The sequence below is a fragment of the Anopheles marshallii genome, chromosome 3 (genome assembly GCF_943734725.1).
Source record: "Anopheles marshallii chromosome 3, idAnoMarsDA_429_01, whole genome shotgun sequence".
In the NCBI taxonomy this organism is placed as follows: Eukaryota; Metazoa; Arthropoda; class Insecta; order Diptera; family Culicidae; genus Anopheles; species Anopheles marshallii.
In genome coordinates this window covers 62,503,243-62,637,514 of record NC_071327.1, presented here as the reverse complement: position 1 = coordinate 62,637,514, position 134,272 = coordinate 62,503,243, and the positions used below count along the sequence as shown (strand labels likewise).

The 134,272-nt window shown below is 44.7% G+C and overlaps 12 protein-coding genes across 13 annotated transcripts; 6 read left to right on the top strand and 6 right to left on the bottom strand.

Moving 5' to 3' along the window:
* Positions 1-15,973: 15,973 nt before the first annotated feature.
* Positions 15,974-16,987, top strand: LOC128715056 (RNA-binding protein squid-like). The gene has a single exon (XM_053809938.1). It carries the CDS (start codon positions 15,974-15,976, stop codon positions 16,985-16,987), a length of 1,014 nt encoding a protein of 337 aa, XP_053665913.1.
* A 5,372-nt stretch (positions 16,988-22,359) lies between these two features.
* LOC128712028 (protein phosphatase 1 regulatory subunit 12A) lies at positions 22,360-86,986 on the bottom strand. 2 transcript variants are annotated; one of them, XM_053806922.1, is made up of 18 exons: positions 86,732-86,986; positions 45,969-46,081; positions 45,336-45,887; positions 45,118-45,209; positions 44,057-44,575; positions 42,388-42,696; positions 41,609-41,687; positions 40,448-40,693; positions 39,950-40,186; positions 39,066-39,716; positions 38,338-38,503; positions 36,296-37,351; positions 35,122-35,637; positions 34,996-35,046; positions 24,566-24,699; positions 24,386-24,476; positions 24,230-24,319; positions 22,360-22,479 (listed from the first exon to the last, which is right to left on the bottom strand). In XM_053806922.1, exons 1-18 carry the CDS (start codon positions 86,984-86,986, stop codon positions 22,360-22,362), a joined length of 5,277 nt encoding a protein of 1,758 aa, XP_053662897.1. The 2 variants fall into 2 exon arrangements, with proteins under 2 accessions (XP_053662897.1, XP_053662898.1); XM_053806923.1 differs by lacking the exon at positions 39,066-39,716 and having other exon boundaries at positions 41,609-41,684.
* Positions 86,987-92,262: 5,276 nt separating this feature from the next.
* On the top strand, positions 92,263-94,165 carry LOC128714130 (differentially expressed in FDCP 8 homolog). Its single transcript, XM_053809005.1, has 5 exons — positions 92,263-92,980; positions 93,050-93,214; positions 93,277-93,321; positions 93,405-93,871; positions 93,950-94,165. The coding sequence occupies exons 1-5, from the start codon at positions 92,263-92,265 to the stop codon at positions 94,163-94,165; spliced, it is 1,611 nt and encodes a 536-aa protein (XP_053664980.1).
* Positions 94,166-94,338: 173 nt separating this feature from the next.
* LOC128712975 (uncharacterized) lies at positions 94,339-95,633 on the bottom strand. The gene is made up of 2 exons (XM_053807839.1): positions 95,615-95,633; positions 94,339-95,090 (listed from the first exon to the last, which is right to left on the bottom strand). The coding sequence occupies exons 1-2, from the start codon at positions 95,631-95,633 to the stop codon at positions 94,339-94,341; spliced, it is 771 nt and encodes a 256-aa protein (XP_053663814.1).
* Positions 95,634-95,647: 14 nt separating this feature from the next.
* LOC128713686 (NF-kappa-B essential modulator) lies at positions 95,648-97,453 on the bottom strand. Its single transcript, XM_053808550.1, has 3 exons — positions 96,338-97,453; positions 95,947-96,272; positions 95,648-95,867 (listed from the first exon to the last, which is right to left on the bottom strand). The coding sequence occupies exons 1-3, from the start codon at positions 97,451-97,453 to the stop codon at positions 95,648-95,650; spliced, it is 1,662 nt and encodes a 553-aa protein (XP_053664525.1).
* A 659-nt stretch (positions 97,454-98,112) lies between these two features.
* LOC128711908 (tumor susceptibility gene 101 protein) lies at positions 98,113-99,736 on the top strand. The gene is made up of 7 exons (XM_053806799.1): positions 98,113-98,157; positions 98,235-98,319; positions 98,388-98,617; positions 98,682-98,784; positions 98,854-99,065; positions 99,138-99,472; positions 99,550-99,736. The coding sequence occupies exons 1-7, from the start codon at positions 98,113-98,115 to the stop codon at positions 99,734-99,736; spliced, it is 1,197 nt and encodes a 398-aa protein (XP_053662774.1).
* Positions 99,737-100,371: 635 nt separating this feature from the next.
* LOC128714326 (transmembrane protein 258) lies at positions 100,372-100,614 on the top strand. Its single transcript, XM_053809202.1, has one exon. It carries the CDS (start codon positions 100,372-100,374, stop codon positions 100,612-100,614), a length of 243 nt encoding a protein of 80 aa, XP_053665177.1.
* Positions 100,615-101,914: 1,300 nt separating this feature from the next.
* Positions 101,915-102,789, bottom strand: LOC128714208 (partner of Y14 and mago). The gene is made up of 2 exons (XM_053809084.1): positions 102,762-102,789; positions 101,915-102,690 (listed from the first exon to the last, which is right to left on the bottom strand). The coding sequence occupies exons 1-2, from the start codon at positions 102,787-102,789 to the stop codon at positions 101,915-101,917; spliced, it is 804 nt and encodes a 267-aa protein (XP_053665059.1).
* Positions 102,790-103,915: 1,126 nt separating this feature from the next.
* Positions 103,916-106,773, top strand: LOC128711576 (translation initiation factor eIF-2B subunit delta). Its single transcript, XM_053806458.1, has 4 exons — positions 103,916-103,957; positions 104,166-106,054; positions 106,119-106,477; positions 106,550-106,773. Exons 1-4 carry the CDS (start codon positions 103,916-103,918, stop codon positions 106,771-106,773), a joined length of 2,514 nt encoding a protein of 837 aa, XP_053662433.1.
* A 228-nt stretch (positions 106,774-107,001) lies between these two features.
* Positions 107,002-108,758, bottom strand: LOC128712973 (zinc finger protein 729-like). The gene is made up of 3 exons (XM_053807838.1): positions 108,642-108,758; positions 107,223-108,578; positions 107,002-107,157 (listed from the first exon to the last, which is right to left on the bottom strand). The coding sequence occupies exons 1-3, from the start codon at positions 108,756-108,758 to the stop codon at positions 107,002-107,004; spliced, it is 1,629 nt and encodes a 542-aa protein (XP_053663813.1).
* Positions 108,759-109,106: 348 nt separating this feature from the next.
* LOC128715589 (DNA repair protein Rev1) lies at positions 109,107-112,705 on the bottom strand. The gene is given in 2 exon segments (XM_053810497.1): positions 109,107-112,595; positions 112,658-112,705. Coding segments are annotated over 2 exon segments (3,537 nt in total).
* Positions 112,706-113,734: 1,029 nt separating this feature from the next.
* On the top strand, positions 113,735-116,445 carry LOC128715590 (YTH domain-containing protein 1). The gene has a single exon (XM_053810499.1). It carries the CDS (start codon positions 113,785-113,787, stop codon positions 116,443-116,445), a length of 2,661 nt encoding a protein of 886 aa, XP_053666474.1. The 5' UTR covers positions 113,735-113,784.
* The last annotated feature ends 17,827 nt before the right edge of the window (positions 116,446-134,272 follow it).

Below are 134,272 nucleotides of genomic sequence, written 5' to 3'. Positions count from 1 at the left end.
CTCAGCCACCGATCGGACGGTTTGATGAATTCATTCCGCTTCCCTTTTTTGATAATGTCATAACTATTCATAACGGAAAGTACACAAACACACAGCCGCTGACGCACGAAACGTCATCAGTGTCAAATCGAAGCAGCACGTCTCGCGCATTCTCTCAATGTCAAAGTCGCGGGGGGAGGAGGGGATGGGGACGTCATCAATGGTGTGTGCAGGCATGAACCGGGACACATTGCTGCTGCTGCTGCCGTTGCTTCTGCTTTGTGCTTGTTCGTTTTTGTTTCCCATTTTCTTGCCATGTTTTGTGTCTTTCCCACACATGCGAAACGTCGGAACAAAAGGGAACGATCGAAAAGATTTCTCTCGCAACAGGGGTGTATTATAAAAGCAAGAAAAACATGATCCCAGGTAAAAGATAAAAAGCGAACCCGAAAGCGAACAGCGCTTAAGAGGCAAGAGCTCGTGAACACACAAAGGGAGAAGGGAGAAACGAAAATCTGCCTTCACACACGGGTGTGGAAGATTTATTTCGGGCGAAAAGTGTGCGGCGGCTGAGGGAGGGGCGGGTTTGGTGTGTCGGCAAGGGAGGAAACTATAAATTGCATATCAATTATCCCAACTCGACGAGCATCCGTTGTAAAACAACGAAAAATGGCGGACGGTTGTCATCGCAAAGTTGATGCCCACATGTTTCGTGAGGTGGTTTTGAAGAGGAGAACCAGAGGACAAAAGAGGTTCACGAAGGACGGGAACCAGACTCCCTCCCAAGCGCTTCTGCGCGACAGAGAACGTGCAGAAAAGAAGAGATTACAGCAAAACGAATTAAAACTTGGATCGACTCCATCCAGTTCGCGATATTGCGTGGGGACACTGCGGGCCACCCCACCCCCCAACATAAACTCAATGTAGGCGAAAAACGTGAACGTGAGCTTTGTCACGCTGCATTCAACCACACAACACCGCTGCTGCACACACGCAAAAGTGAGGCATCCACACGATAAAGGGGGCAGATAGTTTACTGTTTACTGCGAAGAAGTTCCCGCCGTTCATCACCCAATTTTAATAAATTGGGAATGAATGTGTCGCCGGCCAACAGCACGGGGTGAGAGGTGAGTGAGTGAGTGATGGCGGTTGCGATTGACGATGTCGATGAAATTGCGCTCGTAAACGAGTTGGAGAACTAAACCAAAAAAAAAAAGTGACGTCATTTCCAGCAGCAAAGTGAACAAAAGTGGGCTGCTGGTAATCTTAGCATAAGTTTGTGTGCTGCTCGGTATGAGACCGTGCCGTGAACGAGTGGGAGAGTGAGAGTGAGATGAAGGTTTGCTAATGCTCACCGTAACGAGAGCAATGTTTGCCACCCGATGACAGAGCGAAGCAGTGAGAAATTAACATTTCTAGAGGGGTTGGGGGAGGTGGGAGGGGGGGGGGGGGGGGGGTATCATCTTCCATGAGCATAGGAAAAAAAAAGTCGCACTTAAATCTAACTGCGATGAAGTTTATTGAATGTTTAACCCATGGCCGTAACACACACCGAACGGTAGATGGGGACACGGAGTTTAACTAACGATTTTACACGCTTCCACAGAAACCGTCCCCCGGTGGAGGGTTCCCAACGCTGATGGGACGATGTGCGCACACACAAAAATACACCACCAACACACACGCACACCCGCACGCATACACGCACGCGCGCGTATCCAAACACAAAACCCCAACCGGCGGGGCAGACACCACCACAGCCTTTAAAACACAGCATGGGGGCATACCCCCCCCCCCCCTTGTGTTCGCGCGCTGACAAAATGTCCGTCCCGAGGTTTACTCTTCCCATCTCTGTTACACACAGCATACCAGCACACACCAGGGAAGGGGGGGGGAGGGGGTTGGTTCGCTCTCTCACGCAGCATGAAGCGCGCATTTCAATACACGGGGGGCACGACAAACGATGCTCGAGGAAGAACGACGACGACGACGACGGCCATCCAAATCAAATTATGGATTAAATAACATATTAGCACGAACATAAAAGCGCGCTCTCCGCACCATTGGGAGTCCGGGACCGATGATGGCAAAACGGAAGAAGAGAGGGATGAGAATGAATGTTATGCACACACACACACACACACATGCACACCCTCTCTTAGTCACGCATACACACTCCCAAAAAGGGCCATCGGAATCGGTGTGGTTCCGCTCCATCATTTGAACAAGCGATTCAATCGACCGACGAAAAGCGCGCTAAAGCAGCAAATAATGCAGCAAAAGCAGCGCTCGGTGTGCGTGTGTGTGTGTGTGTAGGAAGGTCCATCATTTCTCAAAAGCGGTCCGGAGCGGACCCTAAATGGGGGAGAGATAACAAAGGCAGCAACAACAACAAAAAAAAAACCACCACCGCCCGAGAGGAATGGAATGATTGGAAGAACGCGCAAAAAAGGGGAATTTACGGCAAGAAAGCGTAAGAAAAGAAGGGAAAAAAAACATTACGTGAATCGACAACCAGGAGTGGGAAGGGGATGAGGGGGCGGGGAGTGGAAGAGTAGTTCGTAATGCGGCGGCGCGGTAGCATCGAATAACATTAACAGCACATATACAACACACCAGCGGAGATAAAACAACAACGACAACAGAAAAATCCTACCCACAACCCGATTGACATTGCTTCTGCCCGCGCCTTGGGCCGCGATGATGATGGGTGATGATGAAGTGAGATGAGCACAAGCGAGACCCAGAACGTGGAACGTATGCCGCCATCATCCGAAAGTGAGTGATAATCGTTTAATTTTCTCACCAGCAGTATCCCTTCGTTTGTTCCGCCTGCTCAGTTATAATCATCTTAGCTTTGCGCTTCCCTTTCTTTTCCTCTTCCCTGGGGGTCCTTCTTCCACACGGGGATTTGGGCGACTAGATTAGATTTGAAATTAAACATTACTGCCGATTTTCCAGCTCACGCGTACTGGCAGCTTCATCAATCAATTATCGCCTTGAATTCGCCTTGAATTCGCCTTGAACTTGACAGGAATTCGCTTTTAGCAAAAGTATTTCACTTTGCCGATCAAAAAAAAAAAAAAACAACAACTGAAAGTAGCATTTGAAACACATTTTTAATTAGCGTCAATGGAAGGGTGCCGCCACCGGCAGACAAAACATTGTTACTTTCTGTAGCAAATTTGTCAAGATGGAAAACCTATCACGGCGATACGGGGTACCGCATTTTCGTTCGCTGAGGGGGGGGGGGGGGGGGGGGGGAGGACTAGTGAAGCCATCAGAAAAAAAGCAATCGGTTCACGGTGAAAGAAAGAACAAAAAACCACCAATTGGTCTGCCCTCCGCTGGTGAGCGATATCAGGGCCGTTTGTCGGCCCAATTTTATCAGATAATTTGTGTGTTTTCACTAACCCCGCTTCGCCCACTTTGTATCCCCCCTCCCCAGCACCACTTTTCTTTTGCCCCCAAAACCTGATCATGCTTCGAGAGAATAGGCGCCCCGCCACCACCATCGGGTCTTGGGTTTGATGTAAAACAAAAATCATTACACCGAACAAAACGCGTGTTGAACTGGGGGAGAGGGGGGGGGGGGGGGGGGGGAGGGGGAACGCGCGCGCGCACGCGGAATGTGTATTGCACTATAACAACATCAGATAAAATGGCTACAATTGCTACAACAGCAACAACAACAACAACAGTAACCTTGCTTACACACACACATGCACATTGAGTGCATTACAAAAATGAATGGGGTTTAAACTTCCTTTTGGAGTTTCGGCATGACAATATTGCTATATCTAAAAAAACGACTCAAAGAAACAGCTTGTGTTCTCATCCTTCCCAGGTGTTAATTAAATCTGTTTAAGCATAATTTCTAACCAAAACTATTACAGGACCGACGTATGATGCGCAAACTTCAACACCAACCTAGTGTTGAGCTTAATGAATCTTTTGAGAAGCTACATTCGTATGATCGGGGAGTCATTCATATGAATCTTTGGCCGGGAGTCATTCATATAACTCTTTCGCGAGGAGTCATTCGCATGAATTTTTAAGCGAGGAGTCATTCATATGAATGTTTTTAGAAGAATCATATAAATGAATCTTTAGCAGGGAGTCATTCATATGAATCTTTTGAAAAGAGTCATTCATATGAATCTCCAGAAGAGAGTTATTCTTATGAATCTTTAACAAGGAGTCATTCATATTAGGAATCAACTCGCAAGATTCATGCATCCTCAAAGCAGTAGCGAATCAAGCACATTGGAGGCCCTTAGCGATATCGTAATTTGGGTTAGTTATGATTCACGAATCTTTGGAATAGAAATTCAGATTGATTCATTCCAGTTCAAAATTGCTTTCACATTGGTGAATCTGAATCAAATTCACCCACCACTATACAAAGCTTGACAATCTAAACGATTTCGGCGCTAATTCTTACAGCTTTCGATCATTGCGCTCGTGCGCGGGTCCCTTCAAATCTTTTATTAACACATTTGAAAGGAATGTGATAATTAACATTGATAATTAAATGCAATAAATATAAACTAAAAACCCAATTGCCTTATCAGAAATGTACAAATGCAAAGATAGAAATGTTAGCATATCTACCAATCCTAATTTTTATGCCATTTACCTACGCTTTTACATACAAATTTCACATAAAAATCATGCGTTGCACGGTGAAACAACAAAATATTCACTCCCCCTTTTCAAGTATTTGCTCCCAATTAAGCGATTAGAATCGAATAAAGCGCCGACTACTTCAGATGGGAATGTTTCGCCCTCCGTGCCACTCCTCCCCCACATCACTTTATGACACCCCTCTCTGCGCTTTTATCGACCATTTTCCCTACATTTAGTTTCCCCGCAACGAGAAGCGCAACCACTCAAATGGAAAAGCGAAACCCGTCATCATCATCATCATCATCATTTATCTAACACACAACGCTACACAACCGAATGGGGAAGAAAATGATGGCATATGGTCACGGAATACTATTCCCAAACCTTCCCCGGAAGGTGGAAATCAAAATACTCCCCCGAAAAGGGGGAAAAAAAACCACCCCCAACAGCAGGGAAAATGGACAGTGGAGAGATAGGCGCACGCACTCGACCCACAACGGACGGCGGGGGTGTGAGAGTGGTGGCGTGGAAACATATTCCTGGAAGAGGGATCATTTTCCGGAAGTTTATTTTCCGTGATTGAGTTCCTGTGTGCGTACAGGACTGGGGGGGTAGGAAAGGAGGGAAATATGAGCAGTAGCAGAGGCGGGCTGTGCGAGGTTGTGATACGAAATAAAAGCGCCCACAAAACGACGTGTAATGATGGAAGCAAAATGGCTGAAATGGTAATGGAAGCTCAAGCTGTGATTTCCTTCGGAAGACACTTTTGGGAAGGATTTACATGGTTCGCTTCGTAATAGTTTAATCGAACGAATGGCACGGGCATCGATAAAAGGAAAATTATTCACCGCTCCAAGAGGACATCGCCAATTGGAATGTCTTCATGTGAAGCCACTCACAATTATTATTTGTTTGATTGCACTTGATGTATTGAAAGAGCATAGAACATGTGAATGGCGCTTTTCCAAAATTATAGTTAATATTATTAAAATTAGTTTCAATAGCTTATCGTAGGTCGTGACACGAGGCACTCGTATTAAAGACATTCCTTCGTATATAAATCTTGTTGCGATCGTTCCATTTCAAAAATGATTCGATCTGGCAATTCGCTTTAGGTTCCTGTCATATAACATCCGACCCCAAGTCTGGGGGCTCAAATCTTAACGCTGGTGTGCTCCAGCCATACAATGGGCTCAATTACCTAGGAACGGATTAAGCAATTCTTCCCTGATGAGTGGTCACAATATTTCCGATCATAAAAAACGAATATCATAAATAAGAGAACGGTAAGAGAAATTACCCGTGATCCAGCTTTTCATTTGTCATCAGCATCGATCAATGGTGTAGCATAATGGAATAATGCTGAGGACTGCAAAAAAAACACCCCGTCCCCCCCCTTAAACCAAACAATAACCTAACAAGACACTACCACATTTTGCCGAAGATGAGCCATCCTATAAACCGGTCGTTGGAAAAGGTTCAAGTCTTTTCACAACCTCCGCATGACACACTCACACACACACGACGACCACGATGGTTTCCAATTCGGGTCAGGCCAATTAGTTTCATTAAGATAATTGACTCTGGAGCCAATAGATATCGAATGCCGAGCCGCATACATATTTGCCACATTCAAGTGGGGATCGATTCTCGGACCGACCCCCCCCCGCCGTTTGTCGGTTTGAAGTCCTTTTCTCTTGCTGCATTGAAAAGTTTCAAGTGGAGGTTCTCGTTGTGAAGCAATTGTTATGCATATCGCACGATGCTGTTCTTCAATGTTTCAAGCAAATAAAGCCCATAAATATGAGCAAAAACCAGAAATAGCAAAAGTATATAACAACATCAAATAAATGGCTAAAACTCCATTACCATCTTGTCAAACCTACCAAAATCATGGTACAGGGACAGTGGAAAGTACTGAACGTCTTGAGACATGCGGCGCCACTGGCTTCACTCCCGCGCTAGCTGATCGTCGTCATCATCATCATCAAGCCACTTATACATGAATGAATTACCACTTGTTTCGAAGGCCCTTTCCATAAATCATTCCCACGAGGCTCCACCACACACATCGGTTGCCAGCTCGTATTGGCGCAGCAATTAACTATTTATAATACATCCCCATTACATGAACCCCAAGCCCTCAAGACACCTCTCTCTTTCTTTTTCGTTCCATCGCACTGACACACACACACGAAGACGACGACGTTAGAACAAGAGAAAAGCGAGATTGAAGGCCCTTTTTTGCAGCTGTTTTTTTCGTTGTTGTAACTACAAAAGCTTTATGAGCCACAAATGCACACAAAGCAAACGCGACGAACTTCGACGAACTGATTGACACTAATGCTAGATCAATTATGAATCGTTGTCGTTGGCAATCAATTAATTGATTTACTTACAACAGCAACAACAACAACAAGACACAATGATAAGCTTGCAAAACATACCACCCATGTACCTCGGGAGGGGGGGGGGGATCGAGAGGGAAACAATTAAAATGTTTGCGTTTATGATGGGAAGCGCGGCGCTTACGATTAAATTGCCACCACGCGCGTCTCGCAAAAAGGCGTTCGAGCTACTTTACGTACGTCCTGGGGGGGGGGGGGAGGGGGAGAGGATGGATGGAACTAACTGCATACATTAACGGTACGGGCACAACCATGGCGAGAAGCTTTTCCGTATATTTTAGCATAACTTACACACTCAAACATTCATGAATGTAGAGCAATGGCACCACGCCACGCTACATTAATCCTCCAACTCCAACACTCACAGTTCCCTCCTCGCACACCGGCGATTGATTCTTCTTCCCCGCACGAGAGGGAGGGGGGTGACACGACAGAAAAACCGTACTTTATTCCCCGCCCTGCTCGACACGCTGTTGACCTGTGGTCATTCAAATATTAATGACCACTTATTATTGGCTCACCGGCCAACGCCGTGCTGGACACCATTTCCCTTCCCCGCACGTCACTTATGGATTCTCCATTTTACTTCCACCCTTACGGCCGGAAGAAGAAACCCGAGAAATGTAATGTATATACATATGTACATCCGAACCAGGGGATGAAAGGAGGATACACGATCGTTGTGAAATAATAATGATTATTATCAACATAAAAGCACCCGCCATGGTATGGTATGGTGTGCCGCCTTGTATTCGGTGGTGGGGGGGCGTGGGGTGGAGGCTCCCCAGCAAAACATGACGAACGATACACACTAATAATAGTAATATGATTGGCAACCGTCGTGGGATACAGTGATTTTCGTTTTTAAATCAAAACCATACGCTACTCTCGCGATCATTCGCTCCATAAGGGGGGGAGAGAGAGAGAGTGATAAAAAGGGTTAACGAGAAAAATAGAAGGAAGCTATAAAAAAAACAACAACAACAACGAAGGAAATCGATCCCCTTGGAAACGAAATCAAACCTAATTTCCCCCCATTTGTCCCACACACACACGCGAACAGAACGACGGTAAATCGGTGTGCATGACTGTCGAGCATAAAACCCATGACCCATTGTGTGTACTCCGGTCCGGGGTTGGTTACGAGACAAGCATAATATTTGTAATCAATCCGGTTCGGTGACGACGACGACGACCCACGATAGATTCCGCATGTTCGAATTCCGTCCCCCAAACCCCCTTCGCCCCACAGTCATCAATTGATTGATTGATACTAATGACACGCTCACTTTCGCTTCCACGTATAATGCTCTGCTTCGGAGTGGTCGGTTACCGGTGGCATTTGTGCGCTCTTGTCCCATCCTAACCCCCATTTACATTGCTGCTCACGGCGCTTCATTGCCTGTCGGGCAAATAGCACAAAAAAAACTGAACGGGGTAATATATATGTTGGTGGATTATGGTTGTGTTCTTTAGGTAAAAGCAGAGGAATTTCTATCTCGAGAGAGCTCCGAACACTCTCTGGGCTTTGATAAGTCGATTATCAATCTGAATGGATGACATACATCTTAGTGGAGAGTGAGTTCATTCCGAGCTCCACGACGAGTTGTTAGAGCTCTTTTGTGATTTGTGAGTTCGTAATTCCTAAGCATGTTGATGCTGGTGTCTGGCAATGGGATTCAGATCGGAATCTAATATTCGAACCATGATCGGATCAGATTGCATTTTACACCAAGGATGATCTGGAGTTCGAGGTCGGATTCGAGGAATAAGGATCCAAATCAACAGAAATCGGGATTACGATCCAGCACAAGAATTAAAATGCGTATTCCTCCATCCGGGATTGGCATGCAAAATAAGAATCCCAATGCGAATTCTTCGGCATCCCGATCTGGTGCGTTTGGAGTTCGGCATTAAGATCCAAGACCTACATCCTGATTCGAATCCTTCGAAATGCTTATCTGGCACGATTCTAATCCAGAATTAGGATAAAGATCTCTTTATCGGCACAAAAACCTGTTGGCCTGTTCTGCGTACGAGGGTTTTGTCCGAACGGGATTTTGGGCCGGTACGAATACGGCACCCCTCCGGGGGGTTTATCTTGATCTTTGACTAGTCGAAGGCATTTTCAATATCTGCTTGCGATTTTAATCATTGATAAGTTTATCAACTAGTAAGTGAATTGCATTGGAGTTTAATTCATCGGTAGCGACGTGAATTGGAAAAACGTCTCTACTTCTTCTTTATCGGTACATAAACCTCAAGAGGACCAGGCCTGCCATTTCTGGCTTTCTTTGACTTTAGTTACCCGTACCCGGATAGTCGGGGGATTGCTCCAGGTGGGATTTTGGACCAATCCTGTCGTTTGAAGACCGGTGCCGCTACCAATTATCTCAACGGGCCACCCCTGTCCCCATCGCTAGATATAGAATATAATCGCTGACGGTGCAAGATCATATCCACCATACACAAAAGGATCGATAATTCAGGTAATGGTAAATAAAACGTCACTTACCGTTGAAAAGGAAGCCGATCAATCGTTTTCTTAATGTGCGCAGCAGAAAATGTTCAAAATCCGCCTCGGTTTGCTGTACACATTGGACCAAATTTGTCTCTAATTAGCATTTGTTTTCACACTGACTCGCTTCACAACGTTCTTTTACAACAACAACAAAAAAACTGTATTTGTTTTTTCTTGAACTTTTTGCAACAACACCACGAAGGTTTTTTATTTTTGTAATCTTTCTTTTTTGACAATCACAACTCACATTGAACAATACTTAAACGCACAAACACACACGCCCGCACTGTAGTAACGTTCACTAATCACTTTTGCCCTTTTTCGGAGGTTTTGTAGTTAATATATCCTTTTTGGTGTTTTCACAAGAATCACTACAGAAGCCGACGGGACACTTTCATCACATACTGCGGTCTGGATAATCGGGATAAGATATGATTATCTCCGGCAAAAACATCTGCACACACACACACTCATACACTACACTATAAAGGTGATACGCTCAAATCCGCACACCGATTCCGTTTGATTTGCTGTCGGGCGATAATAGAAAGGATGATTATGGGTGGGGTTATTTCGCTGAAAGGTGTAATTAAATCATAACAATTCACTCTTCCTCTTGGCACACAAACACGCGAGCGCACACAATACACGGGAATGTGATAGGAGCAGATACACACACAACCACACAGACGATAATCACTGCGCTACTAGCAGGACATTCGCGATTAGTGCTTTGTGGTGTATCAAGGGTAGGATTACACTCGTTGTTTTATGCTTCGAACCTGTCAACACATACACCAAAATGATCATCCTTCGCCCGATCCACAACTACAACGGAATGGGCACGGAAATTACACGCACTCAAACTATGAGAACGCCTCCCCCGTATGTAATTTGCCGAGATTTCAAGGATTAATCAAAGCAGGCTACGCTTTTCACGGACAATCTGACAAATTGCACGTTTTTGCGCACATCAATGCTTGCCGTTTATAATCGTTACTTCACTGCTTTCTTTTGCTGCATCGAAGCACACACACACACACAGTAAAACGCACTCGTTTTTGGCTCATCTTTGGAACGGGGTCGTCTAAGCCGGGTTGTGCTTTCTCTACTGACCGTTCGGTCTGGTCACACATCACAGAACCTCACCTACACATATACACACATTCGCGCGCACAGACACACACACTTACGATCAGATTATCGGTTCGAAAGACCGCGTTCCGAACCACTGCACCAACCGTCTATTGCTGCCTGTGACCCCGCGCTGCAGTGAAAAGAAACATGTTGAACAGAGTAAGGCATGACAGCTGAGGCCGGAATGTTGTAATGCAATTTGAAACGATTTGTTGTGGATTTTGCAGGAAATTTTACACCCGTGTCGGGACTCTCACGCGGCCATGCTGTTTTGGTGAACCTTTTGTTTTTTTTTTTTGCACTCGGTCCGTTCGTTTCGCCGTTTGATTGTGTTGTGTTGTTATGCCGACGGTGTTGGCTAGATTTGACGAGCAGCGCTTGAGAAGGACACGCCGATTCTTTCCCAGCACTTGTTCGACAGAATAATCACTGGCACATTTCTGGCGCCCACAACACAAGCTTTCGGTCATTCTGTACCCTTTCGGTTGGCTCCCAAAGAATTGTGGCCGAAATTGGAATTGGAAAAGCACGGAAAGCAAGAGAACAGCGCATTATTTTGCTCGAAACACGACGAAGGATGATCGATTTTTTTACGATCATCCGCGCTGGATGTGTTGGAATCGCACTTTTTTTCAAGGAGGAACGATATTTACGATTGCAAAAGTGGCTAGTTTTAATAACCTCAGTTTACCGTCGCCATGGGGATGCATCCCGGACGTGTATCCTCAGGCGCAAAGCATCTTTTTCGTTGCTGCGCAATTGTTTAAATTGGGTTTTGGGGCGTTTTTCGGGACTAAGACTCGTCTTTAACATTCGCTAAGTTTTATGACGCTTAGCCCCGTCGTAAATCTTAAAGGTTTTCGATTTTTGAAACCTCAAACGTCTTCAACAACTGACACCCGTGCGGGGGATTTTCGTTACGAGACGGGTGTTGCTTTGGAAGGAGAACAGAAGGGGAGTTTTAGTTATTCATCTCATCTTTACAGGTTAGCATCATGTACAAGTGCAGCAAAACCACACTCAGTTTAATTGCAACAACACTTAGCAAAATATATTCCTACATTCCTCAAATGCTGAGAAAACGCAATCAGTCTACCGTTTTGCCGACGGCTTTCTTGCTTCCTTGTTGGGGGCAGATATTTTGGTGTCCTTTCGCACTGAGCGCACAGTGAGAAAGATGGCCGGCCCACGGGATAGCGAGCGCAATGTGCACAAAAAGGACAGCACGATGCGAAAGGGACGGTACGAGCATGTTGTGTAGTGGAAACATAAATGATGTTTCTACAACGATCGGATTAATCAAAGCAACACCAGATGAAATGAAAAGAAGAGAAAATCGACAAGCGAGAGAGAGAGAAAGTGCAAGCTAACTGTGTGAACAGGGGAGCAAATGAAAGAGAGAGCGAGAGAGAGATAGCGGTATGGCTTTTTAAACATTCCCGCAATGTTTTCCAATAATCTACAGCTTCCGGGCTTAAGCGGTTGGGAACGGCTGAACGACAACGACAACCTTTTCCACTCTTTGGCCTTCCTCGCGACCGTTGCAACGTCGCACTTTTCCACCACACACACCACCTCGTGCACACGCACACATACAAACCCACACAGTGCATTGCATTCCCGACCGGGCGTGCGGTAAAAGGCCGAGTGAAGTTATGAAAAATGGAGTGTGTGCGCAATCAATTGAAATTAATTTACGAGACAAACTGCGAACATGATTGTTTATGCTAATTTAATGATCTCCGTACCGTTACCATCCGTCACCCTTGCACCTTCCCCTTTGCTTCCCCTCTGGGTCGGACATTGCACTACCTCCCCGCCTTGACATACCCACCCCTCCCTCGCTCCCTTCCTGCCTTCCACCATCTATTCACGCTTTCACGAAGGATGGAAAGTGCGCGTGACGATGACGACTACTCCCTCCTTGGTGCATGACACTGTGCGTCTGTGTGTGCGTGTGTATAAGGGAGAAAAAATAGCCTGCGTACCAGTCGCCATGTGCGTTTGTGTGCGTTTCGTTTTCCATGACTTTTCCACAACGTACAGAGCGCGCGCAAGGACGCAAAAAAAAACGTTCATGTGGTGATGGTGTTGGTGAGCAGCCACAACAGTTTATGTTTTCGCGCTTTGCAGGTGTGCGTGTGTGAGTGTTTGCATGCATTTGCAAGGATCATTAGGTGCATATATCCTTGGGCATAAATGTACGGCAATCAACAATGAATTATGCTGTTTTAAATAATCCAAACACAGACACAGCGGTATGCATGCGTGTGTGTGTCGAATAAAATATTAGTTCAATTCATTTAACGCCGGAATCAATGTCTGCTGTGTGGGAAAAAGGTAGCAATGTTTAAAAATCACATTTACACACAATTTTTCACCGGAAAGCGCATACAACCGTATGATAATTTCCCCACACACAACCCAATAAATTATGCACGTGCAACTCTATATGCAAACAAAGTAAAGTAAAATGTAATAAACGGATTGAACATTCCTATTTTACAAACTGTTTCTTTTTTAAAACAAAGCCACGACGTACATCAAACGTTCGGCACCCATTGAAAGAAAATCTACAGAAAAATGATGCCTTTTATCCAACCACACACTTTTCCAACGCACTTATTAGAACATATTAGGCCGACGACGAACGAAACGAAAACAAAATATTCCTTTCAGGTTGTTTCTTCTGCTAAACTAAATAAACAAAACCATTTTCCATTCGCCGTTTGATGTTCGGAAGCAATCAATACAAACATTTTCCACCGAAAGAAGCACATCCGGAGTATCTATTTTTCCCCCTTTTAAATTCATTCCAACATCGAATGCGGCGATAGTTGTTCACTGCAAATGCAAAAAAGAATTAACAGCATCATCACGAAGAAGTGCCTTCCGATTGTTCTTCCATTCGACGGACAACAAATTAAACACACATACACACAAACAAAACCACACTTTAGAATATATCCGATTAGGTTGGCAGTTTACTTTGTATTATGCACAAAACAATAATGCAAAGCATTTATGTCACACATCAAAAGGATACACCGTATTTCCGGCTAGACAACACACACACACCCAGACACAAACACAAACAATAGCAAATATGAAGCACGGAAGGAAGGAAATGCACACATTTCATTGCTATTTTCGTTTCTTTGATTTCTTCACATTCGCACTTCACACAAGAATTGAACAAAAAAGGATATCAATCAAGAAAATAGGGGGTTTTTTTCGCGTTAAAACACAGCCAAGACACTGCCTTTGACGGTACACAGCCCCTGTACTGTACGCACCGCGCTGATGATGGTGGTGGTGGTGGTAACGGCACGAGACAGTGTCGATGTAGTGGTGGCGGTGGTAGCGAGGTGCGTAGGCAAAAAAGAAACAAGAACAACCAGAAGAAGCCCGCGGCAAAAGAGTAGCCATGGCGTTGTTTCCTTCCCGCTTTAGCTGGTTTCTTTTACGTTTTCACTCCCTGCTTATTCTTCTTTCGCAGTTTTCCTCCGAAAACCAATGAACAATTAATGATCGGGAATAAGTAACCATCGCACTACATCCGATTACCATTGGTTGTGTCTTCTTCGTGTCACAAAATAAAACATGTCTTCCATTTTTTTAATTTTCACCAATGAATCCCTACACACACACACACATATATATACACGGGAAAACTAATGATGCTTACGCTCTCGCACTAATTGCTGGAATATGTGTTTTTTGGCGATTAAAATCACGATTACGAAGATTAGTGGCCGAGCGAGCAGCAGTAATAAAACAAAAAAAATGCACATTCACGAATACACAACCACCCCTTCATCACATCCCCTCCGGATACCAATCCCCTTCCACTTCCGGTAATCATTACTTTGTTCCGATATGCGGGAGAAGATTATGTTTGAAGCTCTTCGCACTCCTTCCACTGCTTCTTCTTCTTCTTCTTCTTTAATCAAACACACACACACACATTCACGCGCGCGCACACACGCACGGTTCGGTGGCGAACGTTACCAACGTTTAGCACCACTTGACGCGTTCCGTTCCAGTCGAACAGCGAGCTTTATTCACATTTTCACACACCGTGTCACAGCTACGCACACCATCTACGACGCAAGAAAATACACCCAAGAGAGCAACGATTCCCGCTTGACCCATGGATCAATTACAGGAAAACACAAAGAAACTATGCCAGGCCACACCGAAATCTTGCACCGTGTTTTTTTCTCTTTGCGCGTAATTCGTGCACCAAACTTCCTGCCACAAAACCTCCAACACCACCGTGTACGGTACCGTTTCCCCAGCAAACTGCACACAAAATAATACCTTCAGCACCAACTGCACTGCTACTACGACGACACTTCTTCGCGCAACGAAACGACGGCGGGTCCGCAAAAGTTAGCCATTTTGAAAAACGCAACCGCTCGGTGCCTGTGTGTTCGACGAGACGACGGACTCTCTTCTGCGGCAAACGCATGCTGAGCGAAAAAATTGGTGCTATGGTGGTGTTGGTGTTGCCCGTGCGCGAGACATTTTGTGTGCGTGCGGTCTTGGCATACCGGAGAGACGCCGCTCCGGAATGAAACACACACAGGCGCAACATTTCGCTCGGATGCGTTTGTTTACAGGATCGGGTTGGAGGGTTATTGCCGGTTGGCGATTTATCGTACGTGAGAATGATTTATTTCGTATAATTTCTGCTAATTTGTTGATTCAATCTATAGCACAAAAGGCCTTTCAATTTCATTTCCATTGTTTCATTGGAAAACAATCACCACGCGTGGTGTGAATTACTTTCAAATGAACATAAATTTTGTTTGCTTGTTCCATGTTTTTCACGTAGTGTTATCCGCATGCTATTTAGCCGCAAAATTAGCAACAATTTTGCTGAAAGACTACAAATACGAACCCAACAACTGCCTGTGCACTGAAAATGTTGAGAATTTTCAACTTCCCACCGAAATATCCCGTGCTCCGATTGGGCTTCGTCAAATCCGGTACCGCTTTTGATACCTTCGTTAAATTGTCGACTCATTTGACGTTTAGCTTCGTTGTTCCAGAAGCGAACTCGGAGGAAGAAGCCAAGCCGTGTAGTGCGTGAAAGCGAACAATAAAACGTAAAAAATAGCAAAAACTACAACTGCAAACAAATCCCACGCGAGGGAAACGGAAGTAATTGCGCCTTTTCCGTGCCGAACAGTAGCGAAGCAGTAGAAGCGCGGCGCTTTTTTACTGCGAAAAAGTACCCGTAACGAAACACCACGCACGGTGCGCGACAACGGCAGAGCAAGCGAAAACAAACATGGCCGATGTACAGGACGCGGAAATGAATGGAAGCAGTCAAGACGTGCCGGAAAACGGACAAAATCAGATGGACAGTGAGGACAACCTGGGCGGCAATAATGGTGGTGGCGGTGGTGGCGGCGGCGGCGACAGTCAGAGCGGTCGCGACGACGAGCGGAAGCTGTTTGTTGGCGGTCTGAGCTGGGAAACGACCGAGAAAGATCTGCGTGAACACTTTGGCCAGTACGGCGAGATCGAAAGCATCAATGTGAAGACGGACCCGAACACGGGCCGTTCGCGTGGATTTGCCTTCATCGTGTACAAAGCGTCCGATTCCATCGACAAGGTTGTGGCGGCCGGTGAGCATGTGCTCAACAACAAGAAGGTGGACCCGAAGCGGGCCAAGGCACGTCCCGGCAAGATTTTTGTCGGCGGTCTCACATCAGACATCAGCGATGATGAAATTAAGACGTTTTTCGGCCAGTTCGGTACGATCGTGGAGGTGGAACTTCCGTTCGACAAGCAAAAGAATCAACGCAAGGGCTTCTGCTTCATCACGTACGAGTCGGTGCAGGTGGTGAACGAGCTGCTTAAGACGCCGAAGCAAACCATCGCCGGCAAGGAGGTGGACGTGAAGAAGGCCACCCCCAAACCGGACGGACAGATGGGTGGCATGGGCGGTGGAATGGGTGGAATGGGCGGCGGCCGTGGAAACATGCGTGGTGGAATGCCCGGACGGGGTGGTATGCGCGGTAGAGGAGGACCCAAGGGTGGCTTCGGTGGTGGCTGGGGAGGCCCCGGCGGCTACGGCTATGACAGCTACAGTGGCGGATACGGCGGACAGGGCTACGGTGGCGGTGGTTTCGACGGGGGCTTCGGATACGGCGGTGGTGGTTTCGGAGGCGGTGGTGGCTACATGAACGGTGGCCGTCAGGGTGGCCAGCGGGGCGGAAAGGGTGGCAGCGGGGGCTTCAAGCAGCGTGGTGCCGGTGGTGGTGGTGGCGATCGTCCACCAAGGCACGCCCCTTACTAAAATCAAAAATCCTTTTTCTTCCTATCCGGTTTTTACTTTTAGTTTTTTTTTGTCTCTAGTTAAATCAAGTTCAAGAAGTCTGTGTCCTTCCTTTCCCGCTCCCCACCAAAAAACTCCTATGATCGAACTTCCCGCCCGCGAGTCTCGAAGTCCGTAGTAAACGAGATTATGTATTTTAGAGTACGAAAGGAGAACAGGCAGCAGCAGACAGGCGCAGATCAGGGATTTTTATTCCACCTTAACCATAATGAATTACACACATACCACACATTTATATAGTGTTTGCATTCTTGTATCATTTCAACAGACAATAAAACAGTAAACAAATGGTGGAAAGGATCATTGTGAGTTTCTTTCATTTCGCTTCGTTTATCAAATCATTCGCTTTCCCAATCACAATGTCTGTTGGATTCAGGTTTTCCTCTTTATTTAATTCGTCCGAGTTTTTCGCAATTGGTCGCCTATCAAATCTACAAATAGTTTAATAATCATAATATTAATAATAATTACAGTTTTAAAAGAACAGAGTAAAGTATAATAATAATCATAAATGGACAATGGATGCGAAATAGATATAATTTATCAAACGTGTTCATGTGTGCGTGTGTGTGTGTGTGTGTGTGTGTGTTTGCGTGCTGGGAATTGGCGCACGCTTGTCCATATGTGCATGTGCATTCGTTTGTTAAATTGCCGCCGGCGTTCAAGTTGTCCTCTTTCAAGAGAGCTGAGCTGTTCAGCTGTTTTACCCTTAAACATTGCTCATCCATTCAGGGCCTGTGTCTGTGTTGTGATTGGTGAGACCCATAAACATAAATATGGTAGAAATGAAAAAAAAAATAAATGCGAGATCAAATAAAAGTTAACAAACAACACATCGTAGAATGAAATGCACTTAAAACAAAGTCCTGCGGGTGTACGTAGCGCAACAATGGTAAACGTGTAAAGGAATAAGAAATAAAATTGGAAAAGAAAACATTACTCTTGGGCCTATTCGATTCGATATTCATTGGACAACAACAACCGAAACGATTCCACTCCCAATGGGTTTCCCTTCATTGTTAACTATCTTGCGTTTTGTTCTACCACTTCAATTCCGAATAAATGTCCACATGACAAGGCCCGCCGCATTACAATACACTCCTATATAATTTCTGCTTCCTTAACTTTCCCTGTAATTCCTTTGCCATTACATTTTACAAAACGAAACAAAATATCATACATTCAAATAATGCTTTTCCTGCTCCTTGATTCGCTTTCCCGTACACTAACACCGACCACCTACAGGCACACGCGTCTGTTTAACTTTCCTGCACTAATGCAATCATTTACATTTTTCTTTTTGCGTGTGAATCTTGTCCACGATCCACGATCTATCTGCTCCTTATGAGGTGCGTGCGCTTCAAGCCACGATCGTTAAGAAATGGACGTACACTAGACGACGTGAAAACAATACCTAATCCTACGTGTTTTGCCACCATTTGTGGCGCCATTAAATCCCTTGCCTGGCACGGTTCGAGGCTCATCCATTCAAATTAATTTAAAGCAACACATTCCATTCCGACGTCCGATAGGTAAAAGGTGATAATAATGTTCGAACAAAGGGAAGATAAATACAAAAGAAAACGATGAAAGTCCATACAAAATCCATTCTTCCAGCGAGAAGTATTTTGAAAGGATATGAAATCATTGAGGAATAAACAAAACATAAACTAGATCGATGCGTTTACAATTGATAGCATCCTGTGCGTAGCAGAGGATGCAGTTGCCCGAGGAGAAATTTGTCCCAGACTAAAGGAATTACAATTACGCACACCACACAATTGGAGCGTGTACTGCTCCACTATAAACGACTGGGATCTTCTTTTTCTTTTGTAATTCTTCCATTTTATCACCGGGTTAGTATACCGCGGTCCTAGCAACGAATATCTTCACTTGAATATCTCCACCAGTCTCTCTGTGGCTTTCTTATTGCTGCTTCTAGATGAGCTTGAAATCTCTTTCCCTCTTACGTTCGCTCGTAACTCCTCGTTTCCATTCACCCTAACTAACTGTTTATCTATACGGCAAAAAGCATCTAATAACAAGACCGGAGGTTCCGGCTCCGAAAGAGGAAGTATTCTGACTACCATCCATCTACTGAAAGCAGAATGCAAAAGGGGGTCCCGCTTCATAGGTTCCTTTTTTTTTCGCTAAGCACTAGTCAACAGCCTTGCAATATGCACGCGCGCAATGCAACCCTCAAGTGTTCCCGTGTTGCGTACGGTTGCTCGCACAGGAAGAAGAGCTAGAGATCAGCATTTCGCATCCGATCAACCACCACACACACACGCACACACGCACGCGCGCGCGAGTTCACGGTCGGTCAGTTTCCGTCCGGCGCCACTAGGCAATTGAATGGCGCACCGATCACGATCTGATTTGAGGCACGGCATATGGACGCTCTTTGTGTACATAATATGTTATTCGGTGGATAAAAACTGTTCAAGTTTTATGGGACGTGAGAGCAAAAGGAAACGAGGCATTGGGGAGGGAGAAAGCAGAAGCCTTCGATATTGTCTTCCGTCCTCTACGAGAATAGGTTGACCGTTCGTTGATGTGATGGGAAATGTGTATGTGAGTGTGTGTGTGTGTGTGCTATCAGAAAAGTATCCGCGTTCGCCGGCGGGCACACATTATCTACTCAGCTTGCTGATCACACGAATAAGGGCACCGTTTTCATCCTTAAGTCGTTGGTTTTCCGTTCTAAGCGCTTCCAATAGCTGCCAATACGCCGCACGGTTGGGATATGAAGATGAAAATAGAAATAATACATATACAATTAGTAAAATCGATTATACATTCTGCGATGTTCAAATAGGATAAATAGACAATAAAAGTAGAGAACAAACAACACGATGCCACTTTAATGTCTTATTAACAGCACATCTAGCACAACGCAACAGTTTAGTGATAGGTGCAAATTAGTAATTAAGAGAGCAGGGAAAAAGTTAAAGAATGTAAAAGTGTGCCATACTACACAGAAGAGTTAGTTAGGTAGAAACATGTTAACCTTTGTACTACTAGCCAAAGCAAATATGTGCACAATAGTGTGTATGTGGTGTGTTGTGTCAATGTCAGTAATGAGAAATGATGATTATTATGATCTTCCACCTAATTGGAGGCGCTTTATTACGACATTACGGAAACACGTTTAAAGAATACAACGTACAACAAGGTGGACGTGATTTTTGCAAAAATGCCCAGCTGTTTGAAATTGTTCATAAAAAATCACAAACAAATAATTAAATTTAATAACGCCAACATTTAAAGAAGAAAACTTTCATCGTAATAAAACGCCACCAATTTAGCGACAATTCATCCAACGCAAGTACAATACAGAATGGTAATAAACGCCGATAAAACAGCAGTAAATTCAACAGCAACAATTCAAACGAAAACAACAGCAGCTATTACAAGAAGAAAAGATGTAAATGACATCGAAAACTTGCATAGTATAGAAAGAAAGGTGATGAAGAACGGCCAGACCGTATTTGCTGATTGCAAGATGGTAAGATAAATTTAAACAGTGTTAAGTATTGATAACAATGTGCATTAGAGAATGATAACACGCGTAACTACACATTCGACGGTATAACATTCAGTAGGACCAGTAAAGATGATAATGAAGGATATGAAAGATCACGAACGTACAACAAACAGTGAACAGATGTACACAATGCCGCATAATTAAGAGTGAATGGTAGCATAAAGAAAAACACACAACACAAATGTGATAATAGGTTGAAGTATGTAACAAATAACACGTTTTACATCACAACTCTCTCGCCTCTAAACCGGTTAGCTTGTTGAAACAGTAACAGTCAGTGTGTTGTGTTATGTAGGAATAAAAAAAAACACCAGTAAACAAAACAAATATGGCGCACAAACAACACACACACTTATGAGATCAGTGTCTAAATCAAACAAATTGTGTGAATGTTATAAAATTGTTTTTATCAACCAAATACCACGACTCAACGAGAGAGCAATAGGAAAACTGGTGCAAAGTGGTAAGGAGTAGTAGAAATGCAAAAGAAACACGGAAAGTAAAAGAAAACGTTACAGTAAAAGAAAAAACAACAATGTTACACTAGGCAGGGCACACACGCACGCACAAGAAGAAGAAAACAAAACCAAGTGGCCGGCAGTGTGTGCCAAGGATGGGATATACATTCATACCCGGTAAGGATTCAGTTGACGGTTGGGGAGTTTGTAGCGACGAGCATGGAAAACTATGATCCCCAGGTCGATCGATTATAACGCATGCTCACACACGCGCTCCCTTTGGGCGGATTGGTTTGGGTTGTGTGCGCCTCTTGTTAATAACAATTCGCAATGGAGATGGAGATACTTTCGTTCGGTCGAGGAGGAATATCCCAGTCCCAACGGTCGATGAAGGTTTGTAGCTTAAATTGTTGGTGGTGGTTGGTGATTGTTGTTGGTGGTAGTGGTGGTGGTAGTTGTGATGATGGATTCCTTGTTCTGGTGGTCTTTGTGGTGGAAAAGTAGTCATACTAGTGCAGTGGTAATTGATGTTTGAACACGGTATATTCGCGGAGCCTAAATGTACCCAGTATGAAGAACAGCCGATAACGAAGTGAAGGACACACAGCTCACAAAAAAAATCGTTCGCACACCGCTCGTGAACATTGCGAAAGTACGTACGGATCCCACAGAAAGCAAAGAAAACCCATTTCAGTTCACCCTAATTTTTCGCTTGTATTGCTATAATTTTCATTTGCCATAATTCGAAAGAAAAGAACTCGAAAATGTTTCATTTTCGATAACAGTGACATAAATACGTTTATATGCCTAATCCGAACGCATAATATCTACCATTTTTTTGTGTGTGTAGTTTGAGTAACTATGTGATGATTTTAATAATGGTAACAAAGTTCCCTTTCCATTTGCTATAATACCATCGCGATGATGCACGATGCATGTATAATTTCATGCTAGGTTACGATTTCAATATAGTGAAATGTTACGGTCTGATTTTCCCGACCGCCTACACTAACTGTTGTGGCACAGCAGTACAGCAGCCGTTCAACATTAAGAAGCCCAGTCTACACTAATTTTGATTATTCCTTTTCCTGGTTGTGTGAGTTGGTGTACGTTTTTCGAAGAGAGGGTGTAGGTAAGTTCGATGCAACATTGTCGATGATTCGTTGGTGCATGATACCATACCCGCTCGCTACACTTTAGCGAGAGAATGTTTATCTAGACTAAGATTTCGTTGGCACAGAAGTTCCCTGCTATAGTCCTTCAACAAGAAAAGCAAATGTGCCCACAACGTATCCAGTTAGTCAAACGATTGCATGTTATTACGGTCGCTACTGCTTGTTGGCATGTACTTGGTTCTGTGCCGAGGTGGTCAGCTTCGATACTACACGAGTAAGTGCCCGATTTTCGGCCCGCAGCCGCTCGTTTTCGGTTTTATACTTTTGCAACAGCTACGCGTATGATGTGAGAGTGGAGAACAAGATGGTTTCCGTTTTTTTAAAAATAGGTTAAAGAACATAACGAACAGATTGAAAGTAGTCGCCCGCGGTAGTAACAGTTTAGACATGTAGACATGGTACGGGTACACGGAATTAAAACACGAAATTGGTTCATCGAAGAGCAAAATTGAATAGGAGAGAAAAAAGAGAGAAAGAGAAAAAAGATAGAGAAAAAAGAAGATCATGAAACAAACAGGTCGGTTCGATGAAGTTAATACATTATTGCACTGTGTTAAGATTTTGCATGTTCTGTAAACTGTAGTACGCTGAAATTGGGAATTATGTCCCATAAATATGATTTACATCATGTTTTCATAGGAAAAAAAACCAGGTAGGAAACAAGAACTCGAAAACGATGGACAAACAGAAAACACAGAAACTTGACAATGGTAAGGGGAGTAATGAAAAAGGCGCATATAATAATGCACAACACTAAGTATAGAAACATGTTAAACGATGTGACAAGTAAACAAGGAAAATTGAAGTGTGGAGCGTTGTGCGTATGTGTAAGTTTGTTGGAATTTGTTCATGGGTAAAAGCGTTCGGTTAATAAGTTTCAGTGTAGTAAGATAAAGGTATCCGAATATGCAAAAGAAGCAAAGCGCACTGTTTCTTGGTTTTTGCTTCTTGGTTGTTGACTAACTGGAAAGTTTCTTTACATCAATTAACTTTTAGAATTATTCAATACACTTTTATATGAACAAGGGAAAGACTTATGCTGTCGTTAAGACAATTTTGATTCAAAATTCAAAGCGCCAATCAATGTAGTCTAATACAAAATTTTGGTTGATTACAATTAAAAATATCCACACGTGTTTCCACTGAGAGAAATAGTTTTGTTCACAGAAAAGTACAACATCGGAACAACGATTTTAACAAACAGAAGATCGATCCATAAACGTTCCAGTAATGCTATTATCTCTATCAGCACGAGTAAACGTTTGCGAACGGAGAATTGATTAGAAAACGAAAGGAAACATATGCATTTGTTAGAACGCGGCACAGTATTAAGCTTTTCGCCCATTTTTGTTGGATTAAACCGTTACAATCAGGTGAACCATCAGTTGATCCTCGTAATGTTGGTAAGTGTTAGTGACACATGTATATGTTAGTTAAACGAAAAGATGAATAGTTGTTGTTGTTTTCATTGTAGTTGCTGTTGTTATGTTGATGTGATAGTATGGCTGACTGTGGTAACTACTATTTGTGATTTAAAATGTGTTTTTCAAAACTAATAACAGAAATATGTTGCTCTATGTGTTAGTGTTTTGCTTTTGCAAAAGCGCAAAAGAAACGATAAAAAATCATGACGCTATGTTAATTATATAAATGTATTTAAATAAAACCGGAATACTATTTAAAAGGTAAGTATGTTGAGACGAACACGGTTTGGAAAGAATCATTTAAGAGAAACAGCGAAAGGAACATGAAAGTTGTACAAAAAAAAACTATATGCAGAAACGAAAAACAAACAAATATAGGAACAGAAAATAAACGAAACGAAAAAAAAAAAACACGAAAACGAAGAAATTGCCACCCTTGTAATAAATCCCTCGGGATTTGACAATCACACACGAAGAAACGCAAGGGAAAACGTAGGAACCGTTCGTCTCGTAACGGGAGGGGAAAAACAGAAGTAGTTAAAGAAACGTTAAAGAAAACAAAAAAAAAACAACAACATGTACAACAAAGCTGACTTTACCTTCAACTCCTCTTCCATCTCAGACATCTTCCGTTCCATGGCGCGCCGTTCGCGTTTCTCCAGCTCCGACAGGGAGTTGTTTTTGGTGGTCTAAAACAGTACATCGCGATTAGTGAACAGATTGACGTGGAGATTGTTTGCACACGTTAGGCTTACCGCTGTAGTAAATCGGTCAAGGGCGCCCTTAAGCGTTACCACCTCCTCATCCTTCTTTCGTAGTGCCATCTTAAGCTTATCATTATCGGCTCTGGAAGAAGTAAGAGTGCATGGGGATAAGATAAGGTTCATTCGGTTCCGCCAGCTGCTATATTCTGCTTAAAACGAGCAAATACTTACTTTTCCTGTTCATAGAGAGCTTTGTAGTCGATACAGTCGCCACCATTTTCCCGGCTGGAATCCTGTGGCTGGTTAGCCGTGTCCAACTCGGAGGCTGTCGAACCGACGCGCGATCGACCCCGTTCCGAGCCAGTCTAGTGTGTAATAGGTATAAATGCATAAAGTTAGTAAATGATACACAATTTGTGTTACAAATAATAAAGCAGACAACAGTTATGGGAAATTTAGCTGAGCAAACTCATTCCGGGAAGATTATCGTAAATTTGTACAACCCTCCCAAAAAAAATCTTACTTCATATCCTTCACTCTGCACCGACGCGGTACTGTACGATCGCGACAGGGAACCGTTTGACGGATAGCTGGACAAGGCCGCCGCACTACTAGCAGCCTGCGATGCACGGGTCCTGCTTCGGCTTCGGCGTTCGTGATCACGCAATGATTGACTACGGCCAACGCCGGCACTGTGGTGGTGTGATCCCGCATGCAAACTGCTGCCGTACGAGGGTGTGTAGGTGTTGTTTAAGCTCGTGTTCGATCCCGACAGTCCGTTGCTGGAGAGATGGTGATGGCGCTTTAATCCGGATAAACTTAGGCTCGCTGTGGTGATGCCGTTGTCGTAGCTAGTGTAGGGACTAACGTAGCGATCCTTGTACGTTGATCCCGTCGATCCAGCCGATGTTGTGTAGCTGTTCGTACCCACACTACTACCATACCGATCCTTATCCTTGTAAGGTGATTTGTACGCGAGACTGCTGTTGCTGCCACCGTACGAGTCGCGCCGGGATAGGTTCGAGTAGTCAAAGTACGTGCCACCACCGTTTGTACCTGTACCGCCCGCACCGAGCAGTGAGCGACTGGAAGGGCTGCTGGTTGACACGGTCGTTCCGTACGGGGATGAAGATGTGCTGTAGCTGCTGCCTGCTAGCGGACTGCCACTGCTTCCGTACGAGCTACCCGCAATACCGGACGGCCCCGTATACGACCGTCCGGCATAGCTCGATGCCAGCGCGGATGGTCCAGTGACACCGTTCACGGACGATGGTGTGATCGTGCGTGTCAAGGACGATGCGCGCCGTGTCACTATCGGCTGAACCGTACGCGAGCGTGAACGGAAGGACATTGCTCGTTGGGATAAGAATAATAATTCCTTCAGAATAGATTTTTCGTGCGTACTGCACCCGACGACGCGACAAACAACAAATTAAACAATAAAGAATAAATATATTACTAACACCACTGATGCCTCCATACTCTCAATAGTACACTGTTTTCAACTTGCGTCACGCTGGCAAAATGGCACGTGGGGGGGCAAAAAATACAAGCCGTGAGTTATTGTTGTTTGAAGCGTCACCGTAATGATCTTCCCAGGTCAGGTTGACATACGCGTCGGCACGGATGGAACGACGACGCAAAACCCGTAAAAACAACCTTCACCGGTGCTCACTAGCCTGCCTACTGCTCGCCGCTAGCTTCGCGCAATTTCCCGGACATCAACTGGCCGACACTACAACCCACGGGATGATTTTTAAATATAGGCGGTCGGAAACTCTCCCCAAATGCTTACGGAGGTCACCGTGATTATAAACACGGTGGAGAGCGGCCATTCTCCAACAAGCGCACATCGGAAAGTGGGTGGAGATCGTCACGGTAGGGACGGTTATTCTTCGTACACTCTCCGTTGTTCAACGCAATCCGTGTCGCTTCCACTGTAAACCTATTCTCACCGCTGCCGGACATCAGCTTCTGTGTGGACGGAAGCTATATTTAGCGCAACCCGATCGATCTCAAACGGCTCTTCCAAATGACTTCCTTTTAGACATCCACATCACGCACATGTGACGTTTCTTCCACAAATTCCCCCCGGGGGTTCCATTCTACGATCGCCCAAACGGATGGTGAAAAGTGAAATCGACATTTTACGACACCGCGCAACCGAACCGGGACCCAAACCGCGCAATGTTGTTTTGCGAGAGGAAAGTTTTAAACGAAACGACGCCGACAAACTGTTCTATTTTCTTTTTTTTAACCTCACTTTCACTGAGCATGCGGAAGCGGAAATCGGAAGGAATGCATCGCACAAAAATGCAGCCGAATGTGCATCGTTTCGGTTGGATTGACAAGCAAGTTGCACATAAATGTAATTGGTCCTTGTTGCAATTGGACCACTGGTTTTTTTTTTGAGACGGTTGTTTCTTTACAGACGTTGCCGCTAAATTTTATCTCTGAAGCATGCATTTTTGTCTCGTAGCAAACAAACTTTGATCAGTGTACAGTAGGTATCAATTTTTGTCTCGCGATCACTAATACTTGACAGTAAGCATCAATTTTTCTCTCATGATCACCAATTTTTGTCTCAAGTTGGGAAGTACACCACGTAGGCAGAAAATTCTAATGATCTCATATGTATGAAAAATTGGATAGAATTAGGTCAAGAAAAACATGAAAAACAATTAAAGTTGATGTTGGATTTAATTTGTCAATGAATACAATTGAATTTTTATCGGGTGTCACCAGTAAACTTGAAAAACGCTTGCAAGGCTATTTGAGTGCCGTAAAATTTACGATAAAACTGTACAACACCTTATTCACAACAAATGTATTGTCATTTATTAATTGAATAAAAAAAACAGTGCTTTTCGCTAAATATTGTGTACATACAAACTTGTATTTAAAACAAAGTATTTCATGAATAAGCAACAAACATTCGTGGCTTAGCAACAAAAAATGGTGACTGCGAGAGAAAAATTGCCTACTGTCAAAAATTGATACCCACTGTTAAGTATTGATGTCAAATAGACAAAATTAATTAATTATTGTTTTAAAATATTTGTTTATTTAAATCGAGCGAGCTTACAGCACAAGATCAAGAACTTTGTTCTTTTACTGGCAAAAATGACATCACCTACATTAGCTGAGATCACCAACCCGGTATCTCGCGATTCTTCGATGAAATCTGAGATTAGTTTAAACGTTGCATGTCCAAAAGACACCACCAAGCGCAGGCATATTAGCGGCAAATAGCGGTCATTGGATTATTCGGCTCGCCAATGGACGAATGTCGTCATAACGATGATCTGCCAGGGGTTATATGACGACGACAAGAGGCTGACATGGTCTTGCCTTCCACCTTCCCGATAGCTAAAATTAGTCATGGAATCATCACCCCATGTGTTGCGTGTTACGGAGCTAGAGAGATGCATTTCCAAAATAACAAATGATTACCGCATTAAGCTGATTTTGAGCGCGGTGTTTTCAACACATCACTTCATTCACACCATCGCGAAGTGAGGGGGGAAATATTAAACATTGAAGTTCTAAAGATCTGCCCAGTGTCCACATATCGGGGCTTGCGGTGAAACTCCACAAAAAGGAAGGACAAATTAGGGTAAACATTTTAATGTTCCATATTTCAAAGTTGTGCCGTACGCACGTTTAATAAATGACTGACGGCAAAAAGATTAATGGAAGTGCTTTAAAACAAAACTAAAAACAATGCGTAACGTTGTTGCAGACAGTGGCATAAATAGTAGTAAAAAGGGTATCCGCATTCGAGTTGACAAATTGACCGTACACGTGGGTTGCCAAAACATCCAATTTCGTATCAACATTAGTGATCATGAAGAGAAATAAAATGAAGATCTATCTCCATTGGTAAATTGGCACCTTTATTCCCTCGTGGTTTGCGTTGCCTTTCCTCGCATAAGCCGATCAAATCCGCATGTTTGTAAACAGGGACACCAACACACGCACACTACTACACACACAGGATTTATTTAGTTTTTTGGAGCGAAGATACTGGCCGGCCTACATAAATCAACTAGTTCGCTGTGGGGCGGTTAGAAAAACACCGCAATTTGCCAGCAGAATTCGGTCGAATTTTTAAATCCTATTACGCATTTTTCGCGTAATACTTGGAAATGGGTTACGAACTACGAAGGAAAAAAAATAGGTGCGCAAGTAAATAACGGCCGTTTTGAAATCGATGGGGCACAGCAGAACTGTGGCGCGATTTTGAAGGTTTAAAAACGTCAACAAATGAAGTTTGGGAATGAGATAATCAAATGGTGTAAACAGATGAGTGACTACTTCGTGCTAGTAAATGCTCTTATTTCTTGAATATGTCTGATTTTGAGCGGAGTAAGTGTCATATGCGGGAGGTGTTGCTGTTTCTGTGTTTGATCGCAGAAAATGGCAGCCGAAGCGCATCGAGAAATTGTGAATGTTTACGGAGATGATGCTCTAGGCGAAACAACCGGAGGACGCTCAACGGTAAGGAAGGCCCAAAACGTTCGCAGACGAACAATTGACGGCTTTACTGGAGGTTTAGTAACACAAAATCATGGATACCTTCCGGCCATACCCCAACGAAAGTACGAAAGTTTTGATGAGTATTTGGTGGGACCAGCATCGGCATCATCTATCACGAACTGCTGCAACCGGGAAAAACAATCAACGGTGAACGCTGCCGAACTAAATGCGCTTAATTGGGTCTGATTGGGTCATAGGACGAAGCATTTACATCCAGCTCATCAGTACATCAGTTTTTCCAAATAAAAATGCCAGAAGTAAAACAAAAATCTTATGAAAAAAGAGTTTTTCCTAACAGCAGGCAAAGAACAACTCCGCCACCTTGTTTGCACGTTAAATTAATCAACGTCCGATCCATTCGTTGGTTCCATCCACCTTCGGGGTCGAACCGCAATTCAAATCGATTCCAGCGCTAGACGCTAGTGTAAATATTTATTCTTCCCAAAACAGCAGCAGCTAACCGATCATTCGAATGATCGGAGCCAGAAAGGTTGTGCAAGAAAAAAAAAATCCGTTAAAAAATGAAATTTATTTTTTCATTCGATAGAATTTACTCTTTTCTTCACGCCAATACAGATCTATACCGTGTTCAAAACCAACCATCTGTTGCAATTTCACCAACTGGTAGCGCTACGACAAACGATTTCATTCGCGCTTCGATAGAACGCCAATCAGCTGCCCGATTTGCCAGCCCAGAAGGGAAGGTGTTTTGCCTTTTTCGGTGTATATATGGAATGTATAAAACGATGCGGGCGCAGAGAGATCGTTGATATCGGGTTTGCTCTTGCCCGATGCAACCTCACAACACACACACACACACAATTCGCACGTTCGGTATCAATTCGCCATATATGGTCACAGATAATAAAAAAAGATCTCACATTGCCGTTGACCCACAACCGATACATGTTTCACTTGGTGTTACAGCATGTATTGATGGTGTTTTTTCTTCCCACTGCTTCTTTCTTCTCAGCCAAAACGTTTCACCCTGGCTTCGTTCAAAAACTTTATGCAAAAAAAAAAAACGAAACAATTGTTCTAAAACTTCAAACAACAATAACGCAGATCGTTTTCGGTTTTCGTTATTCAACGCTCAGCACACCAAGTTGGCAACAGCAATAAGATTCACCTATGACAATGCACTCACTTCGGTAAGATACAGCCACAACCGTATAACAGATGGTGACGCGCGTATTATGGTTTCGATTGGCGCCGTAGATAACGTAGGCTCGGCTGGTTCGGTGTGCAACGGGCAGCGATACGGCGAACGTCAGTAGCGAAACGATCGACTACTGGCTTCCACATCCAACCAAGGAGTAACACACCCCGAACACAAAACGGTTGGCCCGCAGTTAAACGTGAGAGTTACCAGATACCGTGTTTTTTTGCGCTAAGAGAACAAGCGCAAGACCACTCATTTCGGTCTCGAAAGAGAGTGAGCACGATCGTGAGTGTAACTAATCTATTCGGCAGTAGAAGATCGGTAGGATTTCCCACTTAACTTGGGCCGCGGGATTAAAATCACTCACTGGATTATTAATTTTTGAGGTACGTTTTCTCGATTTTTCACTAGTTCTAGTGGTACTGCTTGAAGATAAAGATCAAGAATGGCCGCACCATCTTAATTACACAATCGCATAAATCTTCATTAAGTTCACCATTGGCATGCACTGTTAATGACAGCTGACAAAAGCAGATAAGTTTGCGTTACACACTTCCCAACAAGGATTGAAATCTGGCGTGTACGATCCGCAACCGAAGGAGAAGAATTTATGATGCCGACCATTAACACCTGGTGGTGGCCTCGACCGCAAAAAGGGCCACAGCGACCAGCGTCCTCCGGTGGCATACGAAACGCATAACCTTCGTCCCATCTGCACCGTCTTCAATCAATATCCCAGCTGATTCCACCGGCCGTGTTGCGCGTCTCCAAAACAAAAAAAAAAACCGCGGCCCGCACTTCACGGTCGGGCATTCCATTAATTGCTTTTAAATTCAAACAGCCGAACCGCGGCGGTTCGGTGGTGTGAAGTTTGCCGGCGGTCAGCTTTCGACGTGATCCGGTTCCGGAGCGTTTTTGTGAGCGGGTGTTGTCATAGTTTACAAAACATTAAACACGGACCCGCTCACAGAAAAAAGGAAGTCAAGGTTAGAGGATTGGACGAAGGAAAAAAAATAATACAACTATCTACACATGTGTCTGTCTAAATGCTGCACTTTCGAGCGTGTGGAGGTTAGCGCGTTGTGTCAAAACGACTCTTCCCCACCCGTTACATCCCTTCCGGACAGGACAGGAGGAGGTTACATGGGTGACGCAAAGCAAACATACAGGCGACAGGATTATCGACAGCACAACACACCATCTTTTCACTCCCCCCGAGGATGGGGGGTCGCACACAGGCCCGTCAACCGTGCAACACACGATGCGATCGCCAGAGATATATGACAGACGTTGGGCGCGAGAGCATTGAGCTGAGTGATGTGTGTTCGACACAAATCCAAACGGCAAAACGGTCGTTACGTCAAACGTCCAAGGACATTGCCACGCCGAGTGCTAGGTAAAAGTGCGTTATATTTCCGTGCCGTTTAGAGAAAAAAAACGGCCTACAATTCTACACAACACAAAGATCTTTCCGATTTTAACCCGATGCACAAATAAACATTGTCCGTGCGGGTGTTCGTTTACAAGGTATTCTAAGGGAACATAAACCCGACAAAAATCAGCCATATTTCCCCTGAATCCACCGCAAAGATTCGGTACAATTTCCAACTAACCGGTAAAACGCAACAAATCTCTGGCACACACACACACACACATACACAGCCCCCGACTGTGTTCAAAGATCACCGAACGTCTGGCTGAGCAGAAGCTCCAACCGGGGTCGGTTGCAAGAATTTGGCTTCATTCTGCATCACACCTCACACAAACCTTTTCTTTCACCTCAATGGACGTGTGTGTGTGTGTGTGCGTATGTGTGTATTTATATTAGTGGCCACCTTCCTGCGCTCCACAATGAGAACGGGAATCCAAACGGGAGTGAATGAGGTAGGTGTGTATGTCGTGTTCTAGGATTAAATTTAGAAATGATGCACTGGGAACCCGCCCAATGGCTCATGCAGTCATGGCTATGCGGATGAAAACGAAAAGATCTATAGCTATGCGCCGTCTTCGTCCGTTTGTGAAGGAAGAAACTTTGCAATTGCAGCTGTGTTTGCCGTGTTTTCCTGGTTTGCAAAAAAAAAAAGAGGAAACGTGTAAAACAGTAACGCAAATGGCACACTGTTGATTGAAGGCACGCTCATCAATCATTTGGTGCGCATTGGAGGTATTTTACGTTCAGGGTTAAATAATGTGCGTCGGAAATTAAAAAAAAAAACATTCGTACGTTTTTAACGCGTTTGGATGCATTTCATGCAAGCATGACGAAATGAAGACATGCCAATGCTAAATTAATTGTGTCTTGTTTAACTCAATTAAATGGGTTGTTGTTGAAGAGTTTTATTTTTAAGTGGTATCGACGGGTTTTTAAAACACTCATGGATAAGTGCCAACGATACGATACAGAGAAGCGATACACTTCTTCATTTACAACCACAAAACAAACGTAACGAAACGGTCGAAAAGGAATCATTTGGCTTAGTTCCGCAAAACTTCCGCAGTCAAATGCTTCGTAGCGAAGCGAAACAGAACGGCGCACCCGTCTCGAACCGACAACAAGTGGTCTGTTTAACTTCATGTAACGTACACCCACTGCAACACAAGACCCGGTTCAAAGCCGATCGACTTACACGGCCGATTTTCCCTTATTCTGCGCTCTCCATCGTGTGATTCGTGCCTGGCTAGCGGTGTACGGGGTTGTCTTCCGTAGCACGATGTACACACATTTCCCCCCCCCCCTTATAACTATATTTAGCCCAGCAGGTAGTGAAATGATTCGGTGAGTAGCAACCAGAAGGAATGCTACAACAAAGTCAGTTTAATCGAAAATCAATACCATTTCCTTCCTTTCTGGATGTAGACGCAATGATGCAAACTAAGCTAGGCCTTAGCAACTTTTTGTTTTGTGTCGATTAATTTGTTTTGAAACAGTAGTTGAAATTGAGCGAACGTGGTGAAAGGAACTCTTGCAGTATACCAGCCACCATGCGTCTCCACCGCTATTGCAAGAAACGATTTCCATCTGGCAAGGTTGATCCGATCGTTAAGTGTATTACATGACGCTGCTATTCGATCGTTCGATCGATCGCTAAACAAGGTCAGGTGACTAGAGAGGAAAAAATTGCCTTTATTTTTTGCCCCCGGAAGAAATATATTGTTTTTTCAGTTCGTAGGAGTTATTTATGCTACTACAATTCTATTTAATCTGTCTTTCGAAATTACTATAGAATAATTATATAGAATTGACTGCACTTACTGGCGTGCGGAAACCACTTTCGCGTCCTAGTCTTTCAACACCATCAACGTTTGAGGCGATGAATGGCTAATGTCATCTTGAAGCGAAGAGTCAGACCATGAATTTTTGACGTCAAACATTCAGTACCTTTGTTAAATTCTCTACTAAGTAACAATCTCTGGTGGGGATGGCTCCGTCCTAATTACCTTTCTCGCTGATTCATCGAATGAGTCACCAGAAAACAATGATCAATGCCACGACGGTCCGTTTAGCATAGAAAAAAAAACAAATCGATTGACAATTAGGCTAAAAATAAGAATCGATATTACCGAAAATAGAACGCTATTTAAGTCTCATGGCTATTTCTCATCAGTTTACCGGACCCATTACTGATGACTAAACTGTATTTCTACTTTTTCCATCTGTAGCGGGGAATCCTTTTTAACCTGGCACTAATCTTGACAACTACGAAACTCACAGTTCTTTGTCTGGATTGACAGTCTTTATACAATCCGACCAGATGATAGAATGGGACAGCAGGCACTCTCCTGAACGTTCAGCGGAGACAAATTTAGAACAGCTCCAAAGCAAAGTAAGAAGCGAAAGTGTTCACTGCGCTGTCTGCTATAAATGAGCATACGTAGTTCATTGCACTATTCTAAGACGGTGTTTCCCGTCTCGTGGTTCGGTGCGTTGCCACCCTCCCGCGCACTTTTGATAAAATAACGACGGGTACAAGCCGCAAATGTCTCATCATATGTCCACGCATAGGTCAAGAAACTTTACTATCCCCCTCTCGTAAACATGACCATTATGGCCATCTGGAACGGATGATGCAGTCGTAAAAGAGTGTAAGTGTTGGGGACGTGTAGATGCAACTGATTGTTGGTCAATTTTAAAACATTGCACACAGCTCCAATCTACCCTGACGTGCACAAAACATCCACTTGAAATAAACAGGTAATTAGACAAGCGTGCATTTATTCGCAACTCCCGTACGGCGACCCTCCTCTTGCTTATATCCTCGTCATAAATCCGAAAGGCAGGTGGTAAATTAAAACTGTCACATTCGAAAGGACAAAGCGCTTGTCTACCAACACTACGCTCTAGTGTATCCACATCTCGAGTTCATAGAGGAAATCAAGTCTGACTCTATTTTTATAGCAAATATATCATCGCCAGCCTGTGCTGACACAGTGCTCCTTTCAGTCCGTCGCGTTGCACGGTTTGGTTTATACGCATCGTACCCGGGAGTTCATTAAAAGGCGCAATCGTTTTAATCTAAAGGCCCATGATCAGTTAGGTCAGATCTCGCTTGTATGCTCGATGGAGGCGCATGGTGGTTTTCGAAAAGAAAAACCCAAAAACTGAATGACGTCGTTTAGAGTGCGGAACCTAGTTGGGATTTCCACATGTCACAGGAAAACGATAGACGGACAGGCAAGCGCATCACATGTGTTATGAAAATATTGGCGTCCGTCTGTCTTCCTTCACGTAAAATACGCGAGACGGAACCGTTTCAAATTTCAAAACGCGACCGGGAGCCAATAAAAATCGAATAGAATTGCAGCACTTATAATTAAACTCATAAAAATAAATTATTATACGCGCGAAGCGCTTGTAACGCATGGAAAAAAACGTTATTACTAAAATACTAAAAGTAATACTAATCCTTCCGAACGAGTTTGCTCAAATAACATGACAAATTGAAAGAAATCGTGTACTTACCTCTTTTTCATCACCATCGACAGGAGAATCTTGTCTGTCAGGATCAAGATCCTGAAAAATACCAATTAATTAAAGTTAAAACAAATTGTTCCTTTTACTTCGATATTACTATCTTGTCACACTTACCTCTATGCCTACAGAAACAACACCGGTCGAACGACGCTTCTGTCGCCGGCGCCGTTGGATAACCGCCTGCGTCGCCTGTGCCGTACTGCGGTTGTCGTTCTCTTTGTCATTCTCCTTGTTCTCTTCGCCGCCCGTGGTCGACTTTGGTGGTCGCCGAAGATGGTGTAGTGGACTAGTGTCACCACTGTTGGCTGTTGTGGTCTGTTCTCCAGCAGACGTTGCTGCGCTTCCAGGCACGCGGTTATACTGTTCGCCAGCGGTAAGACCCGATGAGGATAGTGGCCGCGAACCGATGGCGGTACCGGCAACGCTGGAACCTGTCATCCCTGCGGTGGTGGTGTCACCATTCTGTTGCTGTGCCCTTCGTTGAGCCAGGGCCGACGAGGAGGTGAGCTTAGTAGTAGTCAAACCGTGCTCTGTTGCCTGAGTAGCGGGGACGGATTCATACACCGAACCGCTCGCTACCGACGATGACTGTGTGGCGGCATTCGGTGTGGACGCATCTTCCAGTTTGAACTGCAAACAGACGTGTAAGAAAAGCATGAATAACTTATTGTTATATAATAAAGATGTGGAGTTTAACCATCATATTCTACACATCCTATCCAGTTTGTAGTGTGTCTGGTATAACGCATAAATAGTGTAGCAGTTTGATTTGTCTATGTTTAAACACAAACATAAGTGTCTCAATTAATTCAATAACACTGATCGATTAAAAAACTACAATACTCCAATAAAGTAAACGTTTCTACTGATAAATTATAATCGCAATAAACTGTACTTTCATGCTTAATGTGGAAATTATCACAGTATGAGTTCAATTTATCCAACTTAACACATATTTACTGATATACTCGCTAGTATTTAACTAACTTTGTTTAAAAATCCTTCACTCTATAATATAAAATTCCGAACGTTTTATAAATAAAAACACAACTAAAACGGAAGCAAAACATAATACATGCAAGTGCATGCGCCTAATTCTTAAGAAGAAAAACACACTCATTTAACTCTAAAACCCATATTCAACGAAACTTAACGTTATGCATGATACGTACAAGGATATTTCTATCCCCCCTGTACCAAACACATGCGACAGTGTAGAACAAAGCTACAGCAGCTTACTATCGAGCTGGTTGAGGTTACACACAACATGCAAGTACACAACGCTTACCTTGCTGCCACCGTCCACTTTCAACCGCCACGAGGGCCTTCGTTCCGCTGTTACACCCGTCGTTGTCACGGAATCCGCCGCCTTCCGTAGCGTCGGAGACGGCGGAACGGCAGAACCAGCAGCAGCAGCACTCACAACACTATTGTCCACAAGTGCGTTTGTACTGCTGCTGTTGCTGTTACTTTCACCGCCACTATTAGTAGTGCTATTGCTATTTGGCACCCGGGAGGCAAGATGGCTGTCCAGATCGCCATCCGCTACTGCCGCGATGGCATACTTGTTTGCCTCGTGGCGTAGCTTTTCGGCCAATGTTAGTGAGTTGGCATTATCGATATCGAACAGTGAACGTTTAGTGTAGGTTGCGGCTGTGTTGTGGTTGGTATTAGAGGATGCACTGGTGGTGTTGTTGGAAGTGGTGTTGGTGATGGTGGAGGTGGTATTACTATCACTATTACTCACGACACCACCCGCAGTTGCGGACGTTCGGATGGTGGCAGTGGTCGCAACACCCTCCGCATCGGTCACCGCTGGCACATGGAACGTTGCCGATACGACAGGAACATCGCCACCAACATCACTTCCTGCTAGTGGAACGGTGCTTTCTTTGGAGTTGTTCGCTGACGCCCGCGGACTGGGTGAACTTTGCCGTACGGGAGCACTTAGAGTATACGACACTGTCACTTTACTATCATCCTCCTCCTCGCCATTTCCGCTCACACTTCGGCGATGTCTTCGGCTACCTCCTCCACCATCGCCCCCATCTTCGATAGACGTGCCTGGTGCGGCTATCGTGAAACTGGCGGACACGGCAACGTCATCCATTTTCACTTCACTGTTGGCATCTTTTCCAGGGCTCTCCGCAGCATGATTACCGCTTTGCTGTCGATCACTGATCTCTCCAACCGACGGCACACGATCGTTGATGGACGCGGTGCCCGATATCGTTGTGGCATTGTTGGTGAATGAGGGTGATGCAGAGGATGATAATGATGATGGTGATGATGACGTGATTGTTGTACTTGCTGATGTTGCAGTCGCTGATCCCATTGTATCGTTCTGTTAATGTCAGAGTTGATATAGGAATGTTTTATGTACATTCATGATTTCTTCGCATCCATTGCTTCGAAAGCCAACTTATTTCATTTGCCTTAATATAACATGTCCTACGCTTAATATCGTTGATCCTAACACGGAATATAAACTGCGAATTTCACATCTTCTGCTGGAAAATGCATATTAACATGAATGTGCCAGTGAACGAGGTGAAGAATGTTAATGCGTGCTTGTAAAAGCCAACAAAAGCATATAGGCAAGCAATGCCATATGTTCTGGTTTATGACTGGAAGTCTATTACTAATCTATACGCAACAGCAAAGTTGCTTGTAGTCTAAAATTAGAGAAGCAAAAATTAAACGTTATCGTAGCTCTTCTACAACTTCAAGATTCATCATGTAGAAAAAAAAGATTAATAATCCTTCAGCAAATTTGGAATGATTCTTAAGGTTATAGGTTATAGGTTACGAAGTCTACGTAACCTTAATTTTCGAGTCGAAAATCTTGCAATGCTGTAGAGAAATGTAAACCATTCGAAATATTTTCTGTTACACCATCGTATAATGCTAGAAAGATATATGTAAATATCTCACAAACCCAATTAATCACCGCAACCAACAGCGTTATTAACAAAAACCAAACAGAAGCGAACAAAATAAAAAAAAAACTTTTAAAAGCCTTTGAAAACACCTGCCACACATTAAACTGTAAAATATGGATAACAGAGGTATTGTAAATCCTTAATAATACTACTTACCTAAAGGTTCTTCTTAAGTAATGTAACAAAAGCCTTTAATTTATTCTCTATAACTCTCAAGCAAGATCCCTCATAAACACAAACGTCGAATGCAATGAATACCTATGCAACTCTATACATCCTGTTTTTTTTTTGTAAACAGTAATGTGATGAAACCTATGATGGATTTTCACCTAAAATTTCCTTTTCTCTAAATGTTTCACAAAGAATGACGTGTTCTTTTGGCACTTACTTCGTTACCGGATCCTGAAGCATTCTTCTTCTTGACCAGTTGCTCAGCACTCTTGATCTCATCCAGAGTGACACCTTGGGTCGAGCGACGCGTCTCTCGGACGCGCTTAGCATGAGCCTTTCGTTGAGTTTCGCTTTCTTCATCCCGCGTCGGTGGTACAAATGATCTGTAAAGTTTTTATTAAAAACGTAAAAATACACATATTAGACTTGCTATTAAAATACATTGATTGAAAGAAAACACTGGTTAATTATGCAGATGATTAAAAAAAACAAAATATGATATAAAAGCTATGGAAAGTACATTTTATGATGAAGCATAGACGAAAGGTGGAATTTTCTGTGGTGAGATGAGGGTATTTAAAAGGTCTGTCTGGTTAGGCCAGGTATTATTCCAGGATTGCGATTTACAACAATAGCAAAACTTCAATAAGGAAAGGGGTTTGTTATTCGCACAATTCGGCACTGCACATGCAACGGAAAACCAGTGCTAAAAAATTGACATCCGAAAAACATTCTTGGCAAACATTATAGTACATCTGCAACGTGAATGAGACACAGTCAAGAAAAGGATATCAAATGGTACATATTGATGTTTTAAGTAACGAATCATAGCGTATCGCATTTGTTTCACGCTGTCTTCACACAATGCACACAACACTGATTAGAACAACACCATAAACAATCGAGGACATAGTTTTTCCATCGATTGTGTTTTGTTGCATTTACTTGAAAAAGTTTTTGAAAATATTTCCCGGTGACAGTTTGTTTGACGATGGGCTGCTGGTCACCGGTGTGTTCGCCGAGGGTGCAATGGATGCTTCCACCATCGTCGGTGCTGCGGTGGACGATGGTATAATCAACTTCACTTCCGCCGGTTCCTCGTACGACGCTTCTTCTTGTGACGCTTCCCGTTTGCCAGCAGTACCGCTCGTTCGTCCAACTCGTCCATCTTCTGACTGTCCCTGCTGTTCCTGGAGCTGCTGTTGTCTCTTCTCGTTGAGTGAGGAGAGAAATTTATTGCGCTCATTATTGATCTTCGTCTTCTGGGCCTGCTCAATGTATTTGCGATTGAGTTCGAACAGACTATGATTCTTGTTGGTATCGGTGCCGGTACCAGTAGCGTTGTTGCCGCTGCTGGATGTGAATGTGCCATCGTGTGGCGTGTGATCGGTACGATTGGCGCCAGCTTCGGGAACGGAAGTGGACGTATGATCGGCGACGGTGTTGTTGTCCACTGGTGGCAATTTGCGCGCCACTTCCGGTTGATCCTCGTACCGCTTCCGGTAGCGATCACCGAACAGGGTGCTACCACCGTTATCAGTGTTGCTGTTGGACATGATTTTCTTGTTGTTGGTGGTGATTGGTGTTGGTATGGAACTGCTAGATTGATGACCACGTTGGCAACACGCGCGAACGTACAGATAGGTATGACACGAAATTGAAATGTACGCACGATTTGCATGAAAATATTTGTGGAATAAAATATTACACATAATGATATGAGGGTGAAGGTGGAACATTCACATCTATGAACAAAACGCAAATCTCTTCTGTGGACCCATCATAACGCATCAACCCGCTGTCTCTACTTTAACTATACCCTTTCTTACCTCCTGATCTGTCCGGCAGTGGGCGTCGTTGTCGGTGTTCCGGAAGGACTGGTCGGCGGGGACACGGCGCCCGAGGTGGCCGTAGCGTTACCGCTGATGTTATTCGTTGCCTGGCTTACTGCAGTGGCTGTACCGGTTGTTGGAGGCACAATGCTGGTGGGTATGCCGGATGTAGGTCCGGTCACTGACGATGGTGATGTTGTTGTGCTTCCCAGGACCAAATTGCTGGCTGTTTTCCTGCGAAAATAAATACGAAAACAAGCACAGTCATTTACATAGCAAAACTTTAGATCGAAGGATTATCAAAGGGGATTCGCCATACATAAATTAATCCAGAATCATTCCAAAAACCGATTAAGAGAATAGCATAACCCGCGGGGCAATCTTACAAAGCAATGAGAATATGCTATATAACCAAGCGCTTAGAATATGAGATAGACGTGTAGTTTGATTTGAACAGGAAAAAAAATAATCTTTTAAGAATAATCGTTGCGTTACCTTAATGTCCGATGATCCTTCAGTGAAGCGGACCGCTGCACCAGGTACGACGAAATGTTTGTTGTCGGCGTCGACGCCGTAGTAGTGGTAGTATTGTTGTTATTATTATTGGTGTTGCTGCTGTTGTTGTTGTTGTTGTTGGAGGCAGTACTGGTTTTAGTGTTAATAGGCGTCGATGGTAGGATAGTGTGAGGGCATGAGTTAGCCTGTATTCGTGCTCGCAGCTCTGCATACCTCTGGTAGAACCTATGATCGGTTGCACACGCATGATTGTAACCATTGTTGCATTATGTGTTGTGGTATGTATGGTGTGATGTTGTTATTGGCATGATTCAGTCACGTTCAGGTGCACATTCCGGTGGTACAATAATCCGACGTTTGTACCCAATTCCGGTGTTGTTATATTTGCAAGAGTAGTGTTGGATAGTGTAGTGGTGCGGAGTATTATGTGTGCAGAAAATAACCGGCCATACACGGTAGTTTCGTTTTTTTTTCGATAAGTATGCAACATCCGGAGTGCCGTTGCAATATTTTGTATCCGAGATACACAGGTAGTGCCAATGAATAGTGGGGTTATTAAATAATTAGAAAACACAAGCCATTAATAAGAATAAAAGTTTTTTTTTTATAGAAAACAAAAATAAGAACACATATTTTTATATCAAGTAGGCCACAATTTTGGGTTGATTTACATAAATTTCGAATGTACTGAAGGCGATGAATCATGCAAGGCTATTGCGATATTTAAACACTCTAGACGGTTCAAACGCATTACTTCCCCCGCAGCAGTTCGTCGCTGGGTTTTGTCCATTATTCGGACGCCTGAAGATATGCAAAGTATTTTTTCGAGCACGGATCTTCCAGTATCATCGATTTTTTTTCTTCTAGATGCATATTACTTGGCGTTCGAAATCCAAAAAACACAACACATCCGAGGAATTAAACAGTGAATAGTAATGCGTTTGTTGCTTCTTTTTTGAAAACATAAACCAAATTATTCAAATGCCAAAAAATATTTAAAAAAAAATCCAAACATCAATATTGTTTCAAGTTAACAAAATTGGCAACCAATATTAATGTGTAATATTGAAACAAAAACACACAAACATATATAAACACACATAGAAGAACGTTACTGTTTAAAATGAAAATAATACTCACTTTTCATCGCTCTCGAAACTCTGGGTTCTCCTTAGTATCACATCCGGTTCGGTTGGTTTATTTTCCTTTTCCGAAACTGCTACATTCAAGATGGCGCCGATGAAGTTGCAAAAAAAAAACACACACACACACAAAGAAAAAAAGAGAGTAAACATATGTCATTTAGAAATTTGTTTTCAATGCAAACAAATGCTTAACGCTCAATTAAAAGCTAATGGGTTGTTTATATAAATGAATCAATCTCTGGCGTTTGTCACAAAATATACAACCGTACGACCAAAACTAGCAAGTCAACGCAGTCACGAATGTTTAAAGTTTTCTCATAATTTTCATCCTGTTAGCATGAACATGAGCAGCAGATACGTGGATGGCAATGTTTGTTTTTGTTTTTAATCAAAAAACTTTGCCTCCCTTATGGGGTGCTTCCTAGGTGCAATTTACTTTAAAGGAGTACAAATGATTGCAGCAGCAGCAGCAAAATGCTCCAAAGCATGAACAAAATGCCGGTCGAGCGATAGACGAACGTGTAATGATGCAAAGAAAATAAACATGAAGTCAGTGAATTTATGCCTAATAATCGTACCGATCCCTCCCACAACCAGAGTGACATGATATTGAAGGATACATAAAACGGAGCAATACAATGGTAATAGAATAAAAGAAACTAATAATGAATTGAGAAGGCAAAACATGACAGAAAAAGAGCACAACAAAAACAAATAGCAACAAAATGAACAACGGAACAAGTGAAACAAGAGAAGAACAGAACAGAACATTACGGTTGCGTTTGGACGTGAAATAGAGGTTAGCGTAGTCGACGTCGTCCGTCGCACGCGATATTGTTGTGGGTTGTGCTGGTTGTTCCTCTTTCTCGTAGAATTGACGCGGGACAGGCGTTGGTATGGCACGCTGACGGCGCCATGGTGCCGTTGGTGGAGGAGGATTATTAGCAGGTACTGCCGATGTTGTCGTAGTGTTTGCCGATTGTACCGATTCTGTCACACGCGGTTTCGGGGTTACGATTTGCGTGGTCAGTGGAACCGGTGCCGGTCGCGAGATGATTGGAACGGGTCGCGGTAACAATTCATCTATTACAGCAACAGGACCATCGTCAAGCACAGTAATACCACACATGCCACAGCATGGGAAGCACAGTACAACAGGTTTGCAGTCAGTGGCATCACGATACAACAACAACGAAACGATTAGGAACGGTTTAGAGATATCACAATAGAAGAAGAAGAAAAAATACGACTCATTTCAGAATATGGGTAAACAGCGGTAGCATAGTGCGTAGCATACAGCAAATAACAACACTCTTTAACTATCATGATTAATTCGAAAATAGTAATTAATATAACACAACGACAGCATTGGAAATCTTCGAAGCATTAAGATGGTTAAGTATGTGGTTTACGGACTGCAATTGATTTAATAGAAATTGTTTTTTTCTGATCGAATTGTTTTTAGGTCTTTAACTTAACCAATGGAGTTGTGCTTTATACATATGGCACGTTGCTTTGAGCAATACACCTTATTAACAATAATCAATGACTGTTTATCACACTGATTTCGGTAGTTAGTGCAATATAAATATATCATTTTGTATATTCTAATATGTTCGATTTTCTTAAAAGAACCATTGTAGTTTAAAATAAATAAATACCATGGTTAAAGTTATAGACCTAATTCCCTATGTTATTTTGCATGTTGTTAACACACACTGTTATTATGAATGGGAGCGTCAAAACTATAACACAATTAAAAATGTAGTTGCAACAACAACATAGTCCTGATAATAATTGCTTCAAATAAAGTAACAATCCTACAAACAAAGGCTTGAAACGAGCGCAATCAATGTAAACATGCATATAAGCCATATGCCTAATGTATGCCTAACGCCAAAACACGTATTCATCACAGATCAGAGAAGCATATGTGCCAGGAATAATAACATTGAACCACGTTTCTGGCGCTAGTCTTGTTATGTATTAAATGCCCTTTTTCGTATAAAAGTGCCGATAAGAGCTTAGCATTAATGTATTAATCGAAAAAAACCTTTTTACTCAACAATTATTTTTTAGAAAAATGACTTCCATGCTGAAAGCATTTCTATCTTTCCGGATCTGTGAATCATGTGTAAATATTCAATTGTTAAGAACACAATTCCGAAAGTAACAGTACTGAATCGAGGGAACTAACGATGTCCAAACGAAACCAAACGCAAATTAAAGACACTCATCAAACAGAACGAGCTTTAGCATAGGATAAAAAAAAACTAGCTTCAGTCAAACAGAGCCCAAAAACAGGGTTTGTTGCGCGGCCATATATCGTTTTAAAATGGCGAGCATAAAACACACATCATCCGGTTGGTGGAATGCAACAAACGTGCAACAGAAATGGGTTATTTTATATTCCACCAACGGAGCACACTGTAGGTGTCTGTACCTGTTTCGGATTCGGTTAAACTACTATCTGCCGATGGATTGGAGGATGAGAACGGTTCCGACGAAACGCTGGCATCTTCTTCTTCTTCTTCTTCTTCTTCTTCTTCTTCTTCTTCTTCTTCTTCTTCCACTTCGTTATCGGCATCTTTGATTTGGTTGGATTGATTAGCTCCATCGAATCGAATTGCCTGTGCGGTAACTCGCTGATATGATAACCCTCCAATCGAATCGGGTACATCTTGGACGAGATGTTTATTTTTCTCAATGGACACCACTTGCTCCTGTTCGTCATTCTCATCCTCATCCACTTCTTCCTCCTCCTCCTCATCCTCCTCCTCTTCCTCCTCCTCTTCTTCGGCTAGCTCCTCGTCTACCGTATCATCCATCGTCTCCTCTTCCTCCTCTTCATCTTTTTCATTTGATTCTTCTTCTTCTGGTTCTTCTTGGCCATCCGGTGGTACTTGCTGTGCACTCTCAACATCTTCGTCGTCGTCGTCGTGGGCGACGGCGACGGGTCCAGCTGGGATGAATCCGTACCCAAGGGTCCAGCAGGCGCGTGATGGAAGGGGATTTTGTTGAAGGGAATCATATTGACTTAACAAGATACACTTTACATAGCGGAACTCACTCTGGATACCAGTGGGTCAGATTCAGCGAGGCATGAAGTTTTTTTTTAATTCATCAAAAGCAAAACCAACTTGTCTACAGTTTGTGATTCGTATATGTTTTTGTTCGTCCAAACAAAAGCGACACATAGCGAACGCTCATGGAAAAGGCCGATTAAAAAAAAGCCTGCAGTGTTTTGATATTCGAATAGTCTTTGTTTGAGATCCAATTAGCCATTCTCCTTGCCAGCTCAATTGACCCTTGTATCAATATTGAGCTAATCGTGTGGTACACGAAAATCGAATGACCAATTGAATACTGAAAATGAACCGCTCATGGATAACAGCATGACCCGCATGCATGTGGGAAAGAATGCAATCGGGTGAGGGAGAGCGTTTTCGTGCAACCGTTTACGAGCAGTTTGCACACTGTAACTAGATCATCCTATACACCTACCTTCTTTCTGCTTGTTGTTGTCAATCGGCTTCACCTCGACCCGAATCACCTTGGTCGGTGTTTCCGTACTATTTTCTAAATTATCCGTAATCCTATCGTCCCGATGGAAATGTACCGGAAAAAAAGAGAAAGATTAACACAACGTTACAATACTGGCACGCTTATTCCATTACTAATGCTTTCCCTTCCTTCGCCAAGCAAAGCGAAAATACCCGTACCTATTTCCGTGACTAGGTGGTCTGCGCTTCGTGCGCTTCACGTTCTTGCGAGCATCCTTCAGCAAAGGCACGATATCGTCCTGGGCAATGTCGATCGCTAACTGGCCACTGTAGTTTTGGATGTCGATGTCTGCGCTAGCATTCAACAGCATCTGTGTGGCTTCCTTTTGGCCCCAGTAGGCGGCCGCATGCAGTGGTGTCCATCCGTCTACATCCTGCCGATCGATATCACCCCGGCCTTCGAGCAGTAGCTTCAGCACACCGATGTAGCCTTTGGCGGCCGCAACATGGATCGCGGTGGCACCCGTTTTCGGGTGCGCCTTATCACAGTCGGAACTGTCCGTACGGAGCCACTTCGTAGCGTCACTCAGCATGATACGCTCCTCCGCCTGGCGTGCTTCATCGCAATCGATACCCTGCTCGTCGAGGTGATGCTGGATGAGATCTTCCATGGCGTCCGAGCTGGCCAGATCTACTGCCAGCTCCCCATCGCTGTTGATCGACGCTAAATCGGCGCCGTTCTCTATCAGATAGCGTGCTATACTGAGAAATCTGCAATATACGAAACGATTGATTATTAACCATTCCTTCCTTGACTTACAGATAGAATAAGCGACCAGAGGTCTCCATTACCCGCATGATGCTGTGGCATGCAATGGTGTCCAGCCTTCGTTATCCTTTCGATTCACGTCCGCACCTTTCTGTACGAGAAACTCTACCATATCCAAATTGTCATCGATGCAAGCCTGCAAACGAAAGAAAAGAAAGAAAATATTGTTAATGCTTTCACATGTTTCCTTTACATCTTTTCCAAGTTAATCGACTAGATACTATTGCTCTGCTAGCTGCATAACGTTTTTAATATTCAATTTTCTTTTGCATATTACCGATCATATGTTACACGTTACATAAATGACATTATCCAATATGTACCTCGTTGATGATGTGTTCCAACCGGTCACCCGTACACCGTTTCAAGGTTAATTTAATTTCGAGCCGGAAAAATTATGAAATTTCCATGCCGAAAAAATACATCAGCACGGCCACCGGTATAGGCAAAGTGTACACCGACGCTAAATGGTTAAACTTTGTAGTAGTATTTAACCGAAACGACTACCACTCGCCTTATAGCTGCCATACATCGGCAGCTGTTGTTGATCGCACACAAGATGATCTTGAACGTGTGCTCTAATCGACATAAACGGCCACGAGCAAATGGGACTGGGGCTCTTAAATTTGATATCGGAAAACGACGATTGCCGGCATGGGGATGCAGAGCACATGCTGGCAGCCCTAGCAAGCCGAGCCGACAACGCAAGAAAGCTAAAATAGACAGGACCAAGCGGCAAAGAGCACGCACGCGCCATGGATTCAATCGCACGGTTCGGGGTGGGTTTTTTTTTCAAGAAAACCTTGGAAATTCTCTCTGACGTCAATAGGCGGCGGAGCGGTGATCGTCATACAACGAGAAGAAACCATTATTATTAATGTTGTTGAGGGTGGCCTTTTGCATAGGACCTTTTAGCCAACGCTGCACGTGAGAATGGAAAATCGATCGTTGCTAACCGTCGTAAGGATCATCGAAACATTATGACATTAAATAGCTAACCAATAAAGAGTTTTATTGCATTCGTGATACGCCGAATGCCATACACCTAGTATCCAACCTATAGAATATAGGACCTTCAGAGTTGCACCCTACTTGTATACTTCAATCATCAATATCTTACACATCCAACTGGAGCGTCAAAGGAGCGCTGGAAGCCAAACAAAATCTTAACCGGACGTTACGGATTTTAAACGCATTTTCAGCGTATCGTGGAGCAGGGTTCTCAAACGTACCAGCACGCGTTTAATAAAAATGTTCATTTGATCTCGTAGTTGTTAACGATTCTTTTTCGGACACGTTTTAATTGCCTCATAAGGTGTCGGCAAGGACAACCAGCCCAGTCCGGGGGGAGTTGCATTGAAGAAAAAAAAACCATCCGAAGGTTACTTTCTGCGCATAACACGTTTTGACGTACGACATGGCATCTTAAGACAGGTTGTTGTAGTAATAAACATGTGTATATTCCGCGACAAAGCTAAAATGTACCGTCAATGCAGTACAGGCCGCGAAGCTTTGCGTAAAATACGCATGCTGCCGCATTTTGGATGCAAAAAATTACACTTTAATGATTTCTAAACAGTTTTCCAAAGAGATCCACATACTGGCACAGCACAACACTCACACCATCAGCCGTGGGGAATTGGTGAAACAATACGAAAATCCCATCCTGCACTTGTTGCACTTCTCGTACCGGTGCGCAATCACTGCACCATCATCGACCCAGTCCCACACACCGGTACCGTTGGTGGCATGAATGCACGTTCAAATTCCCACGGGGAAATTGCCATTCCGCACCAAACCCGGCACATGGGTCTCCGAGGTGGGAATTCGGGAAAGGGCCCGGCATCGTACGCAATCAGTCGGCTACGTGCAATTCTAGCGTGATACACATCTCGTGCCAACTGGAGCAGGGGTGTTGCTTAAAGACTTAATTTGCTCGGTTGTGCGAAGGGCAGGGTGTGCTGAAGGATGCGGCCACGATCACCAACGGAGAAGGTCTCCGCACCTGACACATCAAATGGGAGCTATGCTTCAACACTTGTGTGTGATGGACACTGTGTTGTTTTTTTTATTCATGCTCCCTTGAGGGCCCTGTCTTGTCTAGCACCGCTGCTGTTGAGATCCAAACTAATGGAGCGGGGTACCCACCAACCCAGCCTTTCTGCACGCAAGAAAACACAATTAATCTAAGCCCATTGCGGGAAGAATTCAACGAGCAGCCACCATAGGCACTGGCAGAGGCACTGGCTGTGTAGAATTAGCAGTCGCACAGCGGCAGAGTTAGCCAATGGGATACGGGAGAGCCCCGGATCGGAGAGGGTCAGACGGCTGGGAGAATTCTTTAACCCTTATAGGAACTCCCCAACACACACACCCATCAGAAGTTCCGAGAGCCAATCATTTATGATACAGTTTCTGGTTTCGTTTTGCAGAAAATTTTCTCACGTCTTTGCTGACTGCACACGGTGGTAACGGTCGGTTTAGAGCCAATATGCGCCGTCTGCCCCATCTGCCCACCACCATTCAACCCCACATGAGTCACACTGTGCACCTGTGCAACAATTTGCCGCACACGGCGTGAGGGTTTGTCGCGGGGTGGGGTGGGTGCCTACACGTTCATAACCGGCATATTACGTGAACGGAACCGACCGAACAGAACCAACCAAGACGACGCAAGGTGGCAGCGTAGTGCACACGCATGATCGGCTCGTGACGACGCAACGGATGCGTGTTCTTGTGGGTACAATGAAGCATAAGCTACCATTCGGTTCACGGGGGAATGCGTGCAAACTGTACAGCAAATCGCGCAAGACAGTGGGAATTATATGATGAAAGCGAACAGAACAACAGATCGGATTCAATACACTGGGCGACCACTAAACCGGGGCGGACGATGATAAGCGCACAAAAGAACGCACAAGGAAAAAGAAAAACCCCAACCCTGGACAGGTTTAAGTGCGTCTGGGACCGGTGTGGGCAAGTGGAAATAAAGAAAAAAAAAAGTATAACGAAAAAAAAGCACGCTTACATTCATAACAAGAAGGGCGCGAATGCGTCTCTTATGCGTGTGTCATAAAAGCGAAAAATAAAAACACTTGTTGTTTTTAACCACGCCGTTCTCGCGCGCCCCTGTGTTTGCGACCCGTCAGACTAGGTGCGTACCGCCTGGAACTCCTGTCATAAATTGTAGGCTTTACAACGGCACGCAGCCGGTTCGGTTTCGTCTTTCAACCGCTCTGCGATGAGGGAGTTGAAGTTGCCGCACTTTTTCGGCGTGATTCCGCAGCTTGACAAGCGCTCTCACTCATTCGCTCCAAGCGCAGCGTTGTGTTGCGAGTAAAATGTCATTTTAAAACGGTGCAATGATCTAGTGATGGGCACAATATTTCAGAATGAATGATTTAAATCATTTCTAGGGATTGAGTTAATTCAAATCTCCAAGAAGAGTATCGGAGTACCTTTAACTCACGATTTAATTCATGAGTTGACCCTTTGGGGAGTTTTCTCAGGATTTAACTCTTCACGGCGATCTTTAACTCACTATGTAATTCATGAATGAACTATAAATGAACTCACATGAACTGTTATGTGAGTTTATTCGGGATTTAACTCTTCATGGTGACTTCATGGCGATTTATATCGTGAGTTAACTCTTGAGTGAGTTAACTCATGGGATTTAACTCATCCCGGCGACCTTCAACTCACGATTTAAACCATTAGTTAACACTTGTATGACTTAAGTCAGGATTTAACTCTTTACGCCGATGAACTCATGATTTAAAGAGTGATTCGAAGGTCGCCGTGAAGAGTTAAATCCCGAGTGATTTAAATCATCAGTGGAAGGTCGAAGCACTCCCCCCAACCTGTTCGCTTAATTAAAATGGTTGAATTTTATTATTAGTGAGTTAAAGAGCTGCATCTTTATTCTAACTCTTTAACACGGATTTTAATCCTTGAAAGGCATTAAATTTCCCATCCCTACAATGATCACAACATTTGCACATTTCATCGCAAATTATTGTAACGTTGATCGAAAGGAGAAGAAAAAAATATAACCCAAAATGCAACTCAACTTGTTCGTTTGTATTCTTCTACCACATGAAAAAGGGTAAGCCAAAAAAACTACCACACTACTTTCAGTGACTCAACGAGCCTTACAGTGGAGGGCTCCAGGCGTTCGCGCCTGGACAGAGAGGAACCGTAAAACAGATTAGCAACGCTTCTGGTTTATTGGGACGGGGCAATCGTGCTTCGTGCTCCCCGGGTACGGGGGCGCTGGTGTGGATCGTTTTGCGGATCGTTTCCATCCGATCCGTGCTGCAAGCGCGCGGGGTGGCCTATTACGAGGTGCACCCATTCAACACACCACTCATTCAGCCGACTCATGCAGCTCGAGCTGCTGCACCGCACCGGGGTAAAGAGGGGATTTATTATCGATTAGCGACAGTTTGGTAGGCTTAAATCTGACACAAAGTACCAGAAGCTCTTTTACCCGTTGTGCTTCAATCGGGTTCGATCGTACGGTGTGGGATAAATCCCTTTTTTTTTGCCGCGAACTTATTTCCACCTACAAAAAAAAAATACACAGCGGTGGAACAGATACAGTGAGACGGATACAGGAAAGGTTGCGCATACGTGAAGCTGTCGAGATGACAAGCCATACGTGCGGAGAACCGCAGACGACAGGACGCGACCGGTGGACGCGATTTATGCGACACTCTTTGGGGATATACAGCAAAAACTCTCCGAGCGACTCATGCAAGCGACAAATGCACGTTACCATAACAAGTTAAACGGTAGCCAATTGATTAATCGACAAATTATTGCTCTCGATTTCTTTTTTTTTCATTGCTTGTTTTGTTAAAAACCCACGCAAACTAGTCTTCGGGGCCGTAACTCGACTGGACAAGCCAGGAACAAAATGTTTCACAAATCGACATCGTATACCATCCGCAATTAGGGATGATGTTGCAATGGACACCAGGAAGAAACCTTCCTGAGATGGGTATGATGTACTGCAACCACTTGCCAAACCTTACCGTCTTCCAATATTTTTCTCAGCTCGTCTAATTCAGCACAGTTCGCCTAAAGATGTGTTTATACTTTTGGCAGCATCTTCAAACTGATGGCATCCCGGACGATCGAAATTGGCGAGGGAACTTTCCTGGAGCAGAGCTAGATTTATTGGGCAAATTGCGGCAGTAGTAGCAGCATCTGGCGGCTTATACTTGCCAACAGACTCCTTTTAAGCGTGTGGAGCTCGTTTAATGCACCATCGTGACGTTTGATTTATGCCAAATCGTAGCGAAATTTGGATAATTTTGGATCTCGCATCGCGTCGAGGAATCGATGGGATTTTGGTGTTTCGGATACGGTGGCCAAAGGCCAACGTTTGACCAAACGCATAATTTCTGGTGGAATCATTATCGCACGTAGCCAAGTGTAGCAGAGGGTGCCGAACGGGATACGTTTTGGTGAGTCTATTAATTGGCTAGTTTGTTTCGCTATTTATGATAATCTCCATAATGTAATGATTTATTCCTGTTTAGGTTCATCAAATCTTCATAACAAAGAAGTTTTTTCTTTGCTCTATAATGATTCCGACTGATGTTAATCCAGATGAAATATTGCTACATCTAAAGTTCCTTCTTCAGCGCCTAACAAGCGATACTTCATTCCCGTCTGTGGACGTGGTTTTACACCGTGCATTACTATGTCGTGCAACCACGGAAGTCTAATAACCGCGGGAAAGGGAAGAAAACAATCAAATGGCTATAACAATAAAAATAAACTTCACCATTACTGCTCACCCACCCACATTGGGGCACAGCCGATACTGTGGGGTAATAAATATATAAAACCATAGGTGCAGTTTCTTCCCCTCCAAAGGGATGTTGTCTCATTGGAGAAATGACAAAATACCTAAAATACGACACCATTCTGTGGCGTAACATTACGCGGTATTGTGCATGGGTTGTGGGAGACAGATCTAAATGCTACAAACGCTACTACTTTGTTCGGGTTTACGATCGCAGAATCGCAATCGTCCGGGGAGCAAATGTAACGGCGACGGTAGTGATGAAATATTTGTTGCATTCAGCCGGCTAATGGCTAGCGTTCGGTGCAAAACTTTACATTTACCGTGCAAGTAGAGCTGAGTATACTTTATATTACATTCAGAAAGGCGTAAAGCGATGACTGCGGTCGCGCAATCAAATAACATTGGTTAATGGTGGCGGAACCTTACAAATGTTTGGTTACATGCAGAGTACAGCTTAAGCACCACAAGAGCAGGACCAGATGGGTTCGTGGCGGGTTCTCAGCCTCATCATTCTGGCTTAATTATAATCACGCTCACTTTACCCACAAGTAGCAATAAAGCACCACACTTGATGTGAGTGCCATTCATGCGGTCGCGTTCTAAATAGAACCTCCACTCCCCCCGCGATCGGATGAGGGAATGAATGAAACGTTGTTACGATGAGATCATTGACCGTCCGTTGTAATAGACAAGAAACAGAGAGATGCGCCCTGCTCTGCAGAGATATGTAGGTCAGTGCAAGCAGCCGGCCACACGGCGACGATTTTATGTAAATATCGTACTTTAAATTAATTTTATTTACACATTATTTTGCTAGTTTGCAAGAGTACCCAGGTAAAGAAGGATTGCATTATAATACACCAAAAGCACCACGCATCGCATGAATAGCAATAGCGTGCACAATGTCCAAGCACTTTAATTGACGATTGATATCTTACGCCCGGGGGGCTCGTAAAAACACGAAAATCATTTCAAAAGCATTGCGAATAAAATACCAATCGCTACACGATCCTCGGCACCGTTTTCCAATCAGTATCGCACAAAACCAATACGGCTGGTTCGGGCGTTCGACACATGCCATAAAACGGCCAAATTTACGAGCTAATTTGACCACTTTTGGTCACTGTTGCTATCGATCTCGATAGCTTTTTGGGAGCTACGCTTTATTTCAATCACGTTCCCACAAAAAAAAAAATGAGTCGTTCTGTTTTATGTGCATTATGAATATGCCGGCCAGTCACATCGGTACGGCGGTGTTTGTCCAAGGTGTCCTGAAAACATTCGGCACACTCTTCCTACACAGCTGCCGATGGGGGGAAAAAGACACCTGGGGATGGCAAATGGTGCAATTCGCAAATATTCCAGTAGCTGCCAAGCTCCCAGGGAACCTAGTGCGAATCGGGAACCGCTTCAAATCAATCCAATCGGGAGTCGATACCTAAGCACCTTCACTGTTTAAGCCTTCCACAGTCCACAGTTTGGTGCTGTCACAGCGCCACGGGGCAACCCACACACCTATAAAAAGCACGTGTCAGGTCGGCTTAACAGAGCTATTTGTCGTACGCTATCGGGGTGAAATGTGTATTTCTTTAGCACCGACTAAGAACTTCAGCAGCCAGCGACCCATGGAGCTCGATATATTGCTCACCCGAGATCGATAGGTACGGTGGCCTAAGGCTATTGGAAGATTTATAACGAATTGCCAACGGTCGGGTGGATTTCGGACACAATATGGCGTGGCAGTCGCGTACATCGATCGTTCTGTCACAGCGTATTTTTCGCACAGTAGCTCGCGCACACGCGGCTGTCCGCTGAACGTTGAGTCGAGCACCAGTAGCTCCGTACACGGTATGTCCCGCACCGAACGAAGTTATTTCCACACGAGCGTAGCGTTAAACTGCCAATTGACAGATACGCTGGTGTGCCGAAATTGACAAGTCGCTGCAAACGGGGCCCGACCACTTAGAAGATAAACCTCGCTGGAATGTCGACAATGTCGTCGATATTGTTCTGATACTTTAAGCTTGATGCTAAAATTGCTTCGTGCTCGGAGAATTAGCGTTGCCAGTTACTGTAGACTAATTCCTAAAGTGTCTTTGATGTATTTGATGTTTGAGAATCTAAGCTTGCGTGAATTTGAGGTATATTTATAAGCTTTTATTTTCTATTATAAGTCTATTAAATAAGACACTGTATATAATCTCCCGAGAATGGTTATGTGCACAATGATTCAGACTGAATGAGAGAGTTAAATATTTCTTGGGAGTGAGTTAATTCAAATCAGCAAGAAGAATATTTACAATTCTTTTGCGATTTAACTTATTCATAGAGATTTAAATCAAGCTAAAAAATAAAGATTTAACTCATCACGGCGACCTTCAACTCACGATTTAATTCATGAGTTAACTCTTTTGTGAGTTTACTCAGGATTTAACTCATCACGCCGATCTTCAACTCATGATCTAAATCGTGAGTTAATTCTGATGTGAATAAACTCAAGATTTAACTCTGCACGGCGACCATCAAATCACGATTTAAATCTAACTCTTTATTCTAACTCACTTTTGTGCGAGTTAACTCTTCGCGATGATCTTCAACTCAAGATTTAAATAATGAGTTAACTCTTGTGTGAGTTATCTCGGGGGTTTAAACTTTTTAGAAAAATCCTCGTTATTCTAACCTTTTAACACGGATTTAAATCCTTGAAAGGAATTAAATTTCCCATCTCTAATAAAAACATTGCGATCACTTAGCGCCCATACTAAAACGTTGGAACAAGAATGTGTACAACCTTCTCCTCTCGACATCAAATCCTAACCGCGCTGCAAGCTTAAACTCAGTCTCGCGCTGTGCGAGCACGCGAAACACTGAGCAACATCGTCCGCAAATATGTGTATCGCTTTACACCGATTAGGGAAGCCGGGTGTGAGAGTTTGGTGCCATCGTGCCGAGCACATACACACACACCGACCCCATCGACGGCCGGTTATCTTAAGCGGCTCCCAGCACACCTCGCCTTTTTCCCGGAGCTATATGTGGTTTGCCACCAGCCAGTTCACCGACTTTTATCGCGAAGATAAACACTTTTGACAGTTTGACAGTCGACCTCCGATGGTACTGCGCGATCGCCCAACAACCCTCTACCACCGTACCGTGCACATTTCCCCCCCTCCTGTTGTTGCTACTGCTGCAAGCAAAGAATGCACCGCCGGGGCACTGGATTGGACTCTGCAGACGACGCTGTCTGTTTGCCGTGGTACGACACTTTGCTTAGATCGACACCGTCCACCCGCCGGCTGGAAGCATCCACCGACCGACAAATCCACATTTGGCGTGGTGAAACTGGCGAGCTTCATAGCGATTTGCCGCGGCCACGAATGCCACCACGAGCAGGTCCCTCTAATGATGGATGGATTTGTTTGGAATTCTTGCGTATCAATCTAAGTTTCTTGGTACGCGCAGCGCAGCAACGGCACACAGTAAAGGGCCAGGTAACCAGGTGCTGCAACCCGGGACCCGCACACTGCTCAGCCTACTAAACGCTGCATGGAATCGGAGGGGTGAAAAAAACAGAGGTGTATGAAATATGGAGTCCTCCGAATGAACCCACCAGGGGGAAAAAATAAATAAACGCGAAACTGTCAGCTGACTGTCAGCCGCGTCAAAGCCACGGAACTTTGACAGTATCAATAATTAGATTAACTATCGCTAAACCGAGCGGGATAAGTTGTTTTGCGTTTTTGTTACGTGGTAAGCTTTTGGCAAGTAGTCCACAAAACAGATTCGCCGATCGTTCATAAATCATTAGACAACTCCATTACGGGCCCCGAGCTCCGTGACCGCAAACACACGGTGCGTGTGTTTGTGTGGGTGGAAAGTATGATCGAGTGCACCATAAGGAGTCTGCGCGACCAAATGGATGGTACACACTAGTGATGTGCACAATGATTCAGAACGAAATAATGGTTCGAACCTTTCTAGGGAGTGAGTTAATTCAAACCTCCAAAAAGATTTTTTTATAATTCATTTGCGATTTAACTCTTTCGTAGATAATTAAATCATTTAAAATAGATAAGATTAAACTCTTAACGACGACCTTCATCTCACGATTTGATTCATGAGTTGACTTTTTTGGAAGTTAACTCATTGGGTTTAACTCATCAAGACGACCTTCAACTCATGTTTTAAATCATTAGTTAACTCTTTTGTGAACTAACTCAGGATCGAAGACTGAATCCCCGTAAGATTTATAATTCACGATTTAAATAACGTGTTCACTCGGGATTTAACTCATTCCAGAGTTAATCCGTAATGTAACTCGTGAATTTAAGGGCGCAGTGAAGAATCGTGAGATGAATCATAAGATGAAGAACGCCGTTCTGCTTATTTCGCTTATTTTAAATTATGGAAATCGTGAAGAGAGAGTTTAAGAGTTAAATCCTCATTCTAACTCTTTAACTCGAATTTAAATATTTGAAAGGAGTTAAATTTCCCAGCTCTAGTACAAAAAAACAACAATGGATGGTTTATGACAAGTTTTTAATGTAAAATATAAACTCAACTTTAAAATTCTACACAGCAATATTGTGAGCCAGCATGGAACGTAAATTGGAACTCATTTCCACAATCTGACGTACGGAAATGCAATAACAATAATTTATACCTCTGCTTAAGCTAATTAACCGCAAAACATTTTTCGAGGGTCGAAACTTTGATCGGCATTAATGTATCAGCAAGATGAAAATTACCGTGACCGTAAGCAATAAGCGTCAAGCCCGTCCCGAATGGAAAAACGATCCAACAAATCAGAGCATGAAAATTAACCTCCAAATAATTGCGTCCACTGTTGTGTTGCGGTGAAGAAATGGTGTGGAATGGGAGGAAGACCGGCGGGGAGCCCCACACCACTGTCAACCATTTTCGACCCAGTATGTGCCGGCAAGTCCGAAATGCAGGGTTAATGCAGTGGACGAATTAACTATGCTCGATGTCATTTATTTCTGCGCACTGCCGAATGCGCGCATACGCATCTGTATGCATAAATGCATTCGCAAGTGGTGCAAAAAAAAAAACCCCGCCAAAAGGCAACGAAACGTCGTGCTGACATGAAACGGACTGTCCACCGGGGCGGATCTGATGCTACCGGGGGAAGAGGTAGGCGGTCAGCGGCCAGTTGATGAGGCTAATTTCTTCATTACTTATTTATTTCATTCCATTCATTATTAATGAAACTAAGTCAAGTGAAAGCTGGCGTGTGTATGTGCGTGTATATATACGAGCGCGCGCGCGCATATTGCGCAAAGTGAAACGGCTCAAATGGACAGGGGTGGTTGACATGATGCCGGAAGAAGGAAGCGACAAAAGGCAGCTGAAGGAGCGCTGGAAGCGCTGCCTGCAAAAGCAAATGTCCCACCCGTTGCACGTCGCTGCATTTGCAATGAGATGAACTGTTTATTTTGCACCCCGAGACACACATGGAGACACCACGCCAAGTATGTGCGAGCGCGGGTGTTGCGCGTTGAGAATTGCATCTTAACGAAGTGAAATGTGACGAACAGTGTAGAACACCGGGACGTGTTAACACACATATTTACGCATGACGATGGTGGGCTTTTTTTTTCGTTGGACTTAAGGTACCGGCACCTTAATAATAACGAAAAACGCCAAAAAAGGATTTTTTAAAGATGTTTTGATTGTGGATTTTTGCTTTGAACCAATTTCTTGAGTTCCTTGGTGAAGTGCAGGGTTTGCTACACTATAGTAATATCTATATAGAAAATTTAAACAACCCCAAAGAACACGGAAATTGTGTTGGGAGCAGCTGAATGAATCTTTGTACTGAATGGAAACTTTATTTTTTGAAGAGTCTTAATTTATCCAAGATTTATGACTATCAAAGAGTTTGTTCTCCAACCTTCCGCACCCGGTCCACAGGTACTGGGCCCCAACTGTCATCTACCGCTTAAGGCCAAAAATGGGCCCCAACTGTCATTGCGCTTAGGCCTTAAATGGCGAGATTCCTGAGATTTCTGAGGATTCATAAATTTTTTGTGCGTTGAAACCTAATTTGAATGACTCTTCGCTTAAGATTCATGTGAATGACTCTACTCAAAACATTCCCACTACACGGACCACAGCGAGTTTCAAATTATTGCGAATTCCAATCTATAGATCTTTAGCGTAATTTTGCAATAAAGTTTTATAGCATTGCAAAAATTATGAAACACCTTCATTCCAATACAAAAAAAAATGCAAGGAGAACATTGCAAATTTATATTGCAAAACAATATAATTTTATTTTATTTTATATCTGAGATATAATAAGAAGTATCAAATGAGACGAAGTCCCCTGTACCAAAGAAAGTCTTTCCAGCTCCTCGCACATCACCAACCGGGTGCCTCATAATCTAAGCGAGAGCGGGTGTGTGGCATGAATTATTGATACCGTACATTTATTTAATACATTTTTTTCCCAACGTTTGAATTTTTCCCGTGCGCGCGGAAGCAAACGATTGACAGCGCGTGTGCGTGCTGAAATGCGCACTGTCTTTTCCACCCAACCGTCGTCTTATCCGGAGGGGAGGCTTTCATGTTCTCCAATTTCTTTTTCCACCTTCGGACAACACACCTTTTACATCATATATCACCGAATGCACATCTGCAGCGCACGACCACCGTCGAGAGCTGGCTTTGGCGTTTATCGGTCAGTAATTTACAAAATAAAATAAAAACATACACACACAAACGAACCATAACGGTTTCGGGCACCCGAAAAAGGGGAAAGTTGTCCGATACAGCAGCAAAACACTTGACGCGCATTTCCGCATGCTCCGATGCGTACACGCATGATCATTTGCGCCGAGGCACGTTTCCACGTGGTAGACACGAGGTTTTGACTCTCATTTTGGCGGGAGGAGGGGAGAAGGGGTGGGGTTGAAGGGAAGCGTTACGCGCAAATATTTCGCGCGCGTTTTTATTCCAAGCCTTGGACGTGGCGGCCTCTGGACAAACCGGGGCCCGGGCGAAATTATTATACGTCGATTGTTTGCGCTGGGTCGGAATCATTAATCAATTCGGGTTACATCGGCTGGCGGCAGCTTTATCAGCCGTGTGGGATCGGCAAGTGTGGTTGCATTTCGCTACATTGTATACCACCAGCAGTGTCCGGGCACTGCTTATGATCCATCGAGACCGGTGGTGTATCGCAATTTGTCAGGAAGGATACTGTTCCGCTGCCCCGGTGTGCTGGACCGAGCGTTCGTCGTTTGGCGTGGGAAAAAAAGCGTAAAATGAAACATACCTCACACCCGTACGCGGCGCGGTGACACTCGTTGAGTGTAATTTGATACCTTATCTTGCGATCAAAGCAGCACCGGGACGAGTGAACAGTCCACCATTTGATTAATGACGGTATGCTTCCTACTTTGCTGCGCGATCGAGTACATCTTTGACGTAGGGGGCTCTCCCTGTCATCGAGCGTGTCAAGCAATAATGCAAATGTTTTTCGTCCGTACGGGGGAAGTGTTGCATTATGCGCAAACTCAGTAAGTGTACCTCGAAGTACCTTGTTAAGGCTATCGCATACAAGAGTAAAAATAGCCACCAGTCGCATGATATAAGCGAAAAAAACGGCATCTAGACGATGACAAACAAAATGACCACAACAAAAAAAAATGTATTAACGTATAACATACAGCAAAACCATTTGAAGCAAATTGATCCTGATTGTTGAAAAACCAATCCAACTCGTGTACGTTGCCACAGCCACAGACTTTCGATTTTTGCGCCATAAAACACTGCTTCAAAATTAACTTTTCCTTTAAGGAAAACGCTTCAAGCCCTTTCTAAATTTATGTTTCTCTTCATTCGCCAATACAATACCGACAATCTTTATTTCGCCATGTGTTCTGGCTAACACTTTCTTTTGCTCGCGCGGTTTCGTTTCATCAATCATCAAGCGTTCTAATGTCCGCGACGGCTGGCGCCATGTCCGACTCAATTTCCATCAACACCAGTAAGAAACTGATACTGCCATGAGACACGTTATGTGATCGAACATATTTAGGATGTGTATTCATGACAGCGGTATGAGGGAGAAAGTGTCTGGCAGTGTTGCCAAAATTTAGTATTTTTCACTTTAAAAATATAAAATGACCATTACAATATCTATGTTAATCCAACAATAGGGCACATCATACCGTAAGTTAGGAAGCATAAGCTTTCCGTCTGTAACTGTCAAATAATTCAAGTGCCAGGGTTGTATCATTTTGTACAGATTCGTAAAGGACATAACATTATGACATAAAGAATGACACATTTTTGTGAAACTACAATTTGAGAAAAATCGTCCAAAGTTTAGAAATTTTACTTTAAACTCAATTCGTTTCAGACAACTTAGAAAACTGGTTGTTAAAAAAATCCTTTCTTTTTGTTGTTTTTATTAAAAATGTTTGTTAACAGATTTAGCATGCGAGAAATTTGGCATATCCTGGTTCAGACTAGCTGGCAAAATGCTTCGTTTTGACATTTGCCGCGTAACTGATCGAAGCTTTCATTAGGAAAACAATCTAATCCTTTTTTTAACTTTTGACACTAGAATTATCAAGCATTTTAAGCGTTTTTTTATTAATGGTCACTTTATACAAACAATTTCGATGCCCTGGATTATGGTTATATACCTTTTTGGAATTCATTCTACATGGATCATGTTGAAGACATGGATCAGTAATGGAAGAATTGTTTTACCCCAAAAATTAATGTAAAGAAGATAAAGCGTTCCAGTCAAAATGATCGGTAGTTCTAGTGTTAAAAAATATCAAGTGCCTTCAATTTTTTCTTATGTTCTCAAACAAACAAAAATCATGTCGTTACGTTACGCACCGCATTATTAACTCGAATAGTTAATCCTTTCAGGATGCTAACATTATCAATGTGATGTTCCATAATGTTTAAACAAATCATATAACAAACAAAAGCTTGATAAGAAATGGAGCAACGCTCGGCTGTTTTTTCTTCGTTGACTCATGTAGCTCGTTACAACTGATGCTACTGTCTGATAAGCCCAGATCGTCGACCAGAAATGTGTGTTTAGCGCTGAAATATCTTGTTTCCCTTTGAACCTGCTGATAAAACATTGCCGACAATAAAGAATCCGCGTGGAATGGTCTAACGGTGGTTTACCTACGTTCACCTTCACCTTCACCGCACAAATCAGGGGTTAAAGAAAACGGTTCAACAAACAACCGAGACCGATTGATGAAGCCATTGCGAAGTTCAATAAAACCAATCAATTGCCGCAATAAAACTTCTTGTATCACGCACCGGCATAAAGCACATATTGTCGCCGGGAGTAACGACTGCGGAGGAGGGAAGCGGTTTCACTTTCCACAGAACCCTCCAGACATCGATGGTAAAAGCTTCTAATGTTCTGTGAAGAACCGTCTTTAATGTGAGAATTAACCTAACCTCTGCTCCACCACTACCGAATAGCCGGCTACACTAAACGATATTCGTGTATGGGCCAACAACATGGCGGTACCGTGCCCAAGTCAAGAACAACATTCACTCGATCATTGTTAACCGTCTGCCCCGGGTCTTCTTTCGTAGCAGGCAGCCAGCTGGACAAGAAAGAAAGTGAAATGTGCTCCACTCTAATGTCATCAGCCTCGGGCCACGAGAGCGCCACCGACATTTCCCGGGTTGCTTGCGCCCCTCCAGCGAGTCTGTCCCCTACGCGGTAGTACGATGTGATTAATGTGTCTATGGGTTTAATTGATAGAGCGCGAGAACTGGAAGGCAACAACAAGTGACGCCATCGGACCGATATGACCATCTTTGCCCGCAAGATATTAGTCAACAGGCGACATTCGCAACTGAGGGAAAACGCATAGCCGACAGCAAGCAAATGTACGAGAATGTGCGCCATTAAATGTGTAATTACTTATTGCATATGTATTCGAGGGATACCGTTAAGTGGGTTTATGGACCATTGTTATGGAAAAAATCTGCAAAAGAAAGTGTTTGAAAAATATTATTTATTTAACACTAAAACTACCGGACCTGTTATTTTGGCTGAAACGCTTAAATTTCCATCACATAAAATTCTGGGGCAAAACCATTTTACCAATGCCAATCATGCTGATGCATGACTTTTACATATCATTTCTGCAGCGTGCACTGAAAAAACGTAACATCTTCCAGGCGTTCGACATTTTTTAAATATGATTATCAATGAAAAATGAAAAACGCTTAAAACGCTTTGTAGTTCTAGTGTTTATTAAAAAAACTTATTATGTTAACATTTCTCTCTCTCTCTCTCTCTCTTCCTCTTTCACCTTCTCACTCGAAAATCGCCCAAGTAAAACGTGGTTCGTTAATAGAAATGGTGCGCTAATTTTTCGCTTCCACGCTTCCAAATAATGGTCCACCGCCCCAAAAGCTTCACAAAACTCCAGATACGGTCACGATTTTAAGCGAAAAAAAAAAACCGCCCAAATTAAACCAATTTCAACCATGCGCAAGGAACACAACGTTTTTCTTGCCGCCAATACGTATCAAAGGCACGTGTTTTGGGGCCAGCAAATAAATGCAGGAAACCGGCAATAATAAAGCACCGGTTTGTTCGGGGGGTCTGGTTCCGAAAAGCAACACGTTCCGGCGCAAGCCCGGTGGGGAAATCAAAAGAAAAAACTATCTAATAATTATGAACAAAAACAAAACAAAAAGGGTGACATTTCTAGGAACAAAAAGCGCCAACAGCACACAAAGCACAAATAAGCACCGAAGGCACACCTGCTAATCATCGCCACCATTCGACACCTTGGGTGAAAGTATTTCTCGTGTAATACGCTTTCCTGCCGGCCACATGTGCGTCTCCTTCTTTGTGCGTTTAGGCCACTTTGTTTGCTGTTTGTTGATCTTCCCTTTTTTGGTTCAGCCGGCATTGTGGCGCAAAAAGGTTGGCTTGTTACCGTTGTTAACAGCACCATTGCAAAAGCCTCTCGGTGAACGCACACACAGCGATCAAATAAACCGCGAAACAATACGAACGGCAAGCACATCAAAGCGCTACGCTGACGCATGCTCCTAATTCGCATGCCCAGGCGTGCGCACGCCTTCTCCGGCGCAAAGAAACTGCATTCCGTGCGAATTGTTTGGTTCGTTCCGGTGGTTCGCGCGGTCACAATTTAAAGCGCATCAACCTTTTTTTTTCCTTCCAAGCGATTCAATTTTTGGGCACGGGACACGGCAACTAGCACACGTTCAATTTTTTGGCGCTGCGAAAAACTTTCCACAGTACAAAATAGGACAATATTTAGGATTAACACTAAAAACTAACGGACCAACCTTTTTGACTGGAACGCTTCATTTTCATCACATTATTTTTTTGTGTTAAACGCAAATGAATCATAGTTGAGCCATGATTTTTCCTTACTTTTACCTTATTCTGAACTCAAAAACGTATGGAAACATAATCAAGATCATTGAAATTATTTGAAAAGGGACAAACAATGAAAAACGCTTAAAACGCTTGATAGTGGAAGCGTTTGGGAATCCTCAAGAAAAAAAACAAACAATTCGATAAACTTATAAATTGTACTCTACTGATCACTTTTCTGTCAAAGAATGACTTCATTCCGACCAGAAAACAATAACAAACCTTGAATGGTTGGAAGGTTCTGAACGAGAATCATTATCACAAATCAAATTCTGAGTTGTCAATTTGTATCTGTATCGGTAGAGGGTGGTGAATTACTCAATTCATTTAACTTCATCCTCTACTTCCTCAATCGTAAGAACTGGCTTAAACTTCAAGAATTGGTTGAGACTGTTTCAAAGAATTTTATTATTCTAGCATTATTCTAGGTTAGATTTTACTAAAAATTATATCATTGTGGAATTGTACACTATACTCTCCTCTAATTGAGGACATAATATACCAATAAATACCAATAATATACCAATATACCAATAAACTTCATGTCGTTATCTTCTTTATTAGCACATAAACCTCAAGAGATGTCATTCGTTGTCTTTTATTTTCCCGTCTGCTGGATAGTCAGTTCTGCGTGCGAGGAATTGATCCGGATGGGATTTTGGACCGGTCCTGTCGTGTGAAGACCAGCGCCATCACTTAATACACCACCGTGCTGCCTCGCGAAAGCCCCTACATAACATCATCAACACATAAAAAATCGTGCGCCGAAGTTGAATTCAAAAAGTCGTGTCTCTATTTAGACACCAAAACCCCCAATATTCTAAGGCGAGTCTCCCTCCAAAGTGGAATCGCCGTAACGATGGCGATGACGACACGTTGGACCTTTTTGATCCGGTACCGCCACACCACCACAGTCGGGTGAAGCTAAACTCGGCGACAAATTAATTTCGTGCCTCACAATTTGCACTAATTCATTTTCGTTCGCGTGCACTTCCGCCCAGCAACGGCTGCGGGGTGTCGGGGGAGTGTCCCGGCCCCTTCCCCGCCAGCGCTCGATGTGCCCGTGCAAAGAAAGAACAAGCCGTCGGTCGGTCACGATTCGATAAGCCACACTGGCGGGCGTTGGTACGACGACATTCGGCAGCGGCAGCCGGCAAAACGCAAAGATTGTTTCCTGCTTGTCAAAGTTTATACTTTATTATCGCCCACGTTTTTCATTCCAGACCTGGAACGAATATCCGGAGACGTCCGCGCAGTCCGTCACATGCGCCACACACATAGTGGCGTTCCCCTAATCTTACACACTTTTCGCAACGGGCTCTCCCCTCCAGGCCGACCACCACCAATTAAAGCGTACGCTCTCACGCGCCGTGGAAAAGATTCTGTAACTATTTATGTTTACAATACCCCGGGGATATATCTGGAGGTTCAAATGGTGTCAACAACATGGGACAAGCTGTCGATACATTAGCGGAAGGAGGGAAAAAAACACACACTTTTATTTACAACATTTATTAATTTATTGGACTCATCGTTACTTACGTCACAAGCTCGTTTCGCAGCCAGAACGCGGAAAAGATGTTCCATTATTAAGACCAGTAGTGGGGTTCCGCATTGTACAAATCTTTTCCAACCTCCTTCAACCGAACAAAGCGACTAATTCTTCACGCTTTTACAATCCTCCCGCTTGTTGCCACCACGCAGCTAGCTCCATTTTGGAAGGTTTGAAACCGTACAGCAGCAACACCGATCTCAGCCGTCTGATAAAAAGGCACGTGATGAAAAATGCAAACCATACATCGCCCATGAGAATGAATCTCCGGGAGCAGCACCCCGAAATGCACGGGGCCTCCTCGTGTACTCCTCCGACCGATTGGGTCGAAAATACAAAGCTACGCCTTGATCTACGCGTCTTCCCCCGTAAAAGCAGAAACGATGACAGTGTCGAAACTTATTTTATTCAAATTATTCACACCACCCATCGGGAGGGGGAGGGGGGAGGGCGAGCATGATGGTGACCGTGGGTGGTAAGAATAGCGGGCTCATTTTTACGAGACACTTTACGCGGCGGGATAAAGATAACCGGAACGGCTACTTGAATGGATCATTTTGACGCCGTTCAACGCACGTAAAATGCGATCGCGCCGCATGCGAATTGTTTTTTGCCAACGGAAGGTACGCCATAGCCAGGAAGAAATTATTTCAGAGTTGCAAAATCGTGCGTGTACCTTACCGTTTTGTTTTTTTTTTTTTGCGGTACCAGCTTAGTGTGCAGAATAAAGAGGGATTTAGGACATAAATTTCAACCTTATTCCAAAACGAGACGATACATAAATATGGACATTTAATTAATCCAATCGTAAGGAATGGTCAGTATTTACATTCTTCCCACCTACGGAATCGTCGCATCATCACCCCACCTGTGGGAAGCTTTGGCGGGCGATTGCTTGCCGACAGTGCCGACCACTCACAACTGACCAGGTGCACACAACCCACAAGTGGGAATCAACTAATTCACAACAACTGGGACAATTTATTATGATATTACAACCTACCCGTGGGTCACCCCATTTAGGTTCTTCCGAAAACGTTTGATTCAATTGCCACCAACGTCCGGGAGGATATATGCCTCCGTACAGGCGCACCCGTCACCATCTCAACCAACCCGCACGCTCACGTCAAATCCTATCTGTCAGCTGAGGGACCAACTGAACGCTTTTTTCCAACAGGCTTTCGGAGCATTGCATCTTAGATCATAAACCTGCCCGGAGGCGTTACCGTCGACCGTGCGCAAATATTATAAGCGAAAAAGAAGGGTGTGTGTGTGTGTGTGTGGTTGGAGTTTGGAGCAAGCCTAGAATTGGTGTGCGATCCGCAGTGATGCCCACCCGACGCACCGCACCGCGGGTGATGATGACGGAGGTGATTGCGGATCGCGACCAGCTCGAAACCTGCCTGTGTAATTCCCGTGTCTGAACACATTTGGTGAACGGTTCCCGCCGAACAGCAACCGACGACCTGCACCGAGATGTATGGTAGAGTACGCGCAAAAAAAAAAAAAACAACAACAAGCGAGAGACACAAACGGGTGTTCCATACGTAGAAGAAAAATCAATCCGCTTAGTCACACCTTGCCGCAACCGCGCTTGTGACTTTCGAGCGCTCAAGACTTTAGCCGCGTCCCAGCTAATGACGTCGTTTGCGAGTACCGCAATGTTTTTGCGCAGCCACCGATTTCCACACGGGTTAATCTTTCCCTTCGGGGTTTATGTTTTGCTTTGTTTTCCTTTGCGCTGCGAGCACTCATCATCACTGCTTCTCGCCTCCAATCTTTCACCCGATGTAGAGCGTGTCACCGTGACGAAGGCACCCATCATACCCGGCAGAAGCTTGTCGTCGTCTTCCGCCCACCTGGGGAGGCGAATTTTGCACCCGCAAAACCGGGTGGGAGAGAGCTGATCGAAAAAAAAAAAACAAACCCAGACTGCAGTTACGATTTGAGTTAAGATTCGCCCGAACAACAGCCCGAAACCATGCTGCAAAATTAGATCCATCCTGCACGAATGTGCCGGAAACAACCGATGTGTTTTTAATTGCCACAGTTGTTTCACTCCGAAAGCGATATCTTTTTACCCAACAAAAAAACCCATGTAGTTGAGGGTTGAACTTTTATTTGCCAGAGCCATGTACATCCACGGTCTGACCACGACTGCACGGGTAATTGCGGCAAATTCGGTTAAAGGCAAATATCTCGCACTTCTTCTGATCAGAATGAATAATTAAGCTATTATTAGCAAAGCAGACTGGTCCCACCAAAGACTCAAGACTCACGAGGAACTCTGGTCGTGCTCTGCTTTCGCTGTATCTCCAACGTCCGCGACTACAACGACACCGGCAGTATGAAGCAGAATCGATTACATCAGGGGTGATAAACACGGTTGTTGTTGCTACATCCGCTCCCCCGATTCCTGTGGGAACTCGTTCGGAACATCACATGCGATGGTGAGCTGTGCGTCAAACTGACGCGTTTCAATTACTCAAGGCTTACAGACAGGGTGGGTTCCGGACATAGTGGTGGAACATGTTTTACTTACCGGGTATTATCTAAAATAATCAATATTTCGTAGGTAACATTTATCCAAATCACCACGCATCCAAATATTGAATGAGTTATTATCACAGAACAACACCCCGAAAGTGCCTCAATAGCACTGCCTATAGAAAGAGGCGGAGAACCTTGGTAATAACATAATCATAGCGATTCTCGCCGCACACATTGCGTGATTGATCTATTTGTTCCACACAAATAATTGCTTTATTCAAACCGCTGCCGGCTGTCCACACGAGTTCCGAACGGTTTGTTCGCCCCAGTATCAAACCATCCCTTATCGTAAAACAAACATGTTCCGCCGTCTAACGAACACGCTATTGCAGCGGCAAAACTATCGCGGCGCGTCGTCCGACTACACCGTAATGCCGCTCGGACTGCGGCTGCTGGAGTACTCCGGACTTTGGGGTGATCCGCGGCGGAAGCGGTCGTTCGCGCTAATGCTGATCGGTACGATACTGCTGCTGATCGTGCCGAAGGTTGTGCTGGGCACGGGCAGTGATAGCTTCGACTCGATCGCGCGCAGTACGGCCGAGTTCATCTTCTGCTACAACAATTACCTCATGATGGCAATCTTCGCCATCCAGCGGAAACCGTTCGAGCAGCTGATCGGTACCGTCCAGCAGCTGTTTGACAAGTGTAAGTGTTTGTAGCATTAGCTCTTCTCCCTCTCTCTATCTCTCTCTCTTTGCATCTTGGTAATCGTAGATCAAAGTCTCCAGCAAGCGGTGGCCAGCGAGTACGTGGTGTTCGTCAACCGACAAATAATGCACTACAGCCGGCTGTACATCATCGTGCAGGGCGTGTACTTCCTTATTTTCAACCTACTACCCGCGTTTGTGACGTACCACGCGTACTTCACCGCCAACAGTTCGACCACGGTGGAATTCCTGCTGCCCGTGGAGTCTCGGTTCTGGTTCATGGACATACGCCACAGCATCGTCGATTACACCGTCTTCTCCATCGTCGCCTGTCCGGCATTTCTGTTCACCGCGTATTTAACGGTGGTCAAGGGACTAGTCTTCGTCGGCATCATCGTCTACAATACGCTGCAGTACCAGCTCGTGTCGAAGTCGATCCAGCAGCTGGAGACGCTCGACCCCGGCACGCCCCAATTCCGGACCCATTTGACTGAAATCGTTGACATGCACGGGGTGGCCACCAAATGTACCAAACTGCTCGACACTGTGCTCAGTTTGATGCTTCTGGTGCAGTTCACCAACACCGTGCTGATGTGCTGTCTGTTCCTGTTCTACATTTCAAAAGTACGCTTCTACGCTTAACTTCCTTGAGGGACTTCGGAGCCATTCGCTAATTCCTTTCCCAACCTATCCACCAGAACGTCAACTCCGGTGCAGTGAACGTGTTGCTTCTGTTTCTCGCACTAACTGTGGAAAATTTATGCTTCTCGTACTTTGGCAACAGATTATCGACCGAGGTGGGTGTGATTTCGCCTCTTTTTCGGCAAATACTTGACGCTTGCTCTGGTTGCAGAATCTTGCCGTTGCCGTAACGATTTATAACACAGCCTGGTACAAGTACCCAGCGACTTTGCAGAAGGAGTTTCAGCTGATGATTCGCCATGCTTACATACCACGGGGTATTACGGTTGGGAAGTTCTACATCGTGGATGTGGCCTCGTTTGGACAAGTAAGTGTACATCAACAAATAGATCTTTCCCAACAAAAGTTAATAGTGGATTCGGATCTTTATGTTTAATTTCCCCAACGTTTAGCTGTTGAGAATGATATTCTCATACTATCTAATTCTAAAAGAATTGTTTTAGAGATGGAGATACAACACGTTCTATGCACCATGTTTTTTCGATTTAATTTATAGACGATATGCTCCAGCGTTCCCCGCAGGGGGGTGTTGAAATTTCAACCACTAATCATAATCTGTCCCGCGTGTGCATTATTAATGTTGCTATCATAAACGTGCGGAACGATTGTCACAACATCGCGCAGCTCGTAAATATAGGTCTCAATATAACAATTTATTTGGTGGAATAATACCTCCAGGACCGCCCATCTCATTAGTGGGAGTAGTAGGCGTCCAGTACGAGGTGGTTTTCAAAATGGAGACACTTTTAATGCGACAGTACGCTACCGTACGTGAGACACTATACCTCACCCTAAACTGCGGCATATAACTTCTGCGTGATGCCGGTCATCATCTTCCAACATCCGACATCCATTCGAGAGGATTGTGCGAAGCGTAGCGGAGCTTATCTTAGGCGCGCTCTGCTACCTGACGATCATCATCCTGGCCATCAAGTCGGAACCGTTCCGGCAGGTGATTCTTAAGCTGGAGCAAGCATTGGCGTTATGTACGTGTGGTGAGCTATCGACTCACCACCATCAACTCCGTATACCGTTCTAATGCGTTCTCTTTCCCGTACTTCTCAGTTCCGAATAGGAACGACCAGTGGAGTGAGTTGATCGTCGACGTAAATGCCTACATTCAGCGGTTTAGTTTGTGTTATGTAAAGCTTCAGCTCTTGTACGCACTGCCGGTCGATAACTATCCGCACTGTTTTTCTGACAGAATACTAGACTAATTCTACTGATCCAGTTCGTGGGATGCCTGTTGCTACTCTGTCGCCTACCGTTCTATGTCACACACAATCACAGCCTTAACGTTATCAATGTTGGCGTGCTATTCTCTTGCATTTTCATCAAGCTGATGTGTTTCTCGTATCTCGGCAATCAACTTACGGAGGAGGTGAGGACGTACCCTCCGCACATATAGATCGCATGTCCACAGAATAAGAATTCTGACCTTTTTTTTTTACTCAGAACAGAACGCCACCGTTAATAATTCCGCATTCAACAGCCACTGGTGTGAGGAGCCGATCGTGATACGGAAATATTTGCTGCGGATCATCTTACGGGGCAGACCGCAACGGTAACGGGCGGGCAAGTTCCGTAACGCTAACATTGTGACATTTGCGACAGTAAGTGGTCTGTGCGTCGTTTAGTTCACCGCATAGCACCAGCTTCGACACTCTAATTGCAGGCCTTATTAAGTCGTCCTATACGCAGCTACATGATAATGAAGAAAACGTTCTAACGCAACATTGTCGCATCGCATGAAGCATTGGTCAGTGCAGGAACGTAGTGACGGACCAGCACTTCGTGCAGCTATCATTAAAGGGTAATCAAAACTAAGGACGCAATAGTAGTCGGCAATAGCAGTTTAAAATGTTCACTCAATGCTTTGTCCAATGTACAAATAAAATGCTTTCCAAAATGTCGCAATGCACTGCAGATCATAATCGCGTGAAGGTTTCGCCAGCTTATTCATACTGCACTAATCAAACAGTTGATAAATGATGTTAAATCGGGCAGAACCACAATTCTTCATGTTTGCCCCACACCATGTGGCCTGATGTGAGCATGCACGTGCACTTTGCTCGCCCACACCGAACGCACACGGTTGATGAGGTTGTGTTAAATTTACTGACCGATCGACAACCTCAAGAATTCGGTCCGGAATTCCACGTGGGCAGAGCAGCCCCGGCGTGCATATATACACAATGCCGTCCAACGGCATTCGCTTTTCCAACCAACCGAAAGGAAAAAAAAAAACTACACCAAACCCAACACGGACGGGAAAGTCTATGTGTCACCTCGTCTAAATTAGATCACAAACCGCTGGCGATCCATACGTGAACGTTTCAATTATACCGAAACCAAAAAGAAAAAACCGGTGATGGGAGGAAAAATTCTCGGAATGTGCCGACTGGTATACATTTGCATACACACACACACATATACCAACAAAAAAAAACGGATTTTCCCTCGGGCCGGTATTTGGTCGGTGGAATTGTCTGCACAAGTTCGATTAAATTTTCACTACCGAATCGGTAAACACCCGGTGCACACCCGGGGGTAATTTGTCTTTCTCACCTCTCATCGCTGCACACACACACACACAAAGACACACGGAAATAATAACCGTGGCCGTGGTCGTCGAGAGAAGAAAAAAGAAAATTCCCTCAGTTCCAGAATTGTCTTGTGCTTCAAAGCAGCCATCACATCAGTCCAGTGAAAATGGAAAACAGTTGGCGGGAGGCGGTGGTGCTTCCAAAGGGGAGGGAAAAACATCATCTCTCGCACAACATCCATTTGCACATCCGTTCTGCCAACGGTGGCACGCCAGTTTTCCCATCATTTCTGTCTGCCCCACCACCAGGCAATGTGGCGTCGCTCCCTCCCCCCTTCCCCATTCCCGAAGATGGATACCGTTTCCTCGCAGATCTATTTCAATCGAATTTTCTTTGCCGAATGTCGAAACCGGCTCACCGCGTGCGTCATCATTCGCCGAATGGGTTCAGAATCTGGAGCGAAAACCGATTATGGCCATCCACGATGGTCTTAATTTCCCATCGGGAAAAATGTACGATCTCTGGAGATTAGGGGAGGCAGGTTGGGAGGCTGTGGAAGATGGGCGGGAGTAAATTTTCCTATCGTTAAAACGTTTTCCAATCGCTTATTGAGCTCCGGCCATTATGCGAGGCTCTCGGAAGGGCATATGGTTTGGTGTAAATTGGGCCAACATATCAACCCTGCACCAATCGAAATGTTGTTGAGCGTGGATAGTCGTGGAATGTGCTACCACTCTAATCCAACTTCATGTAATGGAATTCCAAAACAAAGTCATTCAATTTTAACTACAAACATTTTTCTCAAGACACTTTTCATGAGGAATTAGTTTAAACCATTTTAGTCCGATTCCTGATGCTCTTTAAACGATTTACGTGACTTCAAACTGGAGAAGAGAAATTTAATTCTTTTTAAGGATTTAAATTCTAGTTAAAGAATTAGAATCAAGATTTAACTTTTACACTCACTCTTCAAGATTTCAATAATCTCAAATAGACAATGGGGGGGGGGGGTTTGCTGCGGCCATCATCTCATGATTTAAGTCGTGAGTTAACTCGCGGTTTAATTCTTCACGGTGACCTTTAACTCACGATTTAAATCTTGCGGTAACTCTTCTGGGAATTGACTCGTGATTTGAATCATGAATTGAAGATCGCCATAAAGAATTAAATCTTAATTATTATGAATGATTCAATTCTTTGGGAATGTTTGTGTAAAATCGCAAAGAATTATAAATACTTTTCTTCGAGATTAGCATTAACTCACTCCCTAAAAAGATTTAAATCATTCATTCATTCTCAATCATTGTGCACATCACTACTTTTAACCGTACCGTGTATGGTCAAACTTTTCAATTTTCCCCCCATTTTTGTAACTTTCCTTCATATAATTTCACTTTTCTTTCGACCGGGCGTACTTCGTCCATCTGCAAGATTCCCCCCCGGGCTCCATCACAACCCCCCACGGCACGTTGCTAGGAGAATAGAAGTGCAAATTACCGATCCTATCCGTACCGCGTCAAGACGGCTGTGGGGCTGATGAGAAAACCGCGCATCACACCATTGACGACAAACGAAGGGAAACGCGCAGCACCAGCGATCGTGGCTGGTCTCGCTGCTCTGTTGCTTTCCGCTCGAGGTATTTTTAGAAGCTCTTGCCAACCGACCCCCAAACTAGACTCCGGCACGGGGTACGTAGCAGTGGAACTCCGCACGCAACCAGACGAACCGGGCCCTCGGGTGAAGGACGGTTTTTTTTCAGGGGGGGAAAAGAAGAGAAGTACCGGGCCGAGGGCAACAATGACAGCGATGACTGCTGCAACCATCAGCGCCCAAACCCCGATGATGGTGGTCGTGGTAACGCGCGCGCACCATGATCGAGTGTGGTACTACTACTAGGCCGGGGGCACACACTAGCCGGTGGTACCCTAGTGCAGCAGGAACACTCGAGCATCATCCACACCGCGTTCTGACGTAGCACAACACAGATATTGATCGCGCTCGCGCTTATTGTAAACCGCAGACAACTCCGGTTGTGATGAAAGATGGTGTGCCGCTAGGCCGTGGCGAGGCGTAATTATGGGTCTGGTTCTTCGACCGCTTCACCGTTGTGTATGTGTGTCGCTCGGAAATCGAACACCGCGTCGCAAACGGAAATGGACCAGAACGCACTGGCGTGCTCTGGCACGTCTAGGTGTAACCCGTGAACACGGAGGCTCTAAAACCCCCGGTACGTCGATAATTTAGAACAAAATGGCAGCAAAGCGGCTACCAGCGACGGACGACGCACGTGGCCAGTGTACGAGCGGCACACGCGATCCGAACATCTCCTGGGTCAATCTGTGCTGGCCTTCCGATCGTTACGAGTTGCTGGTGGCTGCATAATGAACCATCTCCTTCCCACTCACCGGCGGCTGGCTATTTCGCTTTCGCTTTTTTTCCTCTCGCGTACCAGAACAGTTGTCAATCAATTGCTTTAATAATTGTTGACGTTAATTAAAGCTTATTAAATTATGTGCTGCACGCAGCGCTTCCCGCTACAGGGTGCGTTGTGTGGCAGAGAAGTAAACGGAAGCTTCCGCACAATGGATCACAGCCTGTATGAGAAAAAAAAGAACGTGTTCTGATGGATGTCATGCAACAATTCATTCCAAGATTCCTAGACCTTTGTTGAGACAATTAGCTTGAGGTTGCTTTTTGGCGAAACCTTTGTCTGATTTTGTGTTTATTTACTTACTTAATCGACGCCTGCTACAGGAGAATAGAATCTTCTGAGAATCTAATTTCTCGGCCTTTCTGGAAGACGCATCACTCCACCTCAATTTGGACCTACCACGCCTCCGCTGTCCATGTGGACGATCTAAAAGCACTGTATGGTCTGGGTTGTCCGGTGTCATTCTCATGACATGATCACACAACTGGAGGCTACCGGGTTAGAGTCGTAGATCTCAATATTGTAGCGGCTCCTTCATTGTCCTTCCAACACACAAACTGGGCCAACAATCTTTCTGAGCATCTCCCTCTCGAAACGCGGCTAAGCGGGTTTGGTCAGTTTTGAACAAAGTCCATGTCTAAGAGGCATATGTGAGTACTGGAACTATATAAGTTCTGCATAGTCCCAGCTTCATTCGTCACGATAGGTGTTTTGTGTAGAGAAGGTTCCTCAGACTGTAGAATGATCGGTTGGCAGACAGCACCGTAGTGCATATCTCAACATCAATGTTGTTGTCGGTGCTGACTTTTGACCCAAGATAGGTGAAATTTTGGACAACTTCGAAAGAGCACTCACTTATATGTACATTACCCCTGCCTAAGTTAGGATTTGTTGGTAGAACCGCTTGAGGTGCCACCATCAACTTGGTTTTTGCTTCGTAAATCTTCAATCTTCAAGGTTTTCCGTCGCCTGCTCCATCCTTTGGTAAGCATCCGCTACGTAGGAAAGCCGTAAACCAGTGATGTCTAAGTTTTCAGCGTATGCCAAGGTCTGGATTGACTTCAACAAGATGGTCCCCGAAGTTTCCAGTTCCGAGTCGCGGATGACTCTCTCTAGCGCTAGGTTGAAGATCTCCTTGGCGTAGACCCTACTACACAGCAATGATGTTGAGTTTAAGGTTGTCTAATTATAAATTTTTAAAGATCCTCCTCTGAAATATGACTCAAATTACAGAATATTTGTTTGTCACACAACGTAAACTGGATCATTTCATTAGCCTCAATGCAACATTGTTTACAGCACAGCGCAACAATTGCATTTTCGGTGGAACAGAAGCCCACAATTGCACCTTCTTGCAGCGTCGTAGTGACTACACACAAGAATCCTTAGGCCGCGTATTGTTTTAACCAAAAAATAAACACAACATGACACGATCTTGTTTTGAGACATCTTGTCTCTTTGGATATTCTATGGCTTCTGTTTCTCACAGCACCCGAAGCAGTAGCGCGATGCGTAGCGAACAGTCCATTTATTTACGTTTTTTTTTCTCTTCTCTTTTTGACCAATTTTAATCCAACGCTTGCTACCGAAGCATTCAAAGACATGCCAATATCAACCCAAAAAAAAAAGACTCTCCGTATGCTTCCATCACACGTCGGTGCGTCCACTGACAGCGCAGAAAGCAAACAAAATCTCAACGGACCTCTTCAAGTCGAAAGAAAACCACAAAAATGTATGCCAAAGTTAAATAAGAATGCGCATGCAAACACACGACTGGACCGAAAAAGGGGCGACCGGGATTGGCTAGTGACTAGTGCAGCGCGCGCCGCTTCGTTCTCTACCGGTCGCTGTATATGAGCGCGTACCGGTTCGAAGTATATCAAATGACAAGTGAGATCGACAAACTGGTAACTGGTGCGAACAGAGATGGAAAAAAAAAAGATCAAGCACAGAACAAGATGACTCCGTTGCTGCTGCTGCTGCTGGCACGAACTGGGGCTCTCGAGTGGATCAAAACCCTTTCAAGTACACCCGGCGCTGATGACGTCTTTTGCGTGCAAAAGGGCCTCACAAACCGGACACACAACAGGGTTACGTGGCTCACCCGCCGGCAAACGATACCCTAGTGTCCCATCCACTAGAACCGCGCGTATCGAATGGCGACAGCAGGGGGTGGGAGGGGGGATGATGCATGTGAGCAGGATAAAGCTACACACACCAGGCAAGATGAAGAGAACCAGCAACCGCAACTACGAACCGCGAAGGCAAGGTTATGTGTGTACGGCATTAAGGTGAAGCCATTCACCGAAATGCCGGCGTGATTCCGACACGTCCGACCCTCTACTGAGGGGCAGGTCGATCCGCACAATGTAACCTTCGGGAGTTGTAACGTTAGCGAGTGATGCAAGTGCAACATTTTACACCATGTCCGGATGGTTCCCAAAGGATCTCGCTAGATGCTTGCAGGGAGATTGTTTAGAAGTTTCGCTACATTCGATCCATGATTTAGTGGGACCTCGTTGAACCTCTATTCTCGGTGCCGAAGATTGCAACCCACCCGGTATAAACCACTGACCTACAAAGGAGTCGGAAGGGTTGCATTAACCTTACCGCTCCAATGAGGCAACGGTCCTGGACAGGCAATACTTCACTTTATTTTGACAATAATTGTCGTACTTAATTAGATAAAGGTACGCGCACGAATGCGTCGGTGCTTGATTCCGTCGGGTCGGGAGGCCCGATGATCAAACGATCACCACCGGGAGGGGTGGGGTTAAGCATGTGTAACCTATGGGTACACCGTGGCGAATACCTTCGGTACCCAGTGCAACCCTGGAACTACTCTACCAGTCCGTACATATTGGCTACCTGATTTATATGCGAAAGCCCGACTTCTCCCCCCCCCACAATAATACGCCCTCCCAAAGGGGGCATCATCTCTTCCCGTCCAATCCAATCTCCTTCTCTCCGGCTGCGGTAATAAAAGGGGCAACCCAAGACATCGTACACACATACACACACGTACGCAATAATGTCGCCCCAGACGACACAGACGGTTGCGAAAATTGCGCAGAGAAAACGCGAAGAGCGAAGGCAATTGTAGCTACCCCTGTCGCGCGCTCCACCACCACCACCCGCTGTTGGCTTCCTGTAAACTTCTTCCCCCTTATTTTTTTTTCTTGCTATCCAACACACGTGTGTGCGTGTGTGCATGCGCGTATGTGCACGCGCAGCAAAAATGGCGAATAAATCACCTTCCTAACTACGCGTGCGCCACCCAACAACCCTGACACCTTAATGGATCCATCTTGGAGGGCTTGGAGGTTTCTTTCTTCTTCACGCTTTCCACATCGTGATCGGCGAAGGGAGGTACAAGGAGATGGCAGGCGGGGTGGCAGGAGTTTGGTGATCGCACAAACAGTGGAAGGGCGGCTCCACGGGTTAACCTCGGTTTGGGGTGGGGGGGGAGCCGCGGGTGTGTGGTATCCGGGGTCTCCAAACCGGGAGCAGACCGACATCCGAGGCACAACGATGTCGTCCTCGAGGTTGTTCTGACCCATTTTCTGTAAGCCCTCCCCCGTGTATGGTGCGGTGCCGGCTCAACCGTGCGCAAAACAGGAATTGAATTGTAGCAGTCGCGAGATTGATACATGCCGGTACCGAAACAAAAAGTTTTGTGGAGATACACCGGTGGATGAGCGATTGGCGATCACTTCCCACCAATTAACTTGAAGCTATCAAAACAATTCTGAAATATCTGGGCAAATCTCCGTGGTTTCCCGCCCTCCGTCAGCCATCGGGACACTACCCTGGATACACACGCACGCGTACGCGCATTAAATGGCAGAGGCGAAAACCGCACCCCACTCTGGCATTGCGCAGCAGTACAACAACAAAAAAACACCCCAACGCCGAGACTCTCTCGCTGCTGGGTGGGGCGTGTGGGCAAGGGCACGAGTGTTGAAATGATGCAAAATGAGAGTTTTATTAGCTAATTACGCCACCGCAGTCACTGCACCAACAACCCCCAAGAGGGAGATCGGGTGGGGAGGGACAGGGTAGAAATTGAGCTTGGTTTAAGGTGAGACGGCAGCAAAGCAGTTCATCTGCAACCGGCGCAAACCTTCACCGGCTTTTCAACCATAAAGATCACGATAGCGATTCCGTTGAGGTGCAGCAGTGGTCTATAATCAAGCCACTTCCTTAAGGCACTCACCGGTACTGCTCCGCTGGTTGGAGGGGTTGGGGGAGCGGGGTGTTCTTTCCCACCTCTCTTCGCCGTTCAGCATTTCGGGAAATAATTGGCCACGAGTGTAAGATATCTTTAACCGCCTAGAGCCTGCACGGATTCTACTGGGGCCGCATACAATTGCGGGCAGCGTGGGGGGGCTACCATTGACTTCCCGCCCGGCAAACGGGGTGATGCGCGCGCGCGATCTTCATCATCATGTGGAGCATTATGTATCCGCAGCCGATCCCAACCGCGCAGAACGAGTAAATACTTCCGGAGCGCTGTGCGCACCGCGCAGAGTTCACCTTCGCCCGTAAATTACGCTTGGTCGTAAGAAATAAAGCGAAATGATAGGAGCAATGAGCTGTACTGTTTCGGAGCAGCACAGTAACACAGGGATGCTGGATACATGCGGCTTAATTTACCCATTCTCCCAATCTTCACGCAAGATTAATTTTTGTTATTTCAATACATGAAACGAACTTCAATGGAAGCATTCCAACACCATTGGGGTGAAGAATCGTAGCAATTTTGCGTCTACTTATGACCATTGGAGGTTAGAAACTTGCGGAAAGATTTTTAACATCTTCTTAATAGTGTGCAATCAATACACTAATTATGTGCACCTTTAAATCGATATCACTTTGCGCTGGTGATTAGCAATGTGGCTCATCAGCTCTGGATCTAACACACCAAGCGTAACGAATAGAATTGCATCTTGGTTTCAGGATGAGATCTCGATCGGGATGAGCTAAAGGTTCGGCGCTCAATAACGAATATCAATATCGTTTATACTTCATATTGAAAAGTTATAATAGTCTATACAATCAAGTCTCTGTAACCTACAAGCTGTAAAGACCGCTATCTTAGAGAGAATTGCATCTTTTGGAAACAAAAACACTTGAGTGGTGTACCATTTATGTATGGCAAAAGTCTTCAACCATACTCTGTAAACACAACCATCACCGTCAACTGTCAAAAATGTGCATCTTAGAGAGACTTGCTATCTTTGAGAGATACTAACTTAGACAGACTTGACTGTATTTCTATCTATGTATGAAAAGTCAGAGAAAATTTCGTAATTAATTTACAAGGAACTAAGTGAAATTCGCTTGTTTATCACTCTTATTTACCCGTATGACTAACGAACTTTTCATCTGTTCTAATTTTTCATTATGTCTCCAAGTGTTGAGAACTGCAGTTTGCAGAATTCCTTTGATTATCTTTGAACTGTCATTGTTGTAAAATATCGCGCATTGCGAATTCGCGAATATCGAGTATAGCGTACTGCGGGGATTTGGTGTATTTGACATTGGATTTGGTCCGACCACTTGACATCTCGACTTAAAGGACGACAGTAAGGCATTGCACGTAGCGGCCATCTTTTCGATTCACTATTTTATTGTCCCTTCGCAGGTCCCTTTAATCCTTTGTCTGGTCCTAGCTGACCAGTGGCTCCTACTTTGGACCGATCCAATCCGACTCCGACAACGCCATCTACCGTGAAAATGATGCCAGACACAATCGGACTGGTAATAATTATTTAGCAATATAATTTTAAATAGAAAAAAAAAAACAAGATTAAAATAAAAAACAACGAGCGCATTTAATTTATCTTAATTTTTTCCCTACTTTACTTTCGAAATCGATAAAAGCAAAGACTTGCGTGATCGTCTAAAAACATAGACCTGGAGTGGAGTGTATGCCAGGCCCAGTTGTTGGTCACGCGCTAAGCATACAACTTCAGACATAAAAAAAGCAAAACAAATCAAACAGAAAGAACAACACCAGAGGCTCCCGAAGGGAAATGTACATATGTGTGCGGCTTTACATCGAACCCACCCGACCGTGACCGTAGAGATTCAACCGCGGAAATAGCGGACCCACTAATGCCCCGGTAGGATTTTCCAGCGGATTAGCATGATACCACATACTCGCCCCCAGGTGGTGCCCCGCTCCAGTGGTTTGGTGCTTAGCTTACCATTGCTGCCGCGTGTTAAAATCCCGCACACCGTGTACTATTGCAATGCACCACCCACCGGCCGAATGAGCTGGCCCGGCAAATGGGAGGCACGAAAAAGGCAAGGGGAAGGGAACCGAAAGTTCAATCCAAAACCATTACTATTGCAGCGTATTGTTTTTCTTTATGTTTTTGTTGGGATGGGTGTACAGTGCGCGGCACGGTGGAAATGGCAACACCATAATCATAGAGCATGGCAATCGGAAAACAAGGAAAAACGCACATGCGAACCTCATAAACCACTGTGCGGGCGCGCAACGCGATTGCAATAACAAACATGCAGTTATAACGGTAGCGCAACAGTGTAGCGTGGGGGAAAGGGGGCGGGGAGGGATAGGGGGGGGGGGGGGGGGGGGTTTGTAAGGGAAAAAGAGGATCGGGAGGGTGCTGTTGCCTGAGCATAAAACAATAATTATGCTGTTGTTACTGCGTTCTACACCAGCGCGGACACTTGCGCGCTGCGGAGAACGAGAACGAATGGTGCAAGCAATGGTTGCACCATTGGGGAGACACTGTTTCGTTGGTGTAACCTTTGCTGGAGAACCATACAGAATGCGAGATGAAGATGTAGAGCAACGCAAGATCAAAGCAGACGGAGCTAGCAAACACTGTGCACAGCTCGCTGATCGCCCTCCCGGTGATCGTTGGCGGGACACGCTTGTGAGGCGAGACGCCATTTTACGACGTGGCCATTATCCTTTCGGTAAGCTGCACACAAGTGAAAGCACCAGCTACAGTAAAGGGAAGAGGGCGCGGAATTCACGAGCGCGGTGGTAGGCGAAGAATTCGCCAGCGGAATCCAACCGTGTGCCGATCGTTATAAACGGATCCAGATGTGTCGATCGTAAAGCGAACAGATCTCCTGGAATTGATCCGATTCGTTCCCGGCTCCACCACGCATTCCCCAGCTCCCCCCAAACTAATACTGCCTTGCTGATCGATCTTGACCACCGCTTGCGCTTGGCGAGCAAATAACGCATCAGCTAGATCGGTATCTCGGAACGGGAAGTAGACCGCGGCGAAGCATAGGGACTCGCAGCAATTGGCGGAAGGTGCGCTCCAAGTGCGCACGATCGCGATCATCCCCTGATTCATTCTGAGAAGGTCTGGTTTAGCTGACGCTAATGGGAACATCTCCACATCGCACATGTTTCTCATCGTTGCACGAGCAAAAGATGCAGTGCCCATCGCTAACAGTACTTCAATAACATAAAAATTAAATGCTTCATGTTTTTTTCTTGCGCAGTCCCTTAACAGGTGTTTTTAGGCGCTGACCTGGTTAAGATCGGATTCGAGTTCAATTAGAACTAGAATATCCACGAGGTAGATCTGAAATCCGGCGTACTGGGCCTGGATCTTGTCCATAAGGAAGCTGATTCGGTATAAAGCACTGAAGGCTTGCGAAACATCCAGCAAATGGGTAAGATATCATATCTACCATAACACATTCCTGAACTTTGACTTGCAAATTTGCTAGAATTTAGTACAACCCCGTAATAATACCCCACCCCATACGCAAAAATGACTATCTTCTTCGGCACAACAACTCCAAGAGATCTAGAACCCTGCCATTTCTGGATATCTTTGACTTTATTTATCCGTAGCTGGATAGTTAGAGTCCTGCGTACGGGGGATTGGTCCGGATGGGATTTGGACCGGGTCGGCCGTGTGAAAACCGACACCGCTACCAATACACCACCGGGGCGCCCCATGGACTGATCATCTATCTGCGGGTAAATAGTAAGTCAAAGAGAGTTAGATCTCTTGAGGTTGTTGTGCCGGGTAAGCAGAAACTGTGTCTAATGAATCTTTGGTGCACAATTCTCCAATATGAATCTTCAGTGCCTTCAAAAACTTCTAAATTATAAATAATGTTATACGAATATAAAAGTGTCCAAGGATTTCTGAGGATTCAGCAACTTCCTGAAATTTCCGTTCGCATTTAGATTGATTCCAAGTGCAATAAAAGATCAGAGGAGTTAGAATACGAACTGAAGAATTAAAGAATCGTGAGATATTCACGAATCATCAATTCGTGAATCTTTCAAATAGAATTTCTAAGCCATTCGGTCCGTTCAAAGAATCCCTCAGACGAATGAATACGAATCAGTTCCAAACATTTGATACTAAGTGAAGGAAAAGCTTAAGTATTAAAAATATGTTTATCAACAGTGTCCTATTGCATACTCCACAAAGCTGCAGTTTAGTGCTGTTAATAATTCGCAATCCATACTTTCGTTGCTACCAACCATCGTTTCATACACGATTAAGCCTTGCTATTATCATTTTGTAACACATGTTTACTCAACCGTGCGCAATACTTTCTCCGGCCTTAAACGCGATATTGGTTTATCGGAAGCATTCTCTTGCCGAATAGCAGCTCCGAACGGTGTGCTGAACCATTACAAAACCAAACTGTTGCTGTACGTGCGCCTTTCTATACCAAGCATTGGCGAGAGATTCACGGTTAGAGGTAGCGATATGAACAACAAAAATTTGCAAATCAATATTTAATCTACCGCCGGGGCCCAAATGCTCGTGCTCGATCACAGTCCGCTAATTGCATCTTATCGGTGTACCGAAGCGCCATCTCTAGCGCATCCCTTCCTTGCTACCTGGGGGCCGCAGTTGATGAAAAGCGGTGAAAAGGGAAGAAAAAAAAGGGTGTTTTGTTGTTGCTGTTGTTGCGCCCCGGTACAAAAAGTGCAAAAACCCTGACGTGCATGCAAAATCCGACCGAATGCAACAAATGGCCTCACCACTCACCTTCACCGGCAGGGCATACCATTATACGCGAGAGGGAACAAAAAGTCCAACCAGGCTAGTCGAATTATTTTTTGTTATTTTATTTCATCGAAAATCTCGTAAAGGGTTTGCAGTTTTTGCTCGATCGTCCGATCATCATGCTCATCAAGCAGCATTAAAGTGCGAGCGGGAAAGATGTGCAGTCGACAACCCGCACAACATCCCCACCTAACCCCCATTTCTCTTCTACCTTGGTTGGTGTGGCAGACGGAGACAGGATTTTAATGCGAATTTTGATATGTGTGCTATGGTTAATTTACGGTGCACCCCCGGTGCACGAAGATGGCCGTCCGCTGGGCGATCGAATGCGACTTCTTGTTCACACTGGCGATCGCTTTTTGCAGCACTCGCGTCCCACTGTGCAGAGTGGTTCGACAGCGGGCGGGCGCGTCGTACCGACTGTCAAGCCGAATCGTATCGAAAATATCTGCCATGAACATGGGTCCCCCCCCCCCCCTCCTTCCCCCTCCCTTCTACCCCCTCCAAAACTTCCCTTTTGGGTGATGATTGTGCGCTGGAAGCTTCAAAAGGAAGGATCTTTCACAACACACACACAAAATTGAACATACGGCGGACAAAAATCGTACACATTGAAAGCTTTTACTGGCAACAATCGTTCCGCCCGCTTGCAAGATTGGTCTTTAAAGAAATTTATGCTTTATTCAATGGCTCAATTCATTCATTCATCGCAACTGACCTTTTACAACCCACAGCGATCCGATCGTTGAAGAAGATGGCAAGAAAAAACACTCGAGAGCATCAGGCCGATGGAGACGGTGGTGCCGCCGTGCTGTTGAATGACAAGAGGCGGTGGCTGCACGAACGCGGTTGCATATTATAATACGCTACCTCGCTTGCACTTTTCTCCACTGTACACGCGGGATGTGCGAATTTTGTGTGTGTGGTTTTTTTTGCTTTGCTTGTGTTTTATTGTGCTATGAGCGATTCGTCACGAAACTTTATCGATCCCGCGCGCAATAGATGGCCAAAAGCTGTTAAGCATTTGACGTACCAGATCGTTAAGCAAATAATCACTTAATTAGCTAGTGGTAGCAATGCAGGTATTGCTTTTTCCACGCGCCAGTGTTTCTAAACACGGCAGTATTGTACACGTTTTAAATTAAATTAGGTGGATTTGGATGGAAATTTTCTGTCAACTCGTTCTTGACAGATTTCAGCTCAATAATGGAATTGGTCTTGACGAAGGTAAAATTTTCACCGATGGAAATTATCTGTCAACGTGAGCATCAGAGGGATTCTGCGGTGTGCAGGTCAGTGGTCGCTAACCTGTTTGATCCGCTTTGATACTTCGCTAAACTGTTTGATGTTTAGACACCACAAAAGAATAGCTTCACTAACGCTAGTTTTTACCATAAAAAGGAGATATCCGTGCTATTCGATTATCCGGCGAGCTTAAAGTAATTCGATGCGTAGCACGGATAACAGGCACTCCACTGCCCTAACATATTTTTCATGAATTGAACGGTAACAACAGAGTGATGCAAAATTAATTTTACTTCAAATGATTATAGAACCTTTTTTTCGGAAAGTTGGTGGACATCAGAACTGAAAAATGTTTAGAATTTTACACTGTTTTTTATCATTTTCTTTATCTTAACAAATGCCACTTCAATCCAAGCTTTTTGGAATCGCCTACGTAACCTACGGAACCTACGTACAATGACAGCAAGATTAGCGTAGAGTAAGGGAAAAAATATCAAAATTGGTAGCTCTAAAAATACAGCCTCTAGGAGGTCCACCGATCAGAAAATCAAAAGTCCGAGACTCCACGCTGTTCGTTCTGATTGATATCCCAATTGTCCAGAAGTTGTCCAATTTGGACTGAAAAAAAAAGTAACCAAGCAGCCACAGAATCGACAAATGTTTTTCCAATTTCCATCATACATTTATAAATTTTTTTGAAAAAATCTCGATAAACCCGCTTTTTTAAGTCGTCAGTGTAGGATACTTTGTAAATCCTTGTATTCTTACTTGATTTTCTAATGCAATATTTTAATGTTTGGCCTCTGTTGGATGTTTCCCCTATACTCTACTCATCAGCAACATAGTTCAAACGTTCGTTCTCTCCATAAACATTTAGATAGCGTTAATCTTCAAACGCTAAAACCCGACCACGGATCGGCTTCCGTTACTGCCTCGCCCAGGCAGCGAGAAATCCGATCGGATAATGTATCTTTCCGTTAGGCCTCAGCCACGGCTAGCCGGTCGGCCACACACCAGCCGACCAGAAAGGAAAACCAACGCCAGTATTGGCCCATAAACAATTTACTTTGTTGCTGCTTACCAGAAATCTCTCTTAACATTTCTGCACATTGGGTGTGTGTGTGTGTGAAGGGCGGAACGATGGACCCAAAAACGTTTTGCTTTTTTTGGGCGATGCGGCGGACAAAGTTAAAACGATCTGCAACAAAACGTAAGACACGCGGGACGAAATTATGGCCGGCAGCCGCGGACCGCAGCGCGTGAAAGTCGCCAACCACCAGTGCGCGAGGGGCAGTGTAAAAACCGAATTCATACTCCACCCGTGATGATACTGGGGCTGGGGCCATCGCGAAACCATACGCAACCGCAACCGATCGGCTTTCGTGCGGAAAATGCGTGCTATTCTTGTTTTGAAAAGAAGCTAAATTTAGCAAACGAAAATCGCAACACCGCAAACCCCGTGGTAGCTGGTTTGGATTAGTTGGCCTTATGGCAAAATTCATCCGCACCCATAGATACAGGGACGGAATGAGCATCTGTGGTTCGGTAATGTTTAAATGTTATGATGAAATTGATTGATTTTCAGAATCTTTTGACTGTGTTACCAAAAAAGCATGTTAATTGAAAGTATCTTGCAAGGAAACCTTCGGTTTATAGACCTGATTCCGATAATTTCACCCTTCCAAGCGATGAGGGTGCAAATGTAAACAAAGAATTCATATTTACTGGAAGGAATACGTCTACCAACAACGAAAAGCGAACATCCAAAATATTTAAAAACCCGATCAAAGCGCATGTCCGCATGTTCCGTAGCAAACAAAACCTGGAACAGAAATGTGGAACGCAAATGTGTGCAGATGAGTGACTTCGGCAGAGTACGGAGTGCCATCGCATCCTGTCGATTTCTTCCTACAACTCCTTATCCTTTACTCCCTTTTTTCTCTCGCTCCATATCGGCACCCCATCAATGAACCAGTGAATGAAAGAAAGCAGCTGAACGGTGGTGAAGCCTGCGCGCGCGCGCTCTCGCCTGACATTATTTGTGGGGTGTGGAGGCGGTTAAAAAAGCCCACCACCCACCGGCAGCACAAGCAAAACAACAACAAAGCGGTGAGCTACGTTGGCGGCAACGTATTCGGTGAGTGGCGATGTTTATATCACAACACACGCACACGAAATTGTGCGCGCCCTGCAGTAACAAACAAACTTTGTAAACAAAGGAAATGATATGACGCGTCCTTATCAAAATGCTTGTAGGATGTGTTGAGGTAGCATTTTTAATTCCTGCTTAGTGAACATATATAGGGTAAATCTTTTCGTAGTTTTTGTTTTAAAGTTGAAGATCTCAAAAATTTCATTAGGGTCACAATAACTCATGGGTCATTGAACTCGTACGGTTATGATTCTAGCACGCCATCAAGTCATAAATATGGAAATTGATGGGCATGAGCATTGATTGCGGCTGGACATTAAAAAGTCCTCGATATCCTTTTTTTATTAACATCGCTTAAGATCAGCCGCACTTCACAATGTGGATTATCCTTATCAGGTGATCTAAAATACAGGAAATATCTTAATATCGATACATCTAAGTAGGAAGTATGATTTGTTTTATCTCTACAGAAGCCTCAGATGGATACATCTCAGTAGGCGGACTTCATTCTGGATCTGTCTTCAAGCCTCGATTGTTCATTTGTATCTTCAATTTACATATATGAATATTCAGTACAATTCTGATGACATGTTGGTAAGTAATATCTCACCAAATGCTCGTTTAACTAGCAGCTTAGCAAGTGTAAAATCCCATAACATCCTACTCACCTGATGTAAAGCGGTCAACCCATCCACGTTGGCCGTATCGATGTCGGCTCCGTTGTTAAGCAACCACTCCACTTCCTCCTTATCGCCGGCGACACAAGCCGCTAGGAAGATGCAGCCGGACGAAAATTTGATCCGCCGGGATGACGGACTCTTCGGGACGCCGCTTAATTTTTTGTTCATCTCCGACTCCTCCCATCGTTTCAGCTGTTCCGCCCGCTTAAATTGGGCGGACGTATTCCGGTTGTCTAACGACATGTTGGTAGCGATATAGCGTATCTTCGAAAGGCCTGATGATTTAACTACACTTAATCCCTTAACATACAAAACACCAACCGTTTCGCTAACGCACTTATTACAACTGCTTATCTATACGTAGGAAAGCTTGCGACGTTAAACGATTTTCTTTTTCACAAAACGCAAAAAAACGAGAAGGTGAATCTTTATCAATTTTTTTTCTTTTAATTCACAACTAGCAACACACAAGCACTGCACTACGGAGTATACTACACACTTCGTTAATCACGCCTGTACTGGTGAGAAGCATCCGCACGATAATATCGTTTCGCAAAGGGTAGAACCTTTTCAGATAACCCTACTTCTTGACGCACCCACCAATCTGGCCAGCCGGTGTAGGGTTAGTGTGGTGTTGCTGCGTACGGTAACACTACCGACGGTAGCAATCTTCGCCAATGGAGGCTGCTGCTGTTGCTGCTGCCCGTCGTCTAGCGACTACCAACAGCGACGAATCGGAAACCATAGACGCACACATCACCTTCCTACTTCTGCACAAACCTCCGGCTCCGGAGCACTAACTCCGGAAGGTCAAATCAACTCTCGTCCCGCTGCTGCTGTGATTTTCACTATCTCACACCGACCAAATGGCTGCTTTTCTCCATATGCTCCAGACGGTGTACGAATCAACAACTTCGGATTGGTGCTAAAATTAGAGAGAAACACTGCAAACGGAAAGCGAAAACATGACGTTAAAAGAAAATCTTAGCCTGCTAATCGTATCATCTCCTTGCATTGCAGTACTACACCACACTGCACCATCATAGCAGGCGCCACCTGATGTGGATTGTGTAGCCGAGATTTCTTCACCATTATCTTCTTCCCTTCGTTCGCGTTTACGCGGGGAGCGCTATATGCACACAAATTTGACAGCTTGCTACACACAGCACCGTATTAAACGTCAATTCCGTGCGTGAACGAAGGACGACGCGTTTGCTATTTCCAATCTGCAATTGTTTACGGGGCCGGATTTGCGCAATTACCACACATAGATTTTGCCGCTCAAACAGCAATTCCAACCGCGTTATGCGTTTCCCGACGTTTTGATCACTTTTCTGTGTTGTTGGATTTATAAAAGAAACGATGTGGGAGCGAAGGAGATGCGAAGGGAACCGTAGCGGAGGGTGACGATATCTTTGTGGGGACACGCTTTGCGTGTGTGTGTGTTCGGGTTTATCTCGTCGAACGTGTTACATAAATCCAACTGACCATGTTCTCTCCTCTGCCTTCAACACCATCTTCCGCCCTCTGTTTCTCAACCTGCCCCTTCCATCCACACACGACAAGGCGGTTCTAGCCTGCTGAAATAAAAATAATTTTTCACATCTCGCGTAAAAACGCCATCAAGGGAACGCGATAGACGCGACGACACACGTACGGTGCGTACCACCACACAGGTATGGGTGACCGTGCGCGAACGCACATCAACACACAGGAAGCAAAACCGAAGTTGCATATGACATACGGGAAGAATAAACACACAGGAGACGTGCAGTTTGGGACACGGACAAAACGATTCGCGGCGCTGCCGTTTGGTAAAGCGAAAAATCGGAACTATATTCCAACACGGCTTAACCCTTCTTGCTAAAAAAAAAACAATTCCTGCTCCGGGCAGATGCACTTCGCACTCTCTCTTTCTCGCTCTCTTTCCTTCTTTGGAGTTGGAACTGTGGCGGAATCCGTCGTCATGTTGCGGACCCCACACATTCGTATCCAAGTACGAACGTTTAGCGTTTTTCTTTTCTTAAACACGGCCGCAGAAGATTCCACACTTGTTGGCACATACACACGGTCACGGAAATTCATTTCCCTTTCGGGTACAGTCGCGAGTCGGTGGTAGGAAAAAAGGTGGCATGAAAAAATTTCTATTTAAGTACGCACACACGAGAGAACGCGGAATGGGAGCACAACGCACCACACCAGGGGCAAACGAAGAGGAAGAAGGAAAACCCGTGCACGGATAGCCACGAAGAAGAAAACTCAGCCTTGGGGCTTATGGGCTTGCCTTCTTGGCACGGCGGTCGGTGAGGGCCAAGTTTACTGTGCGGCACGAATCACGGCGCTGATTTTTGGTAACGCTTCTATACTGTGCGAAATTAACTCGACGAATTCACGTTTCTTTGCATTTTTCACTTTCGTACCACGTACCAGAGTGACCTGCAGGTTTACACATCGAGCGCCTATTGACAGCTCACCATTTGACATAAGCGTTGCTGGTATTGGAGCTTCAAACGACAACTAGGTGTGGTTTTCCGCATTTTACGTTTTGAGTATGGTTTTCATCTTCTTCAAAAGGTTCTTCCAATCAAACTAGGCAATTTATTGTGTTCAAACACGCAATGATAAGTTTATTTTTTCAGTTCACGCATAAATATCAGTTTTCTTGCATGTCAAAATGCACGATTTTATGGCCAACCAAAAAACAGGGCATGACGAACCTGGTGTTTCGTCGAGAAAGTGCGTTGCGTGGACATTTGATGGAAAAATCGATCAGTCAAAACGATAAAAGAGTATGCAGGAGCATCAATACGCCAAAAAGGTATGATTTTATATAAAATGGTCTCGTAATAATTGCATCGCTTTCTAATCTACAAATTGCCATCAGATATACACAACGTGTTACATTTTATCGTTTTATAACCTTCAAAAGATGCGTACAAGACGATTTTCTTTCAAGTTATCATCGAAGAACATATGCCTCAATTGGTTAATGTTGCGGGATAATCCTATAGATGGCGCTAGTGTAATTCCCGCTTCAAATGATCGTCTCATTTGCATTTGTTTTTACACTAATTTTCAACCATTATAAAAGTACGAAAGAAGCAGCATGTGCAAATGAAAATGATAAACAAAATAGAAACTGTTACGTTCTATGAAACAGTTTAATTTTCATTCATTTCTTCAGTAACTTTAGCCAGTCTTTGGTCAGTTTGCGTATTTACGTTGGTTCTACCTCAACCATGTGCTCTTTAATTCTTTCAACTCTATCAACACCAACAACGAGCCCATCATTACTTCTACCTATCACAGTGCAGTGCGTACACGGTGTTGCAGTGAAATAAACGGGTGGTAAAAAAAAAAAACAAAACCCTTCAATAAAATCGCACCGGTACGTTTTATTATCATCGTGACGTAAACTGTTAACTGCACCAAATATCACAGATCAGAGCTTGTGGCTTTTGTTTGCTGGCGGTTCACTCGCCATGCCCACGGTGTGGTGTTTACTAATTTTCGCCGGTCCGCTAAACTAACTGCCGAAACATCGCTGCCTCATCTTCTGACCAGCGACACTCGATACGGGAGCGCCACATTTGCAGAAACAATCGCAGCACGAAACCAACCAGCAAAATCGTCACCAGAAAGCAAACCAGCAGTAGCAGGTCCAGCCCCACCGAGGGATCTACCGAAGGCACATGTTGAATGGCAATGTCCTTCTCGGCTGGTGGCTCCACGGCAAGAGTCAACTTCGCCGGTCCGGCTTCATCGTCGGCAAATGCCATAGCTGGAACGATTGCTACAAATCTCTGGCACCTGCGCCCACACTGTGACCCACTCCAGCGGATTCAAAACTACGAAAACGACGGCGATAGCCTATCGTAGAACGTAGACACTTGAGACAACAATCGAGACTATCGGTTGTAGATTAAATTAACACGTTTATCATCCCGTGCGAATGGCCCAACCATCAGGGACAAATTGCTTTCCCGCCCCGAATGTGTCAGTTACATTCACACCATACACCACCATGTAAAGCGATACGAAACCACGTAATTGTGATATCAACACATTTTATAGTATACTCATTGACGAAAGCAGTCAATTTTTTATCTCTCGATTCTTCACTACTATCTCTTTCTTGAGGAAAGGTAAACCAACAACTAATTTATATTACAGCTTTGATGCTCATCACTGTTGTCTCATCATCGCTCATAAACGACGAGTAGATCGGTATTGGAAGTTACTATAATCCCGTATTGCGACTGAAGTTTAGTACATCTGCGTGTAATGAACAGTTCTGGGTAGTTTGTCTGTTATCTACTTGAAATAAATGAATGAAATAAAGCTTTATCTTGAGGTTGTCACTTTGCTATGAAACAATGATTGATTGATCTTCACAATTGTAGACGTCTTTATTCGTCGAAACATAATGAAGAGCAATCATGTTGTAATGTTTGGTGAGAGCTACACAAAATGATTCATGCCCCAGAACCCTTTTTGATAGAACCTTAGCCCAATACAGCAGACTCTTTGTCCTCCAAAGCTAAAGAGGTTGTTGTAATTCTTTTCGTCTATTGCAGAATCGTTCAATAACAATGCTTTCTTGAGGGGAATGAGCCTGGTTCTATGCATGAAGCTAGGACTATGGGCTGGGAGCTGTTCGGCGAACCCACTGTCGTACAGCGAATTAGACTCGGTAGGATCCGGTAAGCTGGTCATGTCATGATAATGACACCGGACGACTCAGTCCGTAAAGTCATTTTAGGTCGTTCACTTGGACAGAGGAGACGGAGTAGGCTCAAATTAAGGTCGGGTGATGACGTTGATGCGTCCGCCAAAATGACCGGGATAATGCATTGGCAATGCAACGACGGCGCTGCCAAGTCACATGCCATCGCTACTTTTTGGCCTAGGACACTGTCAGGATATAAGAACACAAATTAACATCGTTGTTTCTCTGCTAACGAGTCTCACGAACGTAAATATTCTGCCGAGAGCGAAAATATCCTTTCCCGCCAATAAGTGTTCTCTCTCTCTCTCTCTCCCCAGCAAAGTGCAAAAGCGGAAACGGAACACCCCCGTCACCGGTTGTGGGTAGAAAAGAGTAAACTACTAAGCACGTGCCTTTTTCCTCACACTTTCTTTGGTGTGTGAATCTTTCTAAAAAGGAAAAAAGTACACAATTTACAAACAAAAACAAGCAACGCAGATTGAGTCATAGCTAACAATCGGACGACGCTGTGGTTCCTGGTTCACTAACACCTTCATTTGCCTTCGCCGAGGGAGATTGGAGAAGAATGAGCTTAAAGTGTGTAAGTTAAATCATCCGCCAAGCAAAACCGCCTAGTGGAAAAGAATGTGATTAATAGTGGTGAAATAAAAAAAAAGGTTACAGCATTCTAAAACACTGATAAGAATGACCGAATGACTGTCGTTCAAGTGCAAATGAGCGGATGAGCCATTGTCCCGATGTAACGTTAGTACGGTTAATTATAGCGATCGGTGGCTGTTTCGTTTAAACTATGCAGAGCACGGTGCAAAACTTCCGGGAAGGATTGTGGAATCCGAGTACGGTAAATAGCTTACTGCTTGCCGGAACATTCGCGGACAATGGTGGGAGAAGCCTGTCGGAGGAAATAACTCGTGGACAAAAAACCGGTTCCACCGAGCGCGATGATAACAACAACGATGGGAGCGAAGATGTCGATGCGGAGGACAGCGAACAGGATGAAGATGTACCGGAAACGAGTACCCATGGCAGTGACCGAACGTTGGAACCCATGAACAGTTCCGTCGGATCGTTACGTGCTTTTTGTGACGAACAGAGCGGTACCCAGGAGGTGGACGTTCAAGGCACAGCCCCACCCAGTCCGGATTCTGCTGTACTGCGCGTAAAGTGGCAACTGGTTCCGCTAGACCAGCACGCAACATTGGTGGAATTGGCGCAGGCCATTGACGTGTGCCGGTCCCTGGTACGCTCGAACGCTTACGGACCGGACACGGAGCAAAGGAAATGGTTGATAAGACATTTGGTGGAGCTGCGGTACCGATACCGGGAGCTGCTCGATTACTCGCGCGATCCGGAGGCGGTGCTGGAAGAGACGGAAGTTATACTTGGGCATCATTTCGTACGCCGGAAACAGTTCCCCTTCCAGCAGCTGCAACACAAACGGAACCTGTACTGCGATCACTGTTCGGGTGTCATTTGGAACGTGGTGCAGGCGTCGTACGTTTGCAATGGTAGGCCATTATATTGCGCGGTTTTCTGGTGCTACAAGTAAAGACCACTTACGTTTTATTTCCTGCCAGATTGTTCCTTTGCCGTGCATCACAAATGCTTGCGCAGCGTAATCCGTATCTGTGCACACGTTGTAACGACGGAACACAAGCAACCGATTGAATGTATCTGCCCAGAGATTGGATTGGCCTTTCAGAAGTACACATGCGCTGAATGTGGAACGCAGCTGAGCTACAGTAAGTGGATCCTTCTATGTGTTTAGTTGAACTAGCATCGTACAAATCCGTTCCGTTTGCAGATACATCCACCGCCATAAACTGTTTCGGTCTGGAGTTTAAAGCAGGTAGGTGTATTGCATTTTTTACATTCCTTCACGACAACAAAAAACCAACCGGGGTTTCGGTTTTTTTGTTTTTTGTGCAATAGAGAAACTGAATTCGATTCAACCGCGGTTGTGTGATTACACCGGCCTGTACTACTGTCCATCCTGCCACTGGAACGATACCAGCATAATTCCCGCACGGGTCACCAACAACTGGGACTTTGTGCCGCGCAAAGTTTGTCGTGCGTCACGGCAGCAGATCAATCTACTGCTACACAAACCCGTCATCCGGTTGGAGGAGAAAAATCCGCGTCTGTTTACCTTTATTCCACAGTTGGCCGAAGTGAAGCGGGTTCGTGTGCAGCTCGGTGAAATGAAGCGGTACCTCATCGCCTGTCGTTTGGCCGATGAGGTCAAACTTGTGACGAAACAAATCGGAGAACGGCGTCATTTGATGGAATCGGTCGAGCTGTACAGTGTGGCGGATCTAGTTGGCGTAGAAGATGGAACGTTGGTAGGTCAGCTTCGTACGTTGCGCGCCACATTCGAACATCACATAAGAACTTGTTTGGTGAGAAACGTTCTCGTTAAGATTCCGGCTTCTTGAATCACTTAAAACCATACACTGTGTGTTGGTTGTCTTTTACAGATCTGCTCCGGTAAAGCATACATCTGCGAGTTTTGCAACAATGATCAGATTTTGTTTCCGTTCGACGACAACGCCATCAGCTGTACACGTTGCAGCACCGTCAGCCATCGGGAATGTTACCAGCGCAAGAAGATGAAATGTGCAAAGTGCACACGGTTACGACGCCGTGCTTTGCAAACTTTGCGCGAACAGCTGGACCTAGAAAACGGGAACTGAATTAAGCTCATATCATTCCACTTTTAAAAGCTACTTCGATGTGCTTTGGTTGTGCATTAGACTATTACCTCACAAGTGGCTTCATTCGCACGGCTTTTCCTGTCGGCTCCTCAAATACTGCAAATAAACGCACATGCATTCAAACGGTCCGTGTTGTGCAGCTCGGTTTCTTTTCAATCCGAATCATCGGCAAGTTTGTCCGGGTGAAGCGCAACGTATTCTACACCGAGCTGCCACAGTAGATTTTGCTGATCCTCGATAATTTGCTTCTGTTGGGCATTCAACCGCAACAGTTGCTCCACACGAACTCTTTCCAGCGAGAGCAATTCTTGGAGCTCTTCATGTTGAAGAATACTGCAGCTAAGGGCGGTCGGAGCAGTAGTGGCTTCAGTTTCATTCGATTGTTCATCCCCAGTTGCGTGCGTGGATAACGGTGGACATAAATCCAATTCTTCCTCTTCCGACGGCACATCTTCAGCTACTTCATATTCCAAAATCTTCTCGTCTGATAATTCACCATATTCAGTACCACAGTCACCGGTCGCTTCTGTTTTCTTATCAAAGATCTTCACAACATTAGACGAATACTCTTCGCCGGTGTAGAGCTCTTTATGCTTGATTCTTTCCAAATTCCACACCGGTACAGCCATCCCGGAGAGTTGCCTGGTGAGAAAGTGCTTTGGATCGAAGTGCCTTTGACACACGCGCGGATGCTCGTTTGGACGGATGTCTTCTTCACCGAGTGCCATCGCTGTTAACCATCGGCTCCACATGGCTGTACCACGCGCAGGAAATCGAAACAAACGGCAGTGCCTGCTGCGATAGCGCGTGTTTTGGCACAGAAAACACTTTCGACCCATCAGAATGGTATTTTTCTGCGTGCTGGAAACGCCGGACATGATTAAAACAGCCCAATTATTTAACCCTACCGTCCCAGCAAGCTACACTATCCCGGCAACCTTTGTCGCGCTCAGCTGACTTTGTTTTGGTTTGCTTTTGACAGTTGGCTTCGTACGAATTGCTGAGTTTGTTTTGGATGCATTCTTTCGTTTCGTTTCTACCTTTTTGTTTTGTTGCTCAGATACCAGTTCCGAGGGATGTATGAGACTAGCTGTACAATAAGGTAAATCTTCCCAATAGCTCACGTGTGTGATCTAGAATTAAGTGAAGCTTCCTTGGTAGAGAAAACAAAATAAAACCTTGTTGACGATATCAGTCGGATCATCAGCTGTGATTCTGATAAGACATTCATTATCAAACATCAAATTCACGTGCTGAATCACCACTGGATACTGCCACCACATGAGTCACGCAACTCTTATCTCTACTCTATTGCGTGTCTCGCATCCGATTACTGTATGTTATGTTTCATCAGTATACTTTTATTGTAATATGGACAAATGTTTAACAGTATTTGAAATAAGGTTTGGCTAAATACAGCACCCTAACGTTGTTCATGGTAATTCATGGCGGTACCACATCCTAATCGATACCCATACAGTCAGCCGCATGGCTCTGCAACGAACTAAAATCTTTGTACCCTTTCAGGCACAGCGGACAGCGTAGCAAACTGTGCGGTTCCTTCTCTTCCTCTACCAACTGGTCGGCGGGTGTGTTGCGATTTTCCGTCGTCTTCTGGCTGGATGTAGCCTTCTGAACCATTATTGCAGCGCGCTGCGCTGCTTCTTCGCGTTCGGATTCTCTGTAAAATAAATGATACCATTCATTGTAACTACCGCGTAATTAAGGCTTCACGATTGCGTGTGCGGTACTTGACTTACGATTGCGAAACTTGCGCATTCAGCTCCACATTGCGACGCTGCAATACTTCGAATTCGCCCAAAATACGACTCTTTTCACCTGCCAGTTCTTCGCGGGCGGTACGTTCGGCTTCGAAATCTTTCTGGAAAATGTCTGACTGTACTGTCAGCATCTCTACCCGCTCCTGCAGTCCGGTAATTTCCTCACGCAGTTGCTTTATGTTTTCGTCACGGGACTTGATGTCATCAAACAGCTTTTGCGTCTCGACACGTGTAGCTGCATAAATTTGTTCGGCTGCTTTTACGTTTGCCTTGAGACAGTTAATCTCATCGACGTAGACATTTCGCTAAAATGAATAGAAATTTCGATTCAAAGAGTTACTCCAAACCATGGAAGAATGCATTTACTTACCATATCTTCAAATTCCAAATTCTTGGCCACCTCCATTGACAAACGTCTCTCGAGCTGCTTCATTTCGCGTTTGTGAGTTTCTCCCGAAACGTAGCTCGCCTTTCCATCGTCACTTTCGGGTTTGTTGTTGTTCACCACCACAAAGCCTTTGATTTGTAGTTCCAGGCGTTCGATATGCTTGGTCAGATTCTGTATGATAGCCTGCCGTTCCGATGATTCCTTGCGCAGTTCGTCCACTTCGGACTGAGCCGATTGGCGTTCCACTTCGCGCACTCGACCAACTTCATCCAACTCCACTTGCAGCTCTTTGTACGAACTCTGCAGCTCGTTTTCCTTCGTAGTCGCAGCAGCTCTGAAAGCCTCCAATTCTGCCACCAGCCGGTTATTTTCCGCTGACAACTGTTCGATTTTCAGCTTTTGTTCCTCTATGCAGGCGTCCTGTTCGGCGTACCGTGCCTTTGTTTCGTCCTGCAGCTGCTGTATGGACGTGAAGTTCTTACGCATCGCCACATTAGCCCGCTGCAGACTTTCCTTCAGCTGGCTGTGCTCCATGCTAAGCTTCTGCAGCAACTGAACCTCCTCGAAAGAGACCGACGAATGGGCCAAACTGGGAAACTGCTGCAGTATCGATTGTGTTTCTCCCAGGATGAAGGAGGCTGTCGGAGTCTGGATGGAGCTGGCCAACAGACCATCACGCGGGACATTTTCCTTGTTCTCGATCGATTGCAGGCTTTTCAGGGAACCTTTCACCGAGCGCGGCGCTTGGTGCATTGATTCGGTTGATGCAATCATTGACACTTTTGGGGATGATGATTCATCGAACGATTTTGCTGTTTGTGGTGCAATGGATGATGCGTTTAGAACGGTTCCGCCGTTCGTTAGCAGGCTGTACGTGTTGGAATCGAGCTGTGTTGAAATTTCCATCTTGTGCACTGAAGTTGTGAGTGTCGCCAAAGATTTTGCTGAGTCTGCGATTTCACGCTCCACCACCGATGCTGGCTGCGAGGAAACCGGGGCGAGGGAATAGTTGACCATCGAGGGTGTTGGCGAGGTCCCGAGTATGATGAACGATTCCTCCTCCAACGAACGCTGGGTAGATTCGGCCAGAGACATCATTTTCCCTGGGGGTGTTAATTATAGCAACTAATTCTTCCTATCTCAAACTGCAGTTGCGTTCTCTCCACGGCACGGACTCTTCGGTGAAATCAGAACTGCGCCAACAGTAGGGCATACAAGCACTAAATATAAAAAAATCCAATAACAGGTTGACATCCGAATGAGAAGACAGTGTTGCCAGCAAGGCGAAAAATAGTCATGTATTGCAAGGAATATATATATGCCTTTCTGAGACAATGAAGTCGTTCTTTGTACTAAAACGGAGCTGAAAAGGAAGAAATATTTAAAATGCAGGAATTACTCAACATGCCAGGTACAATTGTATGTTATTAGGCATATAAATATCGATTCTTGAATGTGTATCTCTCACCGAATCTGCCAATCTCGAGTTCATTACTGTAAAGCCAGATGGAGTGGTGTGTGTGAACTGTCAAACGCAGCAGAAGATTTAGAATGTTTAATTGCACCAAATCTCCCCGTCATATCAAAAGCAAGATTCATTTGTGAAATTTAGTTCGCCACAAAGAAGGGAGTACCCTAAGCTCCCTGCAAAGGCGGGCCATAGCAAAGGGATCGTTAAACTTATTTCATAGGGCCACATCTTGGTACGCCCTTGTCACAGCGGTGAGCAACCTTGGTGGATTAGCACTAGCAGCACAATGCACAAGCTAGACGAAAATGCACTGTCCCGGATGTTGTCCACGGTAGGTGAAGTCAAGTGTCTGTCCTAACAAGAAGGAAACAGAAATTAACACCTTCGTCACATTCGTCTCTATTGCAGTATCGGGACCCTACGGCGACCAAGAAAGACGTCACAAATGCCTTACGCATTTACCACGGGCTTCAGCACCGAATGGAAGAGTACGGTGAGTCATCTTCATAGCAGGCCTGAAGACCTGATTTCCAAACTGATGGAATTTATCTCCTTACCCAGTGTTCAACGATGGCAGTACGAAAATGTTACTCAACCTTCATGGTACTATACCGGTGAAGTATAAGGGCAACACGTACAACATTCCCATCTGTATCTGGCTTATGGATACACACCCGAAGAATGCTCCGATTTGCTACGTCAAACCAACGTCTGAAATGCGCATCAAGGTGTCGGCGTATGTTGATTTCAATGGGAAGATCTATTTGCCCTATCTGCACGATTGGAACCCGGTAGAACACGACGTATATAATGGTACTATGGTTTGCTAAACTGTATCGTCTCATTCCTGCACAGAAAAATGCCGATCTACTGGATCTTATTCAAATCATGAGCGTCACATTTGGCGAAGTGCCTCCAGTGTATTCCAAAGGACCAGAAGCATCGTATCAGCAGCAGCGTAAGGCTACGCATATAAAATCGCAGGGAAACAGTTGCTATATATTCTATTCTGTTACGTCTCTTGCAGCATCTTATATGCCACCGACACCGGCCACCAGTACCTCTTACATACCTCCATACCCAACACAACAATTCGCTCCGTATCCAGTGGCGGGCCCAGGGTACAATAGCTACGGACAGCCCGCGCCCGGTGCTGCCGGTCCCGGTTATGGATTGCCTTACGGGATGCCCTCCTATCCGCCAGCACCAGGAACAATATCTGGATCTACACCGGCCGTGGTAAGCTGAAACGAGATTTCCCAGAATAGCAAATCTAATGAATGTGTATTATGCTTGTGTTCTGCATTTTAGAACCAAGGTACTGGAACGATCACAGAAGAACACATCCGGGCATCGCTAATAAGTGCCGTAGAAGATAAGCTGAAACGACGGGTACAGGAAAAGGTAAACCAGTGTCAGGCTGAGGTGCAGACACTTAAGCGAACGCAGCAAGAGCTAAACGAGGGTCAAGTCAAGATTAAGGACATTCTCGCGCGGCTCGATCGCGACGAGAAGGAACTGACGAAGAGCATCACCGTGCTAAAGGATAAGGAAAAGGAGCTGGAACGTGCTCTGGAGTCGTTGGATAATGTCGAATCTATTGATGTCGACGAAGCAGTCACCACAACTGCCCCACTTTACAAACAGTGCGTACAGAAACGTCCAACCGTAGCTGCAGCAAAAGTCCATAACCGATATGGGTTTATCTTTTTTTTTTTTTTAGATTATTGAATGCCTATGCCGAAGAAGCCGCCATAGAAGACGCAACTTACTTCATGGGTGAAGCCCTCCGTAGCGGCGTGATTGATCTGGAAGTGTTCCTGAAGCAGATTCGACAGTTATCGCGAAAACAGTTCATGCTACGTGCCCTTATGCAAAAGTGTCGGCAAAAGGCGGGCTTTAGCGTTTAATTCTTTGTGCGACCCAGGAACGTGTTTCGTGACGGGAGCACTCGAAAGAGTACTCGTCGACTATATGTGCTTGTTTCCGTTCTGTTATCTCTCCTGTGCCTATTTCCTATTGTGTTAGGTTGCGCAGCGCACCTGTTATTTTCATCGTCTATCATGATATTATAGCCCTCTCATTCGTTTTGTGCTATATCGCGTATAATAAAGCTTACATATTTTAAACAACCCGTTTGCGGAAATGCTTGTCTTACATTATCCGAAATAAGTAAAAAAAAATCTGCACTGAGAGCAGGTTGAGTTGCTGCAATTGTAAATACCGGGGTATCACAATCAAAACAAATCGGTTTGATTCGCCCCTCCTATTGTTCTTGTTCATCTGTCAAACGAACTGTCATTTTACGCAAAGAAAAAAAACTACACGCCACGTCAGTTTCGACAGCAAGAGACTTGCTGGAAAACGCCGATTTGTACGTAGTGAAAGTAGATTGTTTTTGTAGATTTACTGTGGTTCTTCTATTACTGTACGTAGATTAAAGTTCGCCTTACGAAACTAGACAACGCATTTCAAATTTAATAACTAATACGATGGGATTAACCTTCAGGTATACCGGAAATCGCATCGACAACATCCGAGCGTCATGGATTTGATGGTGCGCTATGTCTCGCCGGTGAACCCGGCCGTGTTTCCACATTTGGCCAGCGTGTTACTGCTGTTCGGTACATTCTTCACCGCCTGGTTCTTCGTGTTCGAAGTATCTCGCCCGAAACAACCGTCCAAGGAGAGCGTAATCTTCAAGGAGCTGGCCATCAGTTTGTTTGCATCGCTGTTCCTTGGGTTTGGAGTGCTATTTCTTCTGCTTTCGGTTGGGATTTACGTGTAACGGATGTACCTCCTGTAGGACATCCTTACCGCAGCCCATTTCCTCACCACAACATTCTAATCCGAATCTTACTCGCAAGTAAACCCATCTGCGGTGAAGCATTGTGATGGTTTTTACGAATGAAATGCACCATAGCAAGGGATATAAATGCCAACAACAACACGAACAAATGGATGAAAATGTGTGTGAAGCAGGGAAACTGTTTTAATTTGTAAGCAAATCGTCATAAGAAATACACGTCAGAACAAACACACAAACACGCACTCACGGCAGGGCATAAGTCTGTTCCGGTTTAATATGTTTGCTCTTTGGTAAAGAAATGCGCGACACGGGAACGTTGGTCCTTAAAACGTTTATTGACTTTTCGTGTTCCAACTCAACCGCTCTTAGTTTACCTGCTCTTGCACTCGTTCGCTTCCCTTTCTTTTTATATCATTTAACAATTTACGTTAAAACTTACGTCTAGCACTAGTTTAATCTTAAGTCTACGTACTTGCTACACGAAAACTGCTTACACGTAGGAGCTGTTAATGCTAGTCAGTCCACGAGATGGTTGGACTGTGAAGTAAAAGAGAAACAAAACGTTCCACATTCGACTAAAACACGGGGGAACGGGAGCGTAGGTTCGTTGGAGAGATAGATCGAGTAAAGCATCGAAAATATGTACTATCGACAGGGGAAATAGTAGGCCGTATGTTACGCAGAACAGATAGCGCACGTTAGCAGCTACTCGAATATAAACATACATAAAAAATTAAAAGCAAGATCCCGGCAGTACAAGCGTACGATCCGATCGAACGGTGAAACTAAGCCTATGAGGATGTACAATCTGACTGACAGAAAAAAAGGACACCCCAGCTGAACGTGAGTGTGTACGGAAGCTAATCGAGCCTCGTTTTCGACATGCGAACGAAAATATGAATTCCGTTTCGATGATTCCGCTGTAAAACAGTGGCAAACGTGTGTGGGCGAGTGAAGCTCACCACCGCATCCTTTTTCGCGATAAATTAAGTTCTTCCTTGGGCTCACTACCAATCGTATCGATTCACCCTTCGTTCGATTCATGTGAGTTTGTACAGCGAAGAAACCTCCTTCATCTGCGTTATTCAGTACCGCGACAACTACCAACTAGCGATTGTGTTTTGATCCGGAGTACGCACAACGTGTGGTTTGTGGTTCCTTCTTCGCCGGACAACTTAAATGCAGCCATCCTGACAAAACAGCTCCTGGATTACTCTCTACCGCGCGCTTCCTAATGCGCAAAGCGGGACTAAATTCGGTTTTATCCTCGCTTTTATCATCACATGGCACCGGCTGAATATTGCACTTCAAGCTCTTCAATCTCCTGCAGTATGTCCGGTTTCCGCTTCACCTTCTCCAGCTGATCCTTGTCCAGCTTTGGCCCGTCGGTGGATCTTAGCTTTGTTTCGATAGCTTCAATTTCCCGTATCTTCTTCCGGAGCTTGCGTAGCTTTTTCGCCACCTCCAACTGCTGTCCTTCGGCTCCTTCAACCGAAGCGGTTGCTGTCGAGGATGGTTGCTTTAGCTGTGCACCGGAAGCGAGGGCGCTTGCCAGTTCCTCTACGGCGGAATCACTGTTGGAAGCGGCGGCGGGCTTTTGTTGTGACGATTTTGCGTGTTGCTGCTGCTGGTGGGGTTGCTTTGTTTTGACCGACGGTCGCTGTTCCAGCAGTATGTCGGGCAGTTCCGGTGTCTTTTTGCAGCGTAAAGCGGCATTTATGTTCTTGGCCGTGTTGGCTTTCTCTTTCTCACTGTTGCCCACCGCACCGTCGACCGCTAACACCCCGGGAGGTAAGCTATTTTGCAGCTTTTTGTTCTGCTGCTCCTTCCTCTGTTGTTCCTCTCGCACCTGCCGTAACCGTTCACGTTCGCGCTTTTCCTTTGCCTTTTGCACCACCTCCGGCGGTAAACCGGGCGGCAGGGTAGGTTTCTGGGCAAACTGTTTGCCTTTGCTTTCGTACAGCGGTACCTCCTCCTGCGGTACGTAACCATCACGGACGCGGCGTGGTTTGCGCCAGGTTCCGTCCGGACGCTGCGTGGCCGGAATGAATTTTCCTGCCGGGGTAGATGTAACGCAAACGATTCAAATGCACATTATGCAAGCCGGACAAGCGGGTTCAGCTTACCTTGACTGTCGGTCGAGTAGGTTGTCATAGTTTCCCGTTTAAGCTGCCGCACTGGAAACCCGCAGTAGAGCAAAATGCAATCAACAAAACAAATGCACACGCACCGTGTACTGGCTGTCGGCAGGGCGAAGAAGCTAACACCAATTCAGCAGATGCCACACGGGGAAAATATGCTCGCGTTTGTTGCGTGCTACGCACCTCCAACCAACACCAAACGGCAAAGGCGGCCAGTTTATTTTTAACCACCGTGTTGCCGTTTCGTCCGGCTGCAAACAAATCTCGGTGTCTCGGGAATGGGATTCCTTTTGCTGCTTGGCGTGTGTGTATGTTTATATGTATGTGTACAGCAGCCACCCCCTTTCGCACAACCCCTTTTCGGTATGGCAAAACTTTCACACAATCTCCGCTACGGTTTGCACACGCATTTAACACAATGTGCTTTATCTACACACCTTGGGTCACATTTCAAACAATTCGCCGTCGCCATTGAAGTTCGAATTTGATAGCAGATGTACGAAACGTCAAACGAGCGGTGTCAAAATGTCTTCCCGTCTCTTTCAAATTTCATTTCCTCCTCGCACACCAGCCCAGAGGGCTGCACGAGCAAAAACTTTATTTATTTATTGGTCGTAAGTAAAAAAATAGTCAAGTTTTAGCTATTTTTCTCATAATTTTCGTTTTTGTAGAACTCATAGAACAAAGCGGCTGGCCCCTGATCGATACACTAGCAGAAGTTTCAAGCATTGTGCTGCGCTAAAGAAATCTGTTCCGTGGTGAAAGCCACAATTCTGCTACGTTGCAACCAAGGCAAAAAATTGCCTGCTGCCTGCCGAAAAGGTATACCAAATTTGTTATCATTCCATTACCATTGCAACACGATCGTTGCTACTATACGCCACTAACTCGTCACTATATAATTGCATCATTGTTTGCATTTCCGATTGTTTCCACGATCGATTTACTCCGTAGATGTTATCCTTTTAACAAGTGTTTCTACTTTCTCCCTACTTTATCTCTTTCGTGTCCCGGTGTGCAATGCATTTGCTTGTTGTTACGATGCTGCCGGAATGTAACGTACATTAAACAAAAATTTCCCAAAGTTAACTGCCACGATTGTAGATACTCCATTTAAATTCTCCCCTTTCACCATCACCATGGAGACCGCCGCTCCAACGGATGCTGGATCGTTAAAAAAGGTATCGTACGGGATTGTGTAGCCTGAATGCGTGTGTTTATTATTTTTTTCGCAATTGGAAATTTTGTTCCCCCACGCTCCCTATTGTCGATCTTTTGCACGATCCTTCCTTTTAGATGCACTCCACTGAAATTTTATTAGTTTGTAGAATTGCATGCATAGTATACCCTATACGATTGCATTTTATAATTACCTTATTTGGTTTGTAGAAACGGAATCGAGCACACAAAAAAACCAAACCGGACGCGACAAAGGTAGCAGCGCATTGCGGAACGATTAACACCGCTCAAATCAACGCAGTTGAAAAGGAGAATAATCCACCAACTCACACTTCGCTTACAATAACTGCAATAGAGTCCGACCAGCGACCGGGAATTGAAGCGGAAGCTCCTGAACTTTCTCGTAAACCAAGCCGACGTCGTAAACGAAAGACGAAGAACGACAAAAAAGAGCCCCAGCTTGAATTGCAATCGATAACGGTTGAAGATTTATTCCCACCAGGGAAGATTTCTACGCAAACGGTGTGTCAAACACAACCACAAACGCTTGAAACAGTACCAGAAAGCGTGTCGATTTCCCGAAACCCCATAATCGATAAAACAAAGTTCGTGGGTATAATCGATATCAGACCAAGCGAACTTTTTCCGGTGGCAAAGGAACCTGCGACGTTCGTACAAAATCTAACATTTGACGAAATATTCCCCGGTCCGGAATTTTTCCGGTTCGATGCTGGAGGTACAATTCCTGGGAAATTAATTGCTTTTGCTGAATCGCACGGCATCAACCCGCTTGTGTTTGAGGCACAGCCTGCTAAGCATACGATTGAATACATCCAGCAAGGTTTACACGATATATCTACCGAGCAACTTTTTCCAAACTGTTTGTCAATTGGGTTAAAAACACCTTCAGATCCGTCACAAATTGCTTGCCAACCCATAGAGCAACCTGCAGCCATGAGTGCACGACCTGCCGCTACAGCACCGGGTGCTAAATCAGATAAAACTCGTGAAGACATTCTTGCAGAGCGTGAAGCGAAGAAAGCGGCCAAATTAGCTGCGAAAACCAAAAGCAAGGATAAAGATGCACCTGCACAGGAAACCCAGAAACGAACTCCAGCACCATCGACAAATGCTAAGGAACAACGACCGGCCAAACAGAAGGCGGAACCTTCACCAGCTGCTGTGTTAAAAAAATCCAGCACCGATGCAAGCATTTGTGAAAAGATGAAAGATTTACATATAAGCGAAGGTTCTGCAATTGGGGCGGATAACATTGTTTCTGACCAAATCAAAACAAAAGAATTAACGAAAGCGGAACGAAAAGCACTGTTCGAAGCAAAAAATCCTTCCCTCGTCGCCAACGCACCGGAGGGAGCAAAACCGGTAAAACCAACATTAACGAAAGCCGAACGTCGTGCCATTCAGGACGCACAACGAGCTGCAAAAGCGGATGCGCAGCAAGCGAACAAACGGGACACCGTACCGGCAGCCGGAAAGCAAGAACCGAAAAAGGTTCCGAAAGTGGCCACTGAACCCGCAAAATCAAAAGCTCCAGCAAACAAAACTGTTCCAACCGGTGGTGTGGGAGTTACCGGGATTGGTGGTGCGCCACCGCGTAAGCATATCGTAAATTTGTTCAATCACTTGCATCAGCCGAAATTCGCCGCTACCGAGATTGTCAACTCGCCCACATTGCATCCTGCTGTTACGAAGCTTGGCATACAGTACGCCAAGGGAGCGGTCGTTGGATCGAAAGCTCGCTGTCTTGCCCTGTTGAAGGTTCTGAATCAGCTGATACAAGATTATGAGACACCGGCGGAGAAAGAGTTTGGTCGAAGCTTTGAGGAGATGTTGAACGTATCCGCTAACCATCTGCAACGCTGCCGCCCTTTCTCCGTCTCGATGACGAACGCGTTGCGGCACGTAAAAATGTACGCACGTCAACTGGACGGGAAGGTTTCGGTGTCCGAACAGAAGGAGTGTTTACTGGAATCGATCGAATCGTACATCCGCGATCAGATCGAAAAAGCGGAAGAGGCAATCTGCTGCTCGGTGCAGGATAAGATTTGCGATGGTGATGTTATTTTAACCTACGGTTGGTAAGTAACCCTATCACTGTATTGAGAAGAATGGAAGGAAATTAATGTATTTAAAATTTACTAGCTCCTCGTTGATTAAACATATCCTGGAGGAGGCGATACGCCGGAAGAAAACCTTCCGCGTGATAATCGTGAATGCAAGGCCGCGACAGGAAGAAAATGCAATGCTAGAAGAGCTGGTTCAACTTGGCGTAAAGTGCATGTGCGTGCTAATCAACGCAGTCAGCTATGTGATGCCAGAGGTGACGAAAGTGTTGCTCGGCGCACACGCTCTCCTAGCGAATGGATCTGTAATGAGTCGGGTTGGAACGGCACAGATTGCACTGGTGGCCAAATCCTACAATGTCCCTGTGCTCGTATGCTGCGAAACGCACAAGTTTACCGAGCGCGTGCAAACGGATGCGTTCGTGTACAACGAGATCGGTAAGTGGGTCGGTAATTTTGGCAGTTGACGGTTGTACTTTAATTCCAGTTGGTTTCCTTGTAATCGAACAGGTAATCCTAACGAACTCGTGCTTGCGCCACGCACGCGCGATCTTCCCGAGGCAAAACCGATGCTGGCCGACTGGGAAACGATCACGTCACTAACGATTCTTAACCTGCATTACGATGTAACGCCACCGGAACTGGTGACCGCCGTCGTTACGGAGGTGGCAATATTACCCTGCACCAGCGTGCCGGTGATTCTCCGCATCAAACCATCCGACGTAGCGTACTAAGCTATGAGAGAATCCTCAGACTAGAAATGAGCAGATGCGCTAGTAATGAAAATGACGACGAAGATAAAGTAATGTCACAAGGCAAGAGATAGAATCCATAGAAGATTGATTGAATAGAAAGAAAGCAGAGTGTCATAAGGTACGGAAGTTTATTTTGTCAAACTTCAAATAAGGGTCCGGAGGTACAGCTAAATACTGATCAGAGTCTAGCATTATCGTTATAAACAATTATTCTATTAACCTTCGCTTCCTTAACTCTCCAGCAAACTCCTGCGGATGAACGGTTTTACGGTGAGAGTACAGCTTGTTTTTTGTGTTGAATCGTTCTGAACAATGCTGGCAACCATACAGTTCCTCGCCCGTATGGTGAATTGCAATATGTTCCTACAAACAAAACAAAGTTAGTAGGAAAACGGGAGACCACATTTCGATTTTCATCCCATACTTACCCTCATATGATGCGGTCGGTTGAACTTTTTATGACACCATTCACACTCGAACCGGCTTTCACTGTGAACGCTCCGGACGTGATGTTTTAGCGCCTCCGGGTTGGGTGCATGTTTTCCGCACGTCTGACACACCACTTCACCAGCTTCCGGTTGCGTATGTTTGCGGCGCATATGCTTCGTAAGACAGTACTTGTTCATGAGCCACATCATGCACAGTTCGCACTGCACCTTGTCCTCTAGCCGGCGTCCTTCGTGTTCTTTCCGGTGCGCATCGAAGCACTGCTTGGACCGAAACACTCGGGCACACACCTCACATACATGCTTTTCACCCTCGCCATGGACCGCGACAAGGTGTTTCCGCAGTGAGCCCTGACTAGACAGCACCTTTTCGCATTGCGTACACGGAACTGTACCGTGCGCCACCATTATATGTGCATTAAGGTGGGAGCGCGAAACGAAAGCTTTGCGACATGTGGTGCAGGGAAAGGAACGTTCCGTTGCCGAAGCGTGGACCTCCTTCATGTGCTCTTTGAGAACTTTGCTGGAGGAATAACTTTTGGCGCACTGTTCACATCGGAAGGTGTCCGGATTTAGATGTAGCTGCAGGTGTTCTATCATCCAGCATTTCTTGTGGATCGCTCTGTTGCAACACCGCAAGTAGCCCGTTACTTTGTGCGTAAGTTTATAGTGCTTGTGTAGATCGCTAAAATCGCTCAGCGGTGCCGAGCAGAGGTCGCACGTTAGTTTGTAATGTTTCAGCACCAACTGTTCCGGGGTGAGTTTGGTCGTTTGATCATTGCTGGACTGTTCGCCTTCGGTTGCTTGGTCGGAGTTTTCTATGCGCACATTTTGTGCAACTTGAGAGGGCTCCTCATCAATAACTGCATTTTTAGAAACGGTCTGAACATCGTGTGTCGATGGGTCTTCATATGATGCTTTCATAAGTTCATTCTTAACTTGGGAGGGATCTACAGCAATCTGCTCATTTTTTGCAACACTCGGAATATTTTGGGCTGGTAGCTGTTCGGTTTCGGAATCTGATGTCGGAACATCATCCCTTTCTTCTTTTAACGTCCAATTTCCATTCCCCTCATCGATAGTCATTGAGTCGTCATTTGGCTCAACGAATTTCTCGAGCTTAACCTCGCTTGATAAAGGATCCACTATCAAGGAATCATGGTTTTCAGCGGAATGTTCAGTTTTTTCCTGCCGATTTTCTGTAGGCAGATTCGGGTGTATCTTGTCTCTCAATTGCTGCTGATTCCTTGCTACTTGTTCCGCATACCAGTAAAATTCTTCTATGGTCGTTTTGCATGTACCGCAGATGAGCCCGCTTGACTGCGATAGTGGTGTTAGCTAAATGATGAAGAGAGTTGAATTAAATATCGGAGCACAGTCACGGTCACGAATTTCTCATACCGTGAAATAAAATACTCGACCTATCTTCACTACTAGTTCCCGGTCGTTTAAAACATTTAGGTCGGTAATTTCACCACTGAGACACAAATGACACACTCCGTCTAGGTTATCCTCCATTTGGTTATTATATAAATTCAGAAAATCTCGACCCCCGAAACCAGAGGTTTGTTAACTTTTGGCTTGTTTTGGAGCTGGAAAAAAAGGATTCTGGTTTGTTGTGATGTTGACGGTCAGTGACAGTGGAACAGCTGAAATGATGATGCCCTTGCAGCAGAAGTTATATTCAAATAATCAGTTGTAATTTGGGCGAGGAAATTAAATTCAATGTCACAATATATGGGAATCCATCAGCCGTCATGGACTTCTTCTGTACAAATAGAGTTTTTGGTTTTATTTCTCTTGAAATAGTATAAATAAAATTTGAATACTTAATTATTAGAATCCTATACAGCCAATTATGGTATGCTAAACCACACTATTGCACATTTCACAAGTAATTTTCCCTGGCACTGCCAGCCGGTTCCCGTACAGTGCGATCATTCGATCCTGGATCGGATGAACAACATTGTAATATGCCAGATGCCAACTGCAATTGTGCTTCTCCTGCACCAACCGATGAAAGCAACGTAAAAAAAGATACAAACGTTCTACCGACTTGTTCTCGCACAGTTCCTGCCCATTCGACACTAAGAGCTGCACATCGTACTCGTACGGTTCGTCGGTACTGTCTATCCATTCTTCCACAAGTCCTCTCCAGTTCTCGCGTCTCAGAATGTTTGTATCCTTTGGTGTTTCACAATCAGCTGAAGTTCTTTTGGGAGTACCATCTTTCGGTTCTAATATTTTGTACGGTTTTATCTCCCGCACAGGACTGTTCTCTGGTGTGACTAGTAAAGGTTCATCTATTTCTGTGTCACTGCATGTTACCACCATGTTGTCCTTGTTGAGTTCGATCTGCTTTTCCACTTCGATCCGTAATTCTGGCGGTAGTGCTTGAAGAAATTTTAGCTCGATCTTTATTTTCTGTTCATCGGCTGCATTACTCACAGCTTGTGGAGTGATTGGTGATTTCCGTTCATGATGGCAAACGTCCCTGAGAGGAGACATCTTCACGGGAGTCTTTTCCACTGGAGGTTGGTACGTCCTGTTATTAACCGCAAGCAACAGCTGCTGCTGCTGTCTTCTGTAGTCGCGTATGGCTTCTTCTCGTATTTCTTCCGGCAGTGCAGCCAGTACTTCCGGGTCAAGTCCGTCAGGCAGATCAGTGGACCAACTGGTAGTACTAGCAGATGTTAAAAATTTCCTCATCACACCGGAACTTTGTGCGGTTTGGGTTTGATCCTTCCTTCCGCCCGATGAAGCCCATTTTGGAGGCCTTCCACGTCGACCTCTAGTGCCAGGTTTTGATCCACCGGTAGTTTTTTTACCAGGCGAGTAGGTAGCACTATCGTTTCGTTTGGGGGAATTGATATAGCCATTAAACTCGGCCTTTGTCGGTGTGTTCAAATTTTGCCGTACCGGCGATACTACTGTTTGAGGTACGGCGGTACAACTACGAGATGTACAAGGTTCCTGATCATCGGGTTGCCGAAACAATGTACGAAACTGTTCATTGGTTTTGGTGACTTTCGGTTCGTCGCAGACAACCTGAACCGTTTCTGGTTGAGGCTTTCTTTTATCCTCCGCTCTCTGGAACATGCTTTTCAACCGATTACCAGCTTCATTATCGGCCGTACGTTTTACACCTTCAAATTTGGAAATCTGAATTCCAATCCCTCTCAGCTCGGATGGTTCAATCGCTAACGTGCGCATCAGTTCCAGTACTGCCCCTTCAATCAGTGTACGATCGTCTGTGTGCTGGCGAAGGGGTTGGGACTTTGTCACAACGTCACATAACCCATGGCCCATGAACTTTGCCGTCTCGATCGGTGCTTCTGGAGAGCGAACGAGCAGTTTGACCGTAACGAGCTTTCCTCGCTCACGCAACTCCAACAACCGGCGGTGAATTTCTTCCGTTAACTGGCGCATAAAACGATCCACCTCCTGTTCGGTGCTGAAGCGTATCCCATAGTTCACATCGACCGATACCGACTTTCTTCCTCGATCGTACACCAACGGCTTCTCGTCGATTCCGCGACATGCATTGTAGAGTGTTTCACCGAACTTTTTTCAAAACTCGGTCTGCAGTACGTTCCTGGGGATGGTTTGTAAATCGGCACATGTGACATACGTCATCTTCTTCAATCGGTGCGAGGTGCTAGGTCCAACGCCCGGTAGATCTGCTATTGGAATCGGCCGCATGTATTCCTCCACCGCTCCCGGAACCAGCTGATATTGACCGTTGGGTTTTGCCTTTTTTGTGGCCATCCTAGCTTGCAGACGATTGGCGCCAATCCCTGCCGAACAAGCGCATCCGGTAGCTGTCGAAATCTTGTTCCGCACATACGTTACAAACTCCATCACTTCTATCCCGGTCGAGTGGATCAGTTCGGTTAAATCGACAAACATTTCATCACAACTAACAGCCTCTATGTCAAGCGTGTACTGCGCGATCATGTCGTACAGCTGATGGGCCACCTCCCGGTAGCCGTCGAAATCATACGGAATGGTTTTAAGCTCCGGGCACAACTTTAAGGCTGCCCCAACAAACATGCCGTTCTTTACTCCACACTGACGAGCCTCGTAGCTGCAGGAAGCAATTTCCGACAGTGAATTATGTTCATCGATCGCCGATAGCCGTGATTCGATCGGAATGTCCGGTGCTTTGTAGCGCTCTTCCAGCCGCTTATGATACAGTTCGATCTCTAACGCACGGTTCTGTCCAGCATGCGATGGAACGCGTGCTTCGGATCCTCGGGAATGTGTGACGGCTACCGGGAGACCGCGGAGATGAGGATACTTCCGCAAACCAACCGATACGAAGAAACAATCCATATCGATGTGCATTATATAGCGTGCGTTGGAATCGTTGCGGAATTCACTTTCCGTTGGCTCTCGTATACTAGCACGGCTATTAATATACTGCACCAGTGCGTCACGGGCCGGGAATGAACCTGTTGATTTTTCCCGCAATTCTGATACGTGCTGCTTAAAACCTGCCCCAAGCGTAGCGATATGGTGCAGTCGGGAGTTATTGAAAAATTCCTTCAAAAAGTTAGGATCCGTCGCGGTAAGCGACTGTTTGGAAGGCGCCAGTTTTGTTGGGCTTTTAACCATTGATGATTGAGGAGCAGCTTTTTCCGTTGGGAGCGGGTCTTCTTCCGAAAACACATCAGGCGAACATTGTGGTGAAGTTACAGATTTCTTTCCATGTCCATTGGTAAACGGTTGTGGACTTCCCTCATTTTCCAGGACCTTTTCACACGATGTTGTGTCAATAGATATATCTTCGGCCGTGTTTTGCGGCGAGTTTGCTTGTTGTTGATTCGGAACCGATGCTTCCGGTATCGGATCGGCAAAGTGCTTTAGCATCCCCAGCACGTTAAGACACTCACTCCGACTGATGTCGTTAGGATCGCCGTCCTGTTTGGTTACCGGTTTCGCTATATCCGTGGCATGGCTTTTCACGGGGATCAACTTACTGAATGCCAGCTTAGGTTGTGAAGGCTTATGCTGTGTGTACAGCAAATACTTCGAGTAGTCTAGCAGCTTGCCCTCTTTTAAACAATCCACTACCCAGCGTGGACTGATGATTATTTCGGACGTGATCGAACGTACCTTCACGTCGGGCAAGATCGATGCAATCGTGTACGTTGTGTTGGAGCGTTTGTAATGATGAAACACACCGCCGTGCAGCATCATGAGTCGCTTCAGCTCGTCGGCCGACGGATTGGTGTAACCGTTCACAAAAATGGATACACCCGCGAACAGATTCGATAGTTTTTCCCCCACGTTAGCTGAGCTGTGCCTAAACTGGTCCTCCAGTTTGGCAATTTTGGCATCCATATAGTCGCCCTAGGAAGAGTTGAACGGTAGCGGATGACACTAGAATACAGCATATCTTGCGCGATTCTTACCCATCCTTCGAAGCCCGTTTCATTTTCAACCTTTTCCTTTCGCTTCATGTTGGGATAATTATCAAGCAGTACTTGCTCCAACGATGGGCCCGTAGAAAAGAGCGCCTAAAATATGAAAACATCAAAATGCATCGCCGTCAAAATAACTCAAAACGTCAGTGCAGGGCCGGCGAGTTCATCTCGATGTGTTCGTTATTTTTGCCGCATGGGTATAACACAAACCAAAGTTTGAATTCGAAATATGTCACAAAATAAAAAAAAAACTGAATTTATGTATCCTTTTTCAAGGGTATTTTTAATTAACTTTTCAAATTTTCTAAAATCTAATTTAATACATTCATCGTTTATAAATTGTTCTAAAAAGTTCGAACACCCTTTCGAAATGCTCTTTGGGCGAATGTGCTGTCAAAGACAAAATGGCTACATGGGGACAAGTATTGTGTGCGAGCAGAAAGGAAGATACAAAGCACGGAGCCCCGTAGAAATATTCTAAAATATTGCCGAAAATGAGTGTTTTTATAAGTGTATAGGTTATATTAGGTTAGAATTTTACACGGACTTCGCACGGAGACACTTTTCCGACGTGGAAACAAAGTATTTGTTGTGTATTGTGAGTAACTAATCTCTGCTTCCTTCGCCGATTTCCACTGTTTCCTTCTTCCAAAACATTTGCATCGGAACAAGGGCAGGAACTGGAACCTGCAGCCACTATACCTATAGGTAATTGTAAAAATAATGTTATTACATTGCTTCCGCAAGTGTTCCGTTTTATTTCGTTCCACTGCTGGGACAAGTTTACTGAAAAGAACGCTAGTGCCATACAATCAGTACCGCTGTGTCCCTGCCCTTTATTCCTTTGTTTTTTTCTTTCATTTTTCCATTTGCAATAGCGTGCGAAAAGTCAGATCCCAATGTAAATTGTTTAGCACATCGTGTGTTTTATGATGTTAAGTTTAGTTTATGGAAAGTTATTGCCGAAAAATCTTACATTATTTTGTTTTATTTCATCTCCATCCAACACCGACGCGACGACGCACAAAGTGGTGTGCGTGTGATTCGTTCCTCGTGGAACCGTTAGAGCGAGCGAGAGAGCAGTAGCTTGCTTGCTATACACCGAAAGAGTCAAGATGGCCGATCTGGACGCAGTGAATCTCGGGCTAGATGAAACGGAACGGGACATCGCGGAAGCGCTGGAAAATTCATATGACACCCGGTCGGAAGCTTCCGGCGATGGGGATGGCGATGCTGACGAAGCCGAGGCTGACGACGGTGATGGTTCGCATCCTAGTATCAGTTCGGTCAGTTCGGCGGAATCAGACTCCGGTACCGATTTAGAAGAAGACGATGGTGGCGAGGGCGATAAAAAGAAAAAAAACGATGCAAAAACCACCCAAAAGGAAAATGGCGCCGCCAAGGATAAACAGATGACGAAGAAAAAGGCGAAGAAAGTGTCTGCGGCTGAAGATGATACAAAACACAACAATGCTGCAGATGAAGACGACGAGGAAGATGAAGATGAAAATGACGATGATGACGAGGAAGACGAGGACGATCCGATGGAAGAGGAAGATGAGGATGAAGAAGACGAAGAGGAGGAGGAGGACGATGACCAGGAAGAACGGCGTAATAACAAGCGTGTGAAAAAGACTAAAATTACTGCCGGGAAGGCGAAGAAGAAGCTCGTCACTAAAAAAGTAGCGGCATCCAAGCAGCCCCAGCAGACTAAAAAGAAGGCTAAAACAACAGCAGCCACCACAAAAGAAGATACAGAGAAGACAACGTCCGCTGAGAAGAAGAAAAAGAAAGTAATTACTGTGTCGCAGGATGGCAAAAAAGGGGCTGGTAAGAAAAAGGAGGACAAGGAATCTGCTTCCGCCGTTGCGAGCAATGGCCCGGAAGCAAAGGACGATGCGGCAAACAATAGTACCAACAATGCAAACGACACAAGTACTAGCAGTAGCAGTAGCAGCAGCAGCAGCAGTAGCAGCAGTGAAGGTGGTAGCAAGAAGGACGATCGAAAATCTAGAAGCCGCAGTCCGGCCTCTGGTGCCCCAGATGCTAAGCGCAGTCGTACGAAAGCCGCCGGCAATGCTTCCGGTACGAAAAACACGGTGAAATCGTACGACTACGTAACGAAGATCAATTATCTGTTCCGGGAGGCACGCTTCTTTCTGATCAAATCGAACAACCACGACAATGTGGCGCTATCCAAGACGAAGGGCGTCTGGTCAACATTGCCACCGAACGAAGCCAACCTGAACCAGGCGTTCCGGGAAAGCCGGAATGTAATTCTGCTGTACTCGGTGAAGGAAAGTGGCAAGTTTGCGGGTTTCGCACGCATGGGTGCGGAGGCAAGGCGCGATCTACCGGCGGTTGATTGGGTGCTGCCCCCGGGTATGTCGGCCAAAGCGCTCGGTGGAGTTATCAAGATCGATTGGGTTTGTAAGAAGGAGCTACCATTTACCAGTACATCGCATCTGTACAACGCTTGGAACGACGATAAACCGGTCAAGATTGGACGGGATGGACAGGAGATAGAGCCCAAAGTGGCGGAGGAACTGTGTCGACTGTTTACCGAAGACACAAGCATCGATATGACTCCAATACTGAAGAAATCAAAGGAAGCGTCAAAGTTGATGAAGGAAAAAGCGGCATCGAAGTCGTTCCGACGACCGCCGAACTTTGGTCGACCCACTTCGTCGTCACTGCGAAGTCGCAGCAGTGGAGGAACCGGGGGTGGTATTGGACCGATACGGCGCGGTGGAAGACGCATGTATCCAGGTCCAAAGGGCGGAAGAGATGGAGGTGGTGGCGGAAGTCGATCGCATGGAGCAAGCTCAATGTTTGCACCTTACCGGAAGGACCGGCACGGTGGTGGAGGCAGTGGAGGTATGGGTGGTGGAGGTGGCAGTCGGCACGGCGGTCATGGAATGGGCGGTCCGCGGATGGGAATGGGCGGCGGAAATGGAGGTGATGGAGGTGATCGCGGCGGTGGTCTTTCACGTGCTGCTGCCCTCGGGGCAATGCATCACCCGGCCCATCATCATCGTTGGGCCGATGGGTACAGTTCAACGGCTGCTGCCGAAGCGTACGTGGCCGATTATATGCGCAACATGCAGAACCAGCTGCCACCGATGCCGTACGCTCCACCGCCTGGCTTCCCAGGTATGCCTATGCCGTACGATAATTTGCCGCCACCGCCGCGCTACTACGAGGGGTTACCAATACCGGAGTATCCACTGCCACCCGGTTCGATTCCGGGTAGCGTAACTGGAGCTGGTGGTATGCCTCCACCGCGCAGTCACGCAGCGGCTGCAGCAGCTGCTGCTGCCATGTACGACAAGCGAGCGTACGAACAGTCGATGGAGGAGTTCATGTGGAAGTCGGCGAACAGCATGAGCACCGGCAATGCAGGCAGTGGTGGCGGCGGTGGTGCAGGTGGGGCTGGCGGCACTGGAGGTGGTCAGGGTGGTGGAGGTTTGAGCAGCGCTGTCGGTGGGCTCGTTGGCGGTATACCTACGATGAAAGGACCGCCACCGGTTCTGCCCAGCCACGGCTATCATGTGCCTCCGCCGATGATTCCTCCGATGCATCATCATCACATGCACCGTAAGAATGATCGTGGGGATGGAGGTGTCGGCAATTCGTCAGATCGTGGCCAGCAGCGGGGTGGAGATCGAGACCGTTCCAACCACCGTAGCGACCGCAACCAGCACAGGGGTGGCGGCGGTGGTGCAGGTGGTGGTGGCGGCGGTATCCGTGGGTATAACAATCGTGATAGGCGATGATTCGAAGGTAAATTCCAGTGTGTATTGCACATTTTTTCCCCAAATTGACTCACAGCTGATTAGCAAACGGGATTGAAGAGTTACTTAAAAAAAAAGAAATACAATCTTTTCCCGAGTTACGCGAATAATGCGTGCCAGAGAAAGTACGAAGCACATTGATAATTGATATTTTCACGTTTATTTCGATAATTAGAGTACATTTTTAACAAAATTAAAGTTTTTATTATCAAAATGTAACGTATTTTTGGAAAATTTATAGCTTAAGGGAGATCATTTTATTCTTATACACACCTTAATAACATTTTTTGTATTTTCTTTTTTTTTGCATAACACCGTGGACATACCTTGCGAATCAATTGGACATGAGTGCAGCTTCAGTTCACCAGTATTCCCCATCCGATCGGCTTTAGTATTAGGAAGGAGGAATCGAAATAAAAATCAATATCACCTATTTTCCATCCAGCAAAATATGGTGATATAAAGAATGCATCATGGAATGGAACCCTCATCGCGCTTACCTGGATTCACCGAAGCTTCTCCCATCGTCCTGTGCAATAGTATGTGGGCATAATTAGGCGTCATGTTATCGATCATCCCAACACATCCCCCATTGTGCACATCCCCATCGCGAAATCACGTGCGAAACCGAGAACGATCGATCGATTCCTAGCGTCTCCGATCAGTCGTTCACGTGTAGATTTCGTACCGTAGCCGTTCTAGCAACTTTCATCACACCGGGCCAGCAGTACCAGTCGACCATCTCGTGTTGCTGGACACTAAAAACGTATGTGCATTACGTTTCGGTGTCCTTTCCTGTTCATCACATACTACGAGCAATCATCGCGATATCTTCGAAATCTGCATTCCACATCACCGATTGCGGATGGCGGTGTACAGACGTGCTCACGTCTTCAACCGCCGAACTGCGGAGTATGGATACGCCGGCATGGCCAGCCTGTCGGCATTAACAACAGCAGCTTGATCACAACCGAGGCACCGATGTTGTGGGTGCATTTTTTGTGACACGTTCTGCGATTGTGCGCGAGTGCGAATTATCAGAAGAAGGAATATGAGTGCGGTCGAGTGCAGTTTTTAATTGCGTGAAGAAAATTCGTGTATTGTGGCGTTCAATTGGTTTCGGTGCAACAAAGTGATTGATACGTGTGTGATACGCATGCTGGTGCATTTGCTGCGAAAGGATGCTGTAGGCTCAGATCTCAGAGGCATAAGAAAAGGGGAAATGATAGTTTTGGTATGGAAATGAATAAGATTTTAAAGGATTTTTTGTAGAATAGATCGAAAGGGAGGATCAGACGGTGGATTAATGATTTGTGCTGGTAAGCCGCGTATAGGCGAGAGAACGTTTATGCGACAACACCGAGTGAAAGGCATAAAGGAGGAGCGGATGGATTGATAGTCTGTGGAGCGAACTAAAGTAATATTGTAACATGAAATCAATTTTCATAAGATCAACAACATACATGCAACCAACGACACGGTGCTAAATTGTAGAGATTGCTTTTAAAACAGACAAAAAGCGTCAAGTAGCTACATGCTACAGAAGGACTTCACTTTTCTTATCATTGAACAAACAAGTTTGCAACGCGGTAGTGGTGTTCATACACGTAACAGAAATTACTCACAAATTTGAATGAACTGTTCCTTGTGGCAAAACAGATACATCAACCCAACAGTACAGCCACAACCGCTTATACAGGTTGGGAAATCGAGACGAGAGGTGAAATAACTAAATTGCGATTTAATGAAACATATATAAGTATGGTAATAAGCATAGTATGTACGGGCGATCATCAGCGCTCTCCATGAAACCAATTTATCCCGTCATCAGAATGATACTAAAGGACGCTTCGTGTGTGCGTGGGTGTGTTTGTGTTCACTTCTCAACGATCACCACCCGTAACAAAAGGGGGTGTACTCCAAGCTGTCGGTGCAATATGCAACATAATATACACAAATATCGTGTATGTGACGCATCGCAATTACCATTGGGTGAATACTATTTTAGAGACAGGCAAACAAAGCGCGCCCGTGAGTGTTCTGTAATTTGTTCTATAAGAGCATGTGTGTGTGTGCACGTGCACTGCGTGTGTAAAAATAATTTCGAACTTTCCGATCCTTTACGATGCGAATAAATTATTTACGATATCATAGGCGGTACATTAGGCACTGAAGAAAGCTAAAGCTCAACACCGACACACTCACACAAACACACACACACAGTGAAATGATGAAAATAACAAAAAAATGCAACAAATTATGCTACTTCGTCGATACATAGAAGTAACGATCAGCGCGCGTACAACGATAGTTTGCCGCTAAACACAATCTCAAGCATTAGGAAGTAACACAATAAGCACATAGAGATGATATGAAACCTCCCTGTATCGCTCCCGACGCAGTTAATTGCAAACAACTATGGTAGGGAAAGGTCGTAGTGTGCGTTGAAACACAGAGCCTCCTGCAATTGCAGTCACAGCAAGGGTAATGCGACAGAGCGATGCTCCCCCCTTTTGAACGGTTAGGAATGTATGAACTTTTATGTTACTAAACCCACCCAATTACTCTGTCCTAAGCCGAACAACAGCAAAATACTACATCTACACGCAGTATAAATGTATTCAATAAAGTTAAACAAAAAATCTAACGTAGCCGTAACCCAAACCACCAATATGGACCTTTTGCCGATCTGCTGACGGTTATCGGCCCAAGCGGGTCGAAAAACGGGAGAGAAAAACGTACGGAAATGTGTGTAGTGTGATGATGGAATAAAAGTGTTAATGAAACGATTGATTAGCAGCAACATCACAGCATACCTATGTTGCTCACCGAAAGAGGATCATTCCTTGCAGAAAAAAAGTGCGTTACAGTGTGTGGCAAGATCGGCATGAAATTTAAATAGTGCGCTCGGTTTGGGCTGTGTTGGTGTGTTGCGTTGGTTATGCGGTTAACCACGGAAAATGTGGACACTCTATACCAAACTACCTATCGCACACCGCTACCGGTGCGTGCATGCGGAACGTGTCCATCCCTGCCGCCCGCTATGCTGCTGAAAGGGGGCTGGGCTTCGTATGGGGGTGAAGTTGCCAAAAGAACTGTTCAAGCGCTGCCTACTGCGGTGTTACTGAAGCAGCTCGCAAATGATATCGCCGCATACGGATACGGCTACACAAACATCCTTCCCGAAGGATCAACACTTTTACCATGATGCTGCCCCACCCCCTTCCGAGTGTTGTTTGCCAGTATTCTGCGAAACACAGTGTATCATAACAGTTTACTTCGACGTGCAATTACGCTAAAAAGTGCAATCACTTGATTCGAAAGGGAAGAGAGATCAATTCGATCACCTCAGGGTGATGATTGTGTGTGATTGGCGAACGATCGATTTTCCCGATAGCAACATTGTTTCATTGTTCGTCGGACCCGTCCGTTCGTTACTTGGTGTGCTGCTGGTACGTGCATAGTGAGAATAAACGACGAGCTTATTTTTCATACAACCCCATGAACTTACCGTCCACATGCACACGCCGCAAAATGCACCCGGAGTTTGCAGTGCGTGTATCGATACATCTGTTTACATGGAATGTGTTATGATCATCGGAGATGGCTCGTGAAACAAATGGCTCATTTAAGAAAAAGGACCCTTTTCCCTCAAGGACTACCAAATACGAATGCCTATTTCCGAGTTCCAACAATCCAATGAAGCGTGTGGTTGTTTTGGAAGAAAGTGTATGCCTTTCATTACCTGATAATGAAACAGATTGGGCTTCTGTGGGCGGTATTACACTGCCGTGAAGATAACAAATAGGGGTCGAACGGATGGCCTAAAGCGTGATACAGTGAAAACCGAGGAGTATGTGCGTGTGAGAGAGAATTAAGAGACTATTTTTTGTTTGTTTTAATCAAAATCCATGTCTTACAGTGATAGATTCTATGAATCTTACTACTTCCACGACGAATAGTAGTTACTATTGTCCACCATTGCACTTTCTATGAAAGTGGCAAGAAAGTGCGCTCAGTAGACAATCGTATCGATGCCAAATACTAAGGAGAATATTGCAAACCTTTGCTTGCAATGTCGAACGATCGGGGAAGATTTCTTGCTCGCTTGCCGTATGGATGAATTTTCCACCATCTATATTTGCATCCTATTTTTACTTCCAACAAAAGAGACCTCTCCCGTCCAGCAACGGAGATCGTTTGCAACATCGAGCGCATGGAGAATCGGAAACAAAATCGGATGTACCTGCTTAGAGATCAACTGGAAATACATAATCAACCGTGCTCTCCATCCGTTAGTAGACATCCCAGTCTGACGATTTCGTCCTGCAGTGCAAGAAGTCTTTTCCGGTCACCGAAACTCGAAACTATAGACGACTGTCCCCCCACCCCACGATTATTCCATGAGAGAAAAGGGATCGCGTATAGGAATGTAACATTATCGAATAGTTGATGATGCGCTTCCTTGCTTTCTAAACGGTTTAACTTAAAGTGAGATAAACAGTTCCGCGTGAACGTGCGGAAAAGCATTTGTGCCTATATTTTACGAAAAATTTTACATAAAAACGCTTTTTGAAAGTACACACCTTGGTCTGCCCGGAGTGCCTAACTCCAGGATATATTTGATATAACACTCAGCCTAGAGTCACATCTCAGTTTTAGAAGTGATATCTTAGTTCCTTATTTTGAAAACTTTATATCAAAGATCATGTCAAGATTGAGCAAAACACAACAAAACAAAAAAAAAGGTACTAATAACATTCGTTCTAGTGGTTAGCTTTAAACAAATTAGATGGCAAAGCAGATGTGCTGATTGTTTGTAGATGCAAAAAAAAAAACAAAATGCAAATGAATGGTAAAGGCCGTAGCAGTGAGTAGATAACTACATCCCATTGATGTTACTATGAATTAGGCAAGACAAATATTTATGACATACATGCAAAACAATTTCGTCGGCATTTTAATTGACTTTTACTTCCTTCTGTCGAGTGTCTGGATAATTTTCTTTCGGAAGTAGCGTTTTAAAAGGAATAACAGCTTCAAGGATGTATATTTTACGGTGTAGTAGATGGTATAATCATGCAATGGACCTTTTTGGCTGCTGCAAAACCGTTCCTGGGCATGATCATTTTCCCATTAACGGTGCTACCCAACCGATCGACATTTTATGTGGCCAAGAGTTATCAACTATACATTTTGATTTTAAATCAATTGGAAGTATAATGCAAATTTTTCATTTAACAAAAGACCTTAGGCCATTGTAAAAAGTTTTGTTCTGGACGTTGCACTTAAATCTTGGAAACTCAAGAAGTAATGCACATCATACTGCAGCTTCAACGTAAGTTTTGATTTGTTTTGGTATACAGAACAGTCCATACTGATGCGACCCTATCAACATCCTGAGAACTTATACATCCGTTGTACAATTGACAAACCACTTGTATCACAGTTGATGCATAAACATGTATAAATTCTGCTACCGTCCGAACGTGCGGAAGCTAACATTAATTTTTAGCAGAAAATCATCGTGAACGACAAGATATATTTTATTATAAATGTTATAGAATTAATGGTTCGGAAGGCTTGGTGGTGTCTTTGGTACCGGCGCCGGTTTTCACATGACAGTAACGACACAAAATCTCATCTGGGCCAATCCCTCATCCGCAGGACTGACTATCCAGCTCCGGGTAAATAAAGTCAAAGAAAGTCAGAAATGGCAGGCCTTTAGTTTGCCTCAAAAATAGCGATTTGCCTCAAAAGTAGTGATCTTCAAGGATCTCTGCGATCAATCGATCTGACTTTTTTGTGGGAACTGTGAAATCCAAGTACAGAAAGTGAAATATTGGCGCTACCGACAGTTATTCTTGAGTTAACGTTGAAGAATAACGACAAAAATACAAATATAACATGAAATGTAGTTGAAAATCATAAACATTACTACATGTGGTACAATTTATCATCTTTACAGTTTTCGGATAAAAAACGTTTTGGAGGATGGGATGAGATTGGTCGGTGTTTTACGATATATGGGAAAAATCAAATTTGATATTCTTGTTTTCAATTTCAGGTTGATTTTTCTCGTACATGGAATGTATATATGTGCTAGCTTACAGGCCGGTGGACCATCCAGCTCCGGGTAAATAAAGTCACAGAAAGTCAGAAATTCACACAGGCAGGTCTAGTCCTCCTGGAGTTGTATTGCCATTAAAGAAGAAGGAGCTTTACGTAAAGTGAAGTATCCTAAATCAATAATTGGTCCAAAGTATGGGAAAACGATTCCTGCGAGATTTGAAACGGGATCGATTATGCAGTATAATCGTATGTTGATTTTACCCTTTGAAGGGCAATCATCAAACGGTCTGCGCTTATTAGCTACCAAATTCACTGGATTTGGGGCGGCCATGATGGCATGATGGTAGCGGCGCCGGTTTTCACACGAACGGACCGGACACAAATCCCATCCGAAGCAATGCCACAGTACGCAGCACTGTGAATATTCAGCTACGTGTAAATAAAGTTAAAGAAAGCCAGAAATGACAGGCCCTAAACCTCTTGAGGTTGTTGTGCCGGTAAAGAAGAAAGCACTATATTGCTGCATAGCTTGGACTTAGGTATAAGTTGATTTATTTGACGCGCCCCCCCGGTAGTATATTTGGTAGTGGCGTCGATCCTATCCGGATCTTTTCTATGTGGTACTGATTATCCCTCTACGCGGCATAATAAAATACGACCAAGCCGTTATAACGGGGAAAAGTCCATTCAATCCGTTCAGACAAGTATAGTTGGGTTTAATAGAATATATTTTAATAATGCAACGTGGTTATACGTTCCAAAAAGTTTGCTCCAGCTCAAGCAATATCTAAAGTATTATGAGGTGGTACTAACTTACTTATCGGATAATAAGTTCGCGTTGCGATTTTCGCCTGTGCCAGCTGTGCCTGAAATTACTCAGTGGAGTACTATTGTATGCTAATCGTTTATTTTGACACTTTATGGTTTAACCTGCCTTACTCTTTACTACTACAAATCCATTGTTGGAAGTGCCTTTTCCATGATGCCAGTGTTTTCCATGATGTTGCGTAGCAGGTTAGAGAGAATTGTGGCTTCAGATTTGTAATACACAATCCCAAATAATTCAAACTGTCTGTTTAGAAGAAGAACAGAATGTCGTTTGAGAATGACGGCAAAACAAAGGTTGTGCCTTAAAACAAACACTAGGTCCTGCTTAGTGTTTTATTACAGCCCAGCAGTTGTATAGTCAAATCATTTTGGCACCGCTAAAAACACTATCAATAATGAGCTAGCAATTATGAAATCTGCCAAGCTGCTGGAGTATTTGAAAGAAATTTAAGATAATAATTAAATAGCTAAAAAAATTAAGGTAAGTTTTGATTACATTACAAACTGTATTATTTATAGCTATGTTACATACAAATGATTGAATTAAGCACAATATTCAGTATAGAATTAAATTGTTGAACCCATATGTGTATATGGGTTATATATGTTTTAACCTTTGTGTGTTCTTTAATTTTTGGATTTGTGCTTCAATCAAATAAAAGCTTTTATAAAAATGATGGGGAAATACGGGTAAAAATGGATGTATTTTTAGATGCAGTACAATAGTAGCTCGTTCTCCTTCTTGGCGTATAATTTTTATCATATGGCAGGTCCGGATGGGATTTTGGCTCGGTCTTGTCGTGTGTCGGCGCCGCTCTCATCGTTCCATTTCAATTTGAGCTTACCACGCCTCTGCTGTACATGTGCCAGACAGGTTTTTCAAATATTTTGGACATATGAGTACCATACGAGTCCTTAATATGGACGTTACGCTAGGGTTTAGCGCTGAGTGTACTACAGCCTTAAGATATTACGTAAGTATCCTGATGCACCAGGATCTTGTTCACAAAACTTCACGACTATCTCTCCTGAGCCTTGAGCTTGCAGGTATATATTATACAATCAAAGAACCAAATACGGATACCATGTGTTTGTTGTTTATGTTTAATTTAAAAGTCCATTATTTTAATAAATTATGCATCCATGTAATATACAGCACCGCATCACCAGAATTCGGTTGATGCTTTGTAGAAATCGTTTCGTACGATTTCGACATGGCGCTGATAGGGATGTACAGTAGAACGTCGATTACCCGGGATTTAATTAACCGGCGGGCGGATTATCCGTGAGTTCAAAAAAGACGTCTGATAGCATCGTTACGATTTTGTTTATCGTTTAACCGTTTTGTCCGGCAAGCAGGAGTTGGATAGTAAAGTTAAACTGCCTGGAAAATGTTGCACATTGATAATCAATTATTACTTTAGATATTAAAAATATACGAATGTTTTTAGCGTTGATCTAATCCCTTCATCTTCAAAACTTGAACTAAAAGCTGTTCTTCGTGGAAAACGTCTCTCTGAGATTTTTGGCAAGTTCGCAATTGCCCGGACAGTTGACGTCGTACAGTTCGTGTGAATTTGAAAACCGTCATATAATTGCTTCTATTAGACGGATATATGACACAAGACGTTTCAAATTTGTCACTTGGACTGGGTAAAAGATGTGTCAAAATGAGCATAAAGTTTGTTACTTGGGAAGGAGCTTGCGGGCCGAATAGAGTTTGTCGGTATTGTTTCTTGACTCGAGCTGCAGTTAGAAGTGGCGTGCGAGACCGGATGGTAGACGAGTGTTTTCTGGAAGAAGTTCACGAATTGAAAGAAAAAAGAAATAAGGTATAAGCAATATTCTCCAACAGGGGTTCCAAATATGTTCGACAGCAATCAGTAAATTGTCCAGTTCAAATACAAATTGTGCTGTGATCGGTGAGTGTTTGTGAAAAAATCGTTGTGGTCAAGCTTATGGGTTGCATGTTTTGCTTGGATGAAAGGGGAAGATTCAAGCAATGAAATAAAAAGCATTCGTATTCAGTTTGCGCTGACCGAGAAGCTGGAAAAGGAACTAGATTGTGAAGAACATTTCAAACCGTGTAGCGTTAGCTCGCTACCGTGCATTTGTGTGTGCGTGTGCGTTTTCGTTCGTTTGTGGTTGATAGTGCCAAGCACAATGTAGGGTGGGTTCCAGGCTAGGTATTTTGAACAAGTTTGCAAGTGTACCTCACTGCCAGTGGGTTTACTTGTTAGATTGTTTGTACAAAATGTTGATCCTAGGATTTCCTTCGAACCTAAGAAGTATTGTTGCTTCGATGTCCTTTCCCAGCTAAGCGCAGAACTCTAGTGAGACGGCGAATTTTGCTTATTCTCATCGTAGACCAAAAGATTCCTCTCAGGATCAGCTCAACTACCAGAGTGGGATGGTGCTGGGTTAAAAAAAAGGGTAGGAGGCATTTTTGCGCAAGTACCGCTTCTCTGCATCCTCCCGCACGGTGTTTGTGTGCGTACGCGTTTATGCTGCGAAGAGGAGGAAAAAAAATGTGTGCGATGCGAGCGATGCGTGTGTGTGCGTGCGGCTTTTGTTTACACGGTATTTCGCCGCCGGGACAACGGCCGCGTTAAGGAACACTAGATACGAGACGCATACAGAACGAGAAAGAGAGTGAGAAAGCAAAGGAAGCGTGAAAAAGAATGCGAGAGAATGGTGTGCGAGAGTGAGAGAGTAAGCAGCAGTCTGTTCTCTTGTCAAAATAGCGATCGGTTCGAACGCGAATGCATAGCAGCCACAGCCACTCTTGCTGTTTACTTCCCAGCGAGGAACACTGCGTGTGCATTCGGAGAAAAATTATTACCGCGCCCGTAGTTTTGCATCAACATCTTGCCGTAATTTGTACGCGTTGGACTCAAACGCATTTTCAAAAGTATTAAACATTCCCTTTGCGTCTAAAGAAGCGTGCGGGGCGAATGGTGTAGTGCAGATCCGTCTGATTCATCTTATCCTTCTCCTATTCTAGACGCCATCCCATTTCCCACTTCCGGGGACGTGCTCCGATAAGTGAAACTCGAGTGCACTGTATTGTGCTGAAGAGCAGGAAAACCGCATCGAAACGATGCTGGTGTGAAGGTGTGTGCGTTCCCGGCAATTCGAAGGGTGTGTGTCCGTCGAGCAGCGTTCGCCGCGCATACGATCTGAAGAATTGTGTGCCCCTGGGTGTGTAGCGTTGCAGGCGCAGGGAAAAAAAAGTTCCCCATGTGTAGTTTCCGTGGGCGTAGGAGTTGTTCAAAAGTTCGAAAAATTACGAGGTGCAAAGGTACGTAATTATACCTTGGAAGAAGAAAAATCCCGCTATCGAAATTGTTCCCCTCGTCAGTTGGGAGGCTGTAGGCGTGAATGTGTATGTTTGTGCACGTGTGTTTACGTATAGCCTCTGTGTGTTATTTAACAGCCAAAAAGGATGCTAAAGTGAAGGTGCATGGATGTGAATTAGATCCAAGTGCAGTGTTAAGCAGGATCGTGTGAGGAAGGAAGGGCGTTTGGTGGTTTATTACAAGTGTCTAACCTTTAGCGTGTCCTGTGAAGTGAGAAGTAGCAGAAGCAGAACAACTGTGACAGGAAACTGTTCCGCAGCAGCGAACAACTGCAGAGCCTACTGGTAATTCAATTTTCTTTACTGTTCATATGAATAACGCTGTAAAAACTGCAACAACTTCACAAATTGAAAAATAAAAATTAGTATGAAATCAGTATATTTTTAACTAAAAAAAAGCTGATAAAAGGGCGGAACTGTCATTCGTTTGTGCCATGGAGAGCAACGTAACTTCTCTCGGAGCATCTTTCCGACAGATTGTACTAACTGATAGTATGCCACTACCTACACCCAGTACAGCACGCACACGCAGCCGCACTAACACACACCGGAGCAGCACCGGAGAGTGTCCTTTTTTTGTGTTCCGGGAGTAATCTTCTCCGCTCAGCATCCTTGATGTGGATCCCCCATGTGACGCTCCCCTGTAGTTTGCTTTCATTCACCAGGAAGATGCTGATGGAATTCCCATCACAATCGGGACGAGCATGGAAAATGAAGGCAAGGCTCGATGTGTGGGTGTGTGCGTGATCCGGCCTGTACGGGTGTGTGTGCTTGGATCCCGTTTCCGGTTATGATTCCAACTGAAATAAAAATCAAAAGTCATTGCTGCTTACCAAGTACGGCCTCTCTCCCATTAAAAGTCACGGTCGAAACCATACCGTTTCCGTTATTTATTTTTTTGCATGAAAATGGGGAGTTGTTTTACCGGAAGGTTCCATCCTGGCGCATGCGAAAATCTCCAAAACACTTCTTGGTAGATGGCAGATTGTTGGTATGTGTGTGTGTAAAGTATGCGAAAGCTAATTGTGTTTCGGAGATGGAAAAGGGTACGCTACTTTGATGGAAATGCCGCTACAGTTTGTAGCTTGATGTTGATTACTGCTGTACAACCAGTCCCCGAGATACGCGGTTCCTCCTATACGACGTTTTTGGAAATGTGACCGCTGAGTTAATTTACAGCACAAAATCTAAGCAAGCTTTGCTGTATAAAACATTTGTTTTTAAAATTTATATGTAAATTTTCATTCTAAAAGTCACCGGATTTGCTAAATAGTGTGCAGAGAAAGAAGTTAACTCTGTAACTTTGAAGTATAAACGATACCGTATTAAATTTCTCTTCACAAATAGCAAATACGTATTGCAGTTTACGTTTACGTTCGTTTACGTACGTTTACTTGTAGTAAACATGTTTCAAAACATTCTAAATTAGGCAAGAATATTATGGAGTTACCAGTGTCTGCATAGCAATATGAGTCATAGAAGTCGAGAGTAGTGTCTGAGAGTAAATCTGAGTCTAATTCATGAATCTGAATGAATCTTTGAACAAAAAGAATGAATCTCTGTTTAAAAGGTTCATGGATCCTGTAACCTTGATTTTCAGCTTGTTTGTCGTTTGACCCCCCCATCCCCTCCCCACCCCCCTTCAACTCACTGCCATTTGGTTTAAGGGCTCCAAGGGACACGATTCGCCACTGCTCTGAGGATTAATAAATCTTTTAAGAGTCAATTCCTTATTTGAATGTTCCTCCCTAAAGTTCATATGAATATCTCTTCCCAAGAGATTAATTAACCACAACACTAATCGAGAGATAACTTAAAGTTTGGGTAAGCCTCTGAATAATGGACGGATAAACGTAGTAGAGGTAGCCATAGTAGGATATAGTTCCTACTCGAATAGACAAGAAGAAGAGAAGTGTGTCTTCAGGATAATATTCTTATCAATGTAACATTGTCGGTCCGTAACGACAAAGTATTATGGGTACGTTGTTAGACACCAGCGGCTAGTTATATCGCTTGTCGCCTAAGAAGTCCCCAACAAGTCCCCAAGAAGTGGAAGGTAAAATTTTAATTTCATGTAGCGTTTTCTTCAGGGTCGATATAAGCCCCGAATCACATTCTAGCAGACGTCACAGAACGTTTTTACCATAAACTAATACAATCTACGACTGGAAAACGCCACCAGACACCGGTCTCGGGCTCACCACACAACCGAAGAAACGGTTCCATTTTGTTGCTGGCAGTTTATGATGTTTGTTTAATTTTTAGCCAATAACATTCCACCCATTTTCTTCGCCCTCCAGTCGGCATATTTCGTTCTTCGAGATGACATTGAAAATGGGGCCCCCGTTTAGAACCCGCTGACGTCCATTTTCCGTGGCCTTCGGAACAATCGGTTGGCGTTAGGGGTGAAGTTCTTTTTCCGTTTAGCTATTCTTGCACCAGGTACGGACACACACTGGAGAAGGGCTTTGTATCGGACGGTAGCTAATGTGACCGCGGCGGCAGTGTGTACGTGTACAGAGGCGACCTAGCAGGGGACGGTTGGTCACGAAGCCGTACGAAAGTTGAAAGTCGGCCTTGGAAGCTCCACCGGCTCCGCCTCGGTCGATTGGTTGATCCAATGATCCGGTAGTTGCTTTTATAAACCTGGCGCATAATGCCACCCCTCCTCGCGTGGTGCTGGTACCGGACGTTGTTGGGATGTAGGGCGCCAAAGTGAACGAGCAAGTAGTACGAGGTTAACCGGAGTAGTAATTATCGACGCCGGTCGCTCAAATACCGGGACGAAAATGAGTCTTTCCGAGTGTCTCAATATAGTTTTGAATATTACAGGGATACATCGGTAACTACAGTCGGTATATTAGTGCATGCGTGTCTCGCACAGAAGGGTTTTTTCTTGTGTATGAAAATATTCTTCTACAACAACGGATCTACTTCATGCTCGCAGACCACCACCAGTAACAGAACTGCTGAGGTATTTTCATCGTATTAGCATATTATGTGGATCTAACCTTCTTCCTCCACTGGGAATTGCATGATCTACCCATCTTCGACATCCAGTCAATCCAGGGCGTGTTCGGAGCGTACCGTATTGGGTTATGAATTTTAATCAACACCATCACACTATTCGTCTCGTACCAACCGTGCTACCTCCGGCTGCCTGACGTTGATGGTAAGCGTTTTGAATGTTGTGTCCAAAATATTCAAACGTGTCTTTTGGTCTTTTTTTTTTTTGTTGGTGCGCTGTGCAGCAGTTGCAGGAATGGAACTGTTAATTTACCAGCGTTAATTGGAGATGACAGAAAATGCCCTTTGTTACCACTAAGGGTTTGCGCCAAGGACATGGGCTAGCTTGTCTACGCTTCAACCTGGCACTAGAGAAGGCCCTCCGCGATTCGAAGGTGGAAACTTCTGGGACCAACTTCTATAAGTTAATCCAGATCCTGGCATACGCTGATGACATAGACATCATTGGTTTACGACTCATCTACGTAGCGGATGCTTACCAAAGGATGGAGCACGCGACGGAAAACCTCGGGCTGGAGATTAACGAGGCAAAAATCAATTTTTTGGCAAATTAATTAATGGATTAATGGATTTAATTTGGTTTCAATATTATTGTGTACAACATCAACAAGACGCTAGCTCTCAAAGCTTTAGATATGGGGTAAATTCTAGGTGCTCGAGAACGTTTCAATTTTTCTCACATCGATCCAATTCCCAACGATGCTAATTTCAAATACCTCTTTATTAGATTTATGGATTACGGTGCGCACCTTGTTTTTGCTGATGTCCTATCTACCGGTCTGGCTTCCTGGGTGGACGCACGCAAATACTTTTCCCCACGACTGTTTACGTGCCGTTACGCTGTCGACCCTTGACGAGCAGTGCAATGGGCAGAGTAGTCAGAAATGTCAATATTTGCTGGTTTTAAACGCGCGCGTACGGAAATCATAGCCAATTCGTTCCGCTTCCATTCGAGATCTGCTGTACGTGTACGGTCGTGGAGTGTATATGAGCCAACCGGTTTGCAAAACGCGTTCTTCGATGAATGATGGCAAAAATAAAACCGATAACCCCATAAGCGGATTAGACCGTGGCCCGGGTGATAGGAACGGATAAAACTGACCTATGAAGGAAAACTGCTTCCGAAGGGCTAGGCGAAGTAACGGTGAAGCCCTTAGCTATGGTTGGATTATAGCGACGAAGCCAAAACCGGCGAATCCTTCGGCGTCGCATACATAAACCCGAGAAAAACAGTGCTCGATGAGACTTGTTTACTTTGTAGGTTTTAAAAAGATCACAGGGGTTTTCAATCTTGCAAAAAGCGACAAGTTCTAGTGGCAAATTTTATCTGAATCTTCGATTTATGCCGAAAGTCTAGCGTGTAACCGTACCACTACTTCTACAATTAGTCAGCATGCAAACAATGCATTATGGCACTATGGCCAAAATCGTCATAAATTAATAAAAATACACTTAATTTCTCCAAACTCCATTTGCTCATATTGCTCATATATTCATTTGCAAAAATCAACAATTTTGTAGCATATTCACGAAATTTTCATATGATTTTAATGATTTTCCTTATGGAATGGACCTTATGGAATCTTAAGAAATTCTGCACAATGATGCAGTCTGTTTGAAAAAAAAATCAATATTTAAGCCAAAACAGACCATTTTATTGATCTCGTCGGGAACCGCGCTGTTTTGTCCTGGATGGGCTGGTGTAGGTTTTCATTAAAAATCGATTTGCTCAAAATAGATTCTTATTTCACTTACGGTAGTTCTTAGGTGATCTAAAGCACGAATTGAATATTCCGCAGTTTTTTTTTAGTATGGAGGAGTTCTCGACATTTTTTTCTGAGTTTGAGCGGAATTTTAGGGGAGTTTCTTGTTTGTTGTGGCATTATTACAGACACCTTGTAGTAATACGTCCTACTGGTGAAATATGCAAGTTTTCTCACAGTTTAGCAGCATTGTGTGTTGGACTTTGCAATAACCTTCAGTTATTTTTTAACGTAACTCTAATTTCAAACTTCTAATATGTTATGTTCGCACCCGACTCCGTTTCGGGTCGGGAAATGAATCGTATATTCCACCACTAGTTTCGACCAATCCGGTCCCCGGGCTGGAAATTCCTATTTTCTAACAATTTGTAGAAGACAAGAGAGCATTTCGCATTACTAGAAATATCTTCATTTCGTTTAACTTGTCGCCACTATTGGTACTAGCACCACCAGGGTTGCTTCACTTACCCTATGTGAAAACTTATATTTGTATAATGCTTCACTATTTTAGATCATTAATATGCAATAGCTCTTATTGATGTGATTTATGTGTCCAACTAGAATTCTATACCCACGCACGGATTGTCGCCGCCAACCAAGCCAACTCCCGATGTAATCAGATCACATTGGACGCGGGATGTAGCGTTCTCTAACATTGTGGCTATATATTAGAGGTCAGTTTAAAGATCAAGGCCTTAAGAAGAGGTTACCATTTACGATTTGCTGATCTCCCAGAACTGTTGTTCCCCGTTTGGGAATGGTCAATCAATCACAATTGTTTTTTTTTTGTTTGGCGTTGAAGTGTATGTATAAATCTTGCCGTGGTTTTGGAAGTCGTGGCAGAAGGTTGACGTTAGATCAACCTGTCAACCTAGACGTTTGATGGGCTGGGGAATTCCAAAAAAGGAGAGTAATCTTCGCGAATTCTGAACACAGGGTGTGAGGATGCACAACTGAGCAACGAAGTGTTCTCTTCCACTCGGCGGTAAAATTTGTTTAAAAGGGTCATCTTTCTTAGACACTCGGGTGAGGCCTTAAAAGCTGGAACTAAACCCTTGAGCGCGGTGCTATTTAGAGTGTAAGCGTACAGCACACACTCTGTGTTTATGCTTTAGCGATCATCATACAGTTCAGAAACGGAAGACCTCACAAGTTCCGGCGAAGATGCTGCCAGAAGGGGAAACCGGATACAACTACTCCCTCGGTAGACACGGTAGTGCCACTTGCTAGTGCGGCTTCAAATATAAAACCTAAACACAATGTTTTGGGTTGCTTGCGGCCGCTTGCAGGTGTTTGGACGGGGGCTGCGGAGATCTTCCGGCGTACCGACCCACCGCCCCCGTGGTGAAGAGAAAGTGTTGCGGCTGACCAAGCTTATCCGGCGCGGGCCAAAAAGCATCGAACCGAGCAGAGGTAAAATAAGGTGAAGCAAACCAAACTCGGGCCTCCCGGGTGCGTGGTGTTGCGGTATTCGTGATACCTCGACTTTCGTGTCGATTAAGTTGCTGGTGAGATGCGGGTTATTGTGTGTGTGTGTGTGTCTGTCGGTATGCTGTGGCCGCATGGTTCACATTTGATTTCTTCCTTCTTTGGTGAGGGTGTTTGGAATTTAGATAGCCTTATTTTATACCGCCGCAATGATTGGCACCCGCTACTGCAATTTTTCATTGGTAAGAAATTTTCATTTAATTTAACTACAACGCTAGCCAATTTCAGTGCCCCACGCCAGACGCTCGAATGAAAACGAAAGTTTTTTTTTTTTTTCGAAGTTGCGTGCCTTTTTTGGGAGGGCCTCCAGGAGGAATTATACGCGAAACGACAAGTGTGTTGATAGGAATGTAAGATTATGTCCCCTGTGCGGTGTTATCTACTGTGTTTACTTGGCCCTTTGCCTACCCACAAGAGAGCGAAAGAACCCCAAAAGACCTGTGGTTGCCATTGCTCAACGGTGAATGTCAACTTTCTTTACTGCAGCTCGTAGATGTAGCGGACGAACAAAGGCCCGGACGGCAGTGAAAAGTTAAGCGAAACCAGTTTCGGGGCCAGTTTTACTGTCACCTGTCAGTGAGGGCGCGCGGGAAGAGATCTGATCTGAAAGTGGACGAGGGCTATTCCTTGCATTTTTGTTTTAAATTCCGTTTCGCTCTACCTAGCGTGCATCCATCAAAATTCACCCTTTTTAAGTGCGGAAATTAAGCTGACGCTCGCTGACGAGGAGTATAAAGTGTGTGGAACGAACGAAGGAAAGTTTTCAAGTTTTACAGAGCAGTTCACGTGCTGGATTTTTTGGAGCATTCGTGGCGGTTCGTATGGACAAAGGTGCTTGAGAAGTGGTATGAAGCATCCTTACTGCACTGCCGGATGATGCCGTGAAACACGTACGAGTGTTTGCCGTATCATTTCGTCTAGTGTTTGGTCGAATCTGATCCAGATTCATGAAAGTGAATCTCTGTTTTCCTCAAAGATTGATTCATTCAGCACCTTCGAAGACCTGTTAGTAGCTTGCCCCTCCGCTCCCCAAACCGGCATTTCCCTTAAGGTCTTAAAGGGCTTGATTTCCTATTTTAGAGATCTAAAGGATTCATTAATCTTTTGAGAGTCGATTCCGGGTTTGAATGACTCCTCTTAAAAGATTCATATGTATGATTCTTCTCAAGAAATTCTTTAAACACAACACTAATTTTCTCCATCTTCCCGTGAGTACCATGTTAGTAGCTTTGAATCTGATTCAAATTTATGAATCTGAATGAATCTTTGAACT

Coding starts and splice junctions, on each gene's coding strand:
- LOC128715056 (XM_053809938.1), top strand. CDS start 15,974: ATGGCCGATGTACAGGACGCGGAAATGAATGGAAGCAGTCAAGACGTG.
- LOC128712028 (XM_053806922.1), bottom strand. CDS start 86,986: ATGTCGTTAGACAACCGGAATACGTCCGCCCAATTTAAGCGGGCGGAA. Junction 46,082..86,731: donor GGTTGACCGCTTTACATCAG/GTGAGTAGGATG, acceptor TTTCGTTTGCAG/GCTTGCATCGATGACAATTT. Junction 45,888..45,968: donor CATGCCACAGCATCATGCGG/GTAATGGAGACC, acceptor CGTATATTGCAG/ATTTCTCAGTATAGCACGCT.
- LOC128714130 (XM_053809005.1), top strand. CDS start 92,263: ATGCAGAGCACGGTGCAAAACTTCCGGGAAGGATTGTGGAATCCGAGT. Junction 92,981..93,049: donor GGCGTCGTACGTTTGCAATG/GTAGGCCATTAT, acceptor ATTTCCTGCCAG/ATTGTTCCTTTGCCGTGCAT. Junction 93,215..93,276: donor TGGAACGCAGCTGAGCTACA/GTAAGTGGATCC, acceptor TTCCGTTTGCAG/ATACATCCACCGCCATAAAC.
- LOC128713686 (XM_053808550.1), bottom strand. CDS start 97,453: ATGATGTCTCTGGCCGAATCTACCCAGCGTTCGTTGGAGGAGGAATCG. Junction 96,273..96,337: donor ATTTGGAATTTGAAGATATG/GTAAGTAAATGC, acceptor TATTCATTTTAG/CGAAATGTCTACGTCGATGA. Junction 95,868..95,946: donor AATGCGCAAGTTTCGCAATC/GTAAGTCAAGTA, acceptor TTTATTTTACAG/AGAATCCGAACGCGAAGAAG.
- LOC128711908 (XM_053806799.1), top strand. CDS start 98,113: ATGCACAAGCTAGACGAAAATGCACTGTCCCGGATGTTGTCCACG. Junction 98,158..98,234: donor TGTCCCGGATGTTGTCCACG/GTAGGTGAAGTC, acceptor TCTCTATTGCAG/TATCGGGACCCTACGGCGAC. Junction 98,785..98,853: donor AGCATCGTATCAGCAGCAGC/GTAAGGCTACGC, acceptor CGTCTCTTGCAG/CATCTTATATGCCACCGACA.
- LOC128714326 (XM_053809202.1), top strand. CDS start 100,372: ATGGATTTGATGGTGCGCTATGTCTCGCCGGTGAACCCGGCCGTGTTT.
- LOC128714208 (XM_053809084.1), bottom strand. CDS start 102,789: ATGACAACCTACTCGACCGACAGTCAAG. Junction 102,691..102,761: donor CTACTCGACCGACAGTCAAG/GTAAGCTGAACC, acceptor CTACCCCGGCAG/GAAAATTCATTCCGGCCACG.
- LOC128711576 (XM_053806458.1), top strand. CDS start 103,916: ATGGAGACCGCCGCTCCAACGGATGCTGGATCGTTAAAAAAG. Junction 106,055..106,118: donor GTTATTTTAACCTACGGTTG/GTAAGTAACCCT, acceptor AAAATTTACTAG/CTCCTCGTTGATTAAACATA. Junction 106,478..106,549: donor GTTCGTGTACAACGAGATCG/GTAAGTGGGTCG, acceptor GTAATCGAACAG/GTAATCCTAACGAACTCGTG.
- LOC128712973 (XM_053807838.1), bottom strand. CDS start 108,758: ATGGAGGATAACCTAGACGGAGTGTGTCATTTGTGTCTCAGTGGTGAA. Junction 108,579..108,641: donor GTCGAGTATTTTATTTCACG/GTATGAGAAATT, acceptor TTCATCATTTAG/CTAACACCACTATCGCAGTC. Junction 107,158..107,222: donor ACCGACCGCATCATATGAGG/GTAAGTATGGGA, acceptor TTTTGTTTGTAG/GAACATATTGCAATTCACCA.
- LOC128715590 (XM_053810499.1), top strand. CDS start 113,785: ATGGCCGATCTGGACGCAGTGAATCTCGGGCTAGATGAAACGGAACGG.